Source organism: Pongo pygmaeus, chromosome 6 (genome assembly GCF_028885625.2).
Source record: "Pongo pygmaeus isolate AG05252 chromosome 6, NHGRI_mPonPyg2-v2.0_pri, whole genome shotgun sequence".
Lineage (NCBI taxonomy): Eukaryota > Metazoa > Chordata > Mammalia > Primates > Hominidae > Pongo > Pongo pygmaeus.
Window position 1 is genome coordinate 74,667,316 of NC_072379.2, and position 144,179 is coordinate 74,811,494.

Sequence of the window (144,179 nt, forward strand, 5' to 3'; positions counted from 1 at the left end):
TTTTTTTTCTTCAGTCATTCTACTTTTTTTTTTTAATTTTTATTTTTATTATTATTATACTTTAAGTTTTAGGGTACATGTACACAATGTGCAGGTCCGTTACATATGTATACATGTGCCATGTTGGTGTGCTGCACACATTAACTTGTCATTTAGCATTAGGTATATCTCCTAATGCTATCCCTCCCTCCTCCCCCCACCCCACAACAGTCCCCGGTGTGTGTTGTTCCCCTTCCTGTGTCCAAGTGTTCTCATTGTTCAATTCCCACCTATGAGTGAGAATATGCGGTGTTTGGTTTTTTGTCCTTGCGATAGTTTGCTGAGAGTGATGGTTTCCAGCTTCATCCATGTCCCTACAAAGGACATGAACTCATCCTTTATTTATGGCTGCATAGTATTCCATGGTGTATATGTGCCACATTTTCTTAATCCAGTCTATCATTGTTAGACATTTGGGTTGGTTCCAAGTCTTTGCTATTGTGAACAGTGCCACAATAAACATATGTGTGCATGTCTCTTTATAGTAGCATGATTTATAATCCTCTGGGTATGTACCCAGTAATGGGATGGCTGGATCAAATGGTATTTCTAGTTCTAGATTCCTAAGGAATCGCCACACCGACTTCCACAATGGTTGAACTAGTTTACAGTCCCACCAACAGTGTCAAAGTGTTCCTATTTCTCCACATCCTCTCCAGCACCTGTTGTTTCCTGACTTTTTAATGATCGCCATTCTAACAGGTGTGAGATGGTATCTCACTGTGGGTTTTGATTTGCATTTCTCTGATGGCCAGTGATGATGAGCATTTTTTCATGTGTCTGTTGGCTGCATAAATGTCTTCTTTTGAGAAATGTCTGTTCATATCCTTTGCCCACTTTTTGATGGGGTTGTTTGTTTTTTTCTTGTAAATTTGTTTGAGTTCAGTGTAGATTCTGGATACTAGCCCTTTGTCAGATGAGTAGGTGGCAAAAATTTTCTCCCATTCTGTAGGTTGCTCTGATGGTAGTTTCTTTTGCTGTGCAGAAGCTCTTTAGTTTAATTAGATCCCATTTGTCAATTTTAGCTTTTGTTGCCATTGCTATTGGTGTTTTAGACATGAAGTCCTTGCCCATGCCTGTGTCCTGAATGGTATTGCCTAGGTTTTCTTCTAGGGTTTTTATGGTTTTAGGTCTAACATGTAAGTTTTTAATCCATCTTGAATAAATTTTGTATAAGGTGTAAGGAAGGGCTCCAGTTTCAGCTTTCTACATATGCCTAGCCAGTTTTCCCAGCACCATTTATTAAATAGGGAATCCTTTCTCCATAGTTGTAGATATGTGACATTATTTCTGAGACTCTGTTCTGTTCCATTGGTCTATATCTCTGTTTTGGTACCATTACCATGCTGTTTTGGTTACTGTATCCTTGTAGTATAGTTTGAAGTCAGGTAGCGTGAAGTCAGGTAGCTTTGTTCTTTTGGCTTAGGATTGACTTGGCGATGCGGGCTCTTTTTTGTTTCCATATGAACTTTAAAGTAGTTTTTTCCAACTCTGTGAAAAAAGTCATTGGTAGCTTGATGGGGATGGTATTGAATCTATAAATTACCTTGGGCAGTATGGCCATTTTCACGATATTGATTCTTCCTACCCATGAGCATGGAATGTTCTTCCATTTCTTTGTATCCTCTTTTATTTCATTGAGCAGTGGTTTGTAGTTCTCCTTGAAGAGGTCCTTCACGTCCCTTGTAGGTTGGATTCCTAGGTATTTTATTCTCTTTGAAGCAATTGTGAATGGGAGTCCACTCATGATTTGGCTCTCTGTTTGTCTGTTGTTGGTGTATAAGAATGCTTGTGATTTTTGCACATTGGTTTTGTATCCTGACACTTTGCTGAAGTTGCTTGTCAGCTTAAGGAGATTTTGGGCTGAGACGATGGGGTTTTCTAGATATACAATCATGTCATCTGCAAACAGGGACAATTTGACTTCCTCTTTTCCTAATTGAATACCCTTTATTTCCTTCTCCTGCCTGATTGCCCTGGCCAGAACTTCCAACACTATGTTGAATAGGAGTGGTGAGAGAGGGCATCCCTGTCTTGTGCCAGTTTTCAAAGGGAATGCTTCCAGTTTTTGTCCATTCAGTATGATATTGGCTGTGGGTTTGTCATAGATAGCTCTTATTATTTTGAGATACGTCCCATCAATACCTAATTTATTGAGAGTTTTTAGCATGAAGGGCTGTTGAATTTTGTCAAAGGCCTTTTCTGCATCTGTTGAGATAATCATGTGGTTTTTGTCTTTGGTTCTGTTTATATGCTGGATTACGTTTATTGGTTTTCGTATGTTGAACCAGCCTTGCATCCCAGGGATGAAGCTCACTTGATCATGGTGGATAAGCTTTTTGATGTGTTGCTGGATTCGGTTTGCCAGTATTTTATTGAGGATTTTTGCATCAATGTTCATCGAGGATATTGGTCTAAAATTCTCTTTTTTTTGCTGTGTCTCTGCCAGGCTTTGGTATCAGGATGATGCTGGCCTCATAAAATGAGTTAGGGAGGATTCCCTCTTTTTCTATTGTTTGGAATAGTTTCAGAAGGAATGGTACCAGCTCCTCCTTGTATTTCTGGTAGAATTCAGCTGTGAATCCATCTGGTCCTGGACTTTTTTTGGTTGGTAAGCTATTAATTATTGCCTCAATTTCAGAGTCTGTTATTGGTCTGTTCAGGGATTCAACTTCTTCCTGGTTTAGTCTTGGGAGGGTGTATGTGTTGAGGAATTTATCCATTTCTTCTAGATTTTCTAGTTTATTTGCGTAGAGGTGTTTATAGTATTCTCTGATGATAGTTTGTATTTCTGTGGGATCAGTGGTGATATCCCCTTTGTCATTTTTTATTGTGTCTATTTGATTCTTCTCTCTTTTCTTCTTTATTAGTCTTGCTAGCGGTCTATCAATTTTGTTGATCTTTTCAAAAGACCAGCTCCTGGATTCATTGGTTTTTTGAAGGGTTTTTTGTGTCTCTATTTCCTTCAGTTCTGCTCTGATCTTAGTTATTTCTTGCCTTCTGCTAGCTTTTGAATGTGTTTGCTCTTGCTTTTCTAGTTCTTTTAATTGTGATGTTAGGGTGTCAATTTTAGATCTTTCCTGCTTTCTCTTGTGGGCGTTTAGTGCTATAAATTTCCCTCTACACACTGCTTTGAATATTTCCCAGAGATTCTGGCATGTTGTGTCTTGGTTCTCGTTGGTTTCAAAGAACATCTTTATTTCTGCCTTCATTTCGTTATGTACCCAGTAGTCATTCAGGAGCAGGTTGTTCAGTTTCCATGTAGTTGAGCGGTTTTGAGTGAGTTTCTTAATCCTGAGTTCTAGTTTGATTGCACTGTGGTCTGAGAGACAGTTTGTTATGATTTCTGTTGAAAGGGCCAAAAGTTGTTTAGGTAAACTAACGAATGAGTTTTTGTTTAGAGAATATCAAGAAATACAATCTGTACACAATTATAAACAAAAAGCAAGGTTTTCTATTGACAGTTGTATTAGAATTGTTACAGATTCCACTTCCTTTTAAATCTCTAAACTTTGAGGGCAGGGGTTGGGGAGAGTAGTAAATACTTAAAAAAAAATACTACTTTCTATGCCACACACACACACACACACACACACACACACTTGCTTGAAGAAAGGTATTTGCATATGTTCCACGAATAAAAAACAAATTGTTTTCAGATAACTAGTCAGCCAGGCAAGATTCTATTTTCTTTATTCCAGAGAATATGACCTAAACTATGTTTTTTCTATTTCTCTGAATCATGTGATTTGCCCAGGCAGTGTATAAGATTTCAAAAACCTCTAATAAAACCTATACTTGTGAATATACAAATTGTGACTCTTTAGCTCACATTAGAGCCAAATTCATATTTGAAATGGAAAAATGTGTCTGTGTTCCTATGGTTTTATATTACTAATATACTTTATAAATTATGAGACATTTCTGAAACTTATTTGATCATGGAACTTTTCCCTTTGCCCGTCCTGCTACACCCCAGAATATCTTCCACAGCAAGTAGTCTCTAAAACATATTTTGGAGAAGTGGCAGAGAAATACACTTTCTATTCTTTATACCAACATAGGTTTATTTTAAGACTTTTCTTTTTTTCTTTTTTTGTTATCTAAACATAGTTGTGAAAATTAATACTACTTTTCTGCCAGTAAATATAATGTTAACATCATTTGGATGTAATTTCTAGATATTTTAAAAGCTTTCTAATAAAGGCAGCAGAAATATATCTTTTAAATAAATATTTTAATGATTCTCATTAATTTGTAAAATTTATACTTTTAGTTATAAAAATTATAGCTTGCACTAAACAATATGGTTTCAGATGCTATAAATCTGAATGCTGGATATAATCCTAAGGTTTTTGGAATTTTGTGACCTTAATGAATCAATTATATGATGAAACATTGACGAGGTTTATCCAGGCAGTTAAAAACACATTATTAGAACAAATAAGAGAAGGAGGAGGTAGAATTCACAATGCTGTTTGTTGTTAGGACATAAAAAGCTAACCATCATTTAATGAAAATACATAAATAACAGCATCATAAATATATAAGCACTGGTAATTAGATTATTGGATCTTCTCTGAACTAATATGTCCTATATAGATTATCTACAAAAGAGAATTGCTTTTTGGTGGTTGAAAGTTGAGTCTTTAAATATGTCACAGTAAATTTTTTAACAGACAATAAAATTATTCTGTATTGGTAACACTGCATATAACAGGTGGTTTTAGTTTGGAGTAACCATAGCATTTGCTATCCAACCAATATTTAAACTCTATTTTAACTGAAATGATAAACTTGTTGACCTAAATTGATCTAGCATTGCCTCTATCTGAAATATAGTGAGTCAACTGTAACATTGAGAGAAGAAAACATTTTCCCTTTAATCATGATAATACTTTCATATTTTTAAAGAACAGTAAAATTATATTAAGGATCCAGATGCTGTTTTAAGAAAACTTAATTACTTCTTGGATGTTAGAAAGTTCATCTGGCAAATATGGTGCACTCAAAAATCTCATACATGAGTAAGTCAGTTGTCGTAGGCTACTACTACCTTCTGGCTGTAGGGGAATGGGCAATACTCATATGCATTACTTGTCGTGTGTGTGTACATACAAAATCTGGTTTATGAGAATATACATTGAAATTTCATTGTATGTACATACACACACATAAATGCATGAAACACATTTTGGAGATGATACCTAAGAGTAGAATTTCTGGCAGCTCACAAAGATGAATATATTCAGCTATGTTCAGCTTTAATAGATACTGCCAAATAGTTTTCCAGTGTATTTTTACATGTGGATGAGCAGTCTGAGAGAATTCCAGTTCTGAATTTGCATGCCACCACTTTGCATGGCCACACTATTTCTTTGATGTGCTAGATATGTAGTGGTATTTTGTTGTGGTTTATATTTGCATGTTCCTTATGACTCATGCATTTGACCAACCCTTTATTTTACTATTGCCCACTGGATAGCTCATTAGTAAAATGTCTGTTCCAGTCTTTTGTATACTTAAAAATGCTTTCTCTTGAACCCAGGAAGTGGAGGTTGCAGTGAGCCAAGATTGCGCCACTGCATTCCATTTTGGGCGATAGAGCGAGGCTCAGTCTCAAAAAAAACAACAATAACAAAAAATATTTTCTGCTCTTTTGTAGTACATTAATTTTCAGGAGTTCTAAGTATATTATGGATATGAATACTTTGTCAGATAAATATAAATATCTTCTTCCACTTTGATGTCTTGTGATGATCAGCTCTTTATTTTAATGAAATCAAATTGAACAGCTTTTTCCTTTATGGCTGGTGCTTTTTGTATCCTATTTAAGAAAGCATTGCCTTTCATTTGGTTATAAGAATATTTTCCTATGTTACCTTCTGACATTGAGCTGAAGGCAAAGATCAAGATGGAGAAAGAACTGAGAGACTGGGATATTTGATATATAATCTGTCTCAGTGATTTTTAAACTTTGCTACACATTAGAGACACCTGGGGAGCTTTAAAAACTGATGCCCCTGATGTACCCCAGACCAATATACTCAGAATCTGTTGGTTTGGGACCTAGGCATCAGCATATTTTAATTAGTATAGAGAGAATTTATGCAGAGGAAATCAGCCAAGAAAGGACAGCAAGAGAGTAAATTTGGTGATTATGAATTTGGGTTAGAATATAGGATCTACAGAGAAAGTAATGATGTGTCGCATTGGAACAAAGGCTGTGGCTCACAGAATTTTGAGTCCAGAATACAGATTTAGATTTAGTTCAACAGACAGTGGAATTAAAAAGGTTTATCAAGGACATGAATATGATTTGCCAATACATTAGTATGGCTGATGTGACAGTGGGGTAAGGGTAGATTGGAAATGAGGGAGACAAGACAAAATTTTCAAACTAATACTTGTGGTTTCCCTTTTCTAACTCTGCTAAGCACCAGAAATTGCATGGTAAATTTTGTGTGTATGGGATTTTTCTGGCAAGAGGATCTCAAGCTGTCATCAGATTTTCAAAGGAATCTGAAACTCTGTAAAGACTAAAAGCAACTAAATTAGTGAAGAAAATTCATTAAAGGTTATGAAGTTAAGTTTGCCACTTAAGAGGTACTGAATACGCAAAACATGTTTATAGCAGTGACATGGACAGCAGATGACTGATGGTAGAGATATTTTTGTGAGTGGGTGGAGGTTGTAGAAACTGATTGAATGTGGGAGTCTGGGGGCAGGGGAGAGAATATTAAAAACATCTTGAATTAAAAGATGAGAAAATGGGGAGAATGGAAATGTAACCACATTATGTTTGTGCAGGAAATATTAAATTAAGCTTTTATACCCTGATCTTGACAATTATTTAGGCAAAACTCGATTTCTAAATAAATTGTGTTGAAGTGATCAGAAAGAAAAGTCAATAATCAAGCCAGGTTCTTGATATTTTTCCCATAACATTCACTAGGCATGACAGGTAGGAGACTAATTTTTAAACCACTCATTTGCTCTTTGCTAATAAAAATACATCTTTTTATTTTCTGCTTGATGGTCTATACATTAAATGAATTTTGAAATATGTGTTAAAATAGTTGAGATTCTTTAACTGTAAATTTCAAAGAAAGAATTATTTTAAATAATAAATATATGTATGTAAAATATAGATTTAGATACAGCTGTTAAAAGACTTTAGCAATACATTATGATTGTAAAGGAATAAATTTTTTAAACTCCAATTTTCTCGTGTAGGAATAGGAAATTATTGTACAGGCAGCTGACAGATGAGCTAAATCTTTTCACTGTTACACAGATAAAAGTCTAGGTGAATGAAACAATAAATGGCTAATGAGAAAAACATTGGCAGGTCCCTACCTTAAACATATTACATATGTGTAGTGCTAGAACAATAACTTGAGAAACCTTGGGTTACATTAAAAATCAACAACAACAGCAACAACAGAAATAGAGTAAATGTGGTTTTTGGCAGACATGGCTCATAAGGAAAAAACACATAGAGTTTACACCAATAAAATCAATTGAGGGTTGCTTAGGAGCAGTTTTTTGCAGACACTTATTTCAAATAGAGAGTGAGTCATAAAGTTTATCTGTGTTCATCATCATCTTGCCTCTTGGTAGATTGATTTCTACAGCTCCAGTAAACACACTAGCTTTTTATGGTAAACTTACATTTCATTTTCTAAGACATGACAATCTGGTAACTTCCATAGAGCAAAATAGACTAGGTAGGAGTTTAATTTTCTTTCTTTTCCTATAAACTTGCCTGCCTCTTTCACTTTGGACTCAGGTTTATGTTAGCTAAGTATGCTTCCTAAAGCCAGAGTGGGAAATGGCTTTTTCTCTGGTGAAGTTTTGTCCTAACTGCCGAAATACTCTTACTCTCAATTAGCTCCTTGACTGAAACAAGCTGTGAGTGGCATAACAGTGTATTATTCCTGTATTTGAAGATTTTTGTTGAAGAATAGAGTGCCTGATAAAGACTCTGAAGGATAGTTTTTAAACTTTAAATTCAGTTCACCAAGTATGTGTAGCACTTGCTATGTGTCCAAATGCCTAATGCATTTCTTAGGCATTATTAGAATCAGTGAAATTGGAAAGCTCCAATCTGCCCCATTAGGGCTGATTATTTGTTTTCTAGCTGACTTCAGCAACCTAGAAGCAAGCCCAGAGATGGAGAAAACTTGATGGGATTTTGGCAGATGGTTAGGAGGAAAGGCCAAAGAAGATGGCAGAGAAAAATATTAATGAGAAGATTTGGAAGAATTTATAATGGGGTCTGAGCTTGTTAGAGAGGAGAGTAAAGGTAGGATGATGTCACCCAAAGTAGAATGATGTCACCAACTGTAAAGGACCTGGTCATCTCAAATATGGTATAGAACACTGAGAGTGAGAAGAATTAAAGTGAGATGATGAAAGTCTTTTATTTATACTGAGAGTGTGGGTAGATGTAGAGACCCAATACTCCTTCTAGTGCCATTTATTTCCCCCTCACTCTGAGGAAAAAGAGCATTTTATGTGCAATATTAACCCCTTTGATTTATAAAAATAGAAAATTTGCTTTAAAAAGATACCAATGTTAAATAAAAACAGACAATAGGTTTGGCATGCTAGGAAAGGCACATAATAGAAGAAAGTGATTTTTAAATGACTAAGAAATATTATTTTTACTTTAATATTCGTTTTTAGAGTCCCTTTTACTATAACAATTATAATGTTCATATTTTTTGCAATGTACTGATTAAGCATAGTTGAAGTCAAATATGAAATATCAAACTACTCTAAAAAAATACCTGGTATCAACAGTTGGGTATTCCATGTATATTAAGTAGTCTAAGGGGCTAAGTTATAGATATGAAAATTATCTTTATTTCATTTTGATGAAAAATTTACTTAAATATAGTATAAAATCTAACACGAAAGTGAATAAAAATATCTGCTATAGAAATTAGCTATGATGCCAAATTATCCTGTATGAAAATGACTTTTTTGGTATTTACTAGAAAAATAATAATAAGTACTATTATATAATTATAGCTGTATTTAGATGACAGGATAAAAACATTAAAATGTAGAACAGCATTAATTTATAATGAATTATAAAGCCTGCTATGATCCAACTAAGCCCTGGCCAAATCTAAATTTGGCTTTGTTAAAAATGACTTAAACTTAGTTGTTGATGTCTTTATTTCCCCTTACCTACCTGTAATGTGGCTGCTCATATTTTAGTGAAGGGGGAGAGACAAATATTAAATAATGGAGAGGAGAGGTTTGGTTTACTATTTTTTTTCTATTGTGTGCAACTAGTTCAGAATCTGTACATGAGTTTTAGTGGATAGAATTGATTGAAATTTGTGGCAAAGCAAATGTTCTCAAACTTAGATGGAGGTGCCTGAATGAAATTGATGCCTATGCAAATATAGGGCTCTTAGTAAATTACTGTGCTTTTTAACTTTCACCTTTACCTAAGAATTGCAAGTGAAGCCAGAATATTCCAAAGAAAGAGATCAGCTTGGGCAAAGGTCTTGAGGCACACAAAAATGTTTTATTTGCTAAATATTAAAATTAGTTAAGTATAGCAGGCATATAAGACAATTGTGAAGGATGAAGCTAGAACATTAAGTAGGGACACATTATGTGAGGACTTATATGCTGAGGCAAGGGGTCAGAAATTTGTTGTTTTGCTCAAAAAGGAGCACTAAAGGAGAAAAAGTAATTAAAAAATTTTAGAAAAGCCCCTCTGGTTGCTATGTGGAGGATGCAGTAGAGAGCATGCTTGAGGAAAGAAGACATTGCAAAGTGAAACTGCAGGCATAACAAAGAAATGATGTTTTCAATTAGCTTGTTGCAATAGACTTAACAATCTTTTTTAGTCTTGTAAACTATTTCCTCATGATCTTTCTGTTGGTTAGAAGCAAGTCACACGCTCTGCTAACACGAAAAGTAGGGAATTATACAGGTGTGTGACTCATAGGGGACATTTTACAGTGTGTCCTCCAAAAATACATTCATTAAGTTCTTCATCAAAAGTTAAAAATCTAGTAAGTATTCTTGTTAAAATTGAATAATATATTATGTTTCATATAGTGATCTTTTAAAAACACAGTTGGATCCATGGTCTCTAACCAACCCCTTTCTGCTGCTCATAGCAATCCAATAATTTCCCAACTTGTAATAAAAGCAAAACTGCTTCTAAAGTTTATAGACTGTACGTGAGTTGGGTCCTGTTAATCATTGTCTCTGACTTTCCCCTTTGCCCCTGTGCCCCAGACACACTCCAAATTACTTCTTAGTGTAGGGCCTTGAAGTAGTTATTCTGTCACCTTCTCAGAAAGGCCTTTTCTGACTAGCCAACTAGGGTTTTACCACTCAATGTTGAGTATTACATAATCTGCTTTTTAGTGTCTTTTTGGAACCAGCTGTTGGTGATAGTTTCTTCTAGGTTTATTGGTTATTGCTGGCTACCGGGCCCCCACCTCCTCTGCAGTAAAATACAAGTTCCATAAGAGCAGAATCGCGATGTGTCTGGTTCATCTCATTATTCCAAGTACCCAGATAAGTTTGTCTCATTGGAGGTGCTCAACACATATTTGCTGAATGAATGAATGGCCCACATAATCACCACTGGAAGCAGCTTTTAGTATTATAAAGAAATCCCTTTAAAACTGCTTATTTTACATCACATGTTTTTGGTTTGACTCTATATAATTTAACAAAACTTAAGCAAGAAGTACTGTAACTTGTATTTCTTCAGTAATAAGCCAAAAATCCTCATGGTCTAAGAACATCATTTCTAGTGCTGAATATGTGTTAGTTGCTTGCTGGGACACAATGATTTTTTTCACTGAGATGTAATCATAGATTAACTATTGCACATACTGAATTACAAAGTTTTTTTTTTTTCAGAAGTCATGCTATTACTAAATATAAACAATGTAAATGATTATTTATTCAAAAAATATATAAATAAACCTAATGAAACTGAAATCTATGTGCTTTTTTAAAAAAACTTTTAAGTTTAGGGGTACATGTGCAGGTTTGTTATATGGGTAAACTTGTGTCATGGGGGTTTGTTGTACAGATTATTTCATCACCCAAGTAACATACCTAGTACGCTTTAGTTATTTTTTCTAACCCTCTCCCTCCTCCCACCCTCCACCCTCCAATAGGCCCCAGTGAGTGTTGTTCCCCTGTATATGTCCATGTGTTCTCATCATTTAGCTCTCACTTATAAGTGAGAATATGTAGTATTTGGTTTTCTATTCCTTTGTTAGTTTGCTAAGGATAATAGTGTCCATGTCCATCCATGTCTCTGCCAAGGACATGATCTTGTTCTTTTTTTATGGCTGTATAGTATTCCATGGTGTATATGTGCCACATTTTCTTTATCCAATCTATCATTGATGGGCATTTAGGTTGATTTCATGTCTTTGCTATTGTGAATAGAACTCCATCTAACATGTGTATGCATGTGTCTTCTCAAACAAATCCATGTATGTCAAAATTATGTGTAAGATTAAGACTATTAATATCTAGTTTAATACAATAATCTCAAAGATTTTGTGATTTGAAGAGTATTTCACTACCTTTGAAAGTGACATGCTAACACTATATGAAAAAAAACTTGGTTAAGTAAACATCTTCTGGGACCACTTCTACCTTGTGCAATGTTTTGAGTTGATAAGCTTGATAAAGAGATTGTTTTGTGTTTGGTGTGTGACATGGCTTGGCTGTGTCACCACCCAAATCTCATCTTGACTTGTAGTTCCCATAATCTCCATCTGCCATGGGAGGGACCAGGTGGAGATAATTGAATCGTGGGGGCAGTTTTCCCCATTCTCTTCTGGTGATAGTGAATTCTCACAAGATCTGATGGTTTTATAGGGAGTTTCTTCCTTTGCTGGTCACTGATTCTTCTTCCTGCCATCATGTGAAGAAGGATGTGTTTGCTTCCCCTTCCACTGTGATTGTAAGTTTCCTGAGGCCTCCTTGTCCATGCAAAACTGTGAGTCAATTAAACCATTTTCCTTTATAAATTACCCTGTCTCGGGCAATCCTTTATAGCAGCACGAGAATGGACCAATACAGCATGCAATCTATACTGCTTGCAATGTGGACTAGAGAAAATAGACACCTGGGGAGGCACTGGATGAATGATGAGTTGCACAGTTGGCATTTTAAAAAATAACGTGGAACTCATTCATCATTGAAAAACATATATGCAGTTTAAAATGTGTTTTAAACCAAGAACCTAGCTTCAGTCAATTCTCTAAGATTAAGAATAAAATCAAGCATGTTTTCTTATCAGCAGACAAGATTGAAACTTGAACTTTCAGAAACGTACTAAAAATTCAGGGATTTATAGAAGTATTCATTGACTACCTTGTTACACAATGGCTTGAAACAAAGTATATAAAATTTTATGTATAATTAAGATGACAGTTTAAAAATGCTGATAATGGAATCTCCAGTAAATGTTTGCTCCAGGAAACTCTAAACTCTTAACTGAAGGAGCAAAGCTAAAGGAAGGTAATTAATCTTCAAGAGTGAAAATATTGTAATATCAATTGTCCTATGTGAGATATGTAATTAAATTTTCAAGAACCATAAATTCATCTACTTTTAAAAGTGAAACCAAAGAATACATCTGAATTTTTGACATTTCCTTAGCAGCGTTTTTATTTTTTAATGAAGAGTCTCAAAACTATTAATCTTGCTGAGAATTCCACAATTGCTGATCAAACTCCATCTTGAGGCAGGTTAACTAAATGGCTCATAAACATACACAGTTAGTGACAAAGAGTTTTAATGGGTTTCATCAAAAAAGACTTCATGAGTGTAAGAAGAGATAACTTCTTTTCCTATAAAGCACACTTTTTTTCTTTTTGATGCTACCATCTCAAAATACCTTTTCATGAATTATACAAAGTTTATATCATTATTTTAAACCAGACAGCAATTGTATGCCCTTCAGTGAAAAGATTTCAAAGAAAGTCCTCATCCTCCATGAGGAACTAGGGGAAGACAATTTCTATTCACTATTCACCACAATACACAGGGGCAGACATAGTGATATACCATGGGTATACATTGATACACAAAAGACATATATTTCTTGCAGTCTATTATTTTCCATCATTGAATAAAGAGACAAACTTTTTTTTTTTTAAAAGAATAACCTGTGCTAAATCCCTTAGTGGACAGTATTCAGGGTGCAAAGGAGTGGGAAACTTGCTTAGAGTGGGTGTTTTGGGAGGGCCTTTTTGGGGAGGTGGCTTTTAAGCCAAAATTTTAAAGGAGGAGAAATCACTGAGTGAAAATAAATGAATGTGGCATTATATAGGCCAAGACAAGAAAAGAAGGAAGTCATCTACAGTGTCAGTCCCTGCAAATCAGTCAGTTAAGAACCATAACAGATAGTCATCAGATTTAGTCACAGAAAGGCTATAAATTGCTTTGGCAAGAACAGTTTCAGTTGAACGGTAGAGCAGGGAATTCAGATTACTCAGAACTGAGGAATGAGTAAAGGTGGATGGTGGTAGTGAAAGGGAAGCCATAAACATTGCCAATCTCAAAAACAATTTACTTGGCCGATTTCATTTTTTGAACAATCTAAATACTTAACAACAGTGGTTGTAAAAGTTAACATTGTAAGTTACTACATTGTCAATTATTACAAGGGAGTATTATGCAATCCTTTAAAATGTTGTGAATGAAGAGTATTTAATGATGCACAAAAATGCTTGCTAACTTGTAAATTTAAAAGCAGAATGTAAAATTGCATTTGCAAAAATCTTTTTAAAATACATGTGACAATAATACATATGCTTTTGGATATATATAAATAGAAAAATATGTTAACACTAGGTATCATAATTACATATTATGTCCAATATATTGATATATATGGAAATATATGTAACTAGAAACGAATATACTGAAATATAAACAGGTGTTAGCTCTGTGGGTGTCTTAGTCCATTTTGTGTCTCTATAAGAAATACCTAAGGCTGTTTAATTTATAAAGAAAAAGGGCTTATTGGGCCACAACTCTGCTGGCTGGAAGTTTTGAGACTGGGTATCTGTTGAGGGCCTCAGGCTGCTTCCACTCATGGCAGAAGAAGGGGAGCTGGCATCTACAGAGATCACACAGTGAGAAAGAAAGCAAGGGAGAGAGGAGGGAGGTGTGAGGCTCTTTTTAACAAGATCTAGTGGGAACTAACAGAGGAAGGGATGCACCCACACCTCACTCCACCCAGGGAGGGTATTCATCTATTCAGAAATGATCTATTCCCATGATCCAACCATTAGGCCCCACCTCCCAACACTGCCACACAGATGATCAAATTTCTACATGAGATTTGGTGGGGAAAATAAACCATTTCCAAACTATAGCAGTGGTATAGTTTTGTTGGCATTGATTTTTTTAACAGTGTATATATGTTACTTTTATAATTATAATGGTAAAATTAAGCATTGTAGACTAGGTGCAGTGGCTCATGCCTGTAATCCCAGCACTTTGGGAAGCCAAGGCAGGTGGATCACCTGAGGTCAGGAGTTTGAGACCAGCCTGGCCAACATGGCAAAATGCTGTCTCTACTAAAAATACAAAAAATTAGCTGGTCGTGGTGGTGGGCAGCTGTAATCCCAGTTACCTGGGAGGCTGAGGCAGGAGAATTGCTTGAACCCAGGAGGCAGAGGTTGCAGGGAGCCAAGATTTGAATCCATTGCACTCCAGCCTGGGCGACAGAGCAAGATTCTGTCTCAAAAATAAATAAATAAAAATAAAAATAATAAAATTAAGCATTGTAAATAAAATATCATAAACTACAAATAAAACCAGATAGACTGGTTCAAATATATGCTCTGGTATTCACTAATTTAACTTTTGAGAGTTAGACTTTTTTCCTCTGTGAAAGGGAAACTATAATAACTTTGTATGCTTTGCAGGAAGATCATATTACAATGTATTGAAACTCCTAACTCTTTAAAATATAATTATGCCTTCAATTATTTAATACAGATTTTTAAAAATACATACCCTCGGTTAGATGTCATAAAAAGAACAATGGGGCCAGGTGCAGTGCCTCAGGCCTGTAATCACAGTGCTTTGGGAGGCTGAGGTAGTCACTTGAGGCCAGGAGTTTGAGACTAGCCTGGTCAACATAGCAAAACCCTGTCTCTTCCTCCCCACCCCCCAAAAAACAAAACCAAAAAATTATCCGGGTATGGTGGCGCACACCTGAAATCCCAGACTCTTGGAAGGCTAAGGCACGAGAATCCCTTGAACCCGGGAGGCTGCGTAGGTTGCAGTGAGCTAAGATAGCGCTACTGCACTGCAGCCTGGCAGCCTAGGCAACAGAGTGAGACTCTGCCAAAAAAAAAAAAAAAAAAAAAAAAAAAAGGAACAATGGTATAATAAATTAGGGAAAGACGATTGAATTTTTATGTAAGTTAGTAAAATCATTGAACAAAGAAGTGGGTATAATAGATAACAGTGAGTCTATATTGCCTTATTGTTTTTGAGAAAAAAATAATTTTTGTTAGGAAAAAATCTTTACCTTCCATAATATGCATCCTTCAAAAGTTTTCTATATTTGCAACTATCTCTAGAAAGTATCCTGTCATTATTGACTAGGAGCGTGGGTACAGAAACCAAATATGATTTATTTAGATGTAAAATCTACTCATAATTGTGCTTCTGGAATTTGTATGGTAGAAGAACTCCAAAAGATTAACACGGTAAAATACGAAGGCAAGTTATAAATTGGGCACACAAAAATGAAAGGTGGATATTTTCCATATGACTTTATAAAAAGCAGAGCCAGGTCATTGTGTTATTTTAAAGTTAAGGTAGAAGATTAACTAACTCCTTTTCTTTTCATGATTAAGTTTGTGCAGGTTTTGTGGTAAAATTTATCTCTTCTTTAAAAGTAATAGCAAAAGGGAATAAAGTTTTCTATACCTAAGGCTAATACAGAATTGTAACACAGATGAAATTTCTCTTCATGCAACCTCCAACATAAATTCAGGTTCATAAATTTCAACTTTTTATTTAGCTATTCTATAAAAATGTTAATCTAAGTGAATTTAGTAGATCTCCATTTATTTATATCAAAAGCTCTGTATACCACATATGTGAATTAATGATTGTTTTATTATAATATTTATTACTGTTAAGCAACTATGATTTCTGGGCACGTAGAAGATATTGGCAGACATAGTCCCTACCCTTAAGGTAGTTGTAGTCTTTGCTAACATTGATGAGAACAGTCATATAAAGAATATTCAGGCAAATAAATTATACTGACATTAAATAAGAACCTGAGATTTGGATGCAGTTTAGAAGAGATCAGCAAAAGGCTTACAGATGCATATTTAAATAAGTTGAGAAAAGAGTTATTATCCTCTCCTAAGCTCTGGAGGAGAGATTCAGGGACTTCAGGGATATTTTGAGTAATGGAAGCAAAGAAATCAGAGAGAGCTGGGGGTTAGATGCTTTGGATATTAGATAGATATTCTGCAGTACAGTAATATTTTTCATCCTCTGAGAATACATTTAATTTGGTTATATGTCAACTATCAAAATGGAGTTATAGATGATGTCATCAGTAAACAAAAGTCAGGCATCCCATAACTGGACTTGGGAAGTTGGCAGGAAGCAAAACAGATAAAATATGTGGTATTACTTAAAAGCACATTCTTTGATGTCAGACAATTCCACAACCGGTTCAGACGCTTAGAGCTTATTCTCTAAGCCTATATTTTCTTATCTGCAAAATAGAGATAGCAAATAATCCTTGCAAATTTGCTCTGTTCTACTAACAGTAATGGTCGAAGGTTTGACTTGACCATTGAGGTCATGAGACTCAGTATCTTTTAACCAGCATCAACATTTTTAGGTTTAAGGAAGGACAGGAAGGGAATCACAGAGCATGCATAGCAACAACATAGCAGAGGCTATGTATTCTTTGTGGCCATGTACTGCTCTTATGTGCCAGTCATTTCACATTTGGAACTATGTGATCATGAGAGATGGTGCTGGGCAACCTTGGCTTATGAGGGCAATTAGCGCAGCAATCCCTTTAGCTTTTTTATTTAGTTAGGCACACGGTTACCTTAGGTGCTCATAATTAACACCAATCTTCAGAGAAGTTGCTCTTTATCAATATATTCATTACTTGCTTGAGACAATAAAGTAGGTGCTTGGTCCGATACAGAGTTCTTGGCGAGATTTTCGCTTATCTTCTCTCTTACATCCCATTTTTCTATACATTTTGTGGAATATATTGCTAGGAAACTTGATCAAAGGCCAAATTCTTGGGCATCCCAAAAGCTAGAGGGAAAGCCACATATGTAGCTGTTAACTCTTCCCTTCTAGAATCAATCTCGCAAGATTTTGTGAGAAATTAATGAAATAATACAATTAGAATGCTTAGCCCAGTGAATGGCACATAGTGCTTAATAAATATCAGCTAACAACTATCCTTATTAATAAGGTTCAACATATAAGATTGATATTTGGTTTTGAGGTTTTATCTGACCATATTCTGTTTAGGACATAATATCTATCTATCATTGTAGTTACTGGCTTGCTACTACTGCTATTACTAAACTATGCAACTCTGTATGTTTCCTTGGTAACACATTTGGAAACAATTTTCATATTACTTTCTAACAAAACTGAAGATATTTCATTTTCCTTTGTTTATATTTTCATCACTAAAGGAGCACTTAGATATATATTTAACAACTACAATGGAGAAGTAACTTGGTTAAGATATCAAAACTATGTTTAATTTGTAGCATTAGATTTAGTTCTAAGTCTCCACGCAGGTAAGTTACTAAAGAGTTTTTCCTATCTTCAGCAAATTACTGTCATAATTGTCAAATTTTAGTGAAATTGATAAATAGAAATAGATGTTTCATAGCATTAATTTATATATACACTTATTCTTTACTATTATACCTCTGTGAGCAGGGCAGATGGGGAGGTTACAGCATTTTGCATTACTAGTCTGCAGAGGACCATGAATGTAGGGTAAAGATGGAAAGCAAATAAAGTTCCTCTGTCTGCTTTTTTCAGGGCTGCTTTTCACGCACTATTTCATGAAATCCATAAGGTAGAGACATATCACATTTTTGGAGAATCTGGGGTCCACTAACCCCTAGGCTGTATTGTTTATTAGATTTCACAGCATTTTGAAGGATGTTATTAGGAAGAAATTTATTTTTAGTTTTGACATTGTTTCTTGTTTCTCTTCCTTTCCATTTCTGTCATTTTCTTCTCTCTAATTTGTCTCCTATTCAATCCAACAATATTAAAACTTTAACCATTTCTACTAACAAGTCATAGGAGAAAGACACAAATAAGTAAAATTTAAAAAATATAAAACAACAATATCCAGCCAAAATGTTGATAATTCCCCTTTATAATCGATGGAATTCCCCTGGAATTCTATCAATTCCCAGATGTTTTCTCTTAAGAATGATGCTTCCTCCCTCATGAAGAGAGTAGAGAAGGGAATAGAAAAGACTCTCTTCTCTATTCTACTTCTTCTTTTTTTTTTTTGGAAAATAATCTATGAATTTCTAAAAGAGAGAAGAAAGAATGTTTTTAATATACAAGTAAATGTGCCAGAAGATCAACCAGGGCAACTCTGGTGTCTTCAATGATTCTGTTCTTAAATGATGTGACTATTTTTTTTTTTTTAGCAAAAGTTAGACTTTTAGACTCTCAGCAACAGATAATGCATTACTTTCCCAGTAAGTTCATGACATAATCAGGGCATAATCACGTTGTAGCACATACAAGCTTAATAGTAAAACATGCTGAGATCTCAGGGTAATTTTTAAAAAGGAGGAAATAAAGATGCAGCTTGATGGAGGCAAGAAAATAAATCTAGTCGCAGAGCTGAGTCTTGCAGTGAATAATTACCTGCATATTATCTGAAGAGCTTAGAGCAAAAAGTCATGGAGCAGGTAATGGTGGCTAAATGATAGAGCCGTATGCTTCACTTGGGTTTAGTAATATAAGAAGTCTAGCTGGCACAATGTGAGAGGTAGTGGCATCTTTGTCTAGGTGATCTGCCCACTAGACAAGAATTCTGGCCAGTGATTGGGATTGGGATGGGGGTATACAGGTAGCACTATCCAGCACTTTAAGGGTGATAGAAAGAGTTAAGGCAAGTCAGGACATTAGAACCAATCAAAGGAAGTGTGTATCAGAGACATGTTACTTTTCTATTTGAGAACTGGTATTGAAATCTAAGAGGGAGTTAGAATCACAAGTTTGAATGTATTAGCTCATTCCTGCAGAGAAGTTGGTGTAGGCTCTGACTATGCAGGGCTTAACACCATATACTGTGTTTGTGGCTTCAAGATCAGTTTTAGTTCTAATTCCCACAGAATTTTAGGTAGTGGAGATGGGAGACGAGCACATTCAGCATCTCCTTCATACCGCTCCATCCCACCCTTCCATGGAACCTCACCTTGGGGATCCTTGGAACTCACTAGCAAAAAGCAATATTAGAAAAGATCAGCTGAAATATATAAATACCAGTGTGCTAACTTTTCAAACAAGCTTAGCTTAACCAATTAAATTATTTCAAAATTTGAAATTTAGCCAGTAATTGTGCCAGCTTTTTGGTGCCCAATGTTTATTTACCAAGCAGCAGAGACATCAGTCCATGATGTGAGCACTGCAGTGGTTTTCTATACTTGATACTCATTCCATAGACTCTTCACTCTGATTCTCTCAAATACAAAGAATACTAAGATTCTCACTGCAGAAACTCCAGGGTTCCTTGTCCTGACTTGCTTGGAGGCTACAAAGATCATATTAATGGGTACTCTTCCGACCTTGACAGGAGGCAGTGTGTTATCTAACTGAGACTATCAGTTTTTGCCCTTGAAAACTGCTCCCTGAATTGATAGAGACAAGACTTAAAAAATCTGGAGGGAGATTACATTTTATGCTTGATAATAAGCATGACTTATATACTGCATTTGCTTAGAAACAAAGTGAGACAGCAAGGTGGGAAGGGGTCCCCAGAGAATCTCCACCCGACCTGAGCACTGGGGGGAACGCAGGCTGGAGTGGAACCGCAGAAGTTTGTGCACTTTGCAGGGGAAAGGAGCCTGGCTCTTCCTCTTCCTGGATGGAACCCGGCATTCAATCTGCCAGGCAAGAAGCACTCCAGCAGGAACTCTCACTTTGTTAAGAGTCCCTGTTTCCCCTTTTCTTTATTTCTCACTCAATAAAACCCAGCCTTACTTACCTTTCAAATTGTTTGCGAGCCTAATCTTTGGTGGTCATGGGACAAAAAGCCCATCTTTAGCTAAACTCAGGAAATGTCCCTCAACAAAAGTGGAACGGGCATTTAATGGAAAATATTTCCAGTTTTAGGAAATTACTCTGTTTATACTTTTTTATGTTAGAATGCCTTTTTTTTCCTTGGTGTGTTGCGGCCAAGGGAAAACCTTTTCTTTGTTCTCTGAAAGTTTGCTAAAAATTGTTGACAAGAGGGAGATTAATAGGAGAAGAGGAATACAAATTTATTTGATCATAGTTTTACATGACACAGGAGCCTTTAGAATGAGGACCCAATGATAGAAGGAAAATTGTCTATTTTTACATTTAGGTTTAACAATCTATGGACAGCCATATAGAAATATGATTCAACAAAAAGAATATGATCTGATGTTAACAGATGGAATGGGGAAACAGAGCAAGGCCTGTCTGTCTAAATTCTTCTTTTCCTCTCTTGTGTCTGTATTTTTTCCTTCTGAGTAAGGATCAGGACCCTCTCTGGAATGGGGGTTTTATGACCTATATTCAAACAAAGTTGGTCAGATAATTTCTTTATGGCCAGTTTTTACACAGAAAGAGGGGTAGGGAGTTAGAGTAATATTTTTAGTATTTATGGCTGGCTTTGGTGAAAAGGGATTCTAGTTTCTATAATGACTCACCCTGGGGAAGAGGTATTTTAATTTTTATGGCTAGCCCTGGGGGAGAATGAGACTGAGAGACAGGAGGGCAGGTAAAGGTCAGAAAAAAACTTTTCAGGCTGTTTCCGAGGCTCTTATTTTGGAATATTATTTTCTGAGTCCCAACAGATTCATGTGAAATGCTCTTCGATAGTCTATGTCTTAATACCCAAGCCTTGGTGTCAGAATCAACTGGAGTGTTTATGTAAAAAGCAGATGCATTTGCTTAACCATACACCTGATTCTGAATCACTAGTTGACTCTGATATAATACACACTTTAGAAATCAGCTAGTTATGGATCCAGGACTCTCAAGCTAACTTAACTCCCTGAATCACCTGCCCCTCAGACTAGTCATCACTCCTAGGATCTTCTGCACTTTATGCCTGAAACAGTTCATTCAATATTTGGCAAACGTTTGTTGATTGCCTCGTGTGTACTGGGGATTCTCCTAGGTACCAGTGATTTAAAATCAACAATACATAAATCTTCCCTAGGCAATACTATTCAGGACATAGGCATGGGCAAAGACTTCATGACTAAAACAACAAAAACAATGGCAACAAAAGCCAAAATTGACAAATGCGGTCTAATTAAACTAAAGAGTTTCTGCACAGCAAAAGAAACTATCATCAGAGCAAACAGGCAACCCACAGAATGGGAGAAAACTTTTTCAATCTATCCATCTGAAAAAGGGCTAACATGCAGAATCTACAAGGAACTTAAACAAATTTACAAGAAAAAAACAACCCCTTCAAAAAGTGGGCAAAGGATATGAGCAGACATTTCTCAAAAGAAGACATTTATGTGGCCAACAAACATGAAAAAAAGCTCATCACTAGTCATTAGAGAAATGCAAATCAAAACCACAGTGAGATACCATCTCACACCAGTTAGAATGGTGATCATTAAAAAGCCAGGAAACAACAGATGCTGGAGAGGATGTGGAGAAATAGGAAGGCTTTTACACTGTTGGTGGGAATGTAAATTAGTTCAACCATTATGGAAGATAGTGTGGCGATTCCTCAAGGATCTAGAATCAGAAATACCATTTGACCCAGCAATCCCATTACTGGGTATATACCCAAAGGATTATAAATCATTCTACTATAAAGATACATCCACACGTATGTTTACTGCAGCCTTATTCACAATAGCAAAGCCTTGGAACCAACCCAAAAGTCCATCAATGATATATTGGATAGAGAAAATGTGGCACATATATACCATGGAATACTATGCAGCCATAAAAACGAATGAGTTTATGTCCTTTGCAGGGACATGGATGAAGCTGGAAACCATCATTCTCAGCAAACTAACACACGAACAGAAAACCAAACACTGCATGTTCTCACTCATAAGTGGGAACTGAACAACGAGAACACATGGACACAGGGAGGGGAACATCACACACTAGGGCCTGTTGGGGTAGGTAGGGGGTGTGGGGGGCTAGGGGAGGGATAGCATTAGGAGAAATACCTAATGTAGATGATGGGTTGATGGGTGCAGCAAACCATGGCATGTGTATACCCTATGTAACAAACTGCATGTTCTGCACATGTATCCCAGAACTTAAAGTATAATAAAAAATAAAAATTTTTTTAAAAAGACATAAATCTGTCTTCAAGAAGTATATCGTACATGGAAGATAGAGTTCTAAAACATATCACAGTGTGCTCAATGATCGATGTTATATTAGATCAATGCAAACTGATATAGGAGCAGAAAAAAAATTAGTCACTTTCCTTAGGACAGAAGAAGAGGGCGTACTATTTCACAGAAGGTGTGACATGTGAGCTGGGCTAAAGCAGGTTTTCAGAAAAGGAGAAAGATGCCCCAGAGAGACAAAAATAAATGCAATGTAGTCCTGTATGTTTAGAGATAATGGGAAATTCTAGTGGCTGGAGCCTAGTTTGCATATATGGAGAAATCTAGGGATTTAATTGAGAGGAGCCCTATGATTTACAGTAAGGAGACCTTACTAGTCTGTAGGTGATAAGAAACATTGAAAAATTTCAAAGAAAATAGTGATATGACCAGATGGAGGACTGTATCTGCTAATCATTAAAAGGAAAATAGTTTCTTCAAAGAAAGATTGTGCCCTAAGATCGATCTCTACTGCACCAGAACAGCAAAATAATATTGGTTGTTTTGAATTAATATACAACATAAAATAATCCATTTGATTTTTAAACACAAATCAATTGGATTACTCTCATCCAAAATATAGAATCAGAGATTCCAGTTATCTTATGATGGGCAATGTTCCCAAAGACATAAATTCTATATTTTTAATGAAAAGAAAAATGCAGTTATTAAGTTTATAAACATCTGAAATGATATAATATTGTTTTTAAATTCCTTTTTCTCATTGAAACATTGTTTGTATGTATAATTCTTAAACAGGATTTAGCTATGACAACCATGTGTGCTGTGGAATTTCCCATGCACACATCACTAAAGCGGCCTATCTCCAGGTGTGTCCTTCATCAGCTCAGAGAGTTTTTATTCAATCTTCAGGGACAGAGGAGAGAGAAAAAAAGCCTAAGGACAGGCCAAGGAGATTCACTGACTATTTATAGAATAACCTTGTTGGAGAAAATCAGCTCTTCAGAGAGAGGGAACTAAAGCTTTTTGTGTATGTTTAATGGAAACAGTAGCAATGCAAAATATAAAGCAACAACTCCTAATCAAAGGAATACTTTGTAACTCTAAAAGAATGTCAGGGATAAACGTGAAATTAACAATTAGCTGGAATGATTCGTAAGTGTCATCTTTTCTTTTCTTCCATTGTTCTATTGGGATCTTACATCTTGAAATTATTTTCTGAGATAAGTTACCTGCCTCCCTACTACCCTCCAAAATAGTAAAATATTACACATTTAAAATCACCTCTGTACCTTGAATATAAGTTATATACATCTGTTGAATTTTTGTAAGTATAAAAATTGATAAATATCATTTAATAGTGACTTTAAAATTTACATCATTTAAATAACATTTTGAATAATTTTTAAAGTATTCCACTCTTTTGGATCATAAATACTGCCTGATTTAAGCATTTGAAGTGTGAGAGATACTTTGTTCCTTTTTGTTTGAAAGCAATTTGACGGAGCTGTAGTTTTTTGCAACACTTTTATTATATAATCCCGCCAGCAGATACCCATCCCCCATCTGTTCACTATGATGTTTTCTTTCCATTTTATTCCAGAAAATGCCAAGACAGCCTCCTGGTGGGTTACCTTGGCAACCTCATGTGTCGTGTTTTAGAATGTCCCAGGGCTGCCATTTTATTTCAATTTGCATGCACTTCAGTCAGCTAACTGTAAATTAAAAAGGTTATAGAATCAACCTTTCTTTTCTTGCAGAATAAAAAAACAGATAATTAGGATTACTGTGTAGTAAATATTAAAATCTACTTGTATTTAGTACTCTATCTAGGAAAATCCTTGGTTACTTTTACCTAAAGTCATGATATTTTTCACATGGCACTTCATAAAATGACACTGTAATGCTGCTATAAGACTCAATGGGACTGCTTGATCTCATCTTTGAAAAGCATATCACTTTACAGTCTTTTGATGACCGTCATACAAGGGTTTTCTCAATGGAACTTTTGACATGTCTGTCAGTGTAAAATGGCAGTGACTCAAGTTTATTTGATTATATCAAGCTACAGATTTCACGTAGTCTCCAATCTAATTTTGAAAACATTTCTTTTTAATATTTTACACCTGAAGAGTCACATTCTTTAGTTACATTTTTTAAAGTTAGTGACATAATTTCTTTTTGTCTAGGCTTAAAACATTTAATACATATTTTTGACAAAAATAACTTACAATTTGTATTAATCTCCAAAGATAGACTTTTGCAGTTTTATTAAAAGCAAGAATTATAGAAGTCTTGATATTCAAGCAAAGTCATATGTAAAGTTAGTAGCAAAGCTAAAATGAAAAGTAATTCTCTTGCGACTCCAGTATTTATTAGGTATCAGAGTGAGAGTGATGGATCACTGTTTTCTCCTTAGGAAGAAAATTACCATCATGCTTACTCCAGTTTGTGAGGTATTTTCTGATATGCTGTAAAGAGCTTAGGCATTCTATAATCACTTACAACATTCTGAGGAAGATACTCTGCTATGTATTAGTGACTTTCTTGTTTGACCCAGATTTAATGTTACCTTGAAATTAATAACCTTGTCTTTCTAAGGAAGGGTCTCTGAAGAACTTTTTCTAAGTGGTATTGAGTACTACCATAAACTCACTGTTTCCCCCTTTCATTCCTTAGGGGCACCAGCTAAACATACTTCAACATGTATGGGGTAACTCAGTTGCTACTTTCTTTTACTGTGTTTCCTTCTAGGCTTGATTATGCTATGTCATATTTCAGCTTGGAGTTTGAGAAAAATGATCATGAATTTTCTATTTTCCAAAGTCTTCTCCATCCTAAGAGTAGTAGATGAGTCTTCTGAGACAGTACATCCACTAAGAATGTTTGCATCTGAATATCATTCTTTTTTCAAAATTCTCAGCATCATAAGTTTCCTTTAGACACGAGTTTGTAATGAAAAATTTAATATATAAGAAGAGCCTGTAGTAAAAGTTTATTATTCTTTAACTCCAAAGGGGAGTAAAGCTAGCTTGATATCTTACTTATTGGTGTAAAAATCACTTGAAGTAGATCACAAGGAAAGAGAAGGACTGGTGCCCAGACTGATTCACTTTGACAGACTCATTCAGATTGTTCATGGTAGATAAAGTATCAAATGCAAGTTTGCCTAATAAGTTTTATTTTTAAAACACTATTAACTTTAGCTTTTCATGATACTGGTGGTTGCCTTTAATTTTTTTTTTAAGTTTAGTAGTTTTAATGCTTGCTTAACAAAGGCAGATAGTTTCTTCCATTAACCATAGTAAGTTTAACTAACCCTGGATGATGGATGCAGTAGATTAGCTCTGGTTCTAAAGAGTTATAACTGAGTGCATTTAGCACATCTAGTCAAGCATGATTTTTCCTTTGAAATATTTGGATAACCTTAGGCACAGATGGGTAGGTTAGTTAAAATTATCTTTCCCTTATTTTCATTCTTTCTTGTTTCATCTTGTTTTCAATCTTTTTAAATTTTTGTACAACTTTATTGCAGCACAATTTACATCCTGTAAACTTTACATCTTCAAAGTGTATGAGTGATGAGTTTTGACATTTGAATATATCAATAAAATCATTACCACACTCAAGGAGCATATCCATTAGCCACAAAAGTTTTCTTGGGCCTCTTTGTAATCACACCTTCCCGCCATTTTTCCAGCCACAAATTTGTTTTCTGTCACTATAGATTCGTTTGCTATTTCTAGAACTTTCTATAAATGTCATTATACAGTATGCACTAATTTTTGTCTGGCTTCTTTTGCACAGAATATTTTGAGATTCATCTACATTGTAGTGTGTATCAGTAGTTCTTCCTCTTTATTGCCTAGTAGTATTCCATTGTATGAAATATTTTAACCCATTCACCTGTTAATGGACAATTGGTCATTTCCAGACTTTGGCTATTACAAATACAGCTGTTATGAACAATCATGTATGTTTTTGTGTGGGCATATGTTTCATTTATCTTAGATATATACCTAAGTGTAGAATGGCTAGGTCACAGAGTAGGTGAATGTTTACCTTTTTAACAGACTGTTGAACTGCTTTACAAAGCCAGTGTGCCATTTTATATTCTCACCGGCTTGATGTGAGTGTTCCAGCTTCACCACACCATCACCAAAACTTGGCCTTGTCAATCTTGTAATTCTCATCATTCTAATACATGTTTGTTGTTTTATAGTTTTCAACAGTGAGCATGTACCATATTTTGCTCACGCATTCCTAGGAGAAAGGGTACATAATACTCATATGCCTTCAACCTTCTGGAGCTGTACACTGACCAGTTGCTGGTCAGACTGTACGCTGACCAATTGCTTCCCAGTACGACCACAACAATTTGTACTTCTACCAGCTGTACATGAGGATTTCTATTTATTTACATATTTGACAATGCATAGTATTGTACCACACCCAAATTTGTCCTGTTCAGTAGGGACATAAGTATAACTTAAATTTGCATTTCTTGCATTATTAGTAAATTTAAGCAATTCATGTATATGTAAACTACATGGCTTTCTCTGTCTTTCATTTGTCTTTTATGTCCTTAATTTTTTTTGCCAATTTTCGAATTGTTTTTCCAGTTTATTTTTAGAAGCTCCTTCTACATTCTAGGCCAATGTTGTACAATACATTGAACTTTCTGCAGTGAGGGAAATGTTCTATATCTGTGCCGTCTAATATAATACCAATAGCTGCACATGACTATTGAGCATTTGAAAAATGGCTAGTGATCACTTGAGCTCAGGAGTTCAAGACCAGCCTGGCCAACATGGTGAAACTCCGTCTCTACTAAAAATACAAAAAAATTAGCCGGGCGTGGTGGTACACGCCTGTAATCCCAGGTACTCAGGAGGCTTAGGTGGGAGAATCGCTGGAACCCAGGAGATGGAGGTTGCAGTGAGGCGAGATTGCACCACTGCACTCCAGCCTGGGTGACAGAGTGAGACTCCGTCTCAAAAAAAAGAAAAATGGCTAATGGCATTGAGGAAGTGAACTTCTTATTTTACTTAATTTTAACTAATTTGTATTTAAATATTTGCACGTGGCTAGTGGCTACTGTACTGAAAAGTGTAATTCTAGATATGAGTTCCTTATCAGTATCACATACTGCAATTGCCTTCTTTGTGGCTATTTGACCACTAATTTTTTCTATGGTTTTCTTCATTCAACAGAAAGATTACGTGTAAAGTGTATATCTCTATAATTCTTCCCATTGATGGGTCAAGAAGAAAAATCTTTGCTTTTGATGTATTCAATTGTATCAATTTTTATTTTTGGTTTTTAGTGTCTGGGTTTTCTTTAATAAGTATTTTCCCATGTTGAAGTCACAAAGATAGTCTCCTTTTTTTGTTCTTTTGGTGTCAGTTAATAATCTAGTCTTGTTTTCTCCTATGTAGTCATACAGTTTTCCCTCCATAATCTATTAATCTCTTTGTAACTAACTGCTTTGTGGAGCCTTACTTACCATCTTTCCAAATTACATTTCTATCTTTCTGAGCTCTATATTCTTTCATTGGGTTGTTCTCCGTTCTTGTGCTTATCTGATAGTCTCCTACTATCAATCATAGTTATGACAAGTATTTAATATCCAACTAGACAATAGCCTGATGTTTTGGTCATATTTTTTTTTCAAAATTGCCTTAGCTTTTTGTAGATCATGTTCTTTAATATGACCATTAAAAAAAATGATCTTTATTATTGTGTAACTTACACATAGTATACGTCTCAATGAATATTATATATGTATATAACATGTAATTACCACCTAAATAAAACTGTAGCATATTTCTACCACTCTCAAAATCTCTCCACTCCCTTTATAATCAATGCCCCTTCACCCCTAAAGGTAATCAGCCTTCTGAATGCTGTAATTATAGGTTAGTTATATACTTCTTTAGTCTGACTCCTTTCAATCAACTTAATGTTTCTCATGTCATTCACGTTATTGTATCAGTAATTTATTTTGGAATTTATGTTGCTATATAGTATTCCATTTTATGAATATACCACCTTTATTTATCCAATTTCCTGATGAACATTTGGATAGTTTCTAACTTGAACTTATTTAATGGTATGCTAGCCAACAATTTCTGGGAAGACAAAAAGTAGCATTTGCCAATTCCCCTGGCATAAATACTTCTACCGTGGCCAAGTCCAAGCTGCATGGCTTTAAAACAAGCTTCCAACTTATTTGTGAGCATCTACACACTAACTCAAATGCACACCTGGAGCTATTATATATAAAACTGCTCTGAAAATTCTCATATAAGTGGGACTTTTTTGTACATTTGAACTAATTTCACTTGGGTATGTGTGCTAATTGTGGGATTTCTGGGTAATAGGATAGACATATGTTTAATTAGTAGAAACTGGCAAATTTCTTAATTTGCTGATCATGTTTACAACAAGCAAAATTATACTTTATCAAATTCTTTTCTCCTTTTATTGACATAATCTTGTGATTTTTCTTCTTGACCCATCAATGGGAAGAATTATGGAGATATACACTTTACATGTAGTGAAAATATTATTACTATTTGATGAAATTATACTCTTTTTTGAACACACTTTTGGATTTGCTTAGTGTTTTGTTTAGGCTTTTTACATAGCTACCATACATTTTTGCTGAAATGAAAGCAAAAATATTATTTTAATTTCAAAACTAAGATTAAAATTTAAAGTATATAAATTAGAACATATAGAAGCTCTCATAAAGTTTCTACGTTATTGCTTATTTTTAGCTGGGCTTTATTCTTTAAGGCCATAGTCCTAAAACTATTGTTTTTAATCCTGGAAGTACACTAAAATCACCTGGGGAGCTTTTATAAAAATTCCAGATCCTCACCCTTCAAATCAGAATTGTAATTTGAGAATCATAAGGGGTATCACCCTTACCTCAGATAGAATCTACTGTGCTAGAGATGCCTTGGTGATTATGAAATACACATGTACATCACACACACAGACTACAATTAAGGAGAGGGTTAAATGGCCTCTAGTTCTGCATCTAGCTCTGAAGTTCCACGATTCTTAGAGAAGGTTAATTTGCTTATTTAGCTTTCTTCATTAGTTCTGCAGCTCACCAACCAGCCATCCAGTGATTTCAAAGTGCAACTTTTTTGCCTGAAGTGAAATTCACAAAGTTACAAGTGAGGGACTCTCACATGTCTGCAGTCTCAGTACGTCCCTTTGATTTTCCTAATAGGAGAAGCCAAGATTTTCACCTTTCTTCTCTCCCCCTTCTTGCTGCAAATAAGTTTCCCTTGTATTTATTCATTCATCTGTCTTCTCTCCCAACGAGCTGCTTCTGTAAAAGGTATTTCATAAAGCTATTTTCAAATCTTACAGATTCCTAATCAGCAAAGTAAAGTTTTCTATATTCTTAAGATTATTTGGGGTACATTGGATGAAGTAGCTTTTAAGTCCATCAACAGAAGAGCCTCTCTATGTATGTTTTCTTTTGATCCTCAAAGTCCAAGTTCTTATGAGACAACTGAGATTTCAATTACAGAATGAATTGCCTGAAGTCTAAAGTTTGAACTGAGGTTTATTAACTTTGGGAAATTCAAGCCTCAGCATGAAATGGACACACTCCTTATTAAGTGTGTTGAGTTTAAATGTATTTTGAAACATTCAGAAAAAAAATTGTCTGGTGTGGTTCAAGTCAGTAGAGAAAGGCATGCAAATTGTAAGAGTCAATATGGAAGATTAGAAAGGATACAGGACCAAGATTAGGTGTGAATCAATTTAGAAGAGTGAAAAGAATATAGGAACAAGAACAGTAAGTCTTTGTTCTATTGTTTACTGACTGCTGTTGAAAAAGGGTTCACATTTTCAGAGCTTAAGTTCCTCCTCCTTAAGATGGGAGATGAATTCTTCCCCTCATTTCAGATTCCTATGAGTAACAAATGAGGAAATAGATATGAATTTTTTTTTAATTTGAAAAGTGCTATCCACGTGAAGAATGTATGAATGGTAAAGTAAAGCCACTGAAAAGGAAGTGAACTTTTTGCAGGATATTCATAGAAATGAGTTGAAATCAGAGCTCCAAGCGCAGTCCAGTTAATGGCAGCAATCCTCTATTGTCACTCAATAATGGTGGTAACCTCTATTGAGTCCCTTTTATTTTAGCTACTTAATAACTTTGCTCCACATGAACACTTTCCGTCGCTATAGAGAATCTCTAAGAAAGCATATGAGTACATTTAACACAATTATCTTAGGCAGTTTTTCCTCTATGATCAGAAAACTAAGGACTAGCATTAGATCTTTATCAGAAAATAAATTATCATGCCTTTTAATACAGTAAGTAACTTTTTTTTCATTAGATTGATTTTGTTGATGAAGTATGGTCTAAAACCTTGTCTAATGTATTATGTTGTATTTTGTTTTCCATTTTTTTCAGATATAATCTAAGTTTTTCATGCATTTTTTATTTTGGGTGATCTACCGTTCTCTTTATTAGTGTATCTGTCAATTTCCTCATATACAGAGCAATTAATCTCACTTTTTCCCTGAAGTGTATTTTTAATTAGTTAGGCAAAGGAAATAGAACATAAAATATCAGTAAAGAAATTACTATGTACTTCATTTGCTTTCAGTTTGAATAAAGAAATGAATATAGGTAGATAAAGTATACATGATAGCCCCCAGGAAAAACCTAAATGTTGTCTCCTTTCCACTTAAAACATACTAGGCATAATTTATAATGGAGAGAAGTAGATTTTTCCAAGTAGCTTGTAGAATTTAGTACTGGGATGGCTTAGATCAATGGTTTTGAAAGAGGAAGGGGGAATGATTTTGCCTCAAGGGAACTTTCGGCACCATCTGGAGTATTTTTGGTTGTAACAGCTGAAGGGGTGCTATAGGCATCTTGTCACAGAGGCCAAGGTAAGCTAAGGCTAAACATGCTACATTGCACAAAACAGCACCACAGCAAAGAATTATTCCAGTTGAAATGTCAAGAGTCGGAGATTAAGAACCTGCCTTTGATTCAATGGGTGATAAATTCCATAACTTGAAAGGAGCCTCTACATTGGGCCTTGGGGATGGAAAAGGAAAAATTTCATAAAAGCGAGTTGAAATAGTGTAAATGAAAGCCACAATTTCAGCTGGTAGCCTTGAGTGCTGTGGTGTTCACATTAGCTCCACCTTTGACACTTTTCAAACTTAGAGAAATGACCCTAGCAGACTTACAATAAATTATATCTAAAGCCGTTCTGTCAATGGATTTGGGGGATTGCGTTGATGAGAGCTTTGACCTTTGTAGATCACTAAAATGGCCAAAAAGAAAAAAAATTACAGAGGAAAATAGAAGAACAAAATCCAGAAAGGTGAGCATGGAGTAGGGAATGGTAATACAACTGTGTATCTTGTTCTCCGTAGCTGTTTGGGAGGGGAAGGAAGCAGGTGTGATAGGGCTTGGGAAGGATGTGGAGCCTACTGACTCAGAATCAAATCCCGGCGGGAGGGTATCTGCCAGTCTCAACCCACAGCCTCAGACAATATAGCTGACCCTGGTCCTAGAACCTGCTAGGGCGCTGGGACACAGGGTATGGATTCCGAGGGTGGCTACTGCCCTCTGTGGGACCCTCGCAATGGGACGTGGGGCTCTGGGCTCTGGCGAGCATGCATTACAGAACAGGAGTGCGGACATGCAGGGGACGGCTGTGCGCAGAGCTGAGGCTGGGGCACTGTGGGTTCTCCCTCTTGGGCAGGGAAGGACAGGGCGCACGCGCCACCAGAGGCGCACAGGACCGGTGACGGCTGCATTGGGGCTGGAACTGGCGGCAGGGCATTGTCAGGGCGGGACCCGGCGATCGCAGGGTGGGCGGCTTGCAGGGATCAGAAGCAGGAGGCAGGAGGTCCGGGCACCCGGCTCTGGGCATCAGGCCGCTCTTTAGCTCTTTATCCTTAATCCCCGCCTCTCTCTGCCCTGACGCCCTGCGCGCACTCCATCTCAGGGCGCGAAGTGGGCCATGTGAGCAGTCTCCCTCCTCCTTTCCCTGCGGGCGACCCGACCCGAGGAGCCCAGGGCGCAGCGGGCTCGAATCACATAGTGCCCGCCCTGGATTTCGTGCGCAGAGGGAACCCCAGGCCCCACAGGCCCTCCCACGCTCTGCCCAGATCCCTGGGCAAGAGTCCACCGTCAGCATCGTCGCTTGTAAGTCTCGTCTGCTTAGTTAGACAGAACTTCCAAGAACTGGAAGTTCTAAAATCCTTTCCCGCACTCTTGGTGGGGGTTGGAGTAAGTTGTGGAGAGAGCAGGGAGATTTGACCCGGATGAATACAGTAAATCTTTAAAATAAGCATATTGATGATATAGTTTCATCTTTCCAAACTGCTATTAAATACGACCTGAAGTGAAAAATGACGTCCATGTTGAGTGCAAAATTTAGAGGGCTGTCATTAGACAAGCAGACCTAGTGAATAGGATCATTCTATTCAGCTGGAGCTAGGCTTCTTACCAAGAGTGGCAGAAGTCGTTTCAAAAAGTTAAAAATAAGTTCCCATCATCTATTTCTTGCATACGTCTAGTGATAACATTGATTTTATATGAAAAGAAATTTAAGGTTAGTGCCAATTTTGTTAAAACTCTGACCCTGTGTATATTTTACAAACTTTTTTTTTTTTGGAACAGTTTCGCAAATGTGACCTATATAGAAGGAGATAATTTGGGAGTAGGGGGATGAAGAAACTTTTCTAGAATATAAAACAAATTTAATAAGAAACCTGTTACCTAAGCTACTTTCATACAGTTTCAGCATGCTGGAGTAGGAATATGAAGATTTTTTGTTGTTGTTGGGGCTCTGCTTAGTAATTGATCCTAAACAAATCACTTAACAGTCTGAGGCGATTTTCCTCAACCTTAATTTTATAAGAGACAGTCAGTGCTTTGATTAGTGAGAATATAATACATTGTTATTTTTCAAGCTGTTCATTGGTAATTTGCTTGTCCACCCAACAGCTTTAGGTAGATAAGAGGAGGTGGGTTGGGTAAGGAAAGACGGTGCCTTTCACGGGTAATTCTGATCATGACCTTTTCCTCATTCCCTTCCCTTTAGGAATTTTTTGAACTCTCTAGTGGACAGAGGCTGGTTAACATTTAACTTTATAAACTACCGTATTTGATTTTTATGCCAAAGGTTTTCCTTTAGTCATTTTTTTTTTCTGAAGCAGAAAAGTAGTGACATATAGATTTAAAATAGGATGGGGTGGTGAATGCTTTACCTTTGAGTTGCATTTGGTATGTTATTTAGTTGAAATATTTTATTTGTAAAAATGAGTTTGGCATAGCACTCATGTTAAATTTTCAGGAGCAGGCTCAGAATATTTAAGAATGAGTGATTTCAAAGTCTATTGGGATATGAGGAAATATCTTTATAAGCTAATTAAGATTTTAATTCTTAATTTGATTCATTTGTCTCACATTGCCTGGGTGAGTTCAACCATTTAAATTGGGCAAACTCAGCTAAGCCCCTTCTCAGCCTGCAGGCATGTCCACTCTTTGTCAGGAACTGCAGTATACCAAGGACCAAATCTGGTTTTACTGGAATTTACCTTGACAGTAGTATCCGTAATGACTGTTTACCATTTTTTGAGTACTTAAAATATTTATTATTTGGTAGGTCATGGTTAGAAATTATCTCACATTTTATTTATATAGATTGCTATAATACATACATGTAAATATATGTGAAAGTGACTAAAATATTAAATTTGCTGTTTAATTGTGTCATAAACATACATATATCCATAGGATTTCAAAGAAAAAAGCATTACTGATTTTTTGTTTCATATTAATAATTTGATACAGAATTTAAGTCAGTTCGCAGCCTTCGATGGGGTCCTACTTGGGATTGCTTAGGTTGGGTGGATAGTCTGTGCAGGCTTGATTCTAAAATGTGTTCCTCAGCTATTTTGAAGGTTACAGTTGGAAAATTCTTCCTTTTTTCTGAATCTCTAAGATATCATAACAGGATGTTAAAATGAGAGATTCTTGTCAGGGATACAAGAAAACAATTTATGCTCAACGAATTCCACACTCAGATCTACGCCACCCATACAGGACTTAGAAAGGAGATGGTGAAACCTAGCTTTCAATTCTTGGCTTATCAGTTATCAGGAGGATGTATTAGTGGTAGCTACAGGTTAATGGGGACGTTGAGAAGACCTGCAGAGATGGTTTGTTTGGACAAATTATGAGGGCCTCCACTCTTTCCTCATAGAAGAGGGAAAGGGGCTGCTTTATGAAGGGAGTGTTTCTAACTTTCTCAAATCCAGTCGGAGAAGTTTCGAAGTATCAATTTATAGGGCCTAATAACATTCCTTGGAGTTTTGGAGATGAATGCTTATGTGCACCTGAAAACATGCCCTTGGCTGATCACAGCTAGAAACCTGAATTGTGAGTGAGCTATAATGACATATATGGTGGGGGAAGGATGTATAAGTTTTGACAGTTGATGCTTGGAAAGGAGTTGGCCTAGCACTGCTCCAGGCTTCTCAGCATAAGATGGATCCAGGATGGGAAAAGATAAAGTTTTATTTTTGTAAGAAGTTTGAAGTTTGAATTATTACATTAAATGTATACTTTAAGAAATGAGACTATTTTTTGACTAAAAAGAACCAGAAAGCTACTTCCTGAGGTTTTATCCAGGAACAGGAAAAGAACCTGCCCACAGAAGAGGGTTGAAAGACTAGGAAGAGATTCCTTATGCACACAAAGCAGTCTAACTTCTTCCATGACATGGTTATGCCATAATAGTTCTTTTGACTCTGGCTCAGCTATAAAACCTTTGTCAATGTCCTTAATCTTTCCAAAGTTTTAATTTCTATATCAGTAAATGAGCACGATATTAGAACCTATTTCAAATATTCTTTGCGATAATTAGACTATAATTAGCACAGTGTCTGACACAATGTGAGCAAATATAGCTATTATTAATATGATTGATTTTTACACAAATATCATAGCTCCTAGTTCAGTATTGGGCTCACTTAGGTGCTAGTGGAAGTCTGTTACATTGAATTATTAGGATGAGTTGGTTGATGCAATAAAAACTAACAAATTTTTTTTATTTGGGGCTAGAAGAAAGTGGTGACCAACAACATTAACTTCTCTGACTCCTTGATTCTGTGTATTGCTTTCAAATGTGAGAAAAAAAGCTACAGTTTCCCTGACTAGTCTTTTCCCCAACTCCTTCAGTAGTAAACACAATAAAATAGCATCTTAGAGATACAACAAAAATGTAGTTATTAAAATCCGGGTACAAACTGGAACTCTATTGGCCATTTTTATAAAACAGTTTTAGAAAAGACAAAACTTCTGATGATGAACTTTTGATGAACTTCTTATGAAATTCAAAATAGAGTCCAATTGTTGAAAAAAAGGCAAAGCTAGTACTTCTAGATCAGATGTTATCAAAGTCCAAGTCCTAATGCCATTGAATTGTTTTTGAATTACTCAAACATCAAAGGCACATGTGGCTGTGGATAAATGTAAACATTTGAAATCTCAGAAGCACTACTTTGGATTTAAACACTAAGAAGGTTCATGCACACTTCGTGACCATCTAAGCAGTAATACCACTGTTCCTTTCTTTGACTTTCCTAATGAGGAAAACAAACTGATGTGTTACAAAATGAAATAAAATTACTAAATTCCAGAGGAGGGATGTGTGTTTAGGAAGGCCCTAAAAATGTCAAAATGGGTTTTTATAGTCCCATAAACACAAAGGCTTGGCTCTGGACTTTTTGTTAACTTTTAGTAAAATTACACAAGCAAGTCTTTTCATACCAGGAGAATTTCTTCAGTTCATAAAACATCCAGAGAAGAAAGCATCAAGCTCACTAAAAACTAGCTCACCATGACTTGCTTAACAATACAAATTAAACTTTAATATATATAAAAAAGTGGGATATCCATGGTTTATTTTTCTGCTATGAGGGGAAATAAACTTAGCACTTTCATCTTGTCTGCAGTCTCTTGTTTTCTAAACATGGTATCAAGGTCATTTATTTCTTTGTACATATGTAATTGCTAGGATCTGACAAAATAACTTAGTGCAACTCCCGTTCATCTTATTTCCACAGCTTGTAAGTTCTTAAACTGCAGAGATAAAACATTTCCAAATGTGGGAGGCACAGTATCAGTACAAATTCATCCAAACTTGGAAGTCTTTTCGTATTTTTAAGTTTCCTTGTTGGGATATACATCTTTTGATAGTGTAAGCTGTATCCTTGTAAGAAAATTAACTAAATTTTCAAGGCAGTAAATAATATCGTTTTAGTGAAAATGATGGTATAAATAGTTGTATCTTTTAAAAAACTTATTTCTTTTCTGCACCCATCTTGTCTTCTGAAAAAGTATTCTAAGCAAGCTTGAAATATAATTCTGAGTTGGAAGTATTGTCATAAGTTACTTAGTCCTACACCTTCATTTAGTAGCTGAGTTTTAGAGAGGTCAACATTCCAGATCAACTAGTAAGGCCAGGGCTGGAAGCTAAAACCTTAAGTATATGTCTTTTTCATTCTCTATAATAAAAAGTAACCCAGGAAAGTTAATCTGTGAAGATGTCTTGTTTTACCTTGTTTTGCTTTTTATTATTTAAAAAAATTGGTTTCAGCCAAATTTACATAAGTGGTTTTGTAGAATAGCTTAACAGTTTGATATATTATTTTTAAGAGATTAGAAAATAATATTATTTAAAACTCAGTTGTATGAATTATCTTAGTTCATTTCAAAATATGAAACTCTAGTTTAAAATTATGAGAGAGCATTTAGAAATTATCTGAAAAAAGCCATAGGATTTGTTAATAGGCTATCTCTTCTTTGGTAAAATCTGGCAATTTTTCCCAACATTTTTTAGACTCCAACTTTTGTGATAGAAAAAAACAAATGTTTAAGGAATTTGAAACAGCATGCGTTTTTTCAAATATTTTTAGTAGTGCTTATTTTGTGACTTTTTAAATTTTAGGGTTTGTATATTAAATATTCTATTATGCGGTGGTGTGTATACTTTGCTTGAAAGTTTAAATTATGGTAAATTCCAGAGTTCTGAGTTACATACCTTGTCAAACTTAACCACTTTATACCTTTTTTGGAAGGGAAAGAGTTTAATAGGAGTTTACTGGGTTATATACTAAACAATAGTCTGGTTTATTCATTTTTAATTCATATAATACAGTAAATGCACAGAAATTCATTTGCCAATAAAAATGTTTAAGAATTGTTATAGATGCAAAAGGAATGAATTGTTTATTAAATGATGGCAAAATTGGCAATCCATTTGAAAGAAATCAAACAGATTGTGGATCAATTAATGTATGTTTAACAACTAAAATAAGCTATTATTTTAACTATAATTAGGTTATATTGAAACTGTAATAATTTTAATTAGAGATTAAACAAAAACTTGCAAATTGACAAAATGAACTTTATGATTTTAAGACAACTGATTGTGTCAACATTTATGTTTCTGAAATCAATACGTTTTTATGTAAAACAGTGCATGAAATAACAATTGTTTTTCCATAAAAGCTTTTGAACATTGCTATATGAATAAGATATTTCATAAGTATTCATCTGCCCTTCAAACTCCTTTAATTAAATCTCCCTTTCTTCAGTCACCATAACTTAAAGCAAAACTTTTTTTTTTTTTTCTGTATTGGGCTAAAAAAATGGTGTCTTCTAATTTAACCAACCATGTGAGAGACTTGACTTGAAACTAGATAAGTAACAATGAAAGCTGCTATTGGAAGAAAATCTAAAACACATTTGATACTTTCACACAGATTTTCTTCTATTTAATGTATAGTGATGTTAAAATCTTTAGGAGTAGTTGAAGACAGGCTTGGACCATTAAGTAAAAGGTAGGTGATGGTTCATCCATGTCAGTTCTTGAAATTGGTTGTAAAATGCACCATGAAATAAATGTCTCTCATTTGCTATTATATCCCTAGATATCTTTGGTATTACACATTAGCCTACAGACTGAAATTGTGGGACTTAAACACTTAATTAGGTGACCCGTAATCAGATATATTTTTAAGAATAGGAGTCTGGGATGTGTGCAAATATAAACATTTAAAACATTGTGATGTATATGACATAATGTTTCTAAAGCATAATTGAAACTTAATTATATCCTGGTAACAGTTCAAGAATACAGAGTTACATTTAGTTCTTTTTTCAAAAAAACATTGTCATTAATGTTTAATCATTATTGTTGGTTTATACAAAACAAGAATAATATTTTTCCTAGCACAAGCCAATGAAGTTATCAACATGGTTGTGCTTTTCATCACACACTAGACATTTTATATTATCATATATTGGATCTTGCACTCATTTTTAAAACAAAAAGCAAACAGCAACGAAAAAACTATCTTATTAATGGTGAAAAATGTAGACTTTGGAGCCAGAGTGACTGCAGGCAAACCTTGGCTCCACAATTTCCTAGCCATATGATTTTGGACATATTAGTCATACTCCCTGAGGCTCAGCTTTTAAATAAAGTAACATAAGGTTTGTACCTTTTTTCAAAGGGTTGCTGAGATAATTGAATTACTTAAAACATATAAAGCACTTAGAATTTTGGCTAGTACGTAGAAATCATCAACAAATGTTAACTACCAGCTAGTTTTCCTCCCTTTCTGTCCTGCTTTTCAAATTATTACCTTGTGTTGCATTCTCTTCTTCTTTAAATTTTTCTCCTAGGTCCTATAGATATGAATCTGACTTCTCTAAGACTAAGTTGTGTGTATATGTGCTTGTGTGTGTATGTGCACATGACAGAGAGAGAGAGAAATAGTAATATTTTGATACAAGACATAGCAGAAGCACTTACAGGATTTCTCTTTACACTAAAGAGCCATCTTATAAATAGAGGCAATTTCATAGCCTGTTCTACCTACATATTTAAACACAATGTTTACAAGTCTTAATCAGTGAACAAAATAAATCAGCTATCACTGTGTACATTAAAACCACTTGTTTTCACACTTTTTGATAATTCCTTTAATGATGATAAATCTCTGAACCGGCAAAGGATAGTCAAATTTTTTTTAACTAATGTGGAAGCTTTTAGTGTAGTAGTTGAGATTATTGACAGAATTAGGTAGTAGCAAAATTATTGCTACTTAATAGCTGTGTAACCTGGCATAAATTACTCAACTAGACTCCCTCTTTAAAATGGCTTGAAGATTATACATTTCTGATGATTTACATAAGTCCAATTCACATAATGTTTCTCATAATTGATATAATGCTTCAAACGGGAGCTGGCAAGGAGTAAACAGAAATATGATTGCAGTAGTTGTTATTTACTTTTCAGTTGTACTACAGAAGAATCTTATTTTTTGATTAGCTCAAAAGTCATAAGAAACTGCCTTGGTCTTCAGTTTTGCTTTGGTTGTAGAAACTCAGCCTCGGAAGTTATTACTTCCAGATATACCTAACCACATCTTGTCCTGCCAAAATCCAAACAAAAAGGTCAGTCATTTCTTATTAGAGGATAAATCAATTGGTGAGTTTCCCAGTGGCAATTTTCACAAATGTTGAGACTTTCCAGGATCTCTTAATGTGGGGAAAAGTAAACAAGGTGATTTCAAAGACACTTACCCTTAAAGTAAATTTCAGCAAACCAATTCCCAAATCAAACTGTGATGCAGAGCCTTTTATGTCTCTTAATAATAGTGACAAAATAGTTTTATTTTTCAAATATGCAAATCCACATTTTATTACAGTTTTTTAGAACTTTAGAGAAAAGTTCCACATAAAATGAAAGGGAATGTGTTTGTGGGCTACGAATCAATTCTGAATAAGCAATTATTAAGGCTTTCATCCTCATTACTGGGGACATCTGCAGGGTTAGAAGCTCATGCTAAGTCACTCAACATTTATGGGATATCCAGTGTGTGAGAGCTGAATTCTGAATAATGCAGCAGCATCTATGGAATATATGAAATATTCACAAACAAATATTTTAAGGCATAAATTATTTTAAGTTGCCTAGGGATATTTTTGAATGAGGTGTAGAATATTTTGTAAAATCAAGCATTTATTAGAATGGACATTACTGTTTGAAAAGGAAAAGTATGTGTGGGCCCTACTTATAGCTGTGCCAAATATTAATAATGATCATGAAACCCCTTTAAATTTAAACTAAAAATCATTAAAATGCTATGTTTAAGATTTTAGAAAATATTATAGTTTCCATGGGAATACAATATTCTTTCAAAATATTTTGTGAGTTATCATCTTGCTAAACTAGCAATATTTAGGGAGATTTTTATCCTTAAGCAATATTTAAGCAATACCCTTTGAAGCAATATTTAAGATAACTGCAGATATCTGGGGAGTTGTAAAGACAGTTGTGTTATTATATGTGCATTTTAAACCACTTTTTGACAAGAAAGTAAAAAAGCTCAGGCATTAAAGGGATTATTTTTTAGTCTCTAAAAGTGTAAGCTGTCAAGAATGGATAAAACCAGTAAGAAAAATTCATACTCTCATCACAGATATGCCCCGAGTTGCCTTTTAATTTTTCTTATTTTCTGCTTTTGCAGTATACTGTGGAAAAACAGGGAGCAGGAAACAGAAAGGAGTAATCTCTCTTCTGGCAGAGCAGTGTCTTCAAGCTGGAAACTGTATTGAATAGAGAATGGGGAGTTAAAGGTTTCTGTAATTGAGGATAGGGGAGCAAAATACAAAATCAAAATTCTGAGATTAAATACAGATGAGAATGGTGTACAAGGCATTAATCTCTTAAAGAAAAAAGAACCTCTATAGAATTTTATGAGTTGAGGTTCAATAAGATTCTGTGCTGGAAAATATGACAGACACAGAAATAAGTTATTTCAAGGGCAGATGAACATTGTTAATTGTGTTTCTTTGAGCAGTTCCTTACACATTGCTAACTGGAAATACACTTGTTATGTGACATCATCATTTTAAACTAGGGATTTAGCAAATAAATAATATAATAAAAACTCTCAACTTATTTATTTCTCCCTCTCTATCTTTGTATACCTTGCTGCTTATAAAATTCCATCCCTGTTAGGCCTTTATCCCATTGCTCTTAGAAACTGCCAATGTTCATTTTTGCCTTTTTACTTCTTATGTTTTTAATTCTGTTTGGAAGATTATCTACTCCCTTCTCTGGCTATTTTAAACATCTCTAAAGGGTCAGAAGAAATTTTGCCTCCTTCATAATGTCTTTAAAGTTTCTTTCTTTCTTTCTTTTTCTTTTTCTTTTTGAGACAGGGTCTTGCTCTGTCACCCAGGCCCGGAGTGCAGTGATGTGATCACGGCTCATAACCTCTCACGCTCAAGTAATCCTCCCACTTCAGTCTCCTGAGGCTGAGAAAACAGGCACAAGCCACCATGCCTAGTCAATTTTTTCTGTTTTGTGTAGAGTCAGAGTCTGGCTATGTTACTAGGCTAGTTTTAATTTTTTTCTGCCATAGTTTTTTTTTTTTTAAGCTGGGACTAGATGTGCACACCACCATGCCTGACTAATTTTTAAATTATTCCATAGAGATGAGGTTTCATTTTGTTGCCCAGGCTGGCCTCGAACTCCTGGGCTCATGTAATCCTCCTTCCTGGGCCTCTTGAAGTGTTAGGATTATAGGTGTGAGTTACTGCTCCCAGCATCTGCCATAGTTCTTAACCCGTTTTACTATTGTAATTGTGAGTAATTACTACAAAATAAAATGATTTAATTATAATGATTAATTATGATTTCTTAAAATTGTAAACTAAGAAAATATATCTCCAAATGATCACAAAAACTTTCAGGCATGGGTCCCATAATCTACTTCTCCTGTGTTCTCTTCAGTGCCAGTAATAGTGACAGTCACAGCCTTGGAAATAGAGATGAGGGTCAATCAGTGGGAAAATTTTATGATAAAATACTATATTTACAGAAATACTATTTAGCTGTTTTATGTTAATTAAATATAATACTCTACTGCCATACTATAGGATATTGCATTTTCAGACCCTTCATAGATGTATCTCAAGTTTTGATCAATTCATAAAATTATTCTTTTAATGTTTTAGAAAAGCTGCTGGGCATTGGTTAGGATGTTGAATTTCAGTGACCATATGTAGGCTGAGGCTAGCCAAACTCGGACTTGAAGCTGTTTGAGAGTGGCTAACATGGGAGCCAGAGACTTAATGGAGGGGGCAGAACCAATGCAAGATGCTTGGTGTATCCTCTTCTATGTCATACTTTCGAGAAATTTGTGAATGAGGACAAATGGTCACAAGTATTGAGTATTGGGATAATGGTGGTAGCAATCTCCTAATTGAAATCTAATTGTATCAGGAAAAGCCCACTATAACAGAATAATTTTAAAATTAGGATAAAAATGTCATAGGTAGTGAGAGGAAAAAACAGTGGTAGCAAGCCATCTTAAAAAGTGATATAACTAAAAACAAACAAACAAAAATAGATGCAGAAAAGGCTTTCAATAAAATTCAACATCCCTTCATGCTAAAAGCCCTCAACAAACTAGGCATCAAAGATACACATCTCAAAATGATAAGAACCATCCACAACAAACCCACAGTCAAAATCATACTGAACAGGCAAAAGCTGGAAGCATTCCCTTTGAGAAATGGGAACAAGACAAGGATGAACACTTTCGCCACTCCTACTCAACGTGGTACTGAAAGTCCTAGCCAGAGCAATAAGGCAAGAGAAAGTAATAAAGGGCATCCAAATAGGAAGAGAGGAAGTCAAACCTTATCTCTTCACATATATTATGATACTATACCTAGAAAACCCCATAGTCTCTGCCCACAGGCTCCTAGATCTGATAAACAACTTCAGCAAAGTTTCTGGATACAAAACCAATGTATAAAAATCAATAGCATTTCTATATACCAATAACATCCAAGCTGAGAGCCAAGCCAATAACACAATTTCATTCACAGTAGCCACAAAAAGAATAAAATAGGAATACACCTAGGAATACAGCTCACTAGGGAGGTGAAATATCTCTACAATGAGAATTACAAAACATTGTTGAAAGAAATAAGAGTTGACATAGACAAATGGAAAAATATTCCATGATCATGGATAGGAAGAATAAATATTGTTAGAATGACTATACTGCCCAAAGCAATCCACAGATTGAAGGCTATTCGTATCAAACTACCAATGACATTTTTTCACAGTATTAGAAAAAAAATTCTAAAATCCATTTGTAACAACAACAACAACAAAAATCCCAAATAGCCAAAATGATCCTATGCAAAAAGAACAAAGCTGGAGTCATCACACTACCCAACTTCAAACTATACTATAAGGCAACAGTAACTAAAATAACATGGCACTGATACAAAAACATACAAATGGAACAGATTAGAAAACCCAGAAACAAAGCCACACATCTACAACCATCTGATATTCAACAAACCCAACAAAAACAAGAAATGGGGAAAGAACTCCCTATTCAGTAAATAGTGTTGGGATAATTGACTAGTCATATGCAGAAAATTGAAACTGGACCCCTACCTTTCACTGTACACAAAATTCAACTCACGATGGATTAAAGATTTAACTTTAAAACCTATAATTATGAATACTGTAGAAAAAAATCTAGGAAATACCATTCTGGACCTCGACCCAGGCAAAGACTTCATGATGAAGACTCCAAAAGCAATTGTAACAAAAACGAAAATTAACAGACCTAATTAAACTAAAGAGCTTCTACACAGAAAAAGAAACTAGCAACAGAGTAAACAGGCAACCTATAGAATGGGAGACAATATTTGCCAACCATGCATTCAACAAAATTTAATATCTAGAATCTACAAGGAATTCAAACAAATCAACAAGCAAAAACCAATCCCATTAAAAATGGGCAGATGGCATGAACAGACAATTCTGAAAAGAAATCATACATGCAACCAACATGCATGTGAAAAATGTTCACTATCACTCATCATTCCAAAGTCCCTTCCACATTTTCAGGTACCTTTATAGCGATACCCTACTCCTGATATGAATTTTCTATATTAGCCCATTCTTGCACTGCTATAAAGAACTACCTGAGACTGGGTAATTTATGAAGAAAGGAGATTTAATTGACTCACAGTTCCACAGGCTGTACAAGAAGCATGGTTGGTGAGGCCTCAGGAAACTTCCAATCACAGCAGAAAGACGAAGGGGAAATAAACACCTTCTTCACATGGCAGAGCGGGAGGAACAGAGCAAAGGGGGAAATGCTACACACTTTTAAACAACCAGATCTTGTGAGAACTCACTATCATGAGAACAGCAAGGGGGAAATCCTCTCCCATAATCCAATCACCTCCCACCAGGTCCATCTCCCAACATTTGGGATTACAATTCAACATGAGATTTGAGTGGGAACACAGAGTCAAACCGTATCACTGAGTATATACCCAAAGTAATATAATTTGTTCTACCATAAAGACACATGCACAGGTACGTTAATTGCAGCACTATTCTCAAGAGCAAAGACAAGGCATCAACTGAGGTGCCCATCAACAGTGGACTGGATAAAGTAAATGTAGTACCTATACAGCATGGAGTACTACTTAACTATAAACAAAAATATGATCATGGCCTTTGCAGGAACATGGCTGAAACTGGAGGCCATAATACTATACAAATTAATGCAGGAACAGAAAACAAAATACCACATATTTTACTTATAAGTGGGAGCTAAACATTGAGTACACATGGACGCAAAGAAAAGAACAATAGACATTGGGGCCCACTTAAGGGTGGAGTGTGGGAGGAAGGTGAGGATTGAAAAACTACATATTGGGTATTATGCTTATTACCTGGGTGACAAAATTATCTGTACACCGAACCCTCACAACATGCAATTTATCCATGTAACAAAGCTGCATGTGTACCTCTTTAAACTAAAGTAAAAGTTGTAAAGAAAGAAAAATAAAAATTATGGAGTATTTATTTTTTATTATTTACAGTTTAGGTTATTTTCTATAACTTCCCCCAAAAAAATGATAGGACAGTATGATCTGCTCCTTTCACTTTATGTTTGAGTCCTGCAGCATAGTCTCTAAGATCATTCCTTTTAAAAATATTTGACGTGAGGCATAACCCATTTTTACCAGAGATCTTTATTGATGCTTTGATATTTAAATTGATCTTTTCTGAGGCTTAGCTAGGTATATTATTCTTTTCTTTAGTTTTTAATTTATTTGACTGTGATGCATTTCCATTTGTCAATGAGTTTCTATTTCTATCTTCCAAAATTATTTTTAGTAGTTCACTACATTTTCTATTTCAATCTGTACTTAATTTGAATTTCATTCATGTGATATCTTCAGTGCTCCAATTGGCAATCATGAGGAATTTAACAGTAAAGAAACTGAGCAGTGAAGATGGGTAACTAATATTAATGGGCAAAACTTAGGAACCGGTTTTATAAGTGGTCAATTCACTTCCGAATATTTTTGGGTACTGAAGAGTTTTGTTTTTTCTATCCTATCTTATAAATTTAGGGGTTTAGAAAATAAATACCCAGATACTAGAAAGTTTCTATACATTTTTTTAGCTAGAGGTTAAGGACCGATTGTGACTTTACTAAGAGCCCAAACTATTACTTGTGGAAGCTTCTTCATCATGAGTCTTGGAACTCTCTCTGCAGTGGCACAGTGGACCACCACGTCTCCAGAAACATCCATCTGTGGGTGCATATGACCATGTTCTAAATATTTCTGCTGATTCTCATCATCTTTTCTAAAATACCATTAATTTCCTCTTTTTCTCTCTCTCCCCACCACCTTCTTTCATGATTGGTACTATCTTCTTAAACAGATTTTAGCTGTATGCTTTTCAAGAGATTGGAAAAAAATAGACTGTATTTCTGGAGAATTTAGGTTTGCAGATTAATTGCACAGAATATACAGAGAGAATCCCATATATCCCGCTTTCCCTTGCACAGCTTCCCCTGTTACAAACGTCTTACATTAGTGTGGTACATTTTTTATAATTGATAAATGAATATTGACACATTTTTATTAACTAAATCCCATAGTTTACGTTAGCTTTCACTCTGTTTTACATTCTATAGGTTCGGACAAATGTATGATGGCATGTATTGACAATTACAGTATAATGCAGAATGGTTTCACTGCCTGAAAAATCCCACGTGCCCTACCTATTCATTCCTCCCTCCCTTCCTTCTCCTGAGATCCTGATAGCCTCTGTTCTGTGTGCCGTCTCTATGCTTGTGCCTTTTCCACAATCTCATAGAGTTGAAATTATACACTGTGTGGACTTTTCATATCGGCTTCTTTCACTTAGAAATATGCTTCAAAAGTTTCTCCATGTCTTTTTATGGCTTGATAATTCATTTCTTTTTATTGCTAAATAATATTTCATTGTATGAAAATACCACAGTTTGTTTGTTCATTCATTTATTAAATAACATCTTGGTTGCTTCCAAGTTTCGGCTATAACAAATCTTAATATGTGGACATAAGTTTTAACTCCTTTGGGAAAATACCAAGAAGCAATATTGACCATATGATCCCACAGAATATGTTTGGTTTTATAAGACACTGCCAAATTTTCTTCCAGAGTGGCTGTAACATTTTGCATTACCATCAGCAATGAGTGAGAGTTCCTGTTGTACTATATACTCACCAGCATTTGGTGTTGTAACTGTTTTGTATTTTGGTTATTCTAATAGGTGTGTAGTGGCATCTCATTGTTTTATTTACACCTCCTTAATGACATATGATGTTGAGCATCTTTCTATATGCTTATTTTCCATCTGTATATCTTCTTTAAGTATCTGTTCAGATTTCCTGCCTACTGTTTAAATGGGTTTTTTTCTTGTTGAATTTTAAGAGTTCTTTGATATTTTGGATACCTGTTCTTTTTTTCAGATATGTGTTTGGCAAATATTTTTTCCCAATCTGTGGCTTGTCTTTTCATTTTCTTAACTTTCAGGAGATTTTTATTGCTAATCCTTCCTTTTTATGATAAATGATTCTATCATTTTCATACCTAATTCAAAAGACATTCATTACAATCTTTCTGAACCTTTGACATCTTCAGTCTAAATTAGCACATACTACTTAGAATCTGACCTAAATAATTTGCTATTTTATTATAAAATAAAGTTTAATATAATGTATATATCGTCTGTATACAGATGTATAATGTATATATCATCGAAATCAGTCTTTTATTTCCTGCTTACTCATATTATTAGACTTTTTTCTTTAGAATAATAGTTTTGAATTGTTTTCTGCTAATTAGCCATGGTTTCTATTTTGAACTTTTTAATGTGGTGTTTATTGAAATAAAATCTATTTTTAGTCTATCATTTTCTTACTACACTTTTTATGAAGTAATCTTTAATGCATATTGCTAAGTGAAGGAAGCCTGTCTGAAAAGGCTGTATATTGTATCTAGCCATACATATCCAACAATATGACATTATGCAAAATGCAAAACTTATAGTAAAACATCGGTGGCTACTAAGAAGTTAGAAGGGGCAGGATGAATGGAAAAGCACAGGTGATATTTTAGGACAGTGAAACTACTCTGTATGATACTTTCATTGTGGATACAAGACATTATGGATTTGTACAAACCCATAGAACTGTAAAACAAAATGAGTGGACTGAAGGTAATAACATTGTATCAGTATTGGCTCATTAGTTGTAATACATGCACCAGTAATGCAAGATGTATCACACTAATACATAGGAGAAACTGTGTGATAGAGAAGTAGAAGGAGTGAAGTTGAGGGAGTAATGGGAACTCTGAACTTTCCGCTCAATTTTTCCATCAACCTAGAACTGTTTTAAAGATAAAGCTTATTAGCTAAAAGAAAAAAAAATCTCTTTGCACTGGGATCTATTTATTACCATGGAGAAGAATGAAGTCTTCGGCTCAGTCTATCAGTCTATCTTAATGTTTACTTTGAATAAAGGACATACTCCTCTTTCATATGGATAGAAATGAGATAAAACAGTTGTCAAGATCCTATGCAGAGAATTGAAAAGGCTGTTGTATGAATAATCGGTATGAGTTATATCAGAAACCTAAGTTCAGGGAAGAATACACACACATATAATACCAAAAAAGAAATTATTCAAATGTTTATTAGAATAGTAGATGCAGGTAAGTACATACTGAGTGAAGTATAGCTAAAATCCAGTTATGTCATTATTCTTGATAAAATGTTTTAAAAGAAATCAAATTTGGGCACATGCAGTGATTTGTAAAGAGGGACAGGTGATCTGGAATTATTTGAGATAGATATGGTTGGTGACTGGAGTAGGGTTGTAAAGGAATCTGGCTAGTTCTGATACTGTGTTTCACCTGAAAACCAGGATCACAAAGCTATATCCTAGCAATGTCTACTCACAAGCCAAAATCTATTGTCTTAAAATTTCTACTCACCTTTTTTAGTTTTATCTGTTGAAATGTAAGTTTTAAATGTAAGAACAAGTGTGATCTAGGATATATTAATAATAGTATTATAACTTATTTTTGTTTTCCCGTTGTGTATACATTTAATCAATAGCCTAGTTCTCCTCCTGACCTTAAACTAAAGCAAACCTCTTAATCCTTTGGCCAAACAAGTTTTATTTTAATGATTATATTTTCAAATTTCACATAACAATAAAAACTCTGAGCCTGATTTGAAGTCGAGAGCTCTCTGCTCCATGAGTTTGGGCCTGCTGAATAGGCTGAATGCCTACCGTTGGAGAAGGGAAAGTGATTCATTTCTTTTCTCCTTCCCTATCTCCCTCCTCTGCTCCTGCCAGCACAGGGGTTAGAGCAGAGGAGAGGGAGAAGAGGAATGCTTTTGCTGAAAGGATAGCTGGTACCGCCCCTGGGTTTGCTGCATCCGGCAGGAGTTAAAGCTATCCTCATATGTATTTCTTGTAGAGTGCTCTCCCTGGTTATTCCAGAAACACCAGTCGCTGAGGATCTCTCACCTGCAGTTCCCTGCTGGATCTTCATTCTGACTGTTAAGTTATTCCTTCTTTGCTGAGGTCTTCACACCTCCTGTGGTTTTCGTGGAGAGGAACTTATGTAACCCCATACTTGCTCCTTCGTGTGACCTGCACCTGGTCGTGGAAAATACTGATGCATTATTTTTCCTTAAACCTCTGAGTACCTGCTGATCCCCATGTGGGGATAATCTCTCCTGTGCTTTTCATTAGAAAGGTAGCCAGGTGCCTGGTTTCTGTGTATTTTCAAACCCCCAGGAGATTCCCATCACTTCCCATAGCTCTTCTTCGTTGACTTGGGGTTGAAAGATAGTGCTTCCCCATCCCTTCATTCTTTGAAAAACTCTACTTTAAACCTTTATTCTTAGTGACTGAGGGGTGTAGGAGTCATCTCATGATCCCTGGCTTCCATAATAAATCCTTATTCAGAACCTCACTTTCCCATTTTAATCTCTTACAACAGAAGCAACCCAGAACATACTTTTTCTTCAAATATTGAGATTTGTAAAGAATCCTTCTGTCATCTCATTTTTATGCTAAAGTCATTTACTAAAGGAGTGACATCCCCAGACTCCTCAATGTCATCTTTCCTGTTTTGAGCTTAATGTGATCTAATTGAAGAGGACCTTTTAAATATGTGGCAAGTAATAAGACAAACCTACCAGACCAACAATGATAATTCAACAAAAGACACATATTTGTGATGTATAAATCAAATGCTAATGAAATATGCTCAACATTTAAGTATTTTACCCATGAGAGGAGTGGGTGATGGGTTTTTTAAATATATATATATGTGTGTGTGTGTGTATATATATATATATTTTTATATATATATATATATATACACACACACACACATATATATATATATATATATGAAAAAGGGTTAGCCTGAGAGGTGAAAGCTCCCTCCTATGAAATGGCAGAAGAAATTATTTAATAAATTATCAGATGCATATTTTGTAGATTTCTATATTTACTTTCCTTAGATTGCTAAGTATGAAAGCATGACCTACTTTTCCTCAACTTATGCCTCATAGGGGGTATTTGCTCTATTCTCTGTACTGCTATTTTCTCCCTGAGTCACTCTTCTACAGAAAGCACTTCCAAAATTTATTCATTAAAGACAGAGAGTTCTGAGAATCTTAATCAAAGATTCATAGTTTGTATTCATCTGGTTCACAACTCTGTGAATTGCCAATTTTTGTTGAATTATTTTTATAAAAATGAACACATTTTAACTCTTATTTAATTGGCAGTATCTAATAATATCTCCCATTTGCTACTCGCCTTGTGGACATTGAGAGAATGGTTCAGGAAATTCAACTGGCATTTGGGAAGGCTGGCCTAGATAATCCTTTTTTTGGAAAATTATTGATTTGTGCCAGATTATACATTAAAAATGTCTTCTTAAAATTATGTCACTCTTTTCCTTTCTCCTCAGTTAAATCTATGGGATCTCCCTTTTTTTGGTTTCTCAATTGTATCAGGTTCCAGCCCCAGCTGAGGTCCAAGGGGAGTGGGTGGATGAATGGCAGACAGCTGAAAGAACACTCAGGGGCCATAGGCAGGTGAAATGTAGTTTTATTCAGCAGCTCTCTCATCAGCAGCTTATTCACATTAGCTCTCTCACATTGTTCACCTTTATCTCCGCTGTCGGCTCCAGCTCTGCGGCTCCTGCTGACCCCATGCCTGCAACAGCATGGCCAGCTCTCCCTTGCCTTCAGGGTCAGCAGCTTAACTCTTTCTGTCTCTGGGCACCAGCACGAGCCCTGCCATGACTCCCCTCTGTCTTGCAGATGGACAGCTCTGGTTCTCTTTCTCTGGGTGCCAGCGCCATGTCAAGCCATGCCCAGGAGCCCATACAGTGTCAGCAGGGCAGTTATACCTTCTACAGAGAATAGTGGCTCAGAGCCAAGTATGAACTTACATAAACAGATTATGTAACAAGCAGAGTATGTGCCTGCACCCTAAACTTGCTGAGTCATGCAAACCTGGATCTCTGCCTTGGCCTAATTCTTGACCAAAGCACATCCATGTACCTTACACTCTACGCACTAGGCTGAGGGAGACATAGGTTTTGGACACACAGGTTTGATACATAGCTTTAGGCATGCAGACCCGGTATACAGCTTTGGCACATAGGCCCCAGACACATAAACCTGACACATACGCTCTGGGCACGCAGGTTTGGGCACACAGGCTTGATACATACACATGGGCTTTGATAAACTGCCCAGCTATAGGTGCAGATTACCATAGGTGTTATCTCCTTGGTGATTACCATTCACACTGCCCTGAATTCAGCTCATTAGCTACTTTGCCTACACCTGGTTTCAAACCACATCATGTCAGTACTAGGCTGGACTGCGACACCAGTCCAGGCAGCAGTAGCACCTTGGCTAGACCCGTCTGTACACCATGCCCTATTATGAATGGGGGGATGCACTTCCTAACGGTGAAAGCTCAGCGTCTAGGGGTGCCTCAGGCCCCATGGCCTTATCTTGCATTAGGATCCTAAGGCTTCTTGTAACTCTGCTGCTAAGGGAGTTGTACTCAGGGTACTCCATTCTTCCAAGTAGGCACCCCACTTCACTAAAGTGGATCTGTGCCATCCCAGTCCGGGGGGGCCATGAATGCACCCATCCTGCTATTGGGTAAGTTGTCCACATGATAATGACTGTAACCCATCCTGACACACTCTTATGAGTCTGAAGGGCAGTGTATGCAGTTACTAACTGCTTCTTTATTAATGAACACCAGAGCTCAGTTCCCTTCCACAGCTGAGACTAAAAGCTTACTGGTTCTTCCAAGTACTCCATGCACTGCCATAGGCTCTAGCCAATACTATCTGTAATTGCATGTACATCAAGTTTAAATGGGAGCCCCTGGTTAACTACCTGCAGGGCTTGAGCCTGCTGAATAGCCTGCTTGGCTATTGAAAAAGGCTGCCTCAGTCTTATCCAAATCCCAGGCAAGAGGGGCGTTGCCACTTTTAAATCTGCAAGAGAATCAGAGGTTAACATAACATCATCAACAAGAATATGACATAGAGTGGGGCTATGCATTTTGCCCTGTAGCAACACCGTGAAGGTCCAGTGTCACCCTCCCATGAAGGCAAACTATTCCTGGTTCTCTGGACAAGAATCCCAGTTCCATTGTTAAGCAGTCCAGCAAATCTGTGACAGATGGTACAGCTGCCAAGCCGTGCAAAACATCCCCAGCCAGAATGTCCTCAGGCATGGGAGAGACATACACAGTTCATAAGCGGAGAACCAAGCAGCCGATGCCAAGATGCAAAGATACAGGTTTCACTTTCACTGACCAGTCTTCATAACCATCAATAACTGCAGCTCTGCCCAGAAACTTATCCGGGTTCAGAGTCCAGTAGATTGCCAAGTCCACATATGGCCTTTGGTCGTCCAGTGCCCTCCCAAGCGAGGCATCTTGGTCAGTCACTTATCAAACAGAAAAGGCTTTACACTTCCGCCTAACTGCAGCAGGCAATCTGTGAACTGGAACGCTCGGGCGGGACTGGGTTGCGCAGCAATGTCCTTCTCCCATGTGACTTACGCTAAGTCTGTGCATGACTGCCGACATTACTAGCTTAACTCCTGCAACTCAGTGCGGGTATAAGCACTATAAGAGCTGTATTCCACCACTGTGGGCGGGGGGGGCCTGGGCTCTCCCCTGGGGTCCCATTGGCTGCTCATGTTCTGCCTTCTTATTGTTCACAGGGTGAGCCCGCAGCAGAGGAGCCTCCTCCCTGCCCGGCATCCTGCAGGGACTGGGCATGCACCTCCCGCAGCACAGTTACAAATGCCCGTCTGACTCTGCTGGCAAAGGCATGTTCCTCGTTGGTGCTGTGCACTTCCAGGTACTTCAGTGCCCTCTTCATACTCACAGGAGAGCCATCCACTGCCTCCTATGTTTCCATCAGATCCCATCCTCCTCGCAGCATGGCTGCCACTGGGTACCACAGCCCATGCTGCGGCCACAAAGCCGACCCAGGAGTCCTCAGGGGCTGAAGACCCACTTACCTCATCCTGATGACAATGCCAATTGTCAGGTTCCAGCCCCAGCTGAGGTCCAAGGGGAGTGGGTGGATAGCTGAAAGAACACTCCGGCGGGGTGGGGGGGCCATAGGCAGGTGAAATGTAGTTTTATTTAGCAGCTCTCTCAGCAGCAGCTTACTCACATTAGCTCTCTAACACTGTCCACCTTTATCTCAGCTGTCTGCTCTGGCTCTGCATCTCCTGCCCTTCCGGCAGCTGCATAGCAGGCTCTCAGTTGCCTTCAGGGTCAGCAGCTTAACTCCTTCTCTCTCTGGGCACCAGCACAAGCCTTGCAATAGCTCTCCTCTCTCTGTCTGCAAGACAGACAGCTCTGATTCTCTCTCTCTCTTTCTCTGGGTGCCAGCGCCATGTCAAGCCATGCCCAAGATCCTGTACAATGTCAGCAGGGCAGTTATACCTTCTACAGACAATAGTGGCTCAGAGCCAAGTATGAGCTTGTACAAACAGGTTATATAACAAATGGAGTATGTGCCTGCACCCTAAACTCGCTAAGTACTGCAGGCCTGGATGTCTGCCTTGGCCTCATTCTTGACCAAAGCACATCCATGTACCTTACAAATTGTTTGTCTTCTAACAACTGATAACCTAGAAAAACTTAGGCAAGCACCAAACAACAGAATAGTAACTCAGTAAAGGAGGTGTGGCATGCCCACAAACACAGAACCAGAAGGCCAGGCTGAGTGGATGTAAATTCCTTTTTGTCATTTGTTAGCTACTTTATATTGGCTGGGTTTCTTAAACTCTGTGACATAGTTTTTTAATCTACAAAAATAAATAATAGGGCTGGTTGCGGTGGCTCACGCCTGTAATCCTAGCACTTTGGGAAGCTGAGGTGGGCAGATCACAAGGCCAGGAGTTCGAGACCAGCCTGGTTAACCTGGTGAAACCCCGTCTCTACTAAAAATACAAAAAAATAGACTGGTGTGCTGGTGGGCACCTGGTACTCAAGAGGCTGAGGCAGGAGAATCGCTTGAACCTGGGAGGCGGAGGTTTCAGTGAGAGAAGATCGCGCCATTGCACACCAACCCAGGTGACAGAGCAAGACTCCATCTCAAAAAATAAATTAATTAAATAAATAAATAATAATAGTATCACATACCTCACAGAGTAGAAAAGAGGATTCAATGAGTTAATATATCCATAAAGTGCACTCAGTGAATATATGTATTTTAGTATTTCTAAAATAATAATAGCTCACAAAACAAATGCCAAATCCTAATCTGTGTCTAACAGTTACAGAAATTGTACCAGTCTCAATCATTTTCACATGAAGCAGAAATGAAAGTTAATACAGTTTCCTTCCCATGATTATCCTTTGTGTGACCCTTAGCACACTGGCTTGAAAATTCTAAAAAAACACAAACACAGGACATTGGAATCTAAATGGACAAACTATTTTCAGAAGTATTGGCTACAGTGCGAACCATAGCAAAGGGGACCAGGAATACCTTTTGCTGATCAGGATGTTTAATCCTACACATTGGAAGAAAATAAGAGCTGTCAGCAAGCACACACACCCCATTCCAGAAAGAAACCATCCCCAACAGACTTAATGGGTCATGTGTTCTGGTCAGGTCGACCGTAGGGTTCATGGTTACCTCACTTGTCCCTCACAGAAGGGGCCTAAATGGGAACCCTTAATGCTAAGGGGGTTCTGTGCAATTCCTGAACCTATGGTTGGAGGTGTTCCTGATGTTTTGCTGGTTTAAATTACCTTCTTTGAGTTTGGAACAAATTATTCTGAAGAGTTACATTCCAGTACCCTGTCTGCTTTTCTATTTCTGTGTTTCCTGTTTGTTCCTCTTACCACTCTGGAGATACAGGCTGCAGTGAGATTGTGTTCACAGTGAGTATCAGGGTAAAGAAAAAGATGCGATATGGTTCCCTAGTCCTCTCCCCACCCTGCCCCTGTAGACCTCCTGCCAACACCCACACTGTGCAGAAAGCTCTAAGGATAAAAGTTCATGGGAAAATCTAGAGATTGTTTTAAAAATGTCTCTGAAATGACTAAGTTGAGAGTTATGTTTTCCTATATTAATGGAACTTTGAAATGGCAAATGATTTATATTGAAATGTATCTTTTTCTACTATATTGTGTGTTTTGTAAGTTATAACCTCTGTGCAGTCAATAATGTTATACATTTGAAGAATAACTGACCCTCAAATTCCAATATTGATCATAGCTCTGCATCAGTCAATACTAATCTCTCAGACAAATCAGTGTTTACATTGACCAGAAAAAGTCATTATATGCATATTAGCTAGGTACCACAACATAAATTGAATTAATTTAAGGAGTGAAAAATATACAACTTTTTGTATTACTTCATATTTGATACTTCCAGCCTTAATTCTTTACCACATTTTTAATGTTAACAAATTATCCCAATGAGCAGCTATCTGCTCATTAAGTGAAATAAAATATATAAAATTTTAGAACAATGTCTGGCTCATAAAAGTACTCATTAAATATTATAATCTGACCTCCTTCAATTTTTATCTTTCAAGATTAAGAAATTTAAGAATTTCATCATCTCCATTATATATCTACATATAGATAGAAATACTAGAAAATGTGGCATTGACCTTAAAGACCAAATGCTGCCTCATTGATGTGGCTGATTTATTCTCAGAGTGGGGAGTGTGGATGGAGATTACTAACTGGGGAGTACTGCAATGTTTTACAAGAACATTTGATAAAAATGTCACTCTTTCTCTGCCCTACTCCAAAGCACTGTCCATATAACAGGATTTTTATGTTCAAGACCAGGAGTTTGCCTATTCCTTTTTTTGTTCTTATTTCTTTTTAATTTCTCTGTTCCCACCATCTTTACCAATCCCTGTACACATGCGTGTGTGCTGATACATACACACGGTCCAATATAGTCTGTCCATGTCTATTCAGTACCAAAATCTTTATTATCACATGAATAAATGCTGTGATATCAACTGTATGTGTTTTAAGATTATTACTTCACATTAATCCATGTTTAATAGATAAGGTTCTATAAAATTGCTGATATTTAGCCATATCACACCTTCAGTAAAGATCAGACTGTTATCTTGGTCTTATCCAAGGTATCTGGTAATTACTCTGCCAGTCAGCAGCACTCTATGTGTGAATATATCATATAATATAATGAGATGCCATTATAATTCTTGGCTAGTCAGGATGTTGCTTCTTAGTTCATTTGATTTGACTGTATGCCTGGTTCTGTTCCACTAGTCCACGTTGTTTGGTGGGGTTCCCTTTAACTGCTCTTAAAAACACTCCTTTTTTTACTGTGACTAAAGATACCTAGACTTATCTTTTTCTTGATTTTAAACTTTTACCAAAAAAAAAAAACAAAAAACCACAGAAGGAAACTTGACTTAAAAAAACTTTTGTTTTATACCCAGCAAGAAGTATCTGAGATAAGGAAATGTTAAGGAGCTCTGTACATGCTTAGAGTGGTAGAGGAGAGAAAATGCTTAGAGTGTACATGCTTACAGAAGGCTTTTTTTATTCTGACCCCTCATCCTCAACCAGCTCCCATGCAGCTCTCCTACTTTGTAGCAAGGCCAGAGCAGAGCTCCAGTCCCAGTGCTGATACTGCGATTAACCCCCAAGCCAAACCCAGCTTTTGTATTTGCTTCCAACTCATAGCTTTTGACGCATTTCAGGATTTTGTTTGCCTGTTTTTGTGGAGTCTTTATTTTTTTCCCTCAATTTCTGAAAATCAAGCAAAAATATAAAAAGCACTTTATATATTAGATTCAGTTATTTTGTCTTTTTGTTTTTTATGGTCTATATTTAAGGTGTACAACATGATTTTTTGAATACACATATACTTAGTAAAATGATTACTATAGTTGACCAAATTAACAAATCTCTCTCCTCACATAGTTACCTTTGTGTGTGTGTGTGTGTGTGTGTCTGTGTGTGTGTGTATGTGGTAAGAGCACCTAGTATCTACTTTGTTAGCAAATTGCCAATACACAAAATGATATTATTAACTATCGTCATCATGCTGTGTATGAAATCTCCAGCTTTATCCTGCGTAACTGCAACTTTGTACCCTTTGACCAACATCTCCCCATTCCTGCACTTCTGTAGCCAGCACTGTATATATCACTTCTATGTATTTGGATTTTTAAGAGTCTCATACCTAATACAGTACATATTACAGTATCTGAGTGTCCAAAAATGTTTATTAGGTGAAAGTGTACTTGACTACCTAACATTATTTTCACCTTATAAGTTATATGACATTTCGAGAGTTGGGTTTATTTTACTTACCATCGCTAATATTGTTTCATTGGATAGCTCATTTAGTTCAGTTTACACAATTGTTATTGAATATATTTTATGTGCTAGTTTCTTTTGCAGAAAACACATGCCTGCTTGCAAGATTGGTCCTTGACTAGCATCTGGGAACTTTAATGGTAAACAGTTCCCTACAATGATATAAAACTTTAACTACATGAAAAAAGTGGCTTGGTATGCCTAGCCTGTGTACAATGTGGTTTAACTCCTGGTTTTCCTTCTAGGAGCCTGGAGTTTTGCTAAAGACTGGGCAGAGAGTATTTATGTGACCAAACCCCAGTATAAACCTTAGACACTGAATTTCTAATGAGTTTCCCTGGTAGACAACACTTCACATGTGTTGTCACAATTCTATGTTGGAGGTAAAGAGCATATTCTGAATATTTCACAGGGAAAGAACTCTTGGAATCTTGTGTCTGGTTTTTTTTTTTTTTTTCTTTTTTTTTCTGGTCTTTGCCCCATGCACCCTTTGTCTTTGCTGATTTAGCTTTGTATCCTTTCACTGTAATAAATCATAGCCAGGAAAGTAACTACATGCTAAGTCCTGTGATCCCTCCTTGTGAGTCACTGAACCTGGAGTGGATTTGGGGACGTGTGACAGAGCTGTACATCAGACAAAGTGAACATATAAGAAAGACAGAGCCTTTCCCATGAGGAGCTTATAGTCTTGTAGAATAGAGGGAGTAGGAAGTGTGTAAGGGGCTTTTAGATATTCAAATAGATAATTTCAACATCATTTGGTTGGTAATAACCGAATCATGCCAAGAGTTCTATGGGAACACCAAGAGGAGACACTCTTTCTAGGAGTTCAGGACCAGTTTTAAGAATGAGAAATACTTTGCCAGGTACAGAAAGGTAGGCAATACATGCTTAACAAAGAGACCTGAATGTAAAATAAAATAATATTAGTGATAAGAATGATAGTAATGGCCACAAGAACAACAATAGCAAACACGAAATGCTTACTAAGTACCAAGAATTTTTTAACTCATTTGATTCTCATAGCGATGCTGTGAAATAGGTAAGATTATTATGTGTTTTTAGAAAATGGAGGAAATGAGGTTACAGACAGATTGGGTATATTGTACATGTTCATATAGCTTGACTGTATTACTCTGCAGCTTGAACCCAGAAAATCTAGCTGTTACTCTGTGCTAGCTTTCTAAAGAAGGGAAGCAGGATATATTTGTTTAATTATTTTATTTTTTAATTCCAAACTTCTGACATAGAAAATGCTTTTTAAATTATAACACATGTGAGTTGGAAATTTCCAGAATGAAATATGCTATTATTATCTTGTTGGGAAAATAAGACTTCCAGATATAAAATAATAGAAACAATATAAAATGTCATATTCGAATATGTAATATAGTCTAAAACAGGCAATGTATCTATTAAGCATTGTTTCCTTTCTCTATGTGGAGGCTTAATGATATCTTCGCTTTATCTAAATTCATGATAAAAACATGATAGCATATAAATGAATAATTGCCTCACTTATTGAATAAAATCTACACTCTCCTTGGATAATCTTTAACTTGGAGCTTCTCTGCTATTACATCTGACTTAATATTTTCAGTGGTGAATGAATTATTTTTTATCTTTGGTGTTCACATTTATATAAACACCAAAGATACAAAAACAGAGTATTTATATATTGGTATATATGTCTGAAAACGTATATATAAATACCATATATATAGACAAACTCTATATATATATGTTTTCAGACTTGTTATGTGAAAAGTGGTGAAATAATATTATATTTCATTGTTTTTAAGACATTTTCTTTACTTGCTATATAATGTTTTGAAGTTTTAGATAAATTCAGGCAAGTAAAGTGGCTACACTTTAACTTTATCTCCTTCAATGCTGTAACAAGGCTGAAAGATATAAATGAAAAAGAAAAACAAGCTGCCATAGTTTAAATAATATCTTTAGGTCATTTCAGTATTTTAGCATTCTTTTTGCTAACCTTTTGAATGCAATACAATTATTAACAGTAATCATTTCTACTGCAATTGGAAAATTGAAATTTTCAAGTGGTCTAACACATATATTAAAAATGACACTTTTATAGATGGAGAATGAAAGCCAGAGCCTGTATTTGAGCATAATTATGAGATTCATATATTAATGGAGTAATTTTTAGAAATAAATGGCCAAAGACATTTTAAAATTATAAATTTTTTGGAAAAATAATGCTATTATCTAATTTGAATAGAATTTACTGTGATGCTCAGTATGTTACTTAGAATTACCATGTGATTAATTTTTAATTTCCAGCTTTTTATTGAAGTTCTCCACCTTGTTGTCTAACTATGTGACTATGTTCATCATGTTTATTTTAATATCCTTGTCTGATAACTCCAATATCTATATCAACTGTGGATTCGTTTCTGTTACCTTTTTTGTTTTCTGGCTTTGATACACTTGGTTTCTTTCCTTGGTATGTCTGATAATTGTCTAATGGGATGCTGCCTGCCTATTATGTATAAAAATTATGGAGGTAATCTCTTGATATTGTTTTCTTTGTCATGAAAGAATTTCCCTGTTGCTTCCTTCAAGCAGAGAGAAGGGATAGAATATATTAATGCAATTCAGCGAGAGATGGAGCTTGTTTAGAATTGCAGTTTCATCTTAGTAAAAGCTGGTTTAATGTTGGTTCACCTCTGAAATAAATATGTGTGTGTGTGTTCACCTCTGAAATAAATATGTGTGTGTGTATATGTGTATGTATACACACATATCACAAGTACAAATATAAACATACGTGACATGGGATCTTCTTTGGCTGAGTAGAATTGATATCAACATTCACAGTTCTTGCCTGGGGTATTTACCAGGACCCCTTCTCCTTGATGTCCCCATACCACATTTCAGTCCCTTCAACCCCCTAGGAAGCCCTGTTCCGTTCCTTAGCCCTTTACCTTTTGCTTGTGAATTAGCAAACGCTTTAACAGGAAAAAGCCATAATGAATGTTGGGCAGAGTCTTTTGTAACTTTTTCCTCTGAGATCATAGCCTCTCAAATCCACAGCTTTTATTGGTCTCCAGTGTCTTTAAATTGATGTAATTTGGATTTTGGACAACTTACCACTTCTCTTCACCAGGGACTTAGGTCTGCAAAAGGTTTTTCTGCAGAAAGCACAGTGTATTACTAAAGATGCAAAATGTAAAGTACATTTAAGTATGTTATTATCTGTAGAATTTGTGATAACCAATTTCAGGATACTTGACTACTATATTCAAGAATACTCCTACTCTCACTCCGATTTTAACCTGGGAGTGAATAATTTAATGTGCATAAAAGACTCAACATATAATGGATAACCTAACATATAATGGACAATTTAGTTCAATAAGTGGTTAGATCTGAATTTTCCAGTCCAGAGCACAGTCTACATTTTACATTTTACAACATCATGCCATTCAATATCTAAGTAATTGCATAACCTCTATATCAAGCTCCAAGCTTTAGCTACAACTAAGTTTCAACAGGATTCCTATTGTAGCTCTTGTTTGAACTTAACCTATTTCATTTTTTATGATCACAATCATTTTGTTTTTGTCTTGTAATAAGTGGCAACAGGTAAAAGCTTGAGTATGAGTGATAGTGAAAGTAATGATGACAAATATAAATAACCTAAAAATGTGTATTATTTGCTCTTGACTATTTATCTCAATGTAAGTTTACTTCTTATAAAAATGTCATTTCTTTTCATTCCTGATGTGAAACTTGCCTTTTAACAAATGAGAAAGAATGCCATTTTATGACTTCACATAACTCAACACTATGAATTACTACAAATATACATTAATATACTATTTTCTTAGAAGCCTATTTCATGTAGCTTTGTAAACAAATGAGAAAGGCACACTAGAGGAATTAGATACTTAATCATTTAGTAGCAGTTCTAACTTACAGCTTTGACATAACACTTTAACAAAACAATGAAGTGATTGAGTCAAGAAAAGTAGTTACACTATAGATTACACTCCCTTAAATATTTGGTTCCAAATTTCAGATGTGAGTTGTTATTACCACAGCATGTGGGCACTCATTTAAGTATTCTTGCCTTTTATAAATGGTTTATGTGAATCAGTTCTATAAGAAAAACATTCTTCCTCATTACCATCTCCAAACCACAACCATCAATTAATGTTAAGGGGCCATATATAGGAGGGATGGTAGGGGGGAAGTTTGACTCTGAATTCATTACTATATATACATACTGTAAAAGTTTGACTTCTAAATTTAGAGCTTTTCCAACACTTGAAAAGTCAAGTAGTGTGACTTTCACTATTGAGATGTATAATAAAAAAATCCTATATTAATAATTGTTTGAGGCTACTTGTTTTCTCTGACATATGGTTTCTTTTTTTATGAATGGATTAATACCACCATTCTTTATTTCTATTTCACCATAGTTATCATCATTCTCCAAGCTCAAGGATAAAAACTTGAAGTTCTATTTGATGTAAGTGTCTATCAGCTTTAGTATATGGAATTTGTCATAGGCACATGAGAATGCATTTGATGCACTAGAGCATTGATATTTAACCATGCTTTGCATTCTGCTCTTCACACATGTTCCTACTTACATGGATACAAAAAAAATGCATTGATTGTGGGACTAAGAAATACGGAAATAGATGCTAGCCACCAAGAATCTGCATATGCAGAAAAGAAATAATATGATTTAGACAAAGTAATAATAGTCATCATTATCATAATTATGTTCACTAAGATATGTTGAATGGTTATGAAATGCCAGTCCAGTCTCTGTTCTAAGTGCTTAGAACTCCTGACATCTTAGCTTCACACAACCAAGAGTATATAGCAGAAGTGAGAGTAAACCGGGCATTTTTCAGGGATAAAAGGACACATGCTAAAGATCAAGACTGAAAAAAAAATACATGCAGTCTTGGTCCAAATGTGTTTTAGAATGTGTGACTCCAAGTCATGATCTTTTGCCGTTTAAACAACTACTACTCACACTTTTGAATAACAATTTTATTTCTGTGATTCATTACCCATTTCAGTATATAATTTGACATTACCCATGTCAAAATGCATTCATTTTCCATAATAAACATGGTTCTTATTTTCATGTGTCAAATCTGGGAGGTGACACCTGCTGCCAGAGGAGCTTCCATTCACCTCTTCAACTTGGAAATGCCCTAAAATATTTAAAATAAATTTTCAGACACTTTATTATGTTTATAGCTCTTAGCAAATAATGAATAGAAACAAACATATTGAGTGTTCAGCACCATGAGGAATAGAAAATCAATAGGATGCAATTTCTGTCTTCTGGAACCTTACAAGATAAATGAATTAAATACTACAGGTAAATAAAAATGAAATTGGCTAAATTTTAGGTAAGGAAAATGGAAAAAGTGGAAGCTTGGGGAAGGAAAAAATTCCCTCTTATAGAGCCTATGTTCTCAGAATGGAGAAAAATATGAATTTCCAAGACCTCTAATAATTAACCACTATTCTCAAGGAGTCGTGTAAAAGAATGAACTCTTTCCTCACATCTCAATGAACCAACCAGTGGCTTCTTAGCTTCTTTTACCCTGGACTGCACACATTACCAGTCCTAATCTTTAATATTGAATCCTTCTCACACTGCCAAATACGTTATCTGCTTCTTTCTCTTCCCTGTTTTTGCAGTATCGTCCTCCTCAAGCTGTACATTTAAAGCGTGAAAGTAACTCATTTCCAGAGTAAACTTTTGTCTTTTCCAGACTAATGAAATACTGCAAAATGAAACTCTTCCTGGGCGCTAAGTTTCCCAGCTTCACCTGGCACAAAGGAGTGGGGTTGGGGTGAGGTTTGCGTAAATCTACTGAAATTTGGAGAAAGGTTTTTGTTCTTACATGGAAATTGATTTGTATGCTGATGTATGCTAATCAACACAGCGCAATTCTCTAATAATGTGATAATTATTATGCTGACTCAGGCTAAAATGTTAGCCCTTGTGGCGTGTTTATCTTGTCCTCTGGCACCAGTGGTGTAAAAGAATCGTATTCACCATAACTCTAGTGAATATGATGAATTTTAAAAAGTACTGTTTTATTTTGGTGTAAAGACAAATATATCTTAATGAAAAAGAAAAGTAATTCCTAGGTAGTGGATTTGGGGTTGACTTCAATAGCGATAACTTAAATAATGCGAATAAAACAGTAATTAAAATATAGGCAGGTAAACTCCCTCCAGCACTATTTTAATGATGGACACATTCCAAGAGGGTTCTTGTCTCCTCAGGGCAAAGGCTGGAAACACCTTTTTTGACCCTTAGAGGATGATGGCATCTCATTTTGATTGTCAGGTGCACAGTTTAGGAGAAAAACATCTGGAATATACAAAACATTCTGTTTGTCAGAATGGAAAAATACTGCATGTTTAAGGATCAACTAAAAGATTTTTTTTCTGAATATTTGGGACAAAGCGCATTTTAGAAATTAAGACCTCTTGATGAACTTTAGACAAAAGGAAACATGAATATTTTTCTACCTATTATGTTAAACTGAAGCCAAAGGTAAGTTGTAGCATCTTTCATTGTTTGCTTTTAATGAGCACTTATGCATGGTATTAAGTCATAACCATTTTGTGATGATCTATTTTGAGATATGTGTTCTTATGGACATAGAGCAAGTTATATACAAGTTTATGTACTCTTTTCTGCTATAGCATGCTTGATGATGTCATCTGAACTAGCTTAGTGCCTCAGCAGCTCCTGCACCACATGGCTGCTGACCATACAAGCACTATAATCTTGTCAATTCCAGTGCACAGTACCCTGGAATGATTTGAATGCAGGGGATTTGTTACAGGAACCCACATTTCACCTTCAGTGTTTCCTCCAGTGGGGAAACTCCTTCCATTCAATCATTTAACAGGTAGTTCTCGATGCTGGCTATGCACTTGAATCCCCAGAGATTCTGATTAAATTGGTCTTGGGTGAAACCAAAGTGTTAGTATTTTGTTTAAAGCTCCTCAGGTGAATAAATATACAGCCCAGTCAGACTACCCCACATTAGGTGATTTAGGGAAACCCCATGCCCATTCACTCATGGCAGGAGAAGAGAGCATGATGACTCTTAGGGGCCTTTGTATCTATCTTCTCTGTAGACTTTGCCATTCTATTTATTATACCTCTATGAAAGGGAATTGCCAAATCTCATCTTTTAAGTCTTGCTTAATTTTGGATACTGGTTCTTGCTTTGTGTTGTTTTCACTGCCTTGTACCTAACAGTTCAAATTTCCTCTGCTTTCCTACTTGTGACTGCACAATACTCAATCAGCAATTCACCTTGGCATCACATCTTGCAATTCTAGGTCAACCTCTTCTCTAAGCCAAGAGAGGAGACTGGATTATAATCCATACTACACTACACATACAGGCATGGAAATATTGTTTGCATTTTACCAATCATAATGTACATCCCCAATTCAAAATACTGGAAACACTGTTACCAGCACCCTCTCCAATGATCCAGTAATGCAATAACAGGGCATCAGCATTTCAGCATATAAATCTTTATAGTACATCTTTGACTAAAAAAAATTACATATCACTTCAACCTAGATATCATGGGTCATCTCTGTTCTTTCTTCCCTGTATTTGTGATTCTAATTAGGTTGGCTATAAATACCTTTTATCAAAAAAAATTGTTTTTAAGGTTGTATAATTCTGTTATGAAAAATTCTAAATTTTCATGGATAAATTACTATTAATGAATATGGTTATAAACATTAGGAAGCTAATTTGGTAACAATTATTTCCATATGATAGCAGAAAGTGTTGGAAACAAATGTAAAGTAATTTGTCAATCAAAATATATGAATAGGTTGAAATTTTGGAAGCAAAAACTCTTTATGCTCTATCACTTGCATTTTGATTGTTCTATATGGTTAATGAGACTCCCCTGCCCTCCACATTTGGAAGAGCTTTATTTAAAACAAATACGCAGTCACTAAAAATACAACTAAAAATTTATATCAGGACAGTAATATTCCTTTTTTTCCAGCTATTCTTGTCAAAGCAACCCTAAATCCCCAAAATATGGAGGATTTAAAATATGGGATTTAAAAATGTAAACAGGGGCTGGGCGCGGTGGCTCACACGTGTAATCCCAGGACTTTGGGAGGCCGTGGTGGGCGGATCACGAGGTCAGGAGATCAAGACCATCCTGGCTAACACAGTGAAACCCCGTCTCTACTAAAAATACAAAAAAAAATTAGCTGGGCATAGTGACAGGCGCCTGTAGTCCCAGCTACTCGGGGAGGCTGAGCCAGGAGAATGGTGTGAACCCGGGAGACGGAGCTTGCAGTGAGCCGAGATCGGGCCACTGCACTCAGCCTGGGGGACAGAGCGAGACTCCGTCTCAAAAAAAAGTAAACAGTAAGTTGCTTACTTGTCAAACAGTTTTTAAAGAAAACACAGCAGCAACAAAAGAATATAAATATTAATACTAGTACTACTAATTAACTTAGAACATTCTGATAATCTGAATTTTCACACTACATGATTTGAATAGTAATGATATTAAGATTTCTTGATGTATTTTAGTGGGTTTGTAGTTGGCTCAGGTTTATTATAGTCCATTAGAGTGTTATATTGTCATCTCTATAAAGTGGCATCGACACACATGAAAACCTTTAATGACTTCACAGGATTAGGCTGTTGCAGTTATGATGATAGTTTCTGCCCATTACCTTCACTATTTAAGAGGAAGTTCCAATAATATTTTCAAATTGAGCTAGAAGGTAATCACTGCGGTAAAAACTCCAGGCTAAGTTGAAGAGGTTATATAGTTTTGCTATTGGAATTATTTGATTTGAAGTAATAGAAACCAACTTCTCAAATCATGAAGCAAATTAATAATAAGGGTACAAATGCATAGCCTTGAATCCAGAGGCTGAAATTCATGTAGGCCTCAGTTAGCTAACATAAGCAGGAAAAATTACTGGAACTTTTCATCCTTCATGTTTATTCCTCCCTGGGTTGTCTGTTTTAATGCCTATTTTTGCAAACAAGCTTTCTCTTCTACTCTGCCTACTTGGTAGCTGTGACTTCCACCTCCCTATGTTTTGTATGTGGCAGCCTAGCCATACCCCGAGATTAAGAGGCTCTGGGAAAGAGCATCTGGCTGCTACAGCTTTGTTCAAGGATGTAGTCATCACTAGGGATGGTCTGGTGTTAGTGTCACTGAGCATTGACTTCTGGGGCTTAGACCTGTGCATGAGGAAGGGGAATAAGTTGAACAATGTAAACTCTCATTGGGAATGTGCAAAAAGACTAAATTTAAATTTGTGCATGAGGCTTAGGGTAGTGCTTACTGCTAAAGATTCTTCAGCCTAGGGGCATGGACTTCTTCTTCCAGCCCACCTGTTATTCCCATGGACACCTATCATCTCCTTCCCTATATTTGCACAGCTAACAACTATCTTGCTACTTCCTGCTGTTTACCATGAAACCCTGATTTGACATCTTCCATATAACTCCAGGGCTGCACCAATATATCATCTACATTGGTTAAAAAGAAAAGTTAGTGGGAAGGGGAAGAAAAAGTAGGCTGTTCCTTTTTCTTCTTTCAACTCTAACCAACACTGCCACATCAGCAGACGTCGTACAATAATCATCATTGGTAATTATGATGATAGTAGTTACTGAGCATTCCCTATGTGTACTGGACTAGGCTAGTCCTTATCTTGTCTCATTTAATACAGATAACAACCTTATAGATAGATACTCATCTCCATTTTATATGTAGGTAACTAAAGCTGGGAGAAATGGACTTTTCAGAGGGGCCATAAGTAATAAGCGATGAAGCTGAAATTCAACCTCAGGCAATCTGATTCCAGTCCAGTAATTTTTCGCAGAAAAGTTGGGAAGTGCTGCAAGGCTGCAGGCCAGCATGCCTTGCATCCATCCCTTCCCCATTCCACCCATCCCTCATTTCAGAAACTTGTCTCAAAACTCTCTAGGCCCATATAGTGATTCTTTAGGGTAGTCTATTTGGTCCCACCGTCACACCATCCCTTTCATGCAACACTAACTTTCTCTAGGGAGGGTATAAAATGGATAAATATTTATCCTCCCTCTGTTCTCACACTGTCATCATCATTTGGGAAATCAAGAAAGAAGAGGAATGGAAGGGTTTTGTTTTGGATTAGGTCAGGGAAATAGGCAGTATGAGTCAGATTCTGGTGGAAAGGTGGCACCCATTGTGCAAACCTCAGAGTTCACAAAAACAAGCTAGGAAAGTCAGTTGAACCTTTGTCCTGTCCCAGGTCATGGGGATCTCATGAATGATTAGTGGAGAAGCCCGCATATCTTTTGCAGGCAAATAGAGGGAATAAGGACAAAGCATAGCAGGGCTGGATAGATGCTTGGCATTCATAAAAATTTGTGACCCATGTTGATTGGGTAATATGCTTAAAGTACATTATTAAGTGATTAGGATTCGGGGAGAGGGGGTTGGATTTAGAGTAAATCTAACCAATTTCAATGGGACAATGGGGATTAAATGGAATCTATTTACATATGCATTTTGGGAATGCAACTTATTTAAAATTGAGCATTCCTTATGTGACTGTGAAATTTAAATGATTGGGTCAGAATTTTGCTGAAAAGTAAAAACCCTTTTAATTGGCACAATTATAGAGAAATTGAAGTGTCAGAATATTAAGGCCTGTTGGAAGTAAATGCAAAGTGCCTCAAAGTGAAAATAGCACTCAGGCAAAAGTTTTCTCAGCAAGGCAATTTACTCCTATAGAAGGCTGCATCTCGAGGATGGCGAAATGGCGAAAGCACACTGGACAAGGGAGGGGAAGGGGGTCTTATCCTTAATGCAGCTAGTCCCTACTACTGTGTCTTTCCCCTATTGGCTAGGGTTGGACTGCATAGTCTAAGCTAATTCCAATTGGCTATTTTAAAGAAAGGAGGGGCATGAGCCAGAGTGGCAGGGTGAGTAGTTTCAGCGGAAAGGACAGTTACAGAGCAGATGGCTAAGGATGACTAAGGACAGAGCAGGTGACTAAGGACAGAGCAGGTGATAGAGGCTGGGAGGGGGTTGTTTACTGAGACTAGGGGCAAGGAGACATAAAAAACAAGGAAATTAAACTTTAAAATGGAGAACAAAGAACATGGAAGCTGAACATACTGACATATTGGTTCTTTGAAGAGGAATTTATGGAATCCTTCAATTCCCCTTTCAATTTTTATAGTCCTTCCTCTTCAAACATTTTTAACATGTCTTGGCTTTGTTGTTCAACTTGATCCTCTAAAAGGGAAAGCTTATCTGAATAAAGTGGCAGAGAGCTAAGGGAGAGTTTAGTAAGTGCTGTTTCTATAAGTCTTTGCACTAGCCCATGGATGCATGGTATGACACAACACCCAACAAGAATGAGTACACCTGTTATGGCTGTAAGAGAAGTAAGAATTGAGGCTGTAATTCCTTTCTATTTACTGAACCACCTCTCTAGCCATCTTAAGAAAGGGTTATCAACTCCAGAATTTTTAGTTAATTTATTGGATAAAGCAGTAAGTCCTTGTAGGGCCCTTGTTATGTTCCCATCAAGAGCAGTGTTGTTTGGGATGAAGGTACAACACTGAGTTTTAATCATAACAAACACTATCTTTTTTGGCTAATATCATTTCTATGGCCATTCTGTTTTTCCAGGGCATCTGGCTAGTAGGCCCCAATTGTTCTGGTATTCCTTTGACAACATCCCTGATGTAATTGATAAATTGCTGTTGATTATAATAGATGTAATTTATCCAATCTACGTTTTTATTGTCAACCACCAAAATATTGACTCAAAACCTGCAGCTATTTGATCCCAGGCTTTAAATTTATGTGGTACCTTGTGGGCCTAGGAGTATTTGTATCTAAATAACTAGATACAATTAGGGACTAACTGTATCTAAATAAACGTGGGAGTGGAAAGATGAATAAGGGGCTTCCCTTGCTTTACAACGTGTGTTTTTCCTTTTTCTGGTTGATGAAATGCCAGGGCAAAAGGGATAGTCAATTGGACTAGAGCACTAGTGCCACTCCAGTTTACTTGGCAGAGTGTCCAGTAAAGGTCCACTGCAATACTACCACACATCTGCTCAGGGGTGAATAAGGGCTGACTGATTGGTAAGCTCTTGGAAAGTCTTAAGCTCACTGTATCCTTTTAGGTCTCCAAGGAACACTAAGTTACCTACTTACTGTGACAGACACGAAGCGAACCTAGGGTTCAGGAGGCGGAAGCTGGATGGCCCTCAGCAGCTGACCCGCAGAGTGTTGAATTTTGGGATATAGCAGAGAGAGAGCTTGTCACGACTTGTTACCCCAGGCTGTGGAATCTTGGAAAAGAGCTACTATACAGCCCATGTCTGGTTGACTGAAGGACCATCCTAGTGGAAAGCGGATAATCTGGGCTTCTGGTCTGCCATGCACACAAGCATAACAATTGCTTTTGTTTAAAGTGCAGGCAGAATATTTGATCCATTCCAACCAGGCATTCACATCTTGATACCCTGTTTCAATTGCCAAAGTTTGTTTTAGGTCTTTAACTTCTATAATAGCTACCTTGGTCTTGTTGTTAGATAGAGGAGAAACAACAGTTTCGTTGTGAGAGGTTTTGGAAGAAGGCTTAGGGGAAGGTATAGGCAGTGGGGGAGCAATGAAGTGTATTTCAAAGGATCTGATAGGGTCTGTTCCTGAAACCTCAGCCCCCATACCATAAAACCAGCTTAAATAAAGGAACTGACTTAGAGAAGGAGAAGAACTTTGAAGGTTTGAGATAATAACCTGTACTGGATTACACTGATTGAGCTGACAGTTAGGGGAAGCCGTTTCTTTAGTAAAATGAATGTGTGGTTTTAGGAAATTACAACTGCTGGTTGCGGCAGTCCATCCTTGCCCTTTAGTAGTCCAAAGAACGTTGGACCAACTACAGCATAAAAGCTCTGTATCAGGGGACAAGACTCCCAGTTGACACTGGGGTCTTCACTGAAACCTTCCCAGACTAAATGATCCTGATTCACTAATCTCCAGCCTGAGGAGAGCCAAGGAAGCACAGAGGTATTTTTCTGAAGTGGAAAGCTGTCTTTGACTTGATAAGTCTCCACAGGGTATAACAAGGCAAGAATCAAAAGTAACAGTTTGAGGCGAAATTGACTTGGTTACATTAATAATGAGGTGGTCAGCAATACAAGGAAAGGAGGAGTAATAGAATAGATGAAGGAGAGTTAATTTTTTCTTAGCTTTAGTTTGGTAGGGTTTTCACCTGGGACTACGGCCCATGATGCTGGGTGGGGGGTGGTGCTTTCTTGACTTGGGTGTGATGGGTCCATCCTTTTTCTGCTGTCGAGACTGTGGTTTCAGTAGTTAGGAGCACTAGGTAAGGTCCTTCCCAGGCCAGTTCGAGCTTTTCCTCCTTCCAGCTTTTGATGAGGACGTGATCCCCAGGCTGATTTTGATGTACTGGGAACTCCAGGGGCAGTGTCCATGCTAGGAGACCTTTGGTTTTAAGAGAAGAGAAAGTAGGAGATAGACCAAGTATATAATTTTTAAGGAATTGGTCTTTTGTTTCAAAGGTAGGAAAGTCAATAGTGGAGTGTAAATAAGGCAATCCATTGAGCATCTCTTAAGGGGAAAGACCAATATCTTTCCAAGGGGCAGTTCGGATTCTTAACAGGGCAATAGGAAAGCATTTGGTCCATGGTAACCAAGTCTCCAGAACCAACTTGGTTAAGCGGTTCTTCAGAGTTTGATTCATTCTTTCTATCCTCCCTGATGAAGGTGGGTGCCAAGGAGTATGATATTCCCATCTAATGCCTAGTATTTGGGATAGCTTTTTAGTGATGTGCACAGTGAAATTGGTTCCATTGTCGGAGTCAATATTTTCTATTAGCCCAAATCTGAACACTATATTTTCAATTAACACCTTAACTACATTATTGGCTGTTGCATTTGAAAAGGGGATAGCTTCGACCCAGTGAATGAGGTGATCTACTATCACTAGTAAGTATTTTAGATGACCTATTGGAGTTATCTCTGTGCAATCAATCTGGATACTTTGGTATAGCCTTAAGCCTGGGATCCTTCCCCAAAGAAGTATTCTTTTTAGTTTTCTTACATACTATACAACTGTCTGTAACCTGTTTGGCCAGGGTATAAATTCGTGTGCACCCACAAACTCTGAGGACTGTATCACACATGGCTTGGGGCCCCCAGTGGGTCCCTTGATGCAGTTGGGACAAGACTTCCCTCGTAAGGGGTTTGGATAACATTTCTGTCTGGTCTGGCAGTATCCATTTTTCTTCTGAATTCTCTTTAGTTTTTATTAGTTTTTCTTTTTTAGTGGAAGAGAAAATGGGGATCACGGTAGGAGAAGAAAGGTAATGAGTTAAGTCAAAAATAGGTGTTTTAGAAGAAATGGCAGCCTGTTTGGCTACCTGATCTGCTAGGTTATTTCCTCTACTTTAACAAGAAAGGCTTTTCTGGTATCCAGGGACATGGACAATAGCTATTCTTCTGGCAACTGAAGGCTATTCAATATTTGGGTGATTAGCTCCTTATGAACAAGATCTTGACCTTTGCTATTAAAGAGACCTCATTCAGTCAAAATTTTCCAAATGTATGAGCCACTCAACAGGTGTACTGAGAATTGGTATAGATGGTTCCTTCCTGGTTCTGCAAGTACTCTAAGGCTTGGCTGAATGCAAACAGCTTGCAAGTTTGGGCAGACCAATTATTAGGCAATTTTCCTGACTCTATTTCTTCGAGAGTTTCTCCATCAAGTACTGAATACCCATTGTGTCTTTTTTCCTCAATCACCCGGGAGGAATCATCTATAAATAATTCTCATCCCGTCCTGAGGGGAGTGTCTCCTAGGTCCGGTTGGACTTTTGTATGATAATCAGTTAAATGTAAACATGTGTGCTCTCTCTTTAGATTTGGATCCCCTGTTAGGAAACCTGCTGGGATAAGTGAATTATCAGTGGTTAATATTAACAGAATAGCCTCATACTTTAAGATTCTTGAGTCAGTAAGCCACTGCCCTGCTTTCTGGTTTAAGGTAGTTCTAACTTGGTGGGGCATGCTTACTGTCAATTTTCCTCCAAAGGTTAACTATCTACTTTCTTTACCAATACTCCTGTAGTTGCAATGGATTGGATGTATTGAGGCCATCTACAAGTAACTGGATCTAAGACTTTTGACAGGAAGGCCACTGGCTACTAACAGCCTCTGTGTTCTTGAGTAAGCACTTCTAAAGTTACTCCATTATCCACGTTGACAAAAATGTGGAATGGCTTTTTAGGGAAGGTAAGGCTAAGACAGGGGTGGTTATGAGCCTTTCTTTCAGCTTTTTGGTCTGATCACCTTTCTCAGAAGTCTACAAGAGATGGTCAGGCTTCTTCTGGGCAAGTTTTTGATATAAAAGTTTATTGTTTAGTGCATATGAGTCAATTCGTAAGCGACAGTATCCAACTAACCCTAAAGATTTCCTGAGTTTTTGTTTAGTTTGAGGCAAGGGTAGGGATACGATTCCCTCAACTTATTTAGGCCCTATTTTTTCACTTGTCTGCACTGTGGCCTAAATATTTAACTTTAGGCTCTACTTACTGAAGCTTTCCCTTTGAGACTTGTAACGCTTTGAACTGCAAAAGAATATGTGTAGAGAAGCTAGCTACTTTCTCCATATCTTCACCAGATAGAAGAATATCATCAACATATTGGAGTAGGCATATTTGTTTTGGGATGATGACTTTTTCTAATACTTGTTCTAAAATTTGACTGAAAAGGTTAAGGGAGTCTGTGAACCCTTGGGGTAAGACTGTCCATCGATATTGTTGTTTTCACCCTGGATGGAGATCTTTCCACTCAAAAGCAAATATATCTTGACAATCTTTAGCCAGGGGACATGTCCAAAAAGCATCCTTCAAATCTTTAGCAGTAAACCATTGATGATTATATGGAATCTTGCTGAGAATGGTGTAAGGATTGGGGACAATGGGGTGGGTAGTTTGGACTATTTGGTTAATGGCTCTAAGGTCTTTTACCAGCCAGTATGACCCATCTGATTTCTTGACAGGCAGTATTGGGGTGTTATAAGAGGACATATAGGGCTCAAGAAGCCCATCTTTAATAAGATATTCAATTATAGGTTTTAACCCTATCCTGACCTCTAGAGGAATGGGGTATTATTTTCTCCTTACTACTTCCCCAAGGGTTTTTAGCTTGATGTGGATTGGAGGGACTCGGAGTTTTCTTCTGTTCTCTTCTTTGGACCAGACATTAGGATTAATGTATTTTTTATCGGTAGTGGTGAGTAGGTTTAATGAGGTGAAGAATTCTCTTGGTCTGACTTGTAGGCCTATGCCTAACTTCAACATTAAATCCCTCCCTAATAAATTAGTCTCTGCCTCAGGGATTAACAAAAACTGAATATGAGCTGATTGATCTTAGTATTTGACTTTTGTGTATTTTAAAATTTTTGTTTTAAATCCTTCACCTTTCACCCCAGAGAGCAAAAGTCCTTCCAAAGAGTAGGCAATATTAGATGGGGGGAAACACAGAGGAATGAGTCATCCCTGAATCGACCAAAAAAGTGATAAGTTCATGTTTAGGTCCCACTTCTAAATTTATTAAGAGCTCCTGGTGGGACTCAACATAAAAGAGACAGAGCCCCTGACTCCCTTATTCTTCCTCAAAAGTAATGAATGGAAGGGCTTTTTTCTCTTTTTTGAATTCAGGACATTTCCTCTTGAAGTGGCCTGTTCTTTCATATTTGTAGCACCTATCTTGTCCTTTGTACCTCTCAGTTCTGGGATTTTTTTAACTTTGTTTTGCCATACTCTTTAGAGAGCCTTGGTCCTCCAGATGGAGGCTTGGGTCTTTTAAAGAAGGGTTGGGACCCTTTATAGTTTCTGTCTCTCTGGAAGCTCTGTTTAGAAGTACATGGATTTGGAGTCATCTGTTGGAAGGTGGATAATGTAAGTTTTGTCTTTTGTTTCTGATTTTCTTCATCTCTCCTCACACATAACTTTTAAGTTTCTCTGAGAAGCTCACTTAGGGGATGGTCTGATCTTTCCAATTTTCTATTTTTTTGTAATTTTTTTGAAATGTCTGGCCAACTTTTTGTGAGAAATTGGAGTTTTAACATTCCTCATCCAAAGGGAACTTCTAAATTGAGGCCTGTATATTGTCTCATTTGTTCCTTCAGTCTGTCTAGGAATCTCATAGGCCCTTTATCCTTTTTCTGTTGCATATTAAATGTTTTAGAAAGATTTTGGGTTTGGGGTACTGATTCCCAAGTTCTTTTTATTATCACCTCCCTTAGGCCCTGTATATTTTCCTGATGAGTTGTGTTGTTTTTGTCCCAGCAGGGGTTTTGGGCAGGGAATTTCTGGTCCATGGTAGGAACGTTTTGACTGGGAGGATGCACACGTTCTCAAACTACTATAGCAGCCCTATGAATCATACTCCTCTCTTCTCCTGAAAAGAGGATGTCCAAAATGGACATTAACTCAACCCAAGTGTATAACTGAGGTCCTACAAATTGATCAATTTGATCTGCCACTCCGTAAGGGTCATCTAGTAGTGGCTCAAGCTCCTTTTTTAAACTCTGGACTTCTGAACTGGTTAAGGGAGTATTCATGAAGTCAATGGCTCCTCCTCCTTGTGGCACCTAACTTAAAGGAAAGAGATCGGGGGCTGACTCTTTAGTTGTAGAGGGAAAAGGGAAGTTTTGGATATCCTTTTTATATTGTTCTATTTCACATTGGAGTCACTTTAGGGAGGGGTCCTTAGGCTGTTAGGGGACAGACCCTTGGGATGATAATTTCCAAGAGTCAGGATTGTAAGGAGGAGGAATAACATGAGTAGGTGAAGAATCTGGAGCAGGATCTTGGGCGGCAGCAGCTGTCTGAGGAGAGGGGTTGGGGTCGCTGAGCAGGGGAAGATGGTCTAGGGGATCCCATATGCTGGAGTCTTTGAGCATGGGAACTAACTTATGTAATTTTTCCTTTTGTGATATTACATTGGGTTATTCCCTAGTTGTCTTTAAGGGAAAAAGGACAGGTCTCTGCCTCCAACAAAGAGCATAGTCTAGTTCCTCTTGAGAAACCAGGCTTTTATCATTTACTTATTGAATAAAAAGCTGACGCATTACATCTTCATTCGACCCAAACTTTGGTCAGAAGATTGAGGGTTTGAAGATGGGTCTCTGAGTCCAAATAAAACAGCAATATTGTATCATTTGTTGCTTTTTCTTTTGTTTAGTCCTCTCATTATTTTTCCAGTATTTTAACATGAGACCTAGGGGACTATCAGGGGGAATATCTTTATCGGTATTTTTATTCTTTTTACTCCCTGTCTTGCTTGGGGTATTTCCCATGTTGGGTCCTAGTTAGGCTCAGTCCCTTGTACTAGAGATTTCTTGCTTAGTCTTCTCGGGAGGCTTGTTAAGGCTCAATCCCTCATACTAGAGATTTCTTGCCTATCTTTTAGCCCCACCTGCTGGAGGATCCTTGCACCCTTCTTTTGCTTCATGCACTCTGGCCGCTTCCCTTATGGGAGTTTAGGCCCCTCTTGGTATTGGCGTGCCAGTTTGAACCCCATGGCAGGATCTGCCCTAAGCCATATGAGGTGACCATGGAACTGCAGATAGGACCCACTCACTCTGCACAGCAGTAGTGCTTAGTACCATTCACACAAGCAGTACTGCAAGCAGTAGTGTTTGTGATCATTTAAACACACTTTTAACCTCCAGAATATCTTGACCACCAAGGAAATACTTTTTGTCACCCCTGCGACATTGCTTAACTTGGTCTGTGTACAGAGTTACCTGATTACTGCGGTATGTGAGAATCCTTTCCCCAAGCTATCAGCCTGTTTCCTTCTGGGTTGTTGAGAGTCTGAGTTTATTTGTCGCACTGGGTGGTTCCCCAACTCTCACCCTGAGGCCACAACAATGAGGCAGTGGGATGCATCTCCCCACAAGAAGTGAATGGAGACCCGTTCCCTGGAGGAGAATGGGAATCCTGGGCAGGCCCCCAAAATTGTTGGAAGTAAATGCTTGGTGCCACAAAGTGAAAATAGCATTCAGACAAAAGTTTTCTCAACAAGACAATTTACTTCTATAGAAGGGTGAGTCTCGTGGATAGAGCAATGGAGAGAGCACACCAGACAAGGGAGGGGAAGAGAGTTTTATCCTTAATGCAGCTAGTCCCTACTGCTGTGTCTGTCCTCTATTGACTAGGGTTAGACCGCACAGTCTAAGGTAATTTGGGTTGGCTATTTTAAAGAGAGCAGGGGTACAAGCTGAAATGGTGGGGTGAGTAGTTTTAGTGGGAAGGATGGTTACATAACAGGTGACTAAGGATGACTAAGGACAGAACAGGTGACTAAGGACAGAACAGGTGACTATAAGGATGACTAAAGACAGAGCAGGTCACTAAGGACAGAGCAGGTGACTAAAGACAGAGAGGGTGATAGAGGTTAGGAGGCGGTTGTTTACTGAAACTAGGGACAAAGAGACGTAAAGAATGAGGAAGTTAAACTTTAAAATGAGGAACAAAGAACAGGGAAGCTGAACATACTGACATATTTGTTCTTTAAAGAGAAATTTACTGTATCCTACAAGGCCTTAGTGCAGACCAATTTGCATTACTTCTGTGGTATGGCAAACAGTCCTAAAGTAAGCAGATATAAAACAAACAAAATCATACAGCATGTTTTCTATTAGGAATACAAAGGGAAAGCAAACATAACATGTCTAGTCCTTAGTAAAACCTGGATGACAAAAGAGAAGAGTGAAAAAGGGCAGCACATCATTGTGGTATATGTTTCTTATGTATGTTTCTTATATATGTTTCTTAACTTCCTCGTTCTTTATGTCTCTTTGTCCCTAGTTTCAGTAAACAACCCCCTTCTAACCTCTATCACCTGCTCTGTCCTTAGTCACCTGCTCTGTCTTTACTCACCCTTATAGTCACCTGTTCTGTCCTTAGTCACCTGTTCGGTCCTTAGTCATCCTTTGTCACCTGTTTTGTAACCAACCTTCCCACCAAAACTACTCACCCCACCATTCCAGCTCATACCCCTGCTCTCTTTAAAGTAGCCAGTTGGAATTACCTTAGACTGTGTGGTCTAACCCTAGTCAATAGGGGAAAGACACAGCAGTAGGGACTAGCTGCATTAAGGATAAGACTCTTCCCCTCCCTGTCCGGTGTGTGCTCTCCATTGCTCTATCCATGAGACTCACCCTTCTATAGAAGTAAATTGTCTTGTTGAGAAAACTTTTGTCTGAATGCTATTTTCACTTTGTGGTACCAAACATTTACTTCCAACAATTTTGGGGGCCTGCCCGGGATTCCTATTCTCCTCCAGGGAACGGGTCTCCATTCACTTCCCATGGAGAAGAGCTTCACATACACCTTTATTTTTTATTTTCATGAATGTCACTAATTCACATTATAAAATGATGGTAAAACATTTACATAAGTGCTGGACTGCAGTTCAATGTATTTTTAAGTGAAGAAACAAAGTTACCATCTAAACTAAATTTTGTTCCATTTGACGTAAGAAGAGAAATATCTACTTAAAGCAATCTTTCATTTTATAGGTGAATGAAATGCTAATTGCAAATAATTCTCATATAATCAGTAAAGAAATCACTTACAAAGCCCTATAAGCTGACATTTTGTCCAGCTCAAGCTCCTGTTTGTACTTAAAATATTAAAATTATAAATCTTGAAAATAATTCTAACTGGAGGGTCCTGCTTGTGAAAATAATTCTAACTGGAGGGTCCTGCTTGTGAAAATAATTCTAACTGGAGGGTCCTGCTTGTTTGCAGTCTCTGCAAAACAGTTTCAATATAATATATTTCAACTTCCTTTTAAGACATAGACTATATTTCTGTTGTTGAAGCAATTAGGTGCATATTTTACCTACAACAATCAATAAGTAGACAGTCTGTTTCTTATACTCTTCTTCCACCATAGCTAGGTGTTACACAAACACAAGTCATTCAGGCATTTTTAAAAGACCCTTCTTTCTGTTGCTATGTCCTCTAATTTCTGATTTCTGCCTGGGGGAGCTTACAGCAAGTATAACTCTCTTTTGTGGTGGCTAGGGAAGCTAAAAAAAAAGTTTTGCAAAACATAAAATGAAACAGCCTTTTTATAAAAGCAAGGTGAAAAGTTCAAACATCCAACTTCATTGGCAAATTGTGATTTGGTTCCATGAAAGTAAGTTTACTCCCTGATTCAGTGAGAAGGTACATACTGATCCTTAGTAACTGCTTTGCCTGTGGCATGTGTGATAATCACATTAGGCAGACCGTTAATCTGCTTCGGGGTCTATTTGATATCAATGACTCAGTTATACTTATGGGTGGGGCAGATCTCAGTTTTACCTTTTAAAGTTACTTAAAGAGAATAAGCATAACAATATGTATTCGTTTTCTATTGTTGCCATAACAAGCTAGCACAATGTTAGTGGCTTAAAACAACACTAAATTATGTTACACTTCTGGCAGTCCTACATAGTCTCACTAGTCTCAAATCAAGGTATCAGCAGGGTTGCATTCCTTTCTGGAGGCTTTTAGGAGGATTGGTTTCATTGACTTTGCAATTTCTAGAGGCTACCCAACTTTCCTGGCTATGACCCCCTTTCTGCATCTTTAAAACCAGCAAAATTCATCCTCTGACAATCTTTTGTTATATATCTCTCTGATTGCAGCTGGGAAAAAGTTTCCATTTTTAAGAACTCATATATTTAGACTGGCCCAAGTTAGTAATCCAGAATAATCTCCCCATTTAAAGATCCTTTACCTATGGCCAGCTGTGGTGGCTCTGCATGTAATCCCAGCACTTTGGGAGGTCGAGGCGGGAGGCTTGCTTGGGGCCAGGAGTTTGACACCAGCCTGGGCAACATAGTGAGACTTCATCTCTACAATAAATAAAAAAAATTATCCAGTATCCGGGCATAGTGGCATACACCTCTAGTCCAAGCTACTTGAGCACTGAGATGGGAGAATCACTTGATCCCAGGAGGTCGAGGCTACAGTGAGCGAAGATCATACCACTGCAGTGTCTAGCCTGGGTAACACAGTGAGATCTTATATCAAAAAAAAAAAATATATATTCACCTGAATAATATCAACCAAGTCCCTTTGGCCATGAGAGGTAACATATTAGGATATGAACAACTTTTCTTGAGGGGAGGAAGAGGTGGCATAATTCTGTCTGCTATAGAATAGTTTAGGACAGCAATATACAGCGCAAGTTAAATGTGCAAATTTATTTTTGGTAGAATTTTTTTCTCCAAATAAATGAGTTTCTTTCAACTCTTTCCCTGAAAGGTATTTTGATTTTCATTATATTTCATTCTTTTGATTATTTGCACTTAATAGATGTGAAAATTGAAGTTCATAAAATTATCAAAAGTCATGCTTCAAGTTGTAGGAGGAGCCAAAGGCTGCATCAGGTGTTGGGTTCGAAGAGTGTTTCCTCCAGTGACCCATTGTTCTCCAAATTATTCACATGAGAACAGACAAAAAAGGGATGTCCTAGAAAATCACAGGCCAGTCTCTCAACCAGAAAACTTCTGGGAATGCTATTTTTAAAGTCCTTAACAGATTTTTCTTACTGAAAGTCATAACAAACGTTACCTCTAGAAAAAAAATGTTTTTATTGAAGTATATTTGACAACTGAAAATTGTATATATTTAAGAAGTACAATTTGATGATTTGACATACATATTCATTGTGACATAATTGCAACAGCCAAGATAAGTAACGTAGCCATTTCTTGAGTTATCATTTTTGTTTCTTTTTGTTGTGAGAACACTTAAGAGCTAACCTCTTAGCAAATTTCAATTATACAGTAAGTTGTTAATTATAGTCACATTGATATACATTAAATCTCCATAACTTATTCTTGTTACACTGAAACTTTATACTCCTTAACAGGATCTTGCTGTTTCCCCATCTATCCAGCTCCTAGCAAACACTCTTCTTTCGCTTCTATGAGTTTTATTCTTTTAGATCCCACATATGAGATCATGAAGCATTTGTTTTTCTGTGCCTGGATTATTTATACATGGTTTATCCACGTTGTTACAAATAACTGGTTTTTATATTTTTTTTGCAATGTTGAATAATATTCAGAAAAAAGTATTCATAAAAGCTGTGCAACGTTCCATTATGTATTTTCTTTATTCAGTCACCTGTTGATGGACACAGGTTGTTTGCACATATTGGCTATTGTGAATAGAGCTGCAATGACCATGGGGGTGCAGATCTCTTGAAAATCTTGATTTAATTTTGTTTTTATATATACCTAGAAGTGAGACTTCTGGGTCATAGGGTAGTTCTATTTTTAATTTTTTTAGAAACCCACATACTGTTTTCCATAATGTTTGTACATTCCCAGCAACATTACCCGAGGGTTCCCTTTCTTCCAGATCTCTCTGATTATAGCCACTCTAACAGATGTGAGTGATATCTCATTGATATTTTGATTGGTTATCCCTGATAATTAGTGATACCTTCTCATATACTTGTAGGTACCTGCCATTTGTATGCTTCTTTCGAGAAATCTCTATTTAGGTCTCTTGCCCATTTTTTGACAGGGTTGTTTTTTTGCTATTGATTTGTATGAGTTTAGTTTCGTTTTGTTTACTTCCCCCCCGGGTTTATTGAAGTGTACTTGACAAATATAAATCATATATTTTTACAGTGTACAAAATGATATTTTGATGCTCACATACATTTGAAATGATTGCCACAATCAAGTTAGTTAACATTTCCATCATCTCATAATTAACTTTTTTTGTGTATTTGACTATAACATCTCATCTCTGAGCAAATTTGCTCATCTCCGAGCAAATTTCAAGTATAAAATACATTTTTATTAACTATAGTTATCATGCTGTACAATAAATCTTCAGATCTTATTACTCCTGTGTAACTGAAACTATGCCTTTTAACCAACATCTCCCCATTCTGCCCCCTGTTCTCAGCTCCTGGAAACTACAGTTCTACTCTCTGTCTCTATTTGTTTGACTGTTTTGGATCATGCAGTATCTGTCCTTTAGTGCCTGGCTTATTTCACTTAGCACAATGTCCTTCAGGTTCATTCATGTTGTTGCAAATTACAGGTTTTCCTTCTTTTCATAAGGCTGAAAAATATTCTAATATTCAGTATTCTACTGTGTATGTATATATATACATAATATATTTTTTATTCATTTATCTGATGATAGACACAGATTGATTTCATGTCTTGGCTATTGTGAATAATGTTTCAGTAAACATAGGAGTGATATATGTCTTCAACATACTACTCTCATTTCCTTTGGATATATTGGATATTAACCCCTTTCCAATATATGTACAGTTTGCAAATATTTTCTCCATTCCATAGATTGCCTTTACATGCTGTTGATTGTTTCTTTTGCTGTGCAGAAGCCTTTTCATTTGAAGGAATTCCATTTGTCTAGTTTTGCTTTTGTTTCCTGTACTTTGGGTATTGTTTCAAAATAATATCATTGCCCAAATTTATGATGTGCCCAAACAAAAAAGCTTTTTCCTAAGTTTTCTTCTAATAGTTTATATTTTCAGGTCTTACTTTTTAAGTTTACTATTTTGAGTTTATTTTTGTATATGGTGTGAGATAATGGTCCAATTTTATTGGTTGTGTTTGGATATCCAGATTTTCCAACATCATTTATTGAAGAAATTATCCTTTCTCCATTTTCTGTTCTTGGCATTCCTGTTGAAAATTGGTTGACCATAAATGTGTTGATTTATTTCTGGTCTGTATTCTATTCCACTGGTCTTCATGCGTGTTTTATGCTAATACCATACTATATTGATTACTATAGCTTTGTAGTACAGTTTAAAATCAGAAAATGTGATGCCTCTAGCATTGTTCTTACTGTTCGATTGTTTTGGCTACATGGTGTCTTTTGTGCTTCTACATGAATTTTAGGACTGTTCTTCTGTATTTCTATACATAAAGAATGCCATTAGGATTTTGACAGGGATTGTAATGAATATGTCCATAACTATGGGTAGTACAGCCATGTTGATAGTATTAATTCTTCAAATCCCATGGAACAAGGGACTTCTTTCCATTTATATGTGCCTTCTTCAATTTCTTTTATCAATGTTTCATAAATTTCAGTTTAGAAGTCTTTCACTTTGTTGGCTACATTTACACTTGAATATCTTATTATTTTGTTTCTATTTTGAATAGGATTATTTCCTTAATTTTTTTGGATAATTCATTATTAGTGTATAGAAATGAAACTGATTATTATATATTAATCTCATTATACAATAATCTGTTTCATTTCTATACGCTAATAATGAGTTACCTAAATATGTTAAACTTCCCTGTACACTATGTATTAAACTTCACTGAATTTGATGATTATTTCTAACAGTTTTATTTTTGAGCCTTTAGGGTTTTCTAATATATATATATCATATATATATAATCATATATATATCATATGTAATCATATGTATCATATATAATCATATAATTATCATATATATAATCATATATCATATATAATCATATAATTATCATATATAATCATATATATAGCATATATAATCATATAATTATCATATATAATCATATATGTCATATATATAATCATATATATATATCTATGATTATGCCATCTGCAAACAGAGATAATTTTGCCTATTTATTTCCAATTTGGATGTCCTCTATTTCTTTCTATTTCTTTTGCTTGTCTAATTTCTCTGGCTAAGACTTCCAGAACTATGTTGAAAAGAAGTTGTGAGAGTGGGCATTCTTGACTTATACCGGATCTTAGAGGGAAAGCTTTCAGGTTTTCCCCATTGATTATGATGTTAGCTGCAGGCTTTTCATATATGTTTCTTACATTAAGCTGCGTTATTGCTCTACCTATTTTGTTGAAAGCTTCAATTACAAATGGGTGTTGAACTTCGCCAAATGCATTTTCTCAGTCTGTTGAGATGACCATAAATGCTTTTCTTTTTATTTTGGTAAACTGTTGTATAATGCTGATTAATTTGCTTATATTGAATCATCCTTGAATCTCTAGAAAAAATCCCACTTGTCATGGCATATGATCCTTTTAATGGGCTTTTAATTTGGTTTGCTAGTATGTTATTAAAATCCTTAAATCCTTAATATAAATATCAATATAATATAAATGTAAATATAATATATATCTATATTTATAAATATATAATCCTTAAATCCTTAATATAAATATAAAATCCTTAAAAATAAGGATTTTTAAGTCTATGCACATCAGGGATATGGACTTGTACTTTTCTTATAGGATTTGCATGGTTATATTATCAGAGTGATGCTGGCCCCATACAATGAGTTTGGAAGAATTATTTTTGGAAGAGATTAAAAAGGATTAGTTTCAGTTCTTTTTTGAATGTTTGATAGAATTCAAACATGAAGCCATAAGATCCTGGGGCTTTCCTTATTAGAAGATTTTTTTACTGATTCAATCTCCTTATTTGTTATTGGCCTCTCAGACTTTATTTCTTCCTGATTCAATTTTTGTAGGTTGTAAGTTTCTAAGGATTTATCCATTCATTTTAGGTTAGTTTAGTTTGTTAGTGTATAATTGTCATTTATAGTTCTTTTTTATCTTTATTTATTCCTGAGGTATCCATTGTAATGTCTCCTTTTTCAAATCTGATTTTATTTATTTGAGTCTTTTCTCTTTTTTTCATAGTCTAGCCTAAGGGTTTATTGATTTTATTTATCTTTGAAAAACCCAATCCTTAGTTTTGCTATATTTTTCCCATTTTTTTTGTTCTCTGATTTGCTTCTGCTAATCTTTATTAATTTTTATTATGTTAATTTAGGGTTTAGTTTGTTCTTTCTCTCCACTGATTATTTAAAGTATAAAATTGTTTATTTGTGATCTTTCCTATTTTTAATGTAGGTGTTTATCATTATAACATAGTCTCTTATTACTGCTTTTGCTGTATCTCACAAGTTTTGGTAAGTTGTGTTTTATTATTCAGCTTTTGAGATACTTTTAAATTTTCTTCAGTTTCCACTTTGACCCAATGGTGTGTTGTTTAATTCCTACATTTTTGTGAATTTTTCCAATTTCTTCCTGTTTTTAAATTCTAGTTTCATTCCATCATGGTTAGAAAAGACACCTGTAATGATTTTGATCTTCTTAAATGTATTGAGACATGTTTTGTGACCTAACATATGATCTATCCTGGAGAATGTTCCATGTGCACTTGAGAAGAATGTGTATTTTGCTGCTGGGTTAGAAGTTGTGTTATTTGGTATTATTATTATTCAAGTCATATATTTATTCACTTTCTGTCTGGATGTTGTGTTCATTATCGAAAGTGGGATATTGAAATCTCAAATAATATTATATTATTGTTTGTTTCTCCTCAGTGTTTGCATTATATATTTAAATGATGATATTGGGTTCATTTATATTTACTCTTTTTTTTTTTTTTTTGAGACAGAGTCTCGTTCTGTAGCCCAGGCTGGAGTGCAGTGGTGCAATCTCAGCTCACTGCAACCTCCACCTCCCGGGTCCCAGTTCAACCAATTCTCCTGCCTCAGCTTCCCGAGTAGCTGGGGTTACAGGCACATGCCACCATGACCAGCTAATTTTTGTATTTTAATAGAGACAAGGTTTCACCACGTTGGCCAGGCTGGTCTTGAACTCCTGACCTTGAGATCTGCCTGCCTCAGCCTCCCAAAGTGCTGGGTATATTTACATTTGTTATATCTCTCTGTTGAATTGATCCTTTTATTGTTGTGTAATGACCTTTGTCTCTGGAGACAGAATTAGACTTAAAGTCTATCCATGCCTTCTTTCTTTTAGTTACCATTTACAGGAAATACCTTTTCCATCCTTTCACTTTTAGCCTTTGTATGTCTGATTCTAAATTAAGACTCTTGTAGACAGAAAGTCACTTGATCCTCTTTTTTTTTTTTTCCATCCATTCAGCTATTCTATACTTTTTGATTGGTGAGTTTAATCCATTTATATTTAGGGTAATTATTTGCCATTTTGTTAATTGTTTTGGGTTTTGTTTTTTTGCAGTTGCTTCATTCCTCTCTTCTGCTTTTGTCTCCTTCCTTTGTTATTGTGTGTGTGTGTGTGTGCATGTGTGTGTGTATGTATGTATGTGTTTTACTATTTTTCTTTTCTCTTTATCCTTTGCATACTTATTACAGGTTTTTGGTTAGCTTGAGGCTTGTATAAAATATCTTGTAGTTGTAATCTTCTATTTTGAGTTGAAAACAGATTCAGTTGCATACAAAAACACTACTCTTATACTCCCCAAACCCCCAACACTTTGTGTTCTTAAAGGCAGGGATTGCCTTCTTTTATATTGTGTATCTATTAACAAATTTTTATCTATGTTTGTACCCCCTTATCTGTTGGGGATATGTTCCAAAACCCATAGTAGATGCCTGAAACCATGAATGGTTCTGAACTCTATATATACTATGTTTTTCTTATACATATATGCCTATAATAAAGTTTATAAATTAGACACAGTAAATGATTAACAACAATAACTAATAATAAAGTACAGCAGTTATAATGATATACTACAAAAAAGTTATGTGAATGTGGTCTCTCTATTTCTCTCTTTCTCAAAATATTTTATTATACTATACCCACCTTTCTTCTTCTTGTGATCTGTTAATCTGATTATCAAGACAGCTAATAAATGACTAATGGACAGGTAGCCTATATGGCATGGATACACTAATCAAATGGATGATTTACATTTTGGGCAGTATGGAGTAGGATGGCATGTGATTTCATCACGCTAAACAGAAGAGCATGCAAATTAAAATTTATGAATTGTGTATTTCTGGAATTTCCCATTTAGTATTTTCAGACTGTGATTGACTGGGTAACTGAAACCATGGATAGCAAAACTGCAGATAAAGGGAGACTACTGTATTGCCTTTTATATAAGGATTAAAAGTAATTTACATACCTTTATAGTGTTACATTAATCTGTATATGTTTATATATTTACCTTTGCTTGTGAGATTTATGCTCTCATATTACTTTTTAGAGCATTTTTGTTTAAATTTGTAGAACTCTTCTAATCATTTATTGTAAGACAGATTTAGTGGTGACAGTTTTTGTTTGTCCAGGAAAGAGTTTATCTCTTCTTAATTTTTAAATGATAATATTGCTGAATATACTATTCTAGGTTGGCAGTTTTTTTTTTTTTCTTTCAGTACTTTGAATGTATCATCTTACTCTCTCCTGGCCTATCAGGTTTCAGCTAAGAAATCTGCTGATAGTCTTATGAGGGCTCCCTTATAAATGTCAAATTGCTTTCTCCTCCTCTTTCAAAATTCTGTTTGTCCTTGACTTTAGACAATTTGATTATGATGTTTGGGTGAAGACCTCATGATATTCAGCCTGTTTGGGGTTCCTTGGGCATCATGAATATGAATGTTCATTTCCCTCACCAGATTTGGGAAGTTTTCCATAATCATTTCTTTTTCTTTTCTTTTCTTTTTTCTTTCTTTCTTTCTTTTTTTTTTGAGATGCAGTCTTGCTTTGTTGCCCAGGCTGTAGTGCAGTGGTGTGATCTTAGTTCACTGCAACCTCTGCCTCCCAGTTTCAAGTGATTCTCATGCCTCAGCCTGCTGAGTAGCTGGGATTACAAGTGTGTACCACTAGGCCTGTCTAATTTTTGTATTTTTAGTAGAGATGGGTTTTCACTGTGTTGGCCAGGCTGCTCTTGAACTCCTGACCTCAAGTGATCTGCCCACCTCAGCCTTCCAAAGTGCTGGGATTACAGGCGTGAGTCACCATGCTTGGCCTAGTTATTTCTTTTACATAAGCTGTCTGGCCCTTTATCTTTCTCTGTTACTTCTTAGATTCCCATAATGAATATATTTATTTACTTGATAGTGTCCCTAAGTCCCATAGGCTTTTTTCACTCTTTCATTCTTTTCTCTTTGTTCTCCTCTGACTGGGTGATTTCATGTGACTTGTCTTTGAGTTTGCAGATTTTTTTCTTCTGCTTGATTGAGTCTGCTGTTGAAGCTGTCTATGGCACTTTTTCATATTATTCGTTGTAAACTTCAGCTCCAGAATTTCTGATTGGTTCTTTTTTGTAATTTTCAAGTCTTTATTGAGGCTTTTGTTTTGTTTATATATTATTTTTCTAATTTCATTGAGCTATCTGTGTTCTCTTGTAGCTCACTGAGAAACCTTAAAATAATTATTTTGAATTCTTTATCAGGAGATTCTTAGGTCTCCATTTTTGGGGGATCATTTAGTTGAAAATTATGTGTTCCATAGGTGTCATTTTTTTTTTTATTAAAAAATTTTTATTTTAGCCTTGCAATGATATCTGTACATTTGAAAGAACATTCACGTCTTCCAGACTTTATACACTGGTGTCATTATGGAAAGACCTTTACCTACACATGGGTGTTGGAGTGCCAGCTGGATGGGATATGGAAGCAAATGGGGGCACAATGGTAGCTCTGGCTGTAGAGACAGTGCTGAGTCATTGTCTCTGTGGAGCTCCATCAGCTGAGGTCAGCATTGGTAAGAACTGTAGGAGTCCTTGGTGGCCAAGTCTGCAGGTGTCCATGGTGATGGTGAGAGCTCCTGGGGTCCTCAGTGGTAAAGACTGCTGTGGTCCTCCTGATTTCTTTGTTCCCCAGGGTGGGATGTCATGGCCAAGTAGATTTCCCAAGGTGCTGGGTCTGGCTTATGGGTACATTCACTGAGTTAGTAACATTTCTGTCCAAGGTGTGGGTGTACATAGAGTGGGCATAGAGCTGGGGTCTGGGACATGCAGTAGTTTTGGGGAAGAGGTTGGTAGCTCTATCTTTAGAGAGTGGGGATGGATTACAGTGGTGGCTCTCTCTGTTCCTGAAGGGGGAAGCAGTACTCAGCAGGCTTCAGCCTCAGTGGGGTGCAGCAGCACAGACACGTCATCAGCTAGACTCAGTGTCAGTGACGACATAATCCCCAGTGGCAAAATCTGTGGAAGTCCATGACATTTTCAAGGGTTCTGTGGCTCTCCCGCTCTACTTTTCATCTGTGGCGGGGGGTTGAGGGGAAGACAAACCAAAGGAATCCCCCTTGGTGCTGAGCTGTGCTGGATGGAGCTATGAGGTGGCACAGATAAAAGTGTTTTGTACACTTTTCTATGCAGCCACCTTCAGTTTTTGTGTTCCAAAGGGCTTCAGCAGTTTCTTTACCATATTCCAAGCCATCACAGAGCTATATTTGTCATTATATAGTTGTTTATTTATTGTTTTTGTGGGAGGGATGGGTGTTGTGACTTACTAGTATTCCATCTTGCTTATATGATTCACTTCCCTCTGACTTTAAAACTGTAAATAAAATATGCAGACAAGCATGGGCAGAGTTACTATTCAAATAAAAACTTAGACCTAACAATTGAATCTGGAAATTTTAACCATCTATATGTTATTATAGACCTGCCTACCAATTCAGGAAAAGATGATGAATAGTTTACATAACTGATTGTAAAGATTAATGTTTCTTGCATGTTCTCACCTATAAGTAGAAGCTAAACAATGAGTATACATGGACACATAGAATGGAATAACAGACACTGAAGACTCCAGAAGGTAAAAATGAGGTGAGGGATGAAATACTGTTGAGTACAGTGTACATAATTCAGGTGATGGGTACACTAAAAGCCCAGAGTTCACCACTACATAATATATCCATTTATCACAACTTCACTTGAACTCTTAATCAAATGAAGGACTAATGGCTTTCAAGCTTTGGCATGCATCAAAATTATCTGGAAGTTTTGTTAAAATGCAAATTCCCATGCCCTCCCTCCAGAATTATTTAGGTTTGCATTTCTAAAATAGTCTCAGGTGATCCTGAAGCTCCTAGTTGAGGACCACACTTTAAGAACAAATAATAAAAGCCTTTAATTTTTATATACAAGTAGATATTTTAAGGATGGAAACCAGATGCTCTTGATTGACCTATCTGTCAGGCTACTATTCTCCGTTTCAGTTTGAAGCACTCTCATTATCCTAGATGTAAGGCCAGACATGGAAGGAGAAAGGAAAAGAAACATTTATGCCTGCCAGACTCTCTTTTTAGGTAGAAAAAATGAAAGAGCAAAGGAAAGAGGGTTTAATATCAGCTTATCTATGACCTATTTGGAGAACCTTAGCACTTTATACTGAAAGAAACTTATTGACATCTGTTCCTCAAATAATTTTTCCATCAATTTTATGAAGATAATAATATGTGATTCAAGTGTGCAGCAAACATTGAGAACAAATGTACTAGGAATTCTCTGTGGTACAGGAATATTCATTTTCACCATCAGCATCTTCAACTTTAAAGCCTAAGTGTGATTTTTGTGTTTGTCCCTCCAGGGCTGTATCCTGAACCATGGTGATGATCTTCATGAGCAATCCTTCAAACTGACTGGAGTTGTGTCTCTGTGAGTCTTTGTTATTGGCGTTTTGCTATATTTGTTTGTCTAGACTGCTGTAATAACATACCATAAATTAGGTAGCTTGTAAATAACAGAAATTTATATCTCACAGTTCAGGAGACTAGGAAGTCTAAGATCAGGGCACCAGCATGGTTGGGTTCTGATGAGGGCTATCTTCCAGGTTGCAGACTGCTGACTTCTCATTGACTTCTCATGTGGTAGAAAGGATAAACAAGATCTCTCAGCCTCTTTTGTAAGGACACTAATCCCATTGTAAGGGTTCTGCCCTCATGAGCTAGTTACCTCTGAAAGGCAGCATGTTTTAATACCATCACCTTAGGAGTTAGGTTTCAACCTACGAATTTTGGGGCAACATATTCAGACCATAGTACGTCTTAAGTTGAAAGTTGATCCTAATTCACAGTGGTTCTGGCTCAGATACTGTCAGCCATTCTGGGTTAGATCCTACTTGGTGATCTGGATCACACCTCATTAAGCTATTGCCACATTATAGACCTTCCTCTCCTCCAAATAGTTTTGCTTCTCACTTTTGGAATAATGTCTGGAAAATGACACCCCCCATGTTTTCTAAGTATGATCTATGTGAAAGTCTTAGTTGAAATGTTGTTATTTTATCCAAGTTGGTTAATACTGAAAGGTGTTACTGAGGCTATATATTAATGGAACTTCTGACAGTAGGTGCCATTGGGTGAGCTTAGATTAAATAGTAATTGTGATTGAAAAGGAATGTAATTAATTATACCATTTGAGTGGTTCTGGCTCTCATTAAAAGGTGTCATGATTCAAGGAATTATGATAGACAACCCTCAAAGTTATACAGTTTTTATTAAACCACAAGCACAGTGGATTCAACTTTGGAATGATGTTTTTTTCTCAGGGACCTTCTTGAATTATCAACATTTTATATATATGTAATATATAACAACTGTGTGGCTAGTCCACACCTGGATTTCCAGCCATTAGACTGGCTAACCAGAATACTTGGCATTCTAAGGTTTCTTTATGAGACATTCAAAGGTCTTTGCCTAAAAAAAATTTTCTGATAAATGGAAATTCAAATATAGGAAACCTAATGGTCATTTTGACAATTTAGCTCTAGTTATTTATTCATTACAAAAATGGCAAAAATGCGGTTTTAATGAAGAAACTTCATACATTATTTGTTATTTTTATTTTAAAACCGACCTGGGTATAAAACAGATTGTTGCATTTTCTGATGTGATTTTTAACAAGAGCAGAGTAGCAGACGATTTGAGCATAACTGTAGAACACTGCATGATTGAATGAGTGAAATGCCATACAATTTTCAGTACTAGGTAGAATTCTTACCACCCATTAAATTGAAAAATGAGAGAAGCAAGGGTTCTGCTGCCACCCACTTTGGTAAAGAGTCCAGTTTTCTTGGTACAAAAATAAAATGCCTACTCCATTCTCTTGAGCAATATCTTTGAAATATTACTAACTTTCATGGCAGAGGTTGCTTAATCTGCAAATTTATTGGCTAGCAAACCATTATTATTGCTAATAACCCTTATTCACATTATCCAGAGAACTGATTCTTCTACCATTCTTTAACAATGGAATATAGCATAATATGTGTACTGAGCCCTATTAAATTTTACACATCATTAGTCCCTACCTCCCTTAAAGTTTTAGCTTGTATTTTTTCTTTTCCATTTTCCCCACAAAGACATTTTTTTTGTCCACTAAGGAAACATATTGAGTGAGATCTCATGCAGATTAGTGTAATTCTCTTGCGTAATTTTGTTTAAAAAATAGTTAAAGGGCTATGGGAAAATGTGGTGACTTTGATAAAAATATTTTAAAAGTACAAATAATCTGTTTTGACCTTGTGAATGGTGTCACATTTACTGTGTAGTATGTAATTTGAAACAACCACCACCAAAATTTTTTTTAGTTTGACCCTCTTGATTCATCATGATTACATCACAAGAAACTCTTTTCAGCAGGATCAGTTTTTAAGGTTGAGTTTATTATAAAAATATTTACTTATAATCCTCCATTCATTAATTGTTTTATGGTCTGTTATGCTTTGGCTCTGTGTCCCCACCCAAATCTCATCTCAAATTGTAATCCCCACGTGTTGAAGGAGGGACTGGGTGGTAGGTGACTGGATCATGGGGGCAGTTTTTCCCATGCTGTTCTCTGACAGTGAGTGAGTTCTCCCAAAATCTGATGGTTTAAAAGTGTTTCGCAGTTTGCCCCTCACTCTCTCTCTCTCTCCTGCCACTATGTAAGATGTGCCTTGCTCCTCCTTTGCCTTCCGCAATGATTGCTAATTTTCTCAAGGCCTTCCCAGCCATGCAGAACTATGAATTCAATGAAAGCTCTTTTCTTCATAAATTATACAGTCTCAGGTAGTTCTTTAGAGCAGTGTGAAAATGGACTAATACATGGTCATGTATTTAATTTTTGGTATGCAGTGATTTGGAAATTTCCACCAGAGTTTTTGCTGAATTAGGTAAAAGGTATTTTTAGAGAACAGCATACAAACTAAAAGTAAGCCTTCTTTCCAGCTGCTAAAAATTGGCTGTTTCTTTTATAAGTTTTCAAAGGCAAAGGCAACATTTCAATCAGCAGTGAGTATTCTGCCTTTCACCAAATACAGTAAAAACAGATCTGCAAATTATTCATAATGATCTGTCATCAGTTCTTTCCAATCATGGTATTCATATGTTAGTGAACACCATTTATGTCTCAAACCATAAGTAAGAATTTTTTTGAATCAAGACTTGAACTAGGACTTGAGATACGTGTTGTGAGGTCAAGTAGAACCAGCTCGATTTCTCAGCAGGACAGGACAATAAAATCTGTAAGTGCGCAGGCGAGGTGACATAGGATAAACAAATTGGATGTCTGATTCAATTATGTCTATGAAAATCAACATTTGGTTGATTAAATAATAGTATAAATTTTTATGGAAATTTACGATGAATAATTCCTTAATGTAGCATTTATAAAGCCAGGTAGCTGGCCTAACATATAAAGAGCTAGGAAGTTATCATTGCCATACTTGCAGCAAGAAAGACCCTGAACTAACTGAAAATCAACAGCTATTGGTAAATTAGAGCATTGAAGTCATAGGGAAAGCTCCTTCCCTCAAAACTAGGGAGCCAGGAAAAGGGAAAATTATACCTTATTGAGCACAGAAGCAATTGCTAGATCCTAAAGAGGAACAAACTAATTGTTAGGGATTGAACATAGACTAGCTTGAGAGAAAAAAACTTTCGGGGATCTAGGCTAATGAGGGCTACACATTTTTCTGAGTTTTACCTTCAGGAGCTCCACCGGGTTCTCAGGGAGATAAAATTGGAGAATAATCCTTTCCATGCTTCAAGCAGGGGGAAGGATAATTTAACAATTTCAAAATAAGCTCAGAGCACTCTCTTCTCCTTGGCAAAAGATCTGTACTCCAGGGAAATTATTTTACCGGACTCCAACCATCTTGAGTTTTATCAAAATCTAATTGATCTGGAAGAAGGAAAATACGTAACTCTAGCTTTCTTTAGGCTTCCTGTCTCACCTAATGGAGTAGGAAAAGGAAAGGAAAACACTGAGAAGCACTTGTGAAGGTTACAGTTGAGGAACACAGGCTTAAAAAAGACTGAAACCTAATCATAGAAATATAGAAAGCTTCCCACCTACCACCACATGAAATAAATAATAGGGGATTAAAATTAATTTTAATCCCCTATTAAAAATAATAGGGGATTACAGTTGAAAGAACTGCCAACCTCAGACCTTATTTATAAGTAAATCTCTGGGTTAACCTAAAGACAACCAGGGGAGGCCAAAACAAGGACACTAGATGGAAATTCTGAAAATGAAAAGAAATACTAGACATCAAAGACACTTTAACAGAAATGAAGGATGTCTTGAATGTGCTTATCAGTGGAAAGAATTAGTGAGCTTAAAGAATCTGTGAACTTAAAAATATGTTAAAAGAAAGCTGAAAAGCAAAGAGAAAAAGGAGTCAAAAAAGGAAAAGAAGTGTAAATGGCTCATGAGCTACAAAAACAGTGATGTCTATCATGTGTATAATGGTTTATGCATGTGTGCACATGCTTGAGTTAACTTTTTAAAGAAAACTTGTATTCATGCAGTTTCGAAACTTGCTTCATTTATCCAATGTGCTTCTTTTTCAGAAAAATTTGGTATGTGATTATATATTACATTATTTTATTAAAGTCTGCCATTCCCCCACCTCTAGCTTTTTATGCTTCCAGGATTTCTCAATCAGCTCTCCCAACATTTCTCTCAATAACGTCTAGGGCAACTGAGCAGCTTTCACGAACCCTCACACTCATCACATCCCATAAAAAGGGACCTTATTGATAATAAGATTCTCCCACTTTAGAAAAAAAGTGATGGTTTGCAAAACAAATGTACTTGTTATTTTTTACTTTACATATGGGAGACATTGTAATCTAGTAAAGGAATGTCTCTGTGTAAGGTTTGTAGACAGAAATTATGAATCTTGAATGAAATGCCAAATACTAATGTGCAACTCCTGGGACATTCTGCTTTCCATATTTAGTTTCAGCGAATGATGAATTTAGAAAAGATTTTCTAGAAATGAGTGAAAATGACAAAATAGCAGGCACATTGCAGATGCTTTGCATTAATGGTGAGAAAAAAAGAAATTGAAAAATGTTGAAAGATGTAGAATATTCTAACTGCAATAATATTTGTAAGATATTTTCTTTAGGTTTCTCATTTTTCACAATTGATATTTTGTGGAAAGTTATGATGCATTTTTGGGAGGATATTAATTGTTTTATAGTCCGATATGGTTTGGCTCTGTGTCCCCACCCAAATTTCATCTCAAATTGTAATCCTCACGTGTTGAGGGAGGGATCTGGTAGTAGGTGATTGGATCATGGGGGCTGTTTTCCCCATGCTGTTAAATTTAAATTTTACTGGGATGTGGACTAATTGAGATAAACACTTAAATTTCACTAGGATGTGGACTAATTGAGATAAATCTTCAATAAATATTATTAATGGAAAATCTGTTTAAAAAATGAATTAGCTTTTCCTGACTTTGTATTTTATGGCCAGATTTCCATTGATTACTTAGTAAATAGAATATTTGTTTAAAAAGGTGGTTTTTGTTTCCTGTTCTCCTATTTTGAAGAGGATAAAGGGTGTCTCACTTGGTAGAAATAATATTCACCCATTCCTTTCTCTTTTTGTCTGACAATCTGATTAAGAAGGTACCTAAAAAAGGAACCAGGAAGAAAGTTTGGAGGTCACTTTTTAAGGATGGATAAAGAGAAAGGAAATATTAGGATAAGTGAAGTAACAATGTTTCCATGATGAATGTTTTGGGAGAAAAAAGATAGAAAAAATAACGAAGCTTTCTTTCAAAGGAAAAGAACTCAAATTTTCAGGTCATTTTTTGTCTCTTCCTTAATTATATGGTAACAGCATTTGATTCTTATTTCAGAAGAATAAGCTTGCACATGGGAAAAAGAAGGGAGGCATCAGGTTACGAGAGTGTCCCACAGTTCTCTTTCTGCTATTTTTGCTATTACTACCCCTGTCTTATTCTGCCTTATAAACCTTGCCCTTCACTAGTGAGGAATACAAGCACAGTTCAGAAGAGACTATCTATCATAGCCCTGAAAATAATCACCTTTCCTGAGATACTAAAATTTTATTTTAGAATAGTGGAATACAGTGCTAAATTGATCACCGTGTACTGCTTCCTTATTTCTTTTCTTATCTATATTTTAAAACATTTTTGGTCAAAATTTCTTATTTTCCAACTGTGTTTCTGTGACAACAGAAAATCTAAAAATAAAGCTCAATTTTAGATTTTTTTAAACCTATAAGGCTTAAAATACCTTGCAACTTACTTTTCATCTCCCTCATAGATTTTCTTCAGGGAAAATAACTTTCATATAAAGTTACAGCCATAGGCATGCTATTCATTAAACCTGCTTGATCTCATGATTAACTTAAGAGAAACCTTAACACTGAGCTTTTGCTTATAATTATTTCTCTGTGCTGAGTTATTGAAATACAATTCCAAATTATATTGATTTATATACATACACATACATGTGTGCATATACAGGCTACATATTTTATGTTCATATTTTATATGTTGTATATAGGGCATTAAGAGTAACTCCATGTTTTATTAGTATTTCATTATTTTGCCTAGAAATTATAAACCTTTATATCTCTCTCATATGAATTTACACCTCTGTCAATTTGAGTGGAGTTTTATAAAATTGCCAACATTTTAAAATTTGTGAGCCTCTTTTATGTCTCTTTCATACTTTTTTCTGAGTTTTTTATATTAATTGGATGTTAAAAAGTATGCACTGTGCTAAAATAAGTCACTCAAGATTTTTTCTTAGGGGTAACTGACTCTGGGCATAATTCCTCATGGCATGTTAAAAATACAGAGAAGCAACATTGAAGTAGTTTTGAAATCTACTGTAGCCTCCTAAAAAGATGGAGGATATTACAGTTGTGTTTCCCTTTTGTCTTGCTTTTTCTAATATGAACACTTATATTTATTTTTTGGCTCTTAAATCTAAAGACTCTTTCTTACTTGGGTTTTGTAATAGTATTTATCTCAATGTAGATCATTATCCTGTGGGCAAAATTGTCATTATACTGAGAGCCTTAGGAAAAAAATGCTCCTGGGAATTTCTGTTTTACATTTTAGAAATCTGAAGTTGGTGATAGCGTATTTCAAGAGAAATAGCATTCTTTGTAATCTGTATGAAATTTCTTTTCTTGCCCATCTATACCCCCTCTGTTGCCTTAAGCCATTTTTTTAGGAAGAGGATGAGAATGAAGAGGTCTCAAGTACCTAACTTAGCCATAGTTGTGGGTAGATCCCACTCATTGAAAATATACTGCCTCGAGGATGCTGTCAGTCTGCTGATGACTATGGCGAAGCAATGGGGCTACAGCTTTCTCCACTCTGGATTTTACTATAAGCTCCTGTTCCTAAAGTGAATACACAGAATATTAAGGGAAACTTAAGAAATTCATGGTAGGCTTCAGGTAGTTGTCCTAAATCTATATATGCAAGATTTGCATAGGTGTAGGCCAGATAGCTTAGCTACCTGACTGCTTCCTGTCACATCAGGATTGATGATTTGGAGTAGGTTTTCGATGTGGAATAGGTGGGTGTCACACATGAATATCTTATGCTTCAATCTCTCCATTCTCTGCCCCTTTCCTTCAGTCCTTTCTCTTTAATCTCTTTCCTCACTAACCATCCACACAACTACACACGATTTCCCAGCCCCTCTGTTGCTAATCATCCCATGTCTTTCCAATTTTGTAGCTGAAAGCTAAAAGCACTCAACTTTTTCTCATTGACTTGATGGTTTTCCACTGGTTTTGCAGAGAGATGAAGGGATATGCCAGAGTTTTTCTATCTTCTGGATGTGTTAGGGGACTGTAATGACAATTGTGCTTCCCATTTAGAGAAAATAACTAGTTGATAGGGTTGGGTAGGTGCTTTTACTCTAGGCAATAGCTTATTTTCACCCAAAGTATTTTGAAAACAAACACCCTTCCCACTGTGATGATTCATTTATTTCTAAAGGTCCCCATCTGGCCTCTGTGAGAAATTCATATTCTTTCTATTAACATAACTTTGACCTTATTTGTAACAAATAAATAGCTAATAACTCTGGCTTTATTATAACACAAGGGTATCCACCTTTCCCTGCCCTGGGCTATGTTAAAAATTGTCTTTTACTAACAGGCAATGAAAGATGCTGTGCCTATTTGCTTCTCTATGATTCCTAGATTTCTTTCTGAACAATAGGAGTGATGGGAAAGAAATTCAATTCACAAAATCACTTCTTACACAATAATTTGTCTGGGAGTGTCCTGAAATTAGTAAGTTAGAAGACATATAGCCTGTAAGGGAGCCTAGCTTTCCTCATTCCTATTCTAATCAGTATAGGTTTTATATTTTCTGTCAAATAGGAATGTTTCCAATATCTTTATGAAACATTCATTTTATTTTTTTCAAACTCTCAAGGTAAATCAGACTAAAATTATAGATGCTATTATTTATGAAGGAAGGACATATACAGGATAATGTGCAAAATTTAGCTCAGAACATCTATGCTGTGTATTCTTTGAGAATAATGAAGGTTATCTTTATAGTCATTAATTTCTGAATCTTTTGGGGACCATTTCTGGTTAATGCTGTAAAAGAATAATATAAAAGCACTCATGGCTGCTGTCTGGAAAGAATGAATGTTTTCGCAAATGGATATGGTTACGTATTTTTTAGAAATAGCCGCCAAATGCTATATCTTGTTATAGTTTTATAAAAGGGAACTTTACATTCTCAACTCTTTTTAAGAAAAAAGATGCTCAGGCTGTTTAGGCTATTTGCAATATTTTGGTAAATAATATGTATCAGAACCTTAATTATTCTCAATGCTCTTACACTTTTCCTTTCGCCTGTATTCTGGTCCTTGCTTCTTCCTCTGATTTACCTGAAGCTTGCTATTTTAGCCACGAATCATCCACCAATCTGTATTATCCACACTTGCAACATTTAGGAACAATCATTCCTTCCTCATAGCTACGATCTGTATATCTCCCTTTCCTTTCATCTTTCTTTATATTTCTTGCTGCTTTTTTTCTTTTCCTCTTTGTCTGTTGCATGGGCACTATCATTGCCAAATATACTTCTCTTTACTAACTCCTGTTTCTCTTCTAAGATTATCTGATATAACTGTATCTACATCATCTTGTTATATGATTTTGTTGTCTTTCCAGGGGTCTTAGAGTGGGGAGGAGAGTGATAATAATATTGTATGGAGGTAATAGCAATTGCATCTTATCCCTCTACTGTTTCAAATGAAGTCCCATTAACCATTTTATGAGTTTATTGATCACCTACAGTATGACATGCTAGCCACTGTACTAGAAGAGGTCCTAGGATACAAAGATGGACATATTCTACTTCCTGATGTAAAAAACCTTATAAACTAAGCTCTAGAGAAATGTCAGATCCATGTAATTGCTTAGTTTGTGATGGCAGATAATTGATATCCTTGAATCTCTTGTAATGACAAATTATAGTTCTTTATATCCATTTGTGAGCTGTTGGTGACATTTGAATCATATATGCCAACCACTCCTTTGACATTGTTAGAGAGTAAAAGTAGTCTGAAAAGTTAATGTTTCTAAATAGTTAAGAAATTTCGGAGTTCTTCACTTATTTTAAAGATTTTTTTTAATGGAAATCATCTTATAATATACATCTCCCTTCTGAGATGTGAATGATTTAGCCTAAGATTTGGTCTAGTATTTGGGAAATAAAAGGGAATGGGATTATAACGATAAAAAATTATAAAATAACAATACAAAATGGTGACCAAAGTTATTATTCGTTTTTATATGAAATATAGAGTGAAAAATGTTTGCATTTTTCAAATTGTTTTTATTTGGGAAATGCAATTAATAGTATTTTTTTCCATTGCCAGAAAAAAACTTGGTTGACATTGATTAATTGCCTGCTATGTCACAGTTACTCCACCTCATATGTGTGTTAACTTATATACCATCTCAACTGAGCTATTGCTTTGAAGTCAAATACTAGCTAGTTCTAATATACGCCATATGATGTTATTTAAAATGTTGGAAATAGCTAACAGCAATTAAAATTTGTCATTTTTATCTATGTGTTTGTGCATAATCTTTTCTTTGTGATTAATTTATGCACATATCTTAAAAGTAAAGTTTCTGTGATAGTTAATATTGAGTGTCAACTTGATTGTATTGAAGGAGGCAAAGTATTGTTCCTAGGTGTGTCTGTGAGGGTGTTGCCAACAGAGATTAACATTTGAGTCGGTGGGCTGGGAGAGGCAGACCCACCCTCAATCTGGGTGGGTACCATCTAATCAGTTGCCAGCGTGGCTAGAATAAAGCAGGCAGGAGAAGATAGAACAGCAAGCTTGCTGAGTCTTCCGGCCTTCATCTTTCTCCTGTGCTGGATGCTCCCTGCCCTTGAACATTGGACTCCAAGTTCTTCAGCTTTTGGACGCTTGGACTTATGCCAGTGGTTTTCCAGGGGCTCTTGGGCCTTCGGCCACGGACTGAAGGCCGCACTGTCAGCTTCCCTACTTTTGAGGTTTTGGGACTCGGACTGGCTTCCTTGCTCCTCAGCTTGCAGGCAGCCTATTGTGAGACTTCACCTTGTGATCCTATAAGTCAGTACTCCTTAATAAACTCCATTTTGTATATACATTTATCCTATTAGTTCTGTCTCTCTAGAGAACCCTGACTAATACAGTTTCCTTTAGGAATAACTGATTCAGAGAAGTGTCTCCTCAAGTTTTCTTTCTCTTTCAGATGCTGCAATGTATAATATCCCTTTCTATTCCTTTTCTACTTTAGCAAAACCTTGTTTCCCAAACTCTGTTTCCCATTTTCACTCTTTTCCAATGTGAGTGCCAGGTGAAGTATGTAGTATAGGCCTACAAATCATAAGAATTCACAAAGAGGAGGAGAGCACGTCTATTTCCTGACTGGTTCTTTTCCTCAGACCCTGTCACTCTGCTGTTGCTTCTCTACACCTTAAAGTCCTTGTTCTCCTCTCAGTCTACTTGAGAGCCTGCTGAGATGAGGGGTTCCAAAATAAAGTTTAAATTCATTTCAATCCTATGTGTAATCAAATATCCTTCATGATTCATTGTATGTGTGAATATATTTTCCTTTTAATTGCAAATAAGGTAGAAAGTGAACGGAATGGCATTTCTGTTGGCGGTAACCAATCTTAGAAAACATCAGGAAGATATTTTAATTTAGGGAAAAGATTGTAGCGAAAAAAAATCTGTAAAAATATGTTTACTTCTATAGTGGACCAAGAAAGATACCCTGAGTAAAAACTAGTCCAATTCCTACACCAAAAAATATAAAGCTGATATGGTTTGGCTGTGTCCCTACCTAAATCTCATCTTGAATTGTAACTCCTATAATTCCCCCTTATTGTGGGAGGGACCTGATGGGAGGTAATAGAATCATGGGGGCAAGTCTTTCCTGTACTGCTCTCATAATAGCGAATAAGTCTCACAAGATCTGATGGTTTCATAAGGGGGAGTTTCCCTGCACAAGCTCTCTCTCTTTGCCTGCTACCATCCACGTTAAGACATGACTTGCTTCTCCTTGCCTTCTGCCATGATTGTGAGGCCTCCTCAGCCACATGGAACTGTGAGTCCATCAAACCTCTATCTTGTATAAATTACTCAGTCTTGGGTAGGTCTTTATTAGCAGCGTGAAAATAGATGAATACGAAAGTAGATAATCCAGTTCCTATGACATCCAGAAGAGGATAATAAAGAACCAGTAAACTAAGATGCGCTCTACATACCTTATTTAAAAATTATTATTTCCCCCCTAAATTCTTGAAAAGACATAACTTATCCTTTACTCCATTCACTTCCCCTTGCTGTTGCCATACTGGATCCCTTGCCTCTAACCTTGAATTCACCAATGTGAAATAGGCACAGTCTTACTTTCAGGGGCCCAAGAAATGGTTATGTTATTTCCTACTTCAGAAGTATGGTACATCAAAAGACAACTGGCTGGGTCATGGTGTTTGAAAGTAATTATCAGGTTCTCCTTCCAAAATATATGTCATGCTATTTAATACGATGCTTGTGTGTTCACCATTAGAAAATTACTATTTCTTAAAGGCTTTGGAGGTTTCAAGCAAATCTTATTAAAAGGGAGATTTTCCTAGGGAAGTAATTGCTTAACCATTTTTTTTGATTAGTACATATGAGTGATGATAACATACCAAAGAACAGAATCCCAAATAATATATTATAAGACATGTCACTGGAGAAGAAGGTGATGTCAGCCCCCTGCCAGCATAGCTTTACTAATTCTAGTTAAATACATTAGGTAGTCATTTTTATATAATTTTTATTAACTTTATTAAGCTAAATATATAAACTGTGTCCTGATTACTAATACTGATACCTATTTAATAATTCAATATAAAGAAATATTTTGAAAATAATAATAGACACAACTTAAGTAATTCTCTGAGAATTTTATTCATTACCACTACTGTATACAACTCATTTTTCTTAATAAGTTAACCCTATTCTGTTTCTAATGTGATCTGTTTTCTACCTTTCCTATGTATCTATCTATCAGTCAATCATGAAAGAGGTTTTAACTACTCATGCACTTAATATTTATTGAACACTTCTTATGTTCTAGGTAATGTGTTAAGGGTATAGTATTAAATAATACACATCTAGTAGCTATCTTCCATACCCAGGAAGTTTCACAGTTTTTTTTGTTACTTGCTAATAATAACAACTTTATCCTGATAATATTGCTCAGCTGCTAGATAAAATTTCTATAATGACGTCTATTAAAAAACCTCTATTTTTATTATAAAAGAAAGACATATTAGTTAATAATAACTTAACCCTAAAAGTATATATATTGTAAAGGTCTCTCCCCACTAAATATTATCCCCCATAATAGTGCTGCTATGAATTTAGTTTATACCCTTCCAGATAGCTTATAAATATATAGTAGCTACATTTTACATAAATGAGATCATACTGGCTCACACTGAACTTCATGGTCTGTATTTTTTACTCAAAATTATATTGAATACTTTAAACATTTCAATATGCTTTAATCCTATGAATTACAGCCTCTTCATTTTCACTGATTGTATAGCATTCCACTGCCTGGATCGATCATGTCATGGTAGATGTATTTGGGGCTTTTTCTCGCTTTTCAATTTCTTAAACAATGGTGAAATATAACACTGAATTGTATTGAGCCCCTAAATCTTTGCTAATATTTGTCATTCTCTGATTATGAATAAAGTAGAGCAATTTTTCTCATAAGTCAGATCTATCATCCAATATGTGGCCCAGCACTTGATTGGTCTGCTGGGTTTCTGTTGTAAACCTACGTCATTGCTACCCCTTTCTACATTCCCTCTGTATTCTTTCAGGTCAGTCTCAGCAATAAATTTTCCAGGATCTCTTTCCTAATGGTTCTAAATTATATCCAACTAATGTGAGGCATTTGAGGGATATTAGCTATTAGAACTGAAATCAGAATTTAAAATTAAGTGGCTTTGGATTGACTTATTGTGCTGAAATTAATCTGCTACTACAAATCAATTTGATGACCCAACTGATTGTGTTTGAAGTCCTGATTCAGTTTGGATTTGTGGGCTACCATTTAATATTTGTAGCAATTCTGCTGAGCTCAATCCATATGGAAGTTTTTCAAATGACAATTTTCAAATAGCTGCCATAAAAACTACCACAAGAAGCAAATTTTAAATTCCTCAGTAATTTCTGTACCTTTCAGATAGTAGTTTCTATACTTTCTCCTTTAAGCTTTTTTTTTCCCACTGTTAAGTTTGTGTTTATCAGTTGATGTTAGTGACTGAGCATGAAACCTAGCTGCAAGTTGCATTTTTATATTAATTTCATCAGTTGAAGTGTAGTAAATTTGGCCACTATGGTTTAATCTAGTCAATAAACCCTGGTAAGATAAGAGTTGGTTTAAACCGAGCCAGAAGGTAAAATTATCAAACAAGTAAAAGAATTTTATCTAAAATGATACTATGTATTTGAACCAGCCAAACATAAATCCTAGAAATCTGTTGGATTAAAATAACTAGACCACGCTAGAGTCTTGATCTTGGTCTTCCCAGACTCTAGAACTATGAGAAATAAAAACACAAATTACCCAGTCTCAGTTATTTTGTTAGAGCAGTACAAAAAGCATATAGAGACATTTATTTTTCTGAGTCCAACTTTGGAAATTTCTGATCAATTTTGATATATAATATTCTTACTATTGACATTTCTCTACATATTATATAATTTCATCTCTCTTTTTTTTTTTTTTTTGAGACGGAGTCTCGCTCTGTCACCCAGGCTGGAGTGCAGTGGCGTGATCTTGGCTCACTGCAAGCTCCGCCTCCCAGGTTGACACCATTCTCCTGCCTCAGCCTCCCGATTAGCTGGGACTACAGGCGCCCGCCACCACGCCCAGCTAATTTTTTGTATTTTTAGTAGAAATGGGGTTTCACCGTGTTAGCCAGGATGATCTTGATCTCCTGACCTTAGGATCTGCCCTCCTCAGCCTCCCAAAGTGTTGGGATTAGAGGCGTGAGCCACCTCGCCCAGCCAATTTAGTCTCTCTCTTTTTTTTTTTTTTTTTTTTTTTTTTTTGAGAAGGAGTCTCACTCTGTCCCCAGGCTGGAGTGCAGTGGCGTGATCTCGGCTCACTACAAGCTCCGCCTCGTGGGTTCAAGCAATTCTCCTGCCTCCGCCTCCCAAGTAGCTGGGACTACGGGCGTGCACCACCATGCCTGGCTAATTTTTGTATTTTTAGTATAGAGGGGTTTCACCATGTTGGCCAGGATGGTCTCGATCTCTAGACCTTGTGATCCGCCCACCTCGGCCTCCCAAAGTGCTGGGATTACAGGCGTGAGCCACTGTGCCCAGCCAATGTAGTCTCATTTTTAAATGTTGAAAAGTGAAGAAAGGCTTTGAGAATAGGAACTTGGATAAGAATAATTAAAGGAACATGATTAAGGGACATTTTAATACTGGCATGACACAAATCATTCAGTGCAAGAATGACAGTCTCAGGAGGATGGCCCATTGTCTTGTGCTGTCACAACTATAGATATATAGATATATAGTGGCCAAAGGAATCACAATATAGGGGTTAAGAACCACAGTTATAAAAATATGGAATGTTATTATGCAGTGTGATAGCCACACAGAATGGTTTTAGATTTGATATGGTTTGCCTGTGTCCCCACCCTAATCTCATCTTAAATTGGAGCTCCCATAATCCCCACATAGAGGGGACCTGGTGGGAGGTAATTGAATCATGGGGGTGGGTCTTTACCCTGCTGTTCTCCTGGTAGTGAATAAGTCTCATGAGATCTTATTGTTTTATAAAGGAGAATTCCCCTGCACATGCTCTCTTGACTGCTGCCATGTAAGATGTGACTTTGCTCTTCATTCTCCTTCAGCCATGATTGTGAGGCCTCCCCACCCATGTGGAACTGTGAGTCAATTAAACCTCTTTCTTTTATAAATTACCCAGTCTCAGATATGTCTTTATAGCAGCATGAGAACAGACTAACACAAGGTTAATAAGTTGAAAATCTGAAAAACAATATTTGAATAAAAATAGAGAGTCATAGTACAATTCTGCAAAACTTAGGATATGGTCAAATTACTGAGTATTGTTCATTTTATTTTGTTGTTATTTTCATCTTGTACTACATTACAGTCAGAGAATGTATTCTCTACAAGGGCTGCATATTGCAGGGTATTGAACTCTTCCATTGTTCCAAGGATCCTATGAGTGGTGGGAAACAAATGCTAACTCTCTGTAGAATACTTGTTTGTTAATTTATTTGTGTGTTCCTGATCTCTCTAGAACTATAAAAAATCTATTTGTCTTCCATTGGTATTGTGTTTTTCAACTTCTCCTGGATTCTATCAACTGTATATTTTAATTATCTTATGTATTTTGATGTTGATATTTCATGTAAGGGATACATGTTTTTATATTTTCTTTTAATATTGTGCCCTTCATAAATAACAAATACAGTATCATTAGTGCATGTAAGATAAATAAATAATATATAGCTTTTGTGTAAATTAAAGTTTTCTCTTATTGCTGTTTTTTGATCCACTTTCTTGATAAATATAGTGGCTCTATTGTCAAGAAGACTGTCATAATGATAGAATGTATGCACATGAATGTATGCTGTTGAATCATTTTGCATATATTGACATATTCAATAATCTTAGTTGGATGTCTTTGTTGGGGTTTAGAACATGCTACCCCAGAATAAGACACCTTGGCATATTGGATATTTTAAGCTAAAGGAATCTGAGAAAATGGCAGAAGCAGAAAGATCTCTCTGACTTTCCCCTGCCCTTCTCCCCTGAATCAGGTCATGAAACTTAGGAAGGGTTTTCTGACCTCCCTGGGGCAGATCATAGGACCTTCTTGTGAGAGATGCTTTTCTATACCTGGAGTAAAGGAACAACCTTAACTCTGAAGATGAAGAGTAGGAAAAGAATCTGAACAGGCAGACTTTGCTATTTCCACCAGCTTATTACTATTAGATCACATCTTTTTACCCTATCATGTTTCTCTATGACTATCTACTCTTCATCAAACCTACTATTAAAAAACTCAAGTTTACTTATTTTAGATCTTCATTTCTTTATGAAGACTCCCATGTCACATAAAACTTATACTAAATAACTGTGTATGATTTTCTGTTGTTAGTCTATCTTTTGTTATAGGGGCCTCAGTCATGAACCTAGAATGGGTAGAGGAAAATGATATTTTGTTTCTCCTATGTCTTCATCATTTAGATACACATTGGCAAGTGAAATATATAGGAGTATGTGTATGTGTATATGTATATATACACCTATGACATATAAATACATATATAAATACACATATAACAACATATAGTGCCATTTTCAATGATTTTCAGGATATGATATATGTAATGTAACTAGAAATCTTATCTCTGAAGGTATGTGGGTATTTGTGTTAAAAGGTTTTTGGAATCCTGGAGAAATGTTTGTTGAGTGTATTTTTTAGGGAAAATGGATACATCGTATTTGAGATTTTGTATCTGACTTGTTTTGATCATCTTGACCTGCCATATCTATAAAGCACTGTAGATATTCAATTAAAATCTATCTTGGAAGTATCAATCTTTTACACTTCAGGGGTCAGGAAATGTAGAGGTAAGCAAAGTGTCTGGATCAGTATAGTGATTGTTTCTAAAGATTGCTGAGACAATTTAAAGAGTCATGGATGGTAAAACAGAATAACGTAAAAGTTATTCATTTTCCAATTTCAGATTCAGTTTTTGTGCTGTTTCTTCTTTATTCTGGATTTCTCAGGGTAGTGTACACAGGTAGTTACATGTTCTATATAAGAATTGAAAAAACATTAGTTGTTCTTAAGTCAAAAGAACGGTTTCCATAACCACAAATATCTTAATTATGTATGTCATTTTTTCTTTATAGTGGAGGTAATTAAGATCAAGGCTTGTTCTCAATGGTAGGTTATTAGAAATGACATAATGTTTTAGAAGAATCACATCATTGAAAACTGGGAGGATTTAGGTATGTTCTTGATTTTAGTCAAGTCACTTGGAATATCTCAGGGTCCTTGTGTTTTTGTGAGTGGAGTTGTAAAACATGAAAATTGGAATTGATCATTCTATGGATTCTACCAAATCTCTATATTTTATGAACATTATCACAATCTTTATACTAATTCTATAAAAATGATAGCAGTATTTCACAAATGAAAAAATTCAAGCTTCGAGATACTACGTAACCTGTGTGATCTACTAGGAACCCGCAGGTGCCAGAATTTAAATCTACTCCTGTTCACCATCCGAATCCTATGCTCAATATACTATTAGTTACTAATTTTATAACTTAACTGCCCATAATTTTGGAACTCGCCATCCTTAGCCCTATTTATTCTTATCATTCCCATTCTTTAATATTTATTTAAATAAGAGAAACTAATGTGCAGTGGAGTTTCATTGTTTTTGTTGAACCCTCAATCATTAAACTTACTTTGATTATTTAATTTTCCTTGCAGTGATTCAAAGTCAAAAAACCAGAAGTGACTAGATTGAAAAGTGACCCCATCAGTTCTTTCTCCTTTCAAATAACAAGGAAATAGCTTTAATTTTTTTTCTTTAGCTCCATTGATGCCGCTTGGTGACAGAGGTACAAATAACTAGATATGACTGTTCTTTCAATAGCACCTTTTCCAAAAGACAAAATTTAAGAGTTAAATAACTTATTCACATTTGTTTTAGACATTTAAGTGTTTTTTATTGCATTGGAGGATAGCAATAACCTTTCTTTAGTTTTTTTTCATTCATTTCTATAATTGTAAAGACCACCTACATGCTTGAAACTGATAATTTATGCTCTAGCCCAAAACATTTTTAAAAGACCAGGCTTATACATCTAGTTGCCTAATTGTCATCTTCACTTAGATCTCTCATATCAAAATATATTTAACATTTTAATGTGAAGTAAAATGTACACATAGAAAAGTGCCCCATCATGGTAACCACTATCCTAATGCTCTAATTTTACAGCAATTATCAATATTATATATATATATATAATTGATGTTCTTATTAGTTTAATGTCTACTTATATAAGCTGTATGCTTCACGGTACAAGATTTTATTCATTATGTATCATAGTATCTAGCAGAAAGCCTGACTGTAGATCAGCTGTATAATATTATTGAGTAATAAAGGGAAAGAGATAAAATATAACCAATTTTTATTATGCATATGTGCAAGTTTGCTGATATCTATAAAATTTGATGGTTAATTAAGGAGAAATGGAAAGTTAATTTATGTCAGTTATTGTACCCATATTTTCTTGTGGCTTTTCTAGCATTATTCAGCTAAATACAAAATATTCTTTCTTCATATGTAACAGATAAATAGTCCAAACAGACTTGCAGTATTTTATTTTCTTTTGAATAAAGAATGGGAAGATGAAGATCATGTAGTTCTAGTTTATGTAACAACCAGGCATAAATATTCTTACTAAATGAAGTCAGGTTGACATTGGAAGATCATTCTTCTGGCACAGTTAAATTTCTTATCCTTTCTTGGTTTGTTATTTCTTTTTTCTTCTTCTTCTTTTCTTTTCTTTTTTTGGCAGCATCTTGTTCTGTTGCCCAGACTGGAGTGCAGTGGCAGGATCTCAAATACTTCTTCTTTCTCTCTTAACACTCTTCTTTTTGCCCATCTTCCTTTCACCTTCTCTATTTTCTCCTACTGTCTACCAAGCCTTCAGACCTGTTGGCAGCATCCTGTGGGTCTTTCTTAGCCACTGGTGACCTTTGGGGTTGATGAGGAATAGAACAACATATAGTTGATCGAAACCAGTTTGGAACTTCTGGCAGGTATCTTGTGTGCATAATTACTCTTTAGAGTTCTTTTTAGTTTTTGGCATTTCTGGTGAATTGTCTCTATTGTGCTAATGTATTAGTTCTTTATTTGAACACTTATGCAGCTGCAAGTCTATAACTTAGAAAACAAATCTCCTATTCCAAAATTGACCACATAGTTGGAAGTAAAGCTCTCCTCAGCAAATGTAAAAGATCAGACATTATAACAAACTGTCTCTCAGACCACAGTGCAATCAAACTAGAACTCAGGATTAAGAAACTCACTCAAAACCGCTCAACTACGTGGAAACTGAACAACCTGCTCCTGAATGACTACTGGGTACATAACAAAATGAAGGCAGAAATAAAGATGTTCTTTGAAACCAACGAGAACAAAGATACAACATACCAGAATCTATGGGACACATTCAAAGCAGTGTGTAGAGGGAAATTTATAGCACTAAATGCCCACAAGAGAAAGCAGGAAAGATCCAAAATTGACACCCTAACATCACAATTAAAAGAACTAGAGAAGCAAGAGCAAACACATTCAAAAGCTAGCAGAAGGCAAGAAATAACTAAAATCAGAGCAGAACTGAAGGAAATAGAGACACAAAAAACCCTTCAAAAAATTAATGAATCCAGGAGCTGGTTTTTGAAAGGATCAACAAAATTGATAGACCGCTAGCAAGACTAATAAAGAAGAAAAGAGAGAAGAATCAAATATATGCAATAAAAAATGATAAAGGGGATATCACCACCAATCCCACAGAAATATAAACTACCATCAGAGAATACTATAAACACCTCTACACAAATAAACTAGAAAATCTAGAAGAAATGGATAAATTCCTCGACACATACACCCTCCCAAGACTAAACCAGGAAGAAGTTGAATCTCTGAATAGACCAATAACAGACTCTGAAATTGTGGCAATAATCAATAGCTTACCAACTAAAAAGAGCCCAGGACCAGATGGATTCACAGCCGAATTCTACCAGAGGTACAAGGAGGAACTGGTACCATTCCTTCTGAAACTATTCCAATCAATCAAAAAAGAGGGAATCCTCCCTAACTCATTTTATGAGGCCAGCATCATCCTGATACCAAAGCCGGGCAGAGACACAACAAAAAAAGAGAATTTTAGACCAACATCCTTGATGAACATTGATACAAAAGTCCTCAGTATAATACTGGCAAACAGAATCTAGCAGCACATCAAAAAGCTTATCCACCATGATCAAGTGGGCTTCATCCCTGGGATGCAAGGCTGGTTCAATATACGCAAATCAATAAATGTAATCCAACATATAAACAGAACCAAAGACAAAAACCACATGATTATCTCAATAGATGCAGAAAAGGCCTTTGACAAAATTCAGCAACCTTCATGCTAAAAACTCTCAATAAATTAGGTATTGATGGGATGTATCTCAAAATAATAAGAGCTATCTATGACAAACCCACAGCCAATATCATACTGAATGGGCAAAAACTGGAAGCATTCCCTTTGAAAACTGGCACAAGACAGGGATGCCCTCTCTCACCACTCCTATTCAACATAGTGTTGGAAGTTCTGGCCAGGGCAATTAGGCAGGAGAAGGAAATAAAGGGTATTCAATTAGGAAAAGAGGGAGTCAAATTGTCCCTGTTTGCAGATGACATGATTGTATATCTAAAAAAACCCATTGTCTCAGCCCAAAATCTTCTTAAGCTGATGAGCAACTTCAGCAAAGTCTCAGGATACAAAATCAATGTACAAAAATCACAAGCATCTTATACACCAGTAACAGACAAACAGAGAGCCAAATCCTGAGTGAACTCCCATTCACAATTGCTTCAAAGAGAATAAAATACCTAGGAATCCAACTTACAAGGGACATGAAGGACCTCTTCAAGGAGAACTACAAACCACTGCTCAATGAAATAAAAGAGGATACAAAGAAATGGAAGAACATTCCATGCTCATGGGTAGGAAGAATCAATATCGTGAAAATGGCCATACTGTCCAAGGTAATTTATAGATTCAATGCCATCCCCATCAAGCTACCAATGACTTTCTTCACAGAATTGGAAAAAACTGCTTTGAAGTTCATATGGAACCAAAAAAGAGCCTGCATTGCCAAGTCAATCCTAAGCCAAAAGAACAAAGCTGGAGGCATCACGCTACCTGACTTCAAACTATACTACAAGGCTACAGTAACCAAAACAGCATGGTACTGGTACCAAAACAGAGATATAGATCAATGGAACAGAACAGAGCCCTCAGAAATAATGCCGCATATCTACAACTATCGGATCTTTGACAAACCTGAGAAAAACAAGCAATGGGGAAAGGATTCCCTATTTAATAAATGGTGCTGGGAAAACTGGCTAGCCATATGTAGAAAGCTGAAACTGGATCCCTTCCTTACACCTTATACAAAAATTAATTCAAGATGGATTAAAGACTTAAACATTAGACCTAAAACCATAAAAACCCTAGAAGAAAACCTAGGCATTACCATTCAGGACATAGGCATGGGCAAGGACTTCATGTCTAAAACACCAAAAGCAATGGCAACAAAAGCCAAAATTGACAAATGGGATCTAATTAAACTAAAGAGCTTCTGCACAGCAAAAGAAACACCATTAGAGTGAACAGGCAACCTACAAAATGAGAGAAAATTTTCGCAACCTACTCACCTGACAAAGGGCTAATATCCAGAATCTACAATGAACTCAAACAAATTTACAAGAAAAAAACAAACAACCCCATCAAAAAGTGGGCAAAGGACATGAACAGACACTTCTCAAAAGAAGACATTTATGCAGCCAAAAAACACATGAAAAAATGCTCACCATCACTGGCCATCAGAGAAATGCAAATCAAAACCACAATGAGATACCATCTCACACCAGTTAGAATGGCAATCATTAAAAAGTCAGGAAACAACAGGTGCTGGAGAGGATGTGGAGAAATAGGAACACTTTGACGCTGTTGGTGTGACTGTAAACTAGTTCAACCGTTGTGGAAGTCAGTGTGGGGATTCCTCAGGGATCTAGAACTAGAAATACCATTTGACCCAGCCATCCCATTACTGGGTATATACCCAAAGGACTATAAATCATGCTGCTATAAAGACACATGCACATGTATGTTTATTGTGGCACTATTCACAATAGCAAAGACTTAGAACCAACCCAAATGTCCAACAATGATAGGCTGGATTAAGAAAATGTGGCACATATACACCATGGAATACTATGCAGCCATAAAAAATGATGAGTTCATGTCCTTTGTAGGGACACGGATGAAATTGGGAATCATCATTCTCAGTAAACTATCGCAAGAACAAAACACCAAACATTGCATATTCTCACTCATAAGTGGGAATTGAACAATGAGAACACATGGACACAGGAAGGAGAACATCACACTCTGGGGATTGTTGTGGGGTTGGGGGAGGGGGGAGGGATAGCTTTAGGAGATATACCTAATGCTAAATGACGAGTTAATGGGTGCAGCACATGAGCATGGCACATGTATACATGTGTAGCTAACCTGCACATTGTGCACATATACCCTAAAACTTAAAGTATAATAATAATAAAAAAAGATAAAAAAAAAGAAAACAAATCTCATGTACATGGATTTTTAGTCTCCTAAATTTGAAGAATTTTCTTCAAAAAGCATATTTTACATTTATATCTTCTATTTATTTGTATAGATTTAGTGGGTAGAAGTGCAATTTTGTTACATGTATATATTATGTAGTAATAAAGTCTGAAAACATCACCCAAATAGTGAACATTGTAATCAATAGGTAATTTTTCAACCTTTATTCCCCTCACACCTTTTGGAGTCCACAATGTCTATTTTTCCAATCTGTATATCCATGTGTACACATTGTTTAGCTCCCACTTACGTGTGAGAACATGCAGTATTTGACTTTCTGTTTCTGAGTTGTTTCACTTAGAATAATGGCCTCCAGTTCCGCAAAAGACATTATTTTATTATTTTCTATAGTGGAGTAGTAATCCATGGTGTACACGTGTGTGTGTGTGTGTTGTGTGTGTGTACATACCACTTTTTTAATCCAATCATCTGTTGATGAGCACTTAGGTTGATTTCATATTTTTGCTGTTGTGAATAGTGCTGTGATCAACATATGAATACAGGTAGGTATCATTTTGGTATGATTTCTTTCCCTTTTGTGTATATAGCCAGGGTGAGATTTCTGGATCAAATGGTAGTTCTAATTTTAGTTATTTGAGAAATCTCCATGGTGATTTCTATGAAGATTGTACTAATTTTCATTTCCACCAACAGTGTATAAGCCTTTCCTTTCTCTGCATCCTTGCCAACATCTGGTGTTTGTGGACTTTTTAGTAATAGCCATTCTGACTGGTGTAAGATGATATCTCATTATGGTTTTAATTTGCATTTCTCTGATCATTCGTGATGTTCAGCATTTTTTCATATGTTTGTTGGCTGAAAAGCATAGTTTTAAATGGGTCTCTGAGTAAATACACAAAATATTCCATGATACTACTGTTCAGGCAAAATGTCACTAAAGCAAATAAAAATATAAAACGAAAAAAAAAAACCAAACTTTGCCTTCTGTTTTTTCTGCCTACACAACTTCTTTAGTGAAGAGTAAACTATCATATATTCTATATCTGCCGTATTTTGTATGCTTTCTGTTCAGTGAATAACCTACAATTATATGTGAAACTGTAAAAGGTAAAATAAATTTATTTTACATATTAAGTCATGTATGAATGTAAGCATGTTTCAAGAAAACTATAAAATATATTTTATAGCCAATTTTAAAATTTTATCCTTAGTAATCTGTGTGACAGGGTACACACAAACACACACACACACACACTATCATTTGGTAATAATGCCATCTCTTTATCTGATATCCTAATACTATATTACTATAATATCACGTTTTATAGATGTCCCCATGATCTTAAGAACACTGCTAAGTGAGGGATAATAGATATTTTGATGTGTGTCACCTTGATGCATACATTAAAGATTCTAACGAATTGGTAGGATTATTTTAAGTAACTTTTCTGCAGCCAAATCTAATTAAAAGTAAAATTCACAGTATATGGTAGATTGATATAACTATAAATTAAAATGACTGCTATAATATAAATGTATGAATGTGTGTTGATATGTGTTTATATACAGATGTGTAGTACATGTGCATATAATCTGGAGAGCTTAGGTTTTGCTTATGACCATTCTAATTAAAATGATATCCATGATTGTTAAAGCTGATTGTCATAAACCTATGAATGGCTTTCCCTGACATTATTTTGGCTTGATGCTCTAGTGATGTTTCCAAAAGTAGATACTTAAAGAAGGTGCTATGCCATACATTTTGTTCCTGGCCTAGTACCATTGCCACAGAGACCTACTGGCCAAAGATGACCTTAGTTGTGGGTACTACAGAAATGAGAAGCAGCATCATGAGGAATGTAGGCATTTTCACTATTTCCCTTTGTCTTTCTTATGGTTTTCTTTAGTAATACAGTTTTAGTGTGAATGAGAGAACAGTTTTCTGGACTTTATATGACTGCTTTTTCAAAAACAATAACTTCGACTTTAATTAGAAAAAAATGACAGAATATTCAGAAATTTTTATCTACTGCTTAGAAGTAAAGCAAAGGCAAACTCTATGTAGTATTTATTTTTTGTATTGTTTTAAAATCTTGTATGCCATGTGTTAAGTGGTGTGGGGGGTAAAAGCTATTAAGGTAATATCCTAAAAGCTGGCAGTGTTAATTCAGGTTAGAGAAGGAAAATTTTAGTTCTTAAAACAATACCTTGATAAGAATTTGGTTAGTTCGTGTTTCTAAAGCTAGACTTTCATTTTAAAAAGCTCATTGTATGATTCTCATAAAAACATAGGGTGAACATATGCCAAGAATTTATTCAACTAATTAATGAGGGAGCTCGCAGAATGATCAAGCTGGTGCTAAAGAGAATTATAGGCAGAAAGCTGTATAGGCACTAGAGAAAGATTGTTGAGGAATGATGGCTAAGTTAGGTATGTGACTGTTTAATGCCTTCCAGGGCAATGGCCTGTAACAGTTCGGGATTGTCTTTGCTACTGAACAGAAAGTACTTGCACCTCAATCATACAAAAAGCTACAAGTTAAGTTGCAACTTACCTCTTTTGATTAATAATAATTTTAAAATTAATTATAAATAATCATAGGTGCATTTTTATATAATTAAATAATCAAATAGTGTAACAATGCTCTACCATAAAACTGACAGGGTATTCTGCTTTTGCTTTGCCTTATTTCTAAGTTTTAAATATATGTATTTTTCTTAACAGAACAGTCACTGATGTGCAAAAAGCACTCTTTAAATGTTTTAAAACAAGGTGAAAATATTTTAGGAGGTGACACGCTAGGTACCTGTGTTTAGGGTTAAGATTAGAGAACTCCTTTCTCTACCCAATAAAGAAGAGGGATGTCATAATAGTGAAAGGGCTACAAAAGAAATGAGTCAGGCAGAAAGTATGAGACTGAGCACTGCATGGGGGAAGGACCAAGAGAAACCTATAGTTGTCACATGACCAAAAGGAATTTTGAGAAAAGAAATATCTAAGTTTTTTTAAATGTATTTAACTTTATTTTCTCCAAATAAAGATTCACATGCTTAGCATATTTCTCAAAATGGCCTGAGAAGATTTTTCTACTCTAAATCTGGTTTCCCTTCACTTTAATGATTAAATAAATGTTGACCAATAAAAGATTAAACATAAAGAAACTTTAAAAATTAATAATTAAAACACAACTCAATAGGAAGAAAGACAAAAGACATGAAGAGGGATTGCCAAGAAGAAATAAGATTTCCCATAATAAAACATGTTCAACTTATTAATCATAAAAATATTTACAAAATGAAACCACAATGAGGTAACATTTTATACTCCCCAGCTTGGCAGAAATGCATCTCTGACAATCTCAAACATTGACAAAGATCTAGAGCCCTGGAAATTCTAGTATACTGGTGGGGAGCATAAATTAGTACTTTGGAAAGCAATTTGGCCATATCTATTAAAGCTGATGATGTGCTTTTGTTGTACAAACCAGCAATTCTGTGCAAGGTATACATCCATTCTCGGCTATGTACCACCGGAAGTCACGTAAAAGAATGTTCACAGCAACATTGCATTTTTCTATTTCAAACAAAGACGCACCTCAATAAGCGCCAGCTGGAGAAGAGAACATTTGTAATATACTCATAATGGAATAATATTTAGTAGTGAAAAAACTCCTATGGCAATGAATGTAAAAAAAGGTGACAGAAGAATACATTCAGTTTAATTCCATTTATTATTCTTTAAGTATACATACATGGAGATAAAGTGATGAAGGACAAGAAGGCTATGATCAACACAAAGTTCAGTAAAGGGGTTCCCTCTGTCAAACAGGGATAGAGACAGCTTCAGGAAAGAGCACATGGTACCTCAAAGGAAAGACAGTAAGGTGGGTGGTAGGCACACAGGGATTTGTTTATTATTATTATTATTACTCTTTATACTTTAGCATCTGTATTATATGTGTATATACATATCTATATTCCATTGCATGTATGAAATTTTTGAAAAATTCAAACAGCTTATAACAAAAAATTACATATCATGTAATAAAAAAAATATTACGTATAATGTTCCAAATGGTGAATCATAGCCTGGAGGCTATTAATTTACCTCCAGTCTATCACTGACCCTTAGCTAAAACTGCTGCTTTGTTTCTGTTCCCGTCACACTTGAGAGTAAGATATTGTCCTGCTCTGACAATACTTAACACATTTTAGGGGCTTGATCCATGCTGACAGAAAGGATAAACAAACTAACCTGACTTGTATTTCTAGAAGAACTAGGAAAACTGAAGATTTGAGTCACAAGTACGCAGTAGTCATTTTGCTTTTTTGATTTCATGGTTTCACACATTTTTGCAAACCTATAGCCTGTTTCCTCTGATCCCTTCCTCCACCCTCCTTCTGTCCTGGTGCTTAAGGCTTGAAATCGTTCAGTGATGAGATCAACCTTGGACAATGCCTTCAGAAATGTTGTTTTCTTCTGCTTTCTGACGTGGCTGCTTCAAAGGTAATAGGGGTCGAAGCCACTCTGCCCTTGTTTTCTGCATCCAATTTGGGGAACATAGCCACCAGCCTGTCGCTTCAGTGTACTCAGGAGACCACACAGTCATCCATTTGAATCACCTCACCCAACCCAGGGGCTGAGTAATTTAACTCCATCCTTGATACTGATCACAGTCTGAGATGAATCTGTGGTGACCTCCCAACACCCTCACGCAGGACCTCAGGCCTGGCTCCTGGAATGATCACACGATCTGTTTGTATTTCTACAATTTAATGTGCTGCTTTCATGCATGAGGTTCACAGATGAAAGTAAAATCACAGCCTCCCAACTAAACAGAACTAAAATTCAGAGAAGTGTGGAAAATGGTAGGGAACAAACACTCCATTTTTGGAATACGTGTTTTCTAGAATTTATTCTCCTTTATACTTAATATAAAATCTGAGATTTCACCAATGCCTTAAGAGACAAACATACAAATTGAAATTTGAAAACAATAATTATATGGAACAAAGTGGAGCCTGACACTTAACAGAAGCTGTTAAATGAAAAGTATCTCTAGAAAAAGCAAAACTCTACAGTAAAATCAAACAAAACAGAAAGGAGCTTTGGTACTTTTCAATAATAGGAGACAAAAATAAGTTTAGTGTATTATTAAATTCATGTAATATAAAAACATCTATGTGGAAGTGTTGAATTAAATCCATAAAACATAAACAAATCTAAAATAGAGTCTGAAGGCAAAGAAGATCTTGCTTTCCTCTTCTTTGATTGTAATAAAACACCAGAATTTGGAAAAACAAGTATTTTCCCAACTAAATTTCCTTCTGGTCTGTATACACCTAGCAGGATGGCACTCCGTATTTTATCTAATTTTAAAATGGTATAATTTGATTTTTAGCAGCACAAATATCTAAGATTTAAGATTTTTTGGTGCTGCGTAGTAGGTAACGTAATCCATCTCTCTTGCCTTCCATCACTCTTTAATGATGGAAATTCCACTCTGCTTGTGAATGTTCTAGGTGTGCTTTATTTTTATTGTTAATTTTTAAAGCAGAAATGGGCTGAATTTCATAGGTAACATTCATTTATTAGTACATTTATGTATTCAACAACAATTGTTGAGCCCAATTATGTGTTAAGCATGTACAAGTTGCCGGATAAACTATGTTCAGTGAAAGAAAGAAAACAAAAAGAGATTTTGTAGAGTTTTGTAGAGCTCAAAGAGTGTGGAAGTCAGGAAATAATAGGTAAAAATGTAGTTATAACTGTAATGAATGCTGTAAAAATGAACAGAGTCAGTGATAGTGAATAATCAATTAAGCGATCTATTTTAATGGTATGGTTAAGGAAAGCCACTCTGAAAAGGAAGCTTTTCCACAGAGACCTGAAGCAAAGACTATCCATGGAGAGAGAGAAAGTGTCCCACTCTATTAGTTTCTTAGCACTGCTGTAACAACTACAAACCTGATGGCTTGAAACAACAGAAATGCATTCTTTCACAATTCTGGAGGTTAGACATCCCACAGGAAGGTGTAAGCAGTGTTGGTTCTCTTTGGAGGCTGTGAGGGAGAATGGGGTCCATGCCTCACCAGTAGCAGCCTGCAGTTCGGGCAGCCTGATGTTCCTTGGTTTGTAGATATATCACTCCAGTCTCAGCCTCTGTCTTCATAGTGTCTTCTGCCCTGTGTATCTCTGTGTTTCAAGTCCCCCTCTACCTTTCTCTTTTAAGAAAACTGTCATTTTTAGGACCCATCCTAAATCCAAGATGAATTAATTTGAGATTCTGAATTATATCTGCTAAACCTCCTTTAAAAAGAAGGGACACTTTGGAGGTCCTAAGGGTTAGGGCATGGGCATATCTAGGGGACTGATAGGTGGAAAATTCAAATCGTCGCACTAGACAGAAGGACTAGCATGTGCACAAACGATGATGTGGTAAAGAGCTTGGTGCATGAAAGAAATGGAACATTTTGGGTGATAGGGAGAATGGGTCATAATTCAGTTGATGTGATAAGCAATATTATTATATTGCCAGCTATGCCAATGAATAAAACTATAGAATAAGCTCCAAGTGGATTTTCAGAAGAATAAGAAATACTTCGGGCTTCCTAAGGCCTGGAATGAGGGTTGAAATTCTCTGGGAAATCCATCTGGCATTCTGGTTACTAATAACTGTGATTAATTATAATAGTATCAAATGTCTTGTGACATTGAGCTTAGTCTAAGTGGATATGCTACAAACTTACATGTAAATTTTCTCCGAAGTTACCATTCACATTTTTCTTATGTATTCTAAAAGGGTCATTTCTCCACGCCCTTGTTTCTCATGTGTCATGACTATATTCTATTTCTGAGGCCAATGCCTAATAGTATATTTCCACATCACATCTATGACGAAGAGAGTGAACCTAATTTATAGTGCAGTATTCCTTGGGTTGTATAAAAATTTCAAGTCTTGTCCTATGATGTCTAATATGTGGTACTACAGTGAATTTGTGTAGTTGTATATATCACCACTTTGAAAAGGCTGTTTAGGTCATTTCTCTAAGATATGCCAATATAATTCAGTTTAAAGTAGAATACAAATACCCTGTTTTGGAGTCTTGTTGAATATGAAAAAAAACCCCTGTACAAGTAAACAAATTCTATTTGCATTAGTTTTGTCTCCTATTAAGGAATTCACTTTAAACCCTTTCGTCAATGAGTGCCACTTTATACAATGGAAGACAACATACAAAAGGCAGTCCTGTGCTACTGGATTATAGCTGATGGCTTCATTAAGCACAAATAAAAAAGAGACCTACTTTAACCTCTTGAATGTTACTGTCCTACTTCCCTAGCCAGTAATGTAGTGCTGAGATTACTGATGTCCCAATAGCAAACTTGCCTCCAGCTAGGTTCATAATCATTCTCGGGCATCTCTTTATTAATGTCAGCCGCTAACCTCAATGCTGAAATACTAGTAACACTAATAAACCCACTTTAGGAACTTTTCTGATCAAATGATAGTTGTTAAATATTTCTGTATAGTTTCTATTAGCAGATTCACTGCTTATAATTTCTTCTGAAAGTAATTTCTTCAACAGCAGCATTCCTATAGGAAAACCAATTAATTACCAGTTTAAGTGTTGAGAGTTTAACACTGAGAAAGTAATTGGAGAATGGAACAGAACAAAGTTAATTTACTCTAACATAGACTGGGTACCCTTTTATTTTTATTTTTGTGCCAAGAAAAATGGGAATAAACATTAAAAAATTGAAATTGGTCTTTACATCAAGCAGTTAACTTTTAAAAACATGATTTAAAGGAAAGAAAAATCTTGTACTTTCATGAGAATTTTCCTCACACGTTTATTTGACCAAATGTGAGATACACATTGAATGACTTTGGGGAGACATGTAATAATTTTTGATAATTTAGTTGGGAAATGGAAATGACAATTTAAAAATTAGAAGCAGAGTAGATAATTCATTTATTCATCCACAAGGCTCGTAGATAAATGAAAAAGTGAAAATACAGCTTCCTATAAGAGAGAAACTGGGATGTGCCTCACTGCTAAAATGAAACCTGACCCAAAAAAGGTAGTTTAGGAAATAAGATTGTTTGTTGAGGTGGCATTTAATTATGCCTAAGAAAATAGCCATGCCTTATGACGAATGTGAGGTTATGTAGAATCATTTACTGAATAATATTTTGAGGAAATATTTTCTAAATCATGCTCATGTTAGATTTATTTTTTCCATTAAAACATCAAAAGATCCTCAGCAATTTCTGTCTCTTAAAAGAATGATAAGTTATTGGTTTGTTGCATTTTTAATATTTAACTTGAAGCTTGTTTGCCTGTTGTATTTTATCTTGAATAACGAGAAAATAAAGTGATAAAATATAGTTTTCATCTTATCTCTATTTTATTACTTTCATTTTTTTCCCTTTTGGATAAATAAATGCATGTTTGTGGTGTGGGGACAAAATATAGAGCAGGAAAAAAGAAGCAGCAAGAGGGATACTCTTCTCATTCAATAAAGGCTTTTTAAACAAATAATGTTATAGTCATATGAAGGTCAAACTAGTCTTTCTTTTTGATATAAGAAACAAGCAAGAGCATGAAGTCTTTTTTAGTAATACCTTTATAGAAAAGTTTAGAAGATTTTCATTTACAAGTAATTTCATTTTAAAAATCATTTAATGTTAAAGATAATAAGCATTGTTATGTCATAATAGACCATATAAAAAATCTTGTTGTGAAAAACAATTCTTATATGCTTGTGACTTTTCCTTCTGATCCCTGAGTAAAGTGACCTAGTTTCCCTTTCCGGCATAATTGATTATTACTCAGTGTACTCCTGAAAGTGAAGGAGAAAATTTCAGTTCCATGGTATCCTTTCTCTCATCCGTCCCATTCTCATTCTTCTAGCATCACTTTTCTCTTGGGATTTAAAAACAAATTAAAAGTTTTTATACCTCTGACAGCTATCAAATGTCCTGCTCAGCAAGATAATAACATAGGATTTGCCATGGTTTGCTTATATATTATAGATTATTCTCATGCCTTTATTTTAAACTGTCAAAGAAAAATTGCACTTGAAAGTTAAGCAAGCAAGTAAGATTTTATCCAAGACTATTGCAATAGGGGGTAGAGATTGAACTCAACCACTGAAATAAAAGGTTGGGGAATTTTTAGGTTCTGCTTGAGCTAGTGGAAAAGTACTGGGAGAGTAAGTGAGGGAGGTTAATCACTGGGATTAGGCCATCTGTGTTTGCTAATTGCCAAATATGAAGTTAGACTCATAACCTCTCACAGAAACTGGAGCACTATTTTTCTTGATGATTGCATTTCAAAGGGATGACTCCCAGGTCCTTGAAAAAGACATTCCCGGGGTTATAAAACTGGCAAAAAGTTGGGAGAAGATTTCATCTCACAGGGGAGAAAAGTTGCATGTTTTCTAAAGTAAATGCTCTGTGAAAAAGGAGATCGGGAAGAAGCCTGTCTATAGTTTAGTCAAGCTGAGAATCTTTTTGGTCAAAACTAAAGCCAGGATCAATTCATTGGCCATGTCTCCTGAGGTCACCTAGTAAAATATTATTTTTACAAATGGTTATTTTATTTCCAAGCGGATGTCAGAGCTAACTAACACTTAGGCTCATCGGCATTTAAAACACGAATATAGTTATACTGCTGTCATCACTTGTAGCTTTACCTCTATATTTTAAACTTACAAAGCATAATTGTTAAGGATGAAATTGTGTCCCCCCAAAATTCATATATTGAAGCTCTAATCCCCCAAATTGATTATATTTGGAGCTAGGGCTTTTAGGAGGCAACTAAGGTTAAATGAGGTCATGAGAATGTGGTCCTAATCTGATAAGATTAGTGGCCTTATATGAAGAGAAAGACACAGATTTCTCTCCCTCATTCTCTGCTACATGAGGACACAGTTAGAAGTTAGCTGTCTACAAGCCAGGAAGAGAGTACTCACCAGATCTGGACAATGCTGGCACCCTGATCTCAGACTTACCAGTTTTCATAAGTATGAGAAATAAATTTTTGTTGTTTAAGCCACCCAGTCCACGATATTTTTTTAGAGCTGTCTGAGCTGACTAGTACAATAATGAAAATACTGTACCTCAAAATAACACAAATATGATATCTTCAGAGGCTTAGGCTTAAGAATTACTTATCTGATATCTTCAAGTCCAACACGACTTTTCTTTGTAGTAGGATTAATCTGGATTTTCAGTGAATGAATCCATTTTCTCAAAAGATTTGGCTTGTATTTATTAGATAATACACATTTTTTATACCACCTTATACCAGGGAATGCATTCAGAATAACAACAAAGTCAGCTAACCATAAGATTTTGGCCATAGCTATCACCAGCGTCAGCAGAAATACAGTCAGTCCTTCTCAAATATCTTCATTTTGGCAGGATTGAATATTTCATATCTGTTCCGGAATTACTTTGACTGTTTTGGCTACCTTGTAACACTTTCCCTCTTTTTTTTCTCCATCATCCCTTATATTTGTCATGTTTGCTACATGTATTAGGATCAGTTTCAGCTGCATATAGCAAAAGAAAGCCAACAGCATCCTCTGAATTTCTTCTAGCCATGAATCAGGGGTTGGGGTGGGGAATAGGAATGTAATACCTGTCTATGTGGTTTTGTTCATGATAGGTCATTTCCATTAGATTGTAATCACACTGGATGAAGGACCTTTCCTCTCTTTTTACCTCTTTGATATATAATATAAAATAGTGCCTGGAACATAATAAGCACTCAAATGTCAGTTTCTTAATAAATGAAATAGAGAATAAAGTGAGTTGATTCTGGAAACACAGATAAAGATCATTTTGAGTGCTTTTTTTTTTTTAAGAAATATCAAAGAAAATAAGCTATTCTCTGTAGGTAGTGGAATTGGGTTTCCTACGTGAGACATGATAAGCTTTTTGTCAGACTGGTCATATTATTTTGTCTGTTTTTTCAGTCTAAACATTTTTTAACATTAATCACATATCATTTTATAGATGGTGAAAGGTTTAATTAATAAAAAATGATTACATGGAAATCCTTTGAATTGAGAAAACACTTAAACCTTTACTGTATTCTTAAGACTAGTTTATTAATAAAGACATATTACTTTTATAGAAATGGCTAAAAATAAGGCAAAAATATTTAGGCAATATGAGGTATGGGCCCGCATTTTCAGTTTGTGAGAAACCACGATGTCTTTTTTTTTTTTTTCTGAACAAAACTGAAGGAAATTACAGTAATTTTCCAATTTCTAAAAATTTTTGTTGAGGTAGAGTGTACATATAGAAAAATGAACATATTATGAGCATATAGTTCAATTAATTTTTACAAAATGAACATTCTCAATTAAACCTAACATTAACACTACCTGAGAAGCCCATCATGCATGGGTCACCATTCTTCTGACTTTAACATATAGTTTGCCTTTTTTCATATTTTATGTAAATGTACATATGCAGTATGTACACTTTTGTGTCTTCTTTTGCTCAGTGTCGTATTAGTGAGAATCAACCATGTTTTGTGGTATTTGTAGAACGTTCATTCTTGTTGCTCTATAGATTTTGATGGTATAAAATATCACGATTTCTTTACTCATTGTAGTATTGTTATGGGATTGAAGATTTTCTAGTTTTTGGCTACCATAAAAAGGGCTACTATGAGCACTGCTTATATATTATTTCATACATGCTTTTTGTGAATATATGTGTGTATACATTTCTATTGATTATATAGTTAGAATCGCTGCATCACGTGGCATGCATATGCTCAGTTTCAGTAGCTACTGCTAAATTTTTCCAATATGATTGTACCAATTTATACTCTCAACAGGAATTTTGAAGTTTTCCTATTGTATTCTTTATTGCTTTTAGTCTTTTTAGTGGAGGTGTAATGATTTAAAAATTGTGGCATTAATGTTCATTTTCTTATAAAAAATAGCTGGAGAGAATTTTGTGTCTGTGTACTGGACATTTAGATACCCTCATTTGTGAAGTGTCAAGTATTTGGCCCAAATTTTCAATTGGGTTGATATGTAGGAAAGCTTTTTATAGAATCAATATAAGTCCTTTGTTGGACGTATACAATACAAATAACAGACTCCACAGTTTTAAGTTTTACTCTTTGTTTTTTGTGGGACAAATATACTTGATTTTAATGTGGTTCAGTTAATTTTTTCCCGTCATGAACTGTAATTTTAAAAAATTCTTTAAAAATATAATATTTGCCAACTCCAAGGCCATAAAGATGTTCTATATTTTATTCTAAAATATATATTGTTTTATAGTTTACATTTCGATCTGCAATCCATATGAAATTGTTTTTTGTGTGTGTGTGTGTGAATGATATAGAGGTCCAGATACACTTTTTTTTCTGGTAAGGACATCAAATTGACCCAGTAACGTTTGTTGGAAAGACCATTCTTTCTCCATTTCACTGGAAGGTCACCTTTGTCATAAAGTAGGTGGCTATAATGTGTGGATCTGCTTGTGACCTCTCCATTTTGTCCCTTTAAACAATTTGTCTGTCATTGCACCTGTACCACGTTGTCTTAGTTACTGTAATTTGTGATGAGTCTTGATACCTGGTCATGTCAGTACTTGAAGTTTGTTCTTAAGATTGCTTTGGCTATTCTCTGCCCCTTGTATTTCTGTACTAATTGTAGAATCAGCTTCTAAGTTTTCACCAAAAACTTCTGAGATTTTGATTGGAATTTATACTACTTATCTGTTGTGGCATGGTGAATCACCCCAAAATTTAGGATCTCAAAACAACGAACAATTATTATCTCAAATATTCAAACATCTGGTTGTTCTGGCATAGCATCTCTCATGAGGTTGTAGCCAAGCTGTCAGCTGATGCTGCATTTATATAAAAGCTTAGCTGAGGCTGGACTATCCACCTCCAATAAGGTTCACTGTTAACTCACTTAGTTCCCCACTGACTATTGGCTAGGCTCTCTATGGGGATGTCTGTGTGGGTGCCCTCAAAATGTGGTGGCTTGCTTCTCTCAAAGTGAGTGATCAATGAGAAAGAAAAGGAGAGAAAGCAACCAAGATGGAAACTGCAGAGTCTTTGAAAATCTGATCTCTGGAGTCACAAACAATCACTTCTATAGAAATTTATTGGTCACACAGACCAACTATAGTATAACGTAGGAGAGCACACCAAATGGTGTGTGAGTGTCAGGAGGTCAGGGTCAATGACAAACATTTTAAAGACTGGCTATCACATGGTTTCATTAAATCCATAGACAAATTTCATTAAATCCATAGACAAATTTCATTAAATCCATAGGCATTTTAATGGTTTCATTAAATCCATAGACATAATTGATATCTGAATGGCATTTAATAATGAAATCCCGAAGCAGTGTATTGTTATGTTTATTTAGTTATTATTTAATATTTCTCAATGATACCATTTAGTTTTCAGAGTTCATATGTATCTTTTTAAATATATATTTCTAAATATTTGATTTTGTGGCATTATAAATTATTTTAAAATTTTATTTTTTATTATTGCTGCTATAAGAAATACAATTTATTTTTGTACATTGACTTTGTGTCTAGTAAAATTTCTTAATTTGCTTATTCTAAGTTGTTTTTCTGAACATTGTTTAGGTAGTCTTTATGCACAATCATGTCCCTTATTAAAAATGACACTTTTATTTTTTTCTTTGCAATTCTTAATGATGTTTTCATTCTTACCTCATTGGATGACCTGTAATTTCTAGTAAATATTTACTAGAAGTGATGATAAAAGGCATCATTGTCTCATTCCTGTAGCCTGATTATTGAGGTCTAATAAATATACTTACAGGAAAGTGTATACATCATAAAGTGGACAGCTTGATTGATTTTCACAAACTGAACATATCCACCCAATAAACTTAACATGATTAGCAGCTCAGAAGCCCACATTTTGCAAGTCAAAATATTGATTATTCTCCTGACTTTTAATAGCATAGATTAGTTTTACCTGTTTTTATATTTATATAAATGGAAACAGGTGCTGTGTACTCTTCTATGACTGAGGTTTTTTGCTTTGCCATTCATGTGTTTAGAGTGTATCAATATTATTTAAAAGATAAAGTAAATTCCTTCTATTTATAGTTTGCCAAGAGATTTTATTGTTATTATTAAAGTAGGTAGTGACTTTTGTGAAATAATTTTATTTATTTTATTTTATTCTATCAAAATGTTTATACGATTTTTCTCCTTATTTTTGTGTTCATGTGATACATCAGGTTTATTTTTATTGTTAAAATAGCCTTTAATTCATAGAATAGGTCTGTCTTGGTCATAATGTATTATCTTTCCCCCCGCTAAATATCACTGAATTTGATTGACATATATTTTATTTAGGATTTTTGCCTCTATGCTTTCCAGAAAAATTCCTTGGTAATTTTACTTTCCCATAATGTCTTCACTGGGTATGGGTATCAAGGTGATACTGGCCTCCTAAAATGAATTGGGAAATATTTCTTCTTTTCCTATTAGCAGAAATAGTGTTGTGGGATTGATATTATTTATTTTTTGAACATTTCACATAATTCACTCATGAAGATATCTAGACCTAGGGTCTTTCTAGGGATGTTTTTTAAATGGTAAGCTTAATTTCTTTACTTGATACCAAATAATTCATATTTTCTATATGCTTTCATCTCTCTTCCTGCAGTTTTATTTTGAAAGATTTGGATATTTCATTTAAATTTTCTTATTTATTGCTGAAAAGTTTTTAAAAATTCTTTTGTTACCTTTTTGATACAGGTAGGAATAGTGGTAATGCTACCATTTGCTATTTCTGATATCCTGACTTGTGTTAGCTCTTCCTTTTTCCCTTGCTCTGTCTTGATAGAGAGTTAATAAATTCTGTTAACATTTTTAAAAGCTTAAAGTTTGCTTCTCTTGGATGTTTGTGTTCTATTTTACTGATTTATCATCCTTATTATTTTCTTTCTTCTATATCTTTAGGTTTGACTTGCTAAAAGAAGAGTATAAACAAATTTATTTTCAAACTTTCTATTTTCTGTCATAGAGAAGTTGAAAGTTAAAGCCATAACATTCTCTCTAGATATTGTAGCTGCATTGCACAAATTTTGGAATGTTTTATGTTTAATTTCATTGTTCTAAAGTATTTTAAAATTTATTTCAATATCTGTCTTATACCATGCATCATTTAGAAAATATTTTTTTGATTCCAGGAAGCTGGGAATTTTCTGGTTTCTAGTTCTTGTTGTCTCTTTCTCTATTTCAGTCAATTCCTAACTTTATTTAAATGTGGTTAGAAAATATTTTCTGTGAGCTTGTTGCAGATTGCATTATGACATATCATATTGGCAATTTTGTTAAATATGCATTTTGAAATTAAATGTAAATTCCTCATTGTTGGATGTGATGTCCTAAATATGTCAATTCTGTCTAATATATTCTTTTGTTTATATTTTCCATATCTACTGAATTTCCCTATCCTTTCACATTCTTACTGATTATCAAATACTGATAAAAGTATGTCTAAGTCTTCTATAGTTATGGATTTGTCTATTTCTCCTTAGGTCTGTCAATTTTTACTTTATAAATTTTGGAGCTATGTTATTAGGTACAAACAAATTTAAGATTATAGTCAATTGCTTTATCTTTATGAATTATTATTCTTTATTCCCAGTAATGATTCTTTCCTTAAAGTCTCCTTTTTTGAATATTAATATAGCTACATCAAACATCTTTTGGTTATGGTCAGTCTCTTTACCAAAACCCTATCACGTCTTTACCAAAATCCAAGATGGTCTCTCTGTTTTGATTTAAAAGACAGAAGTACAGAAATGCTCCCTTGCTTTAAAAAGTACCAAATTCAGAGTTTTACTTCAGATATTGAGAAGAGGCCACTTTTTCCAACACCATGAATGCTTATTTTGGTTGCTGTGATGAAAATGATAAAGTGGGGCTGTTTTATAAAGGAGGTACCTCAATGTGAAATGGAAGCATCACTTGAGGATGAGATTATCTTGTAGAATGATGTGTTTCTGAAGTTGCAAGTGTTTAAAATTTCAGAGAAAACTTCCTTAGTATAGGAAATTCGTAAACTAATGTATTATTCTCTTCCTCTGGGATATAAACCGCATGAAAACACCTTGCCTATTCCATTGATTGCTGTAGCTCCCAATACTTAGAACTGCGCCTTGCACATAATAGAAGTCTATAAATATTTGCATATTGTGCAATGAAATATTTTTCTGCCCAGTGACTCTCTGGGGAAGGCTGTATTATTATCTCAATTTTACCAGTAATATATTGAGTTTGAAAAAGGTTAAGTCACTTTCTTAAGGTGAATAAGTTATGGCATAGAGTTAGAATGATGTCCGTCTGATGTCAAAGGAGAGCACTTCACGCTCTAATCTGTTTCCTCATCTATAAATGAACAGAGTAGTACCCATTCATTGAGTTATTTTAATAATTAAATTAGTTAATTCTTAGAAAATGTTCATTATAAATAAAGTGGGTTCATTTTCTGTTCACACACAGCATCAGATCCTACTTTAGAGAAAAAAGACAAGCCACCCTCTTAGAACATCTTCACCTTCTTTAAATCTTGTATACTTTGCCTTGGGGTCTATGTTTTTCATTTTTCTCCTGTTATAGGAAGGAAGGGAGACATTCTCTTTTTTTGTTCTTTCCTGTAGTCTAGATCTAAGTCTTCTTCCAGTCTCTGAGACCTTAAGGATGGGTTATCTCTTTTCTCTATCATACCTCCAATTTCTCCCTTTGTGCGGGTTCTTTCCTATGAGCATTTACAAATGTTCAAATGTCCTTCATCTTTAAATACTCCTCCCAAATCCATACCCTTATTAAACTACCAGTACTAACAGACTCAAAAATATTCATTATCCTTTCAGTCACAATTTTCTAATTTCAGATTTAAACCATCTCATCCCTTGATTTACATTTCTCTTTTGCCTCTTTATCATCTTCAATATAGTATTTAAATGGTGGAGTTCCCAAAGGATAAATAATCAGAAGAGAATTCTGATTTTCATGTGAAATGAGAATGAAATCAGAAAGCCAAGGTTTGTGGCTCTCAAACCTTGGATTGCACCTTCAAAAGCCATGGCCCAAGCTATACCTTGGCCCCTTTTGCTGAATAGTAAAGCTGTACCTTGGCCCCTACTATTGCTGAATAGTAAAGCTTTAAAAAAATTAACAGCAGTCAAACATCTCTGCGTTAGTCCATATTCACGCTGCTGTAAAGAACTCTCTGAGACTGGGTAATTTATAAACAAAAGAGATTTAATAGACTCACAGTTTCACATGGCTGGAAAGGCTTCAGGAAACTTGCAATCATGGTTAAAGATAAAGGAGAAGCAAGGCACATCTTACATGGTGGCAGGAGAGAGTGAAGGGGAAAGTACCACATTTAAACCATCAGATCTCATGAGAACTCACTATCACAGGAACAGGATGGAGGAAACCCCTCCCATAATCCAATCACCTCCTACCAGGTCCCTCCACTGACATGTGGGGATTACAATTCAAGATAAGATTTAGGTGGAGACACAAAGCCAAATCATATCATTCTGCCCCTGGCCTCATCCAAATCTCATGTCCTTCTCACACTGCAAAATCAATAATGCCTTCCCACAGTCCGCCAAAGTCTTAACTCATTTCAGCATTAACTCAGAAGTCCAAGTCCAATGTTTCATCTCAGACAAGGCAAGTCCCTTCTGCCTATGAGCCTGTAAAATAAAAAAACAAGTTAGTTACTTCTGAGATACGATGGGAGTATAGGCATTGGGTAAATGTTCCCATTCCAAATGGGAGAAATTGGCCAAAGCAAAGGGGCCATAGGCTCCATCCAAGTGCTAAACCTTGCAGGGCATTCATTATATCTTTAAGCTCTAAAATAATCTCTTTTGATACCATGTCTCATGTCTAGGGCATGCTGATGCAAGGGGTGGGTGCCCAAGGCCTTGGATGGCTGCCCCTGTGGCTCTGCAGGGTACAGCCCCCACAGCTGCTTTTGTGGGCTGAGTGCCTGCAGCTTTTCCAAGTGCACAGTGCAAACTGTGGTGGACCTACCATTCTAGGGTCTGGAGGATGGTGGCCCTCTTCGAACATTAGGCAGTGCTCCAGCAGAGACTCTGTATGGGGACCCTAACCCTACACTTACCCTCTGCATTGCGCTAGTATGGGTCCTCTATGATGGCTCTGCCCCTGCAGCAGACTTCTGCCTGGACATCCAGTCATTTCCATACATCCTCTGAAATCTAGGTGGAGACTCTCAAAGCTCAGCTCTTGTCTTCTGTGCACCCTCGAGCCCAAGACCAAATGGAATCCAGCAAGGCTTAGGGATTGCACCTTCAAAGCCATGGCCCAAGCTGTACCTTGGCCCCTTTTAGTCATGGTTGGAGCTGGAGCAGCTGGGACACAGGGCATGATGTCCTGAGGCTGCACACAGCAGCAGGACCCTGGGCCTGGCCCATGAAATCATTTTTTCCTCCTAGGCCTCTGGGCCTGTGATGGGAAGGACTACCATGAAGATCTCTGAAATGGCTTGGAGACAATGTCTCCATTGTCTTGGCTATTAACATTCAGCTCTTTGTTACTTATGCAAATTTCTGCAGCTGGCTTGCACCTGAATTTTTCCCCAGAAAACGGGGTTTTCTTTACTACCACGTGGTCAGGCTGCAAATTTTCCAAACCTTTATGCTCTGCTTCCCTTTTAAACATAAATTCCAATTTCAAAACATTTCTTTGTGAATGCATGTTACTGTACACTTTTAGAAAAAGCCAGGTCACATCTTGAATGCTTTGTTCCTTAGAAATTTCTTCTCCCAGATACCTTAAATCATCTCTTTCAATTGCAAAGTTCCACAGATAGCTAGGTAGGGCAGGGGCAAAATGCCACCAGTCTCTTTGTTAAAGCATGACAAGAGTCACCTTTATTTCAGTTCCCAACAAGTTCCTCATCTCCATCTGAGACCACCTCAGCTTAAATTTCATTGTCCATATCACTATCAGCATTTTGGTCACAGCCATCCAACAAGTCTTTAGAAAATTTCAAACTTTTCCACAATTTCCTGCCTTCTTCTGAGCCCTCCAAACTGTTTCAACATCTGCCTGTTATCCAGTTCCAAAGTTAGTTCCACATTTTCAGGTTATCTTTATAGCAGTACAACACTCCCAGTAACAAATTTCTGTATTAGTTTGTTTTCACACTGCTATAAAGAACTCCCTGAGACTGGGTAATTTGCAAACAAAAGAGGTTTAATTAACTCACAGTTCCACATGGCTGTGAATGCCTTAGGAAACCTACAGTCCTGCCAGAAGTTAAAGGGGAAAGGAGGCACATCTTATTTGGTGTTGGGAGAGAGAGCAAAATAGGAAGTGCCACTTTTAGACCATCAGATCTCATGAGAACTCACTCACCATCACAAGAACAGCATGGAGGAAACAGCCCCCATGATCCAGTCACCTCCAAGCAGGTCCCTCTCTCGACATGTGAGGTTACAATTCAAAATAAGATTTGGGTAGGGACACAGAGCCAAACCATATCAATCTCCCTCAGAGATTCTGATTTAATTGTTTTAGGTGGAGTCTGGGCATCTACATTTTTTTAAAAAAATCATGAAGTGATTCTAAAGTTCAGCCAAGTGTAGTACTTATTGTTTTAAGCCTCTCTCTGGTTGATGTCACTTATAGTTGTAGCTTTAATTACTATATATAAGTAATGAATGTGTATGTGTATATTCTAGGCTTTGGAAATTTTCAGTATATAGTTAAATGACTATTGTAGTTTTCAGCACATTTGAGATCTTGAAACTGTACTAACATGTGGCATATGTGATAGTCAATTTTATATGTCAACTTGACTGCAACCCAGCATGCTCAGATTAAACATTATTTCAAGGTGTGTTTATAAGGGTGTTTCTGGATGAGATTAGCACTTGAATTTACTCAGTAAATTAGATTATCTTCCCCAATGTGGGTGGGTACTATCCAATCTCTTGATGGCCTGAATAGAACAAAATGGTAAAAGAAGGAGAAATTAGCTTATTTTTATTTTTAATTTTACTACCTGCCTGCTTGAGCTGAACCTGTCTTCTCCTGCCTTGTACCAGGGTGTACACCATCAGCTCCCCTGCTTCTTAGGGCTTCAGACTTGAACTGGAATTACATTGTCAGATTTCTTGAGTTTCCAGTTTGCAAACTGCAGATCATGGGACTTCTCAGCATCCAAAATTGCATGAGCCAATTTCTTACAAAATGTGCGTGTTTATCTATCTATAGATATAGATCTCTTATTGGTTATGTTTCTCTGGACAAACCTGAAAAATACTGTATAGTTCTCTGTAACCAAAAATATTGGAAGTGATTAGAAATAGATCTAGTAGTCTTTTTATAACTTTTATTTTAGTTTCAGGAGTGCAGGTGCAGGTTTGTTATATAAGTAAATTGTGTGTCATGGGGGTTTAGTATACAGATTATTTCATCACCCAGGTAATAAGCACAGTAGCACAGTGCCTGAGAGGTAGTTTTTTGAATCTCACCTTCCTCCTATTCTCCACCCTCAAATAAGCCCCAGTATCTGTTGTTCTTTTCTTTGTGTCCATGTGTGCTCAATGTTTAGCTTCCACTTATAAGTGAGAACATGTGATATTTGGTTTTGTGTTCCTATGTTAGTGCACTTAGGATAATGGCCTCCAGCATCATCCATATTGCTGAAAAAGGACGTTATCTCATTCTTTTTATGGCTGTCTAGTATTCCATGGCACGTGTGTACCACTTTTTGTTTAACCAGTCTACCATTAATAGGCATTTATGTTGATTCCATGTCTTTACTATTGTGAATAATGCTGTGATGAACATACATGTACATGTGTCTTTATGATATAATAATTTATATTCCTTTGGTTATATACCCAATAATCAAATCGCTGGGTCTAATGGTAGTTCTGTTTTAAATTCTTTGAGAAATCTCCAAACTGCTTTCCACAATGGCTGAACTAATTCACATTCCTACCCACCAGTGCATAAGTGTTTCCTTTTCTCCACAATGTTGCCAGCATCTGTTATTTTTGAATTTTTATAATAGCCATTCTAACTAGTATGAGATGGTATCTCATTGTGGTTTTGATTTGCATTTCTCTAATGATTAGTTATGTTGAGTATTTTTTCATATGCATGTCGGCCACATATTTATGTTCTTTTGAAAAGAGTCTGTTTGTGTCCTTTGCCCACTTTTTAATGGGGCTGGGGCTATTTGTTTTTTTCTTGTTAATTTGTTTAAGTTCCTCATAGATTCTGGATATTAGACCTTGGTCAAATGCATAATTAGAAATATTTTCTCTCATTCTGTAGGTTGTCTGTGTATTCTGTTCATAGTTTCTTTTGCTATGCAGAACCTCTTTAGCTGTTTATTCTGTTCATAGTTACTTTTGATGTGCAGAATCTCTTTAGTTTAATTAGATCCCATTTGTCCCCTGAGCCTAACCTTGGTTGGTGTTTGGAGTTCTGCAATATAGAATGCAGCTTCAAAAATTGTTGACTTATGGGAAAGAAAGAAGTAGTCCAAGAGAAAAGGAAAACTCTCAGAAAGGAAAAGACCAAGAGAAGGTTTCAAGAGAGCAAATTACAGACAGGGCAACACTTAAGCTTATTTTTTCTACTAAAAGCTTGGCTCCTTACTCTCTCAATCTCTTTGTTTCTTGTGATATCATTACATGAGAGCTTGGCACCATAGAAATAAAATGAACCTGCTGTAAACCTTTCCTGGAGTTTACATTTCACCCCAGAAAGTGTTTCTGATAAGGTTAAGATGAGGGAAAAATGAGTTACTAAGTGTGAATCAGTCTATCTGGTATAGCACTTGACAGAAATTAGGGGCTTGTCAATGTGAATTTGCCTTTCTTGAACAAATACCTATAGACAGCTCCTCTCTGCTAATCTTTTGGCCAGTAAATTCTAAAATTCAGTAATTAAATGTCTTCCAATACATACATAAGAGAACTATAGTTTCCTCTTTCCCCCCCCCCATTCTCACCAAATTCTTATAAAACATGCTTTAGATTGTCTTGTAGGTTTTCAAGGTAATGAGAAAGAATTTTCAGAAATACACATTAGATCATTTTTTTCTCTGCTATCAATTCAAGTTCATTAAAGTTTAATGCAGTTCAATTATAGTATTACACTTACAACATTGTTTTTCCCAAGCCTGATTCCTTAGGCCCTTGAGGATGCCAGCTCACTAACTGAATGTGTTTGTTCCTCCCTAAACAGTACAAAACAAAACCCTCTATAGTATACTATTATGATGATCTAGAATAATTCTTATTTCCTCTGGGGAAAAAAATACCCATTCTCAAACGTTAAATTCTCCACTTGGGGCATGATACTAAAATCTTTGACATTTCTAAATTGTGGGAAATGGGTATTTTAGTGAATATAATATGTTTTTGTGATTCTGCTAATTAATGTTTTCTAAAAAGTTAGGGAGGGAAATTTCAAAACAAATAGCTAATCTACCTTAAAATATCTAACACCTAACAGTAAGTTATAATTGGTTAGCATGTTTCCACATTGTTGATAAAAATAGCACTATGTGTCTGTGTGTATAAAACCAAATAATTAAAAGAAAATTTTTCCTAAGAAAAGAATAAATCCATAGTATTTAAAAGTAAAAAAGTTGCTAGTTTGATTTTACTTAATTTGGAGTTAAGTTGTCATATTGAACATTGTGTAATGTTGGTTGCAGAAGGATTCTGCAATCAAGCTGAAATTATTTGTAATTCCTTATGATCATTTGAAACAGCATTATAAGGATCCTGAAAGAATAAATTAACCTATACCACCCACTCGAGGTATCAGCATTGTTAATCATCACAGAAGCTATAACAATTCCATCAACAGAATTATCTATTTGATTGCCAGAGTAACTGATTAAAATATAGTAAAAAAAAAAGTGGTTTGTCTGTTATCTTTGTAAACCACTGTCTGTTGTTAGGTCAAAAAAGGCCCTAGAGATGGTGAGAATAAACCATACTGAGGAACAAATCCAATCAGCTAATTATACAGAAAGGTGATGTGACTTGCCCAAGGTCATATAATAAGTTAGTAACAAAGCTAGAACTGGAATCTATGCCTCCTTACTCTAATCAGGGATGGTGCTGTATGTAATAAAGGTCCCTCTAAATTACTATAGAGAGGAAAGAAAGAAGTTAGGAAGATGTAACTTTTATTCTTTACTTTTCTGCAATTCTGATAAATAAACCACAAATACTGCTTCATAAATGAATTTGAGACTGTTTTTGCTACTATGTTTTTCAAAACATTGTAGACAAAGGGAATTTTGTCCTATTTAAAAAGACCCAAGTCACAGAATTCTTAATTTAGAAATTTCAATGTACTGATTAACATATGTACATATATATATGTGTGTGTGTACATATATATAACAACTTTTTGTATATGGGTTCTGCTAGGTAAACTGTAGGAATTGAGTATGCCAGATTTTGGTATACGTGGAGATCCTACAACCAATCCCTACATACACCAAGGGATGACTATAGTTAACGTGTGGATAAACTCCCCTTAATAAAATGGCTTATGTTAACTAAATTTTGAAGAACTATGAAGATAGCTATTTTTATATATTCTTGTTTTCATCAAAATACTCCAAAATTATTTTCAGTTTAAGACATCCATTTGCTAAAGGCTAAAATAAGAATTTTGTTCATCAATTTCCTTTAACTAAAAAATAAAAAATAAACTTTGTTTCTTTTCTTTAGGCAATGTTTTATTTAAATTATGAGAGAAATGTCATTAAGTGGTTTTATTATTTAATAATTGTAAAATGGAATTCAAATGTATTTAAAGTAAATGATTCTACAGACAATCTCAGTAATGAGAAACCATAAATATTCTTCCTTGAAAATATATAGGCATGCCTCAGACCACTGCATAAAGCAAATATTGCAATAAAGTGAGTCACACAAATTAATTGGTTTCCCATATTTGCACTACACTATAGTTTATTAAGTATGTTGTAGCACTGTGTCCTAAAAATGTACATACCTTAATTTAAAAATACTGCTAAAAATGCTAATATTCATTTGCACCTCCAATAAATAGTAATCTTTTTTGCTGGTGGAGAGTCTTGACTTAAGGTTGATGGCTGCTGATGAGGGTGGTGGTTGCTGAAGGTTGGGGCAGCTGTAGCAATTTCTTGAAATAAGACAACAAAGTTTGCTGCATCAGTGGACTCTTCCTTTCACTAAAGGTTTCTCTGTAGCATGAGATGCTATTTGATAGCATTTGACTTGCAGTAGAATTTCTTTCAAAATTGGAGTCAATCCTCTCCAACCCTGCTCCTGCTTTATCGACAGTTTATGTAATATTTTGTAAATTATTAGTGGTCATTTCAACAATATTCTCAGCATCTTTACCAGGAGTAGATTGCATTCTCAAGAATCCACATTCTTTGCTTATCCATAAGAAGCAACTCCTTATCCATTCAAATTTTATTGTGAGATTGCAGCAATTCAGTCACATCTTCTGGCCCCACTTCTAATTCTAGTTCTTTTGCTATTTCCACCACATCTGCAGTTATAATAGTAACAGCAAAGATCACTGATCACAGATCACCATAAGATATAAAATAATAAATAAGTTTGAAATATTGCAGCCAGGCACGGTGGCTCACGTCTGTAATCCCAGCACGTTGGGAGGCCGAGGCAGGCAGATCACCTGAGGTCAGGAGTTCAAGACCAGCCTGGCCAACATGGTGAAACCCCATCTCTACTAAAAATACAGAACATTAGCTGGGTGTGGTGGCGGGCGCCTGTAATCCCAGCTACTCAGGAGGCTGAGGCAGGAGAATCACTTGAACCTGTGGGGTGGAGGTTGCCGTGAGCCAAGATCATGCCATTGCACTCCAGCCTGGGCAATAAGAGTGAAGCTCTGTCTCAAAAAAAAAAAAAGAATATTGCAAGATATTTGCAATTATCCACACCACAAAATTGGAAAGAGTCACAAAGTGAGCACACACTACTGGAGAACAGTGCCGATAGTCTTGCTTGATTCAGGGTTGCCGCAAACCTTCAAATTGTGAAAAATACAGTATCTGCAAAGTGCAGTAAAGCAAAGTGTAATAAAACGAGCTATGCCTCTACTCATTAAAAATTTCATTCATGCCATTCTAGTCAGAGTTTCATTTCAGTTTGTTTTTCTAGCCCTGTCTTACCTAAACACGAAGCTTATTTTGATAATTTAATAGCTTAATTATGATCTTGCTGGCAATATCTGTGTTGCCATGTTTTTCAAATTCTATCAACTAAATTGAAACATATGCCCCATATAGTTTAATCTTCTCATGTATTTCTCTGTATTAATGTTTCTTGGCTTTTTAACATTTGGGTATGAAGCATTTAATAAGGTCTAGAGGAGAGACTCTAATCCTGGGAATACATTATTTTCTTTTTTATGACTCTTGATTAGGAGGAGGCACATATTAAAGACAGGCCCTGACCTCAGCTGTCCTCTGCCATCCTCCTTTCCCCTGCCATGCTCTCCCACACAGCATTTTTCTTCTAAATTAAATTGTTCATTTACACTATTACAATCTTTAAATCCTTTATGGTTTTATTCCACAACATTTGTAATATGAATTCCCCGTTGTCAGCAAAATTAGGACAGCTAAAACCTAGATATTTTGAAACTATGTAAGCATTCTTCTGAAACAAAGGCTGACTTTAATGCAATTTATATTTACACAGTGGAAAGAGATTCATGAGAGAGTCATAAGCCAGATTTGCCCAAATGCTTCTCTCATTTCTTGGTGTATGACTGAGTTTTGCACAGAATAAAACATTTCTAATATCTTGGGAATGGTAAATATGATTTCAGGTATAATGTATAGTTAAGGCTGTTTTTCAGATATGTCGATATTTTCACATTTTAGTTTATGATAGTTGAAAATAACTTAATTTAGTAATTGTAGTGCCTGAGGGCATCTTTCTGCAACAAACACTTAGGAAAATAAAAGAAATAAAGCTGAAATAGGCAAAAGAGAGAAAATGAGTGTTTTATGGATATGTCATAATTTTAATACTATTGATTACAGTAAAACTTAAACACATGCTAGAAACAGATGTTGTCATATTTGTTTTTTAAGAGTTCTAGGGAGCAAGGAATTAATTTATTTAGTGCTTACTCTGTATCTAGCAAAGGACTTTTTCTGGTTATCTCTTTCCCTGATTTTAAGTAGACAAACTCTCTATGGGCTGTGTCTCCATAAAGAGAGTTAATTATTAACATATACTGCTTTTAGAGTTGTCCAGACATTATTTAATTATGAGATGTTTCTTTATCCAAAATAGTAACTATTCTGTTAATTTATTGTGATCCATATGTTCCTAACTTAATACATTCTGCTTATTTTCTAAATCTTACATTTCTTCCGTGTGTCAAGAATATACAATGAATTGTTGAAGCAAGAAGCTTGTTAATCTTTTTACAAATGTTTGTAGAAAGTTTGGCTCAAGTGAAAGGTAATAAATTGTACTGTTTCTTACTGATCATAACTCATGGTAGCTAAATTAGTAGAAATATTTTTAAATTATCATATAAGATACTCTATTAGAGCATGTTTGAGTCATTTTATTCTTTCATACTAATGGAAAGATAGCTTATTTTTTATTTTAGTATTTGCTAATGCAAAGAGTGTGAATGGTTCAGTTACAAAAAATGTCAAAGCCATAGAAAATTTAGATGAAAAAGCAATGGCAAAGTTACATATTAAATTCCATTTTAGAAAGTTATTTTTACTGGCAGTTTATATCTAACACTTTAAACTTTAGTTAGAGTTGGCTATATACATTATAATGGAAATGATTTTGTCCCAAACTAAAACAGGGTAAAAGAAACAATGGTAATGCCTAGGTTTTCTTCTAGGGTTTTTATGGTTTTAGGTCTAACGTTTAAGTCTTTAATCCATCTTGAATTAATTTTTGTATAAGGTGTAAGGAAGGGATCCAGTTTCAGCTTTCTACATATGGCTAGCCAGTTTTCCCAGCACCATTTATTAAATAGGGAATCTTTCCCCATTGCTTTTTTTTTTCTCAGGTTTGTCAAAGATCAAAGATAGTTGTAGATATGTCGTGTTATTTCTGAGGGCTCTGTTCTGTTCCATTGATCTATATCTCTGTTTTGGTACCAGTACCATGCTGTTTTCGTTACTGTAGCCTTGTAGTATAGTTTGAAGTCAGGTAGTGTGATGCCTCCAGCTTTGTTCTTTTGGCTTAGGATTGACTTGGCGATGTGGGCTCTTTTTTGGTTCCATATGAACTTTAAAGTAGTTTTTTTCCAATTCTGTGAAGAAAGTCATTGGTAGCTTGATGGGGATGGCATTGAATCTATAAATTACCTTGGGCAGTATGGCCATTGGCAAGGACTTCATGTCTAAAACACCAAAAGCAATGGCAACAAAAGCCAAAATTGACAAATGGGATCTAATTAGACTAAAGAGCTTCTGCACAGCAAAAGAAACTACCATCAGAGTGAACAGGCAACCTACAAAATGGGAGAAAATTTTCACAACCTACTCACCTGACGAAGGGCTAATATCCAGAATCTACAATGAACTCAAACAAATTTACAAGAAAAAAACAATCCCATCAAAAAGTGGACAAAGGATATGAACAGACACTTCTCAAAAGAAGACATTTATGCAGCCAAAAAACACACGAAAAAATGCTCATCATCACTGGCCATCAGAGAAATGCAAATCAAAACCACAAGGAGGTACCATCTCACACCAGTCAGAATGGCAATCATTACAAAGTCAGGAAACAACAGGTGCTAGAGAGGATGTGGAGAAATAGGAACACTTTGACACTGTTGGTGGGACTGTAAACTAGTTCAACCATTGTGGAAGTCAGTGTGGGGATTCCTCAGGGATCTAGAACTAGAAATACCATTTGACCCAGCCATCCCATTACTGGGTATATACCCAAAGGACTATAAATCATGCTGCTATAAAGACACATGCACACGTACGTTTATTGCAGCACTATTCACAATAGCAAAGACTTGCAACCAACCCAAATGTCCAACAACGATAGACTGGATTAAGAAAATGTGGCATATATATACCATGGAATACTATGCAGCCATAAAAAATGATGAGCTCATGTCCTTTGTAGGGACATGGATGAAATTGGAAATCATCATTCTCAGTAAACTATCACAAGGACAAAAAACCAAACACCACATGTTCTCACTCATAGATGGGAATTGAACAATGAGAACACATGGACACAGGAAGGGGAACATCACACTCTGGGGACTGTTGTGGGGTAGGGGGAGGGGGGAGGGATAGCATTAGGAAATATACCTAATGCTAAATGACGAGTTAATGGGTGCAGCACACCAGCATGGCACATGTATACATATGTAACTAAACTGCACATTGTGCACATGTACCCTAAAACTTAAAAGTATAATAATAAGAAAAATAAATAAAAACAAACAAAAAAAAAGAAAGAAATGAAAAAGCAAACTTTCCTTGCTTTCTTTTTTCATTGTTATGAAGTTTTTTTTCTTTTACTTCAGTGTTTTCTGTGTTTCATCTCGAAACAAATTATTGGTATTAATTTGGAACATCAGAGAAGGCATCTTAGAAAAATTTGCAAATGTTTTTCATTTTGATTACTAAAAATTTCAATTCATGTTTTTAAGAAGAGAGCTCTACAAACTACATTCATGTTGGGAAAATTGTATAGTGATTCTGAACTAGCTATAATTATAAATCTGTGTGCAGGACTAGAATTCTGTTTGTTAAATAAGAAATCAATTATCTGTTTTTACAATTTTCATATCAAATAAATTTTTTTCCCTGACATTTATCGTGGGCCAAGAAATACCCACAATTCCTAAAATGTGAATTCATTTAGAGAATTCAAAAAAAAATAGGCATATTTACCTGGGAGAGTATTCCATTTATAAACTTACATACAAAGAATGATATTGTACCTTTTTGTTTTGGATCTTCCAAGGAAAACATCAAGCCAGAAATCATAACAAGAATGATTATATATTTGTTAGTTGTAAGATCAAGTTTTCTTTATACGTGTAAGAAGAAAATGCACGATGGTACAAAATGATCTTTGCATTAGAAATTTACTTGTGCTACAACCTAAATTCATATTCTGTGATATACAATTGTCTCATTGAAGTGTCATCCCCATAGGAATTCTTGTCTGCATTATGCTAGTGACAGGAAAAGGTAAACGGAGAATTAAGTTGTATTAAAATTGAAAAGTGGAATATATAAAGAAGTATGTGGAAACTTTGTAACATTTCTTGAAATTTTGTTGCTGAGATGTTTCTAGTTTATGTACTTGGTATCCACCGTTCCGGCATTCAATGCTTTAGCACTGGGTGACAAACACATGTACAGTCATATGCTGCATGATGGTGTTCTGGTTAATGATGGACTGCATATACAGTAGCAGTCTCATTATTATGAAGCTGGAAAAATTCCTATTGCCTAGTGATATCTTAGCCATTGTAATGTCATAGCATGATGTATCACTCATGTATTTGTGATGATTCTAGTGTAAACAAACCTATGGCACTGCCAGTCCTATAAAAGTATAGCATATACAGTTATGTACAGTATATAATACTTGATAATAAATGACTATATTACTAGTATATGTATTTACTATCCTATACTTTTTATTGTTATTTTAGATTGTACTCCTTCTACTTATTACAAAAAAAAAAAAAAAAACAACAACAACTAACTGTAAAACAGCCACAGGCAGGTCCTTTAGGAGGTATTCCAGAAGACATTGTTATCACAGGAAATGACAGCTCCATTTGTGTTATTGCCCCTGAAGACCTTCCAGTGGGACAAGGTGTGGAGGTGGAAGGCAGTGATAATGATGCTCCTGACCCTCTGCAGGCCTATGCTTATGTATATCTGTGTGTCTTAGTCTTTCACAAAATAAGTTTAAAAAATTTAAAAAAAATTAAAATAGAAAAAAGATTGTAGAACAAAGATATAAAGAAATTATTTTTGTGCAGCTTTACAATGTATGTTTTAAGCTGGATTATTGTAAATATGGAAAGGTTAAAAAATTAAGTTTATAAAGTAAAAAGTTATAGTAAGCTAAGATTAATTTTTACTGAAGAAATAAAACTATTTTTATACATTTAGTGTAGCCTAAGTATACAGTGTTTATAAATTCTACATAGTGTACAGTAATGTCCTAGGCCTTCAGTCACTCACCACTCACTGACTCACCTAGAGCAACTTCCAGTCCTATAAGCTCTATGGTATGTGCCCTATACAGGTGTACCATTTTTTATCTTTTACACTGTACTTTTACCTTACCTTTTCTATGTTTAGACATGTTTAGAATTGCCTGTAGTATTCAATAGAGTAACATGCTGTGCAGGTTAGTAGCCTAGAAGCAATAGGCTATACCATATAGCCTAGGTGTGTAGTAAGCTGTCCCATCTAGGTTTGTGTAAAAACACTCTGTGATGTTCACACAATGACAAAATGGCCTAAGGAAATATTTCTCAGGTCATATTCCTGTTTTCAAGTGGCATAGGACTATACTGAAAAAGTGAATAAGCCTTATGAATAATTCTATATATTAATACATTTTTATTCATTGACATTTTATTTTTCTTTAATATAGAAGCACTCACAGCTTTTTGGTTCACAGTATTCTACAAAGGACAAAAATGATGTAAAAAGAAGAAAATAGATAATATGTCCTCTTCTGTGTCACTTCTTAAAATATTCAGTTCTGCAATTCTCTTTTGCCCCAGAATGCCTTTTTTTCTTTACTATATAAAAATGTTGAAATTCTAACAGAAACAACATATGTCATATGATATACTCAGTCTCAAAAAAAAAA

At 35.8% G+C, this 144,179-nt stretch overlaps 1 long non-coding RNA gene across 1 annotated transcript; it reads left to right on the top strand.

Moving 5' to 3' along the window:
• Window positions 1-53,410: 53,410 nt before the first annotated feature.
• On the top strand, window positions 53,411-105,683 carry LOC134739867 (uncharacterized). The gene is made up of 3 exons (XR_010126936.1): window positions 53,411-53,545; window positions 90,505-90,572; window positions 105,577-105,683. It is a non-coding gene; the product is annotated as an uncharacterized LOC134739867 (long non-coding RNA).
• Window positions 105,684-144,179: the final 38,496 nt, after the last annotated feature.